Below are 134,821 nucleotides of genomic sequence, written 5' to 3'. Positions count from 1 at the left end.
CGGCAGCGCCCGCCCAGGAATTACGAGCCGGCGGGGGGATGTCGGAGGATTATGGAGGAGCCGCGCGTCGGCTCCAATTAGGATCAACGCTCCCGCCGCCCCCGCGCCGCCGCCGCCGCAATGGCGGGGCCGCAGCGCCCCCTGCCGCCGCCCCGCCGCGCCGCCGCCCCGCCCGCAGCACCCTGGCGGCGCCGCTGCCGGCCCGGACCGCGCAGGGCGGCGGCCGAGCCCGGGCAGGGGCAGCGCTGCCTCCGGCCTGGGGGGCGGCGGCGGGGCGGCGGGAGCGGGTTGCCCGCGGCGCAGCCGCTGCGGCCGCTTGCTGGGAAGCCGGTGATGGTGGGGGGGTGCTTGCCTTGTTTTTTAAGGATTTGTGAATTGAAACCGGAGGGTGCCCCAGGCCGCCCTCACAGAAGGGTTGGGGTTGGGAGAGACCCTTGGAGGCCATGCAGTCCCAACCCCAATGCCCTGGGCAGGGACACCTTCCACTAGACCAGGTTGCTCAGAGCCCCATCCAGCCTGGCCCTGAGCACGGCCAGGGATGGGGCATCCACAGCCTCTCTAGGCCACCTGGCCAGTGTCCCACCACCCTCATTGTACAGCAGTTCTTCCTCATGTCCAGCCGAAACGTACCCTCTCTGTTTAAAACTGTTGCCTCTTGCCCTGTCACTACAGGTCTTAGTAAAAAGTCTTTCTTCATCTTTCTTTTAAGCCCCTTCTGTGTATTGAAAGGGGTCGGAAGGGTTTCCCTGGGCCTTGTTGAAGTTCATGAGGTTCACATGGGGGCACTCCTCCAGCCTGTCACAGTCCCTCTGGCTGTTGTCGCTCCCTTCAGCGGATCCACCACGCCACTGGGCTGGTTCTGTGTATTGAAAGGGGTCGGAAGGGTTTCCCTGGGCCTTGTTGAAGTTCATGAGGTTCACATGGGGGCACTCCTCCAGCCTGTCACGGTCCCTCTGGCTGTTGTCGCTCCCTTCAGCGGATCCACCACACCACTGGGCTGGCTGTCGGCTGCGGGCTCGCTGTGGGAGCACCCAGCACTGCCGTCTGTGGCATCGAAACACATACAGAGCGGTACCAGTCCCAGTACGGACACCTGAGGGACACCCCACGTTACCCATCTGCTTTGGACATTGAGCCATTGCCCATCCACCAAACCCGTATCTCTCCCAGTCAGCAACAAGAACATTGGCAGGGTCCTGGCCTGCCTGGCTGTTGCTGATGGAGGAAGGCAGTGCCTGTGCACAGAAACTACAGGCTTTGGAAAACAGGAGGTTGTTACCCCAAAAGAATCAGGCAGAGCGCTTGACACGCTGGCTGGGGCCACCACCAGCCGGGGCACAGCTGGCTGCATGGGTGCAGGGTGGCCGGCCCCCACCAGCATCCATGCTCACTCATCCCTGACTGCCCACGGTAGAAACACGTTCTCCCCAAATTACTCGGCAAGTAACGAGCGGCAGCAGCAGCTGCTACAGCAATATAAATCCATGGAAAAGGATTTTTTTCCCTGCCTTTCCCAAGATAAAAATCTCAGAACAGCAAAGGCTACACCGTTGACTAGGCTATTAAAGTGGTATTTATGGGGTAATCACTTATTTTAACTGCCAGCCACATAAAATTTATCATGGAAAAAAAAGACTCGTGGAATTTTATAATTATCATTTACATTTTTTTAAACCTATTTAACAAATCAAATTTGCAGTCCCTCCACCCAAAAATACATCAGAAGGAACGGGAAGAGAGAGAGGCAGCAAATGGGCAGTTGACTCATCTCCTGTGCATGGCTGCAGGGGCACTTCTCTGTGTGGCCGAACCCTCCTCTGCACAAGAAAGGCTCTTAAATGGGGCTAGGGAGCAGAGGGTGCCTTGCATAGGTTTGCACCCCTGATGCACCATGAGCAGGACTTTATGGTGCCCCCAGCCCTCAGACACCCAAAGGAGGTGGCTGTGATATGGGGAAGAAAGCTGCAGGCACGCAAGCAGTCAACAACAGAGTTGTTTTGCAGTGAACTAGGTATGCCAGTTTGTTGCCGTCTAAACATCTTTGTTTCTGCAGGAGGTTTGTTAGTGAGGTGAGAGCGGCGTCCTGGCACCCAGCCCAGGCCAGCTCATGGAGAATGGGCCAGGCGTGAGAAAGCTTCGCTCAGGATCATTCTGGAAGAGATTCAAGATGGGACTTTCCTAGATCACTTCAGGTCTAGTGAAAAAGAGATGTGCATGAGGAGGTTCTGCAGGCCAGACTGTGAGGAAAGGCATGCTCAACATGACACACGGGCTCTGCCAGCAAGGTGACAGGCATCAATAAACCATCTCCACTCCACCACCCCTGAACATCAGTATGCAATATTTGGCAAGTGTACATATTGCTTGATAGCAGCACACTCATGCAACACCTGACCACCTCACACCATGCTTGTGGGATGGATATTACACCTTTGTGCTTACAGACAGGGAAAAGGGGGTTGAAAGCCCTTGAGGGACACAGCTGCAGCCCCACAGGGGGTCACCAGCCAAGCAAGATTTACAGCCAAGATTTTGGCCAAGGGTTTTTTCCACACCAGATCCCTGTCTATGTGCATCTTGTGCCTGGCAACTGGCAGGCTGAGGTTTGGGGCCCTCAATCTAGAGAAAGCGAAGGGAAGGCATGGCAACAGAGATGTGAACAGGGCTTGAAGGCCAGCTATCCATCCATCCAATCCATCCAATCCATCCATCCATCCATCCATCCATCCATCAGCCCCAGGGACCACATGTTTTGTCTGGTTTTTGCTTATCCCTCCTTTATCCATGAATGCTCTCACTGCCACTCCCCAGGCCACCTGATCTCTCATACTTTGCAAGGGTGAGTGTCAAAATAACTGATTAAAATGGAGGAAGAAAAGCCAAATGCATCACGTCTTGCCTCACTGAGGATCTGTTGTACTTTAGGATCTTTCCCCCTGCAACTCATCTGTACAAAGCAGGCATACTGGATTGCACATTGGCTGTTAGTAAGAAATTTGTATTAGTTAAGCAGGTCTGCAGAGCCAGAAGTTTGCTATGCCACATGCTTGATCATACTTTCAAATTAAAATGAAGGAAAACAACTACCTCCCAACAATGCAAATCAGCTGTTTAGTGCCAGGCTGCTCATGGTACTTCTTCAGTTTTCTGGGTGTCAGAGCAAAGGGTGCGTGTGTACTTTGGCCTTTTTGGAAAACATTACAATTAATTCTTGCACTTTTTAATATATTTTATTATCAATTTTTTAGGAGAGCTTCCTAAGCATGCTGTGTAGATAGCAGCATGCTGGAGAGCAAGAAATTTTGATTTCAGCATTACTAAATCAGTTTGACAATTGTGGAGAAAACATGCAACTTTGTGTGTATCTATTTACATGTAAACATCCAAATATTTCATGCAGTGTAGATGCCTGTGCAGCAGCAGGGCTCTTTGAACTGAATGTGCCCTGCAGGGACAGTCCATGGAAATCACGGCTTCAGCATGTGGTGGATTGTGCCATCAGTACAAAGTGGCGGTGGGGTTTTGTCATTAATAAAACCACATCATTTACAGTAGGTGAGTCTACTCCAGGTACCAAATGTCCAGAAAGAACCTTATTCTGTCCATTCCTTCTGCTGAAGTGCACATTTGTCATCAAATAAACTTTGCTGTTTTAAAGGCATACTAAATCCTTGCAAAGAGGGATTTCATTCTGGAGAGAGGAAAATTGGGCAATACAGCTGTACGAGTCATAGAGCAGAGTGTATAATGACTCATTATTTATCAACAAAGACACAGCCATGAGCAGGATGTGATGGTCTGGGATGGGCTGATGTCACAGCAAGGAGTGGGAAAACGGCAAAGACAATGAGAGTATTATGACTATCTTTAACCACATAATACAATCAGACACTTTATTACTATTATTAGTCACTGCAGTTCCGTAATTCTACAAACCCACTCCATCCGTGTACAAAGTTGTGAAAAATTTATGTAGCAGATCATTATTTTTTCTTAAAAATTCCTTCTCATTTAGTTTTTCTGAGAGATGTCTAAACTTAGCGAAGTGGTTTTGAAAGAAAAGCTCTGAAGTTATCCCTTGGGGAACAAAAAAATAAGGTATTGCCAGCACAATCCATTCAAAAGAATGAATCAGTCTCCTGGAGAATGGAGGAGTAGTTCAAAACATAGGACTAAATGAAAAAAAAAAAAAAACCCTCATATTCTTTATGTTTGCTTCTCTTCCTTTGCATACTTCAGGCTTACACTTTCAACCTTTTCTTTGCAATCACAGCAGCTGGAAACTTACTTTTTCAATGGAAAACAAGAATCTGGCTTTAATCATATGAATCCCAGAGCTACAGCTTCAAGGAAAGCTCTTTCCCCTTCAGCTTGTGATTTGGCAGTGCTAAAGGTACAGACAGCTCTGAGATTTACAGGGACAGTCCATAAGAGATAAACATTTAATAAGTAATCTTTGGCAATACTAATAGCCTCCAAAGGAGCAAATTCTCATCCCTTTAGGAAGAGCGAGCTAAGAATTACAATCTGACATTTTTTTTTCTTTTTGAATCACGTAGGAGAAAAATGTGGCAGACTATAAAAGCAGGCAGCTGGAGTATAAACGTCTTGCAAGGCTTAGTCCTTAAAGAAAGAGGCAAAGAGCTGTCCACAGCTGCCCTTCTGCCTTTGGGGAAGGGCTGCCGCAGCCCTCTGCTCATGCACCAAACCCAGAGCACAGAGGACCTAACACAAATCCTCTCCTGCCTTTGCCTGAGGGTCAACAAACCAACAAAGTCAGTATCTGACCAGGTTCCCCCTGGGCCATCAGCTGAGTAGCATCCCTTTACCTGGACCAAACCATGGCTCATGCCTCAGCAAGTGGTCACAGCATGGGAAAGGGTGGGGGCTTATGGCCCATTGGGGACTTGCCTCTTAAAGGCGTGTGGGTGTTTGTCTTCCCAGTGAGCAACGTATCATCTCTCTGACAAAGAACATTATCAGTTTTAAGTCATTTGTTCTGCCCATTGCAAAAATCTGAAGGAGATTACTACAATTACCTTTTAAGTTAATTTCTATCTAGTTTTTTTATATCACTGCAGTTATCTTCCATATAAATTTCTGTGCTCTGTTTCCAAACAGTTAGGTAGCTGATATATATGAAGAAGTTAAAAACCACTAACTCTTGTGAGGAAGTGGCTGCAGAAGGACCATCAGCCCCCACTGTGCCATAATCATGATGGAAATGAGGAACAAAATCTTAGATGCTTTTTACCCAGTGAACTGGAAATCAGCAGCACCAAAAGCTTTAACACGCAGCTTGTCAATACAGCATGCTTCTCCCTTGTGCATTACCTGAATGACATCCCCAATAGAAAAATAAATCAGAAGCCTAACCCTGAGGGAGCTCTCTGAATTCACAGTGGTCAGTGCTGGGCATCAAGGAGGGAATCCAACATCTGAATTTAATCTTATTCTTCCTTCCTTCTGGGACCCAGCACATCTTTTCATCCTCTTCTTTCCTTCACTATCATTTTCTGACACAACAAAAATCTGTAAAGATAAAGCCATTTTTATTAACTTCTGGAGCCACATATTACATCTGCTCTAAGCTTTTCCCTAGACAATTAATCAGTGCATCCCTTCAACCTCTACTTAATAAGTCACTGGCACCAAAATCTGTTTTACCATGCCTTTTCCCAAATTTCTCTGTCCCATCCAGTTGCATACTGGTACCTTCAGCCCCAAGCAGAAACTTAAGGCATTACATGGGGAAGCAGAAAACCATAAGGGGGATTTTCTATTGCCAGATGTTTTGCATCTGCTTGATTTCAGCATGGGGAATGTGTTACGTTAGGGATGCCTGGGAATAGTTTTTCTGCGCACCGAGGGAAGCTGTAGCAGCACTCTCCTACCATCTCCCTTCTGAAGCCTGTAGCTGGTCCTGTTGGCAGGGTGGGCAGCCCAGGACTGTGGGCACCGTGGGGGCTGGCTGGGTCTGTTTTCAGCAAATTTTGCTTCATGAGGCACTTGGGCTGTTTTACAGCACAGGTTCCTGTCCTGCACATCCCGTCCTGGCACCAGCAATATGCACCAGCAGTAGGCACACAAAATTACTTTTTACCTCCTTTTCAATTCAATAGTTTCTTAGTGTTACTTGGGTAATTACACTGGTGTGTCTCCTTGTAAGCGTTTTTTTATCGTCCCTAGTATTCCCCCTGGCAAAGAGCTGAGGGGACCACAAATTTTCGAAAAGCACTCTGACTTAAGCTGGCTTCTGGTGATGTAATGAAGCCATCCCTAAAGTCCAGAGTGTAAAACTATAACCAAAATGTAGTTATTTCTTGTTTCCAGAACAATTTCTTCAGCACTATTAAGAAAAGGTCTGTAGAATAGAAAATATACACTGAACTGCTTTCCCCACCCCCTACGAGTACAAGAAAGCATTTTTGAGGGTCTATTCTAAAAAATATTTTGGTAAAATGCTTATCTAACAAAACTCAGCATCTGCTATCTGGCTTCTGCCAGCAGAGAAATGCATATTCTCAGCCTCCATGCTTCTAGCAGTAGTTTTGGATTGGCAATGAGGACAATATTTTCATCCCAACAGGTCATTTTAGCATTTATCCGCAAATGATGGACAAAAGGTTTTTGCAGTGAAAGGTGGGAAGCAGAGCAGTATTATTTAAGAGGAATGCTGGCTGGTTTTGAAAATGTTCAGTAAAATAACTATATGGGGTTTTTTTTACTCATCTCTTAATAGATACTTGAAAATACAGGAACCAGCCCTCCCAGTGGAGGTACTAACATTAATGCTAAAGAATAAAATGCGTCAAAGGGTTCACTCAAGCTATTTGATTGTCAAAATACCTAATTTCACTCTTCTAAATGAAGCTTTTTTTAGAAAAAAAACCAAGCCAGACATCATGCTGATCAAAGCTAATATATTTGGAGCACACTTCTAAACTACAACAGCATAACATGACCAGAGGCAGTATTCTGTGGTACTGGTATGTTCTTAGTAATTTTTGTTTTCCCTTTTAGTAAGCAGATTGCTTCTGCACCTATACAGTGCTCCAGATAAGTCTGGTGAAGTGAAACATGCTTACTTCTGTTAGTAGTAAAGCCATATATTTGCAATCTCTTTAGTGTCTCCTTCAGCTTTTAGAAGTGTTCCTCTGAGCTCATCCCGTTCATTAATACATTATCCAAAAAACCAACTAACTCTTACCCCCCTCATCCTGTGGCATATGGATTGGCCACTGGGGGTTAATACCATGTTTGTAAATAGCCCCCTGGGTACGTTCACTATCAGATCCTTTTGGAAGACCAGGGAGCAAGCTGGAGATATGAATTCCCCACTTCTTGAAACTTCTGTGTATGAATCTTATGGTGTAGGAATTGGGTATTGATCCATTTGCAGCTGGAGATTTACAGTAACTTTATAGTTCCCACAAATCCTTACCTCACTGTGGGTCTTGGGAGCACGTATGGCTGGTACAGCCCTGGCTCTGGCACTGCAGGTGAAATTATACCTTGCCTCTGCAATCCATCCCACTGCTCCTCCAATCCGTCCGGCCACATCTCTGCAGCCACCCTCCCGTACACAAATGGCACTACCCTCGCTCACACAAACTGAGAAACGGCATCGCCTGCTCCTTCCAGCCTTCCTGTTGTGCCGGCTTATAAAACAAATCTCTGCCCTAAATATGACTCAGTGTTTTACCTGTGAGCTCCCTCTCCCTGGCAGGTCTCTAGCATGCTGCTTTTCAGTCTGGTTTACACTTATATATTGCCACTTTCTGCCTGTCAGCAGGAGATGGTCTCCTTCAGACACAATTAACTCTAATGGCAAACAGGTATATTGAAAAGTTACCGCGATAAGCACACAGCCTAAAACTCCTTATCTCTCCTTTCTGGGACACCATAGCAGCAAGTTCATTTCCTTCAGACTTATTCTAGAAATTTTTCTTCGATAGACTCCCTGGGATAGCCTGCACGGGCCTCCAGGCTTAACGCTGCCTCATTTATATTCACATTAACAGACTATATAGGAAGTCAGCCCATCCCACCCAGGCTAGTAAAGGGGGTTGCATCCTTCAACTCTTTCTCTAAGGAGCATCCCGGTTCTGAGCCACGCTCATCCATACCCCGATGTGTCCCAATCACCCTATCCCAAAGGCGTTTCTAGATTATGGGCTCCCTCTGATGGTGGTACAATTTATTCATCACATGCAATGAGTTTTTCAGTTGGCGTGGCACAATGTCATTCAGCACAGAGGTACCTGGGTGAGGCTGGGTCCTCTCAGTAGCAGAGATGAATTAGCACTGCACACCAGTGCCATGCTGCTATACTTTGCCTTTCCCCTCTGATTATATAAAGCTCCACACTATCAAAGCTATACTGCACCTAAAGTACCTCTGGTGGCTGCCCTCAGGGCTGAATCATGCTGTACAGACATACACCATCTTTCTGGTGTTTTACCTTACAAACAAATCGCTCTTGACTTGCACTTCAGAAAAAAAAACAAAAACAAACAAACAAGGAATAATCACTATTTCATCTTATTAAAGGCTCAGTAGTATTTCTTCCTCTTAGCTGAATATAGAGGTGAAACTTGGATTAAAAAAACCAACAACTTACCCCCCCCCAAAAAAAAATAAAACCAACAAAAAACCCACTGTGGTAGGCATAATATTTTTAGATGTTCTGTTATCTCTTTACATTCTTTCTCACCAAGTTCTCATGGAAAATGTAAGTCTTTAGGTGCTCAAAACGCTTTCCAACCAACATTAGGAAAACAGCCTTTGCTGAGCTGCATTTTCTATAGCATTTGCATAAAAATACAGTTCAGTTCTCAGTATACGCTGCAAAAAATCAGACTCTTTTATTTCCATTAAGTTGGAAACTGTCCATATTGCCATATGCAGCCATTTTATCTTTCCTTTCTTATAAAGCACAATCCTTGATGCCAGCTTGCTTTATGCTTTTGCCATTCACCGGGAAGTAAAAAATAGCAGCACCATTCCTGAAGAGAGGAACAGCAGCAGACAATAACTTTGCTTAAAATCCAGAACAGCAGAAATTCACCAAAACTAACCATTTAAACCACCCCATTGCAAAGTCAAGGTTGAGACTCTGTGTTTTCCTAGAGACCGCTGGTCTGCAAGCGAGTTCCTAAAATGTATGTGATAGCAGTTTCCCAATGCCTCACAAAGCCGAGTGTACATAATAAACACTTGATATGCAGTCATTTAACAAAGCAGAGCTTCCTATTTCTGGTTTTATGTGATACATGGTACTTAAATTTTGCACGAAAGCAATGTGCTTCTGTAGCAAAGCAGAGTATTTGCAAACAATTGCAATAATCTGGTATAAAGTTGGCTCCCTTGCTGTTCAGGCTGATTTCATTCGTACAGACACAGACCATAGCATCAGCTTTATCGAAGTTACAGGAAGAATAAATTCAGCCCTTTTAGTTTCTGTTTACAGAGCCATACATCTTTTACAGTTCTGTGGGCAGAGAGGTTTCTGTTTAAAGAAGCATTTTTCTGGAGAAGGCTACAGCACCATCATATGATTTCAAGGTGCTTAGATATAAATGAAATAGCCAGGTAATTCAAAAGGTGGCCCCTTGTGTTCTTCATTATGAGTGGGAGGTGATGATGTAGGAAGTTTTTGCAAAAGGGCTGATCCTGTGAGAAGAGTTGGTTTTACTAATCACGATGATTTCATGTCCAGCTTTACCATGAACAGACCATTACCGGCTCCTCAAAGAGTCCCAGTTTCCCTGGTTTTGCACATCTAATGGCACCTGCTACTAACTCAGGCAGTATTAGGTCTGGACCCATGTCAGCCTTTATGCCTTGTTTGTGCTAAAAATTACTTATTTAAGCCTCAAAAACATCTGACCTTTTGTTTCTTCGCTTTGACCACACTGTGACATTAGAGAGCAAAGCTCAGATCAAAGCGCTTTCATTTGACTCATTTTGTTAAAACACCCTTTCTCCACCTCGCAGGAGCTTTTTGGTTTGTTTTTGGTTGGTTGTTGGTTTTTTTTAATTGTTCTTGGGTTTTCTTTTTTAGGGAGGCAGAGTGGTGCCTCCTGAACACAACGGAGTGAGACTGGAAAAACCAGGGGCTCGGCACAGCGCCAGGCACATGCCCAGGTGTGGGAGCTGGAGTCAACATCACACTGAGAAGTCTGCTTGGGTTTGGGCAAGCATCCAAAATGCTTTGCATGTCTGCAGGGGAACCCTCAGCTCCTTGCTGCTGCCCAGGGCAAGCCACCAGCAGGCACAGGCAGGGAGGTGAGCTCAGGCTGCCACCGTTCCCCTGTTCCCATGTGCTGGGCTGGGGAAGGGCCGAGCAGATGGAGAGGGCACCACCACTTTGGAAGACAGGAATGGTTGGAGGGGGACGGAGGGAAAACAGTATTTCCTGAACAAGTCACCTCGAGTTAAAGCCTCTGGGTTATATACAGTAGCTGAGGCTGATGCTGTCACCCCGTGAGCAACAAAGGAGATGCCAGCCCCCGTCTGAGCTCACTTCCTATTGTTGTGTTCAGGGAGCAGCTCTTTGCAGCTCTTCCCTGTCGCACAGGCCAGGTGAGGGCTGTCTGTCACAGAGACACCCTCCTAGCAAACAGGGAGGCAAAGACAAGCCCAGAGGAGAAGGGTTTGGCCACAGTGTTTGTTCTGGGATCTCCCCTCTCAAGCTCCTGTGCAGGTCTCTCCCCACCCTGCAAACCCTCCAGCCTCCTCCCAGACCTTCACCCAGGGACAGCCTTACACATGGGAGGCAGCAGGGAAAGTTAATCTTTACTTGTGCCAACTCTAAGTTCTCATTTGCCAGAGAAAGCAGCTATTAGCCCTCTCAGGTAATAAACAGCATTTTTTGCTGCTCATCAGCAGCTACCTACCTTCTCTGTAGGCAAGAGCCAGTCCCGCTTTTTAACATTTTTCCCTGTGTCATACAAGAATCAGCAATCCCACCCAGGGCTCACCCAGCGTCTGCAAACGCTGCTCAGATCTGGCAGCCAGCACAGACAGGGAGCTGCAACCGGCACCGTTTGGCTCCACTCATTTTGGCATACGGGGGTCCTGTGGGCAAGGTACCCACCACTAGTAAATATTCTCATTTAAAAAATTAAAAATAAATGAAAAGGCATCCAAACTGCAAAGCTTGCCACGGAGGCACTGCCAGTGTTCCCCATGGCCAAACTGGGCAGGGCGGCAGGGACCTCCCTGCAGCAGCAAAGGCACCAAGACAGCCAGGGGCTGGGTGAGGTGGATTTCCCTGAACAATAACACATGGAAATGGAGACCTGTAGAAAGGAAAAAAACACAATCAACCAACCAGAAATAAGACCAAGAATAAACTATAGGAGGGAAGTTATATGGCTATAAGGAGAATTAAAATGAAATCTTGTCTCATTAATGACATCATCCCAGTTATCCTTTCTGCCTCCTCCAACACCTATCAGTTATTACATCCTCTTGCTGATTTCAGATCTTCAGCTGCATCATCTTCCAGCACACTTTTGCACAATTAATTACTAGGAGCCATCCCCATCCCGTGAATGGAGCTATTAATCTTACTAAGAGTTATCACCTAAACGACTACTTCGAGATTAGGGCCCTGGCATGTGAAGCTTTCCAGGCAGCAGCTGCCATAAAACCATTCAGCATCTAAAAAGAGGCCTATGCAAGTCATCTAAGTAATGTTAAAACCAACAAACGATAACCCATTGGATTTGTGCCTGGTTGCATGATGCCAGGGCTGGAGCCAGCCCTTACTCCTGTATAGCCTCCAGCCTCATGGCAGCTCCTGGTCTTGCGGAGCCCCAACCCTGCCCAGGGATTAGTTTATGGAGCTTTGAACATTGCCTTTATCACCAAATACCTCGGCTGGGCTTTTTATTTAAACATGTTAATTACTTGTGTGTTGAAATTGCAGCACAGCCACAAGCACATCTTGGATTGATTTCTGCCACGGTGATGCTCACAGCCCTCATTTAGCAGAGCTACCTGCACCCTGCCCCTGTCCTGCAAATTGTGTGAGTGAAGCTCAGCAAAAAGGAGTTGGAAGGGGGTTTCCAGTTATTTAGAAAGTACTCATAAAGCATTTTAAGAGTGTTTTCAATCCGTATTTTAAAGAGAATGATCAAGACCCACAGCTGTACTACATCAGCGGAATGACAGTGATATTAATGAAAAGAAGTCAAATTATGCCAGCTGAAACACTGACCCTGGACTCTTTAGGTAAATGCAAAATATGCAAGCACAGAGATCATTGAGAGAGTGGGTAAATGAGTGCGAAATTTCAGTGCACCTTGGGTGCTCACATGTGTTTGTGCCCAACGGAGGATAAGTCTGCGTGTACTTTGTCGAGGATGCTGTGTCTCACACACTGAGAAACAGTCTATGATTTTCATAATGGTAAAAGGATAAAGGCCTCCCTGCATGAAGGCTGAAGCAATTGTGCAGCCTGAGAGACAACAAACAGGTAAAACAGATTTTGCCACAGGGCTAAATAATGAAGATCAATGTTTATCAATTAACTTAGGCGACTGCATCATCCATGTGTCTTTTTCATATGACAAAACTCGACCAGGAAGAGTGAAGAAATGCAAACCAAGTATCTCTCCTATACCAGCTGTAGTTTGCTGACTTTGTCAGCTGTGATCTAGGTCCCCAAAAACCTCCACGCAGGGTGCATCACACTTGTTCCAGTGCACTGTTACCCCCTGATGGCCAAAAGCACGAGCATGCAGGGGATGCCATCAGCAAGGGAGGGTGAAGGAAGCAAGTGGGGGACATTGCTCTCAGCTGGCAGGATGAGCCTGCACCATCTTGTGCCACTGCCCCAGCTCCAGCTCCACACCGTCCCAACCTGCCAGGCTTATATGTCTTGTCTCCAGCATTTAAGGGTGAGAGAAGCTCCTTCCTTCACTGCCTGGTGAGCTCTGGCCTCCTTCCCTTGGTGTCACGCTCCCACCACCCAAGAGCTGTCTGGGTGACTGCCTGGCAGATTGGGGAAGCACAGGTTTGCTATTAAGGGCACTGGAGTGACAGGCTGTTTCTTCTGGTTTCCTTCTCCTTTCTTCTGATCAGGCTGTTTTTAAAGTTTGGGAAAAGACTCAAGTCAAATGAGAAAAAAACTCAACCACCTCTAGGCATATTTATACAGTAAGTAGTCTTTTTTCTTTCTGGCCTACTGGTTTATTTTTGCATGTGCTGTGCTTTTATTGTGGGATTTTTTTTGCTTGTTTTTGAGGATTTGTTTTGTTGTCTTTTTTTTGTCCGAAGGAAACCAATGAAAAAAAAAATCAGCACATAGTGGCCAGTAATTGTCAGGTTAGATATAAGGTAAAACTAGAAGCAATGATACAACTTTTTGGAACAGGTACAGAAACTGAAATGCCGTTCGTTTTAGCTGCTGCATGGTTGCACATTTGTGGCACACTGTGGTCTTGCAGATTGCACACAGACCTAACAGCCCATATTTTTGGTACGTAACTGTAGGTGATACTCTTAATGCTCTGCCTTCCTCTCCAGAGCTGCTAAATGGACCCAACAGCATTCCTTTGCCACAGGCTGGATTCATTAGTAAATAGGCAAGGTGCACTTATGGCAAGGACTGGAATTCTTACTACAGTTTTTTGTGTCAGTCCCTCCAAGAGCATTGAATGCACAAACTTGCTTGCCTGGGAGTCTTGCTGATGAGCAGGTTTTCTGCTCTGGCTGTAGAGGCCACCTGACAGGTAGCACCTATACCCCTGCCGCTCCTGCGGGAGGCCAGAGGATGGCCCAATTGTCCTTATCTAGATTTATTTCAACAGATTGGTCAGCCATCCCTTTTTCTGAATTTGCCCCCACCTGCATCAGCTGCACAGGACACTTAGCCCGTCGCCTGGGGGGTGCCACCAGCCACCGTGGCATGCCCGGCTCCTGCCACCCTAATGCACCACAAGGCACAGGACAACCTTTGGCTGTCTTTCACAAATGTTACACACATTTGCAGGCAACGAATACCTGCTGGGACAAAAAATACAAAACGAGGGAAATAAAATTGCATAGGCTGTTGTTTCAGCTTGGGATAATGACTCCACCAGCATCTGCGAGCTGACACGCTGCTTAGATTAATGTTGCTTTCAAGAACGTGGCTTGATTTTTCCTTTAAACATTTGTCTTTACCAACAAGCTCCTCACCTTAGCACCGAATAATTGACTCTGCCTCAGAGATACTAGAGCTTGTCACAACGCTTTAAATATTGGACTGGCTGCAGCTTTCACGTAGCCAAGGGAAGCAGCTGAGGAGTCGGCAGCGCTTCACCTCCTGTGCTGTGGTGGGGCTGGGTGTGCTGAACTACCAGATGCCCCGCTGGCATGGCAAGCGGCGCCTCACCACTGCTGCCAGACCTGGTTGCGCAGGCTTCCCAAAACACGTCAAAGCTCAAGGGTTTCCCCTAGACCTGCCTGAAGAAAGCAGAGACGGGAAGCACTGCTTGCCGTCCACCCCTCCTGCAATGCCAAGGCAGACAGCTCTACATTGCTTTCTTCCTCTCTAAAACTTTTTAGTATTTTAATCAATAGTTTAAATACACTTTAAGTTCACTGGTACAAGTGGCCAAGTGCAATCACTGTGTAACAGAGCCATATAGTCACAGGTACAAGTGGCCAAGTGCAATCACTGTGTAACAGAGCCATATAGTCACTTTCAACCACACACCAACCATCTTCCCGCGCAGGAGAAAACCCACACCAACAAAATCAGGTTGGCTACAAACCACCTTATCACTTTCTCAAAAGATATATTTTCCAGCATTATTTAGAGCACAGAAAGGAAAACAAAGAGAGGAAACTGTTTAAAGTCAGCAACACAAAAGTAAGATCTGTTCAGATAAACATAAATGTGGCGGCACAATTTTCTTTGGTCTTCTTTCTATCAAATCTAAAAAATTATTTTTAATTGATTCTTGAAGCACTTTTTGAAGTTCAATAAATGCTTCAGAAATCAGTTGGGAGTCCGCAAATGTTAATAGTATTTAGCTCATTTCAATAAAAATGTCCTCATTAACATGCCAGCTGCTGAAATGTGTGATACCAACTGTGTCCTTCTGCCAGCCTGCAGGGAAGCATTCCTACTTACTACTCAGTTTTGCTTTAAAAGAGACATTTAGAAAACATACCCATTTTACTGTATGCTTGCATTCAGATAATAATTACTTTACTACTGCCCTACCCTCCAAAACAGCTTTAAAAGTCGCTGGCAGCCCCTCCGAGGTGAGCTCAGGCTGGCTTTCTTTGTGGATTCTTTTTCCACAGGCAAGTAAAACCTCATTTGCTTTCCTGTCCATCAGCACAGAAGGAGCCAGGTGAGGACTGTGCCTGTCTGAGGCAAGAAGTTTTTCATTATGGCTCTGCTACATGGAAATAAATAATCTTTGCTCAGCTCTGCCACTGTCAAGCCACAACTGGTGGCTGCATGTAAGTACCCAGCCTCCAGCTCCAAAATTTTAGAACTGTATGAGAATGAGTGCCTGCTGCCTTCATCCATCTACATAAACTAAGGATGCCCTACATTTTGGCTTTATAAACAGCTTTTTAACTCATGTTTGTGCATTGTGATTACCTTTCTGAGACCTATGAATGAAGGCCATTAGAAGTATTCAGGGCTGGGGTGATACCTGTCTTTGAATGGGTACAACATCCAACCCAGGGTCAGGGCAGGAATAATATTTGGAAGGTCATTTTGAAACTTAATTTGCTACTTTAAGCTCCTTAAGCTAGCTGCTGCTGCCACCCTCCTGGACAGCTCTTGCACAGGGAGGACTCCAGGCAATGCTGCAGTGCTTTAGAGGCACAGTAACAGTAGCAATAATAATGAAGTGCCAAATTAAACAATGTCATTAGGTCACATGTAGGTAGTGCTACATAAGTATTTCCAGAGAAAACATGTCTCTGGACATGTTCGATAAAGTACTGATCAAGTCAATGAGATTGGCAAGCTCCAACTCGTAAAGGTTACCGACAGGTGGTAACACCGAACATTTCCACGCCTAACATATCTCCGGCATAAGGCTGTGATAATAATCCGAGAACCCAACGTATATCTCAGCTCAAGAAAAACAACTAACTGGCCTTTAAGAGTCACGTTTTGTTTCTCAGATTATGCGAATGCCTCTTCCTTGTGCTTACATTTGTAACCATGCGTCCAGCTGGCGCTGTACCTGCTGGGCAAGCTGTTCACACAGTTAAACGGAGCTGGATGTGCCAAGCAACAGTCATTTTACCCAAAGCAGCCTGTATAGCAATACATGCCAGCCTGCCTGCAAAGCCTGGTCCCCTCTCCACCACAGGCTGAAGTAGCATGGGACTGGCTGTACCACAAGTGTCCCCCAGTACATGCAAGCCCAGAGGAGATGCCAGCAGCCACCCCAAGGAACCCATTTCCTCACTGGTTTAGAGCATCCCAATACCTATCCTGTAAGAGCCAGCATAGAGGTTGTGAAGCCCTCATTGTGTGCAGGCATGCTTTTGGTGGGGAATCACAGAGGGAACTCAGCCCCACGTGGCTGAAGAACAGCCATGCAGGATGCAACCCTAAAAAGCCGACCAGAACCTGTGAAAAGCAGAGCAACGATAAGCAAAATTAACCAACTATCAGCAGCCAGTGCAGCAGCAGGCCCTGCACAGGGGTGCCCAGAAGCCGGACCCACAACCCCATGTTGTCCTGCAGCTCCCCGCGGGATGCCAGCGCAGCAGGGTGCAGCTCCAGCACTTCAATGAAGGAGCCCGCCTTACTGATGAGGTGGATTTCAACTAAGCTGTGAGTCACCACATGGGCTGATTTGGCTCTACTGCTCGCGCTGCAGTGGGAGAGAGGCAAAACGGAGATCAGGACTTCATGAACGTTTGAACCAGTGCAGCCTGTTTGACTGTTTCCTGAGCTCCTTGTGCAAGTGGAAATGGTGTTTTATGCCTGCCTTCATCCCCTTTTCCACCTACTCCTTTCTAGGTCCCCGCTAGGACCATTAAGAGGGTGATAGTCTGGCATGGCTTTTCCACTGCTTGCATTAGCACCCTGCTGGGTTAGAGGTGCAAGAAGAACCTCCCACCCATGCACCCTCAGACCCACCACAGTTCAAGGTGCTGGCAAGCACCAGAGAGACATCATACCTCTTACCACAGATGTGCCCCAGCCTCTGTGAAACCTTGCCAGGGAACAGACAAAAGTCAGTGCTTTGGCTTGGTGCATTGCCAAAATTTCAGGCAAAGATACAGCACGGGGGGGGGGCTGGAAAGGGTAACGTACGGGTCCTGCAACTGCAGTGAACACAAGGCCAGCAAATCCCATCTGCAGCTCCGTGATTTTGGCCAGAGGTCCCCAGCTGCTTTTTCCTCCCGTGCTGAAGCAAACCTCGCAGTCCTGTGGCAGGCAGGGACACACCAGGTGACTCGTGCCACCCTGCCGGCTGTCACCACCCTGGGCAGCCTGTGCAGGGAAGATGGAGGCATCAGCCCCTTCCACAGTGCTCAGTGCTTCCGAAATGACCCCACCGCCTTTTGGTAATCAGAAAGCCTCAGGGCACCTCATGTTCATATATAAAACATAATTAAATAAAAAGTGGCCCAGACCACAAGCGGAAAAGGCTACAGCATGGCTGAACAGGTTAGAAATAATCCGGTTGCTCTGAATTCACTGTGAGACACCGAGCCCAAAGCCTGGCCCAGGACCCTCCAATGCCACCCATGAAGTCACAGTAAAACTGTGGGGACTAATTGCACAGGGTTACTGCAAAGGTTAGAGTGAAAACAATGTCAGGGAGCACTCAGACAAGTTCTTGGAAGGCCATCCTGCCTGATACCATGAGGCATAATTACCTCTATGATGTCCTTGAAGACATCTTTGATGGCCAGACCGCAGCTACACATCCACGTGCTGGCTGGCAAAGACTGGCACCTCTACCGAAACTCTTGACAGCAGCTGTGCATCAGACCAGGGGAGGGGACACCAGAGAGGTCCCCCTGCCCCAGCTGCCCCGAGCAGAGGAGAGAGGTGCTGGCTGGGCGGCCGTGGCAGTGCGTGCAGTGCATTGGTGCTGGCTGCTATGCGGTTCAACCCAGGATTTTAGCCCCCAAGGACAACTTTGCAGAGCCACAAACATTTTGCTCAACAACTAAATACGTTTTTGTTAGGTCTTTGCTAACCAGGCTCTGGGCAAAGGCATCTCAGTAGCTGGAGTATTTTCAGATTTCTCCACTGAAGTTTTTTTTAAAGTGCAATTACGTTTCTTTGCCATTAAAGACTGGCCAGAAGGTGCACGCAGCAGGTTAGTGTTCTCCAGATCGACACATCGGCAGCCTTTGCCCCGTAAAGCATCGCTCCCACCTCTGCCCCTGGGGCTGCCCAGTCACCTCCGAGCTCCAGCGGGCCAAGGCACCCCAGCCCCCTCCTTCCCCCCTCTCCTCCCGGTTTTATTTCGGGTCACCCGTATTTCGCTGGAGAGGTCAGAGTGTGGCAGCACAGCCGCGGCTGAGGCCCTTCCCGCAGGGAGGAAGGCAGCACGCCGGGCTTTTGAAGCAACGAGAAGAGAGAACGCCGCAATTAGGGGTTTGCAGATTCTCTAGTGCATTTGCATTTTAAATTACTTTTTGGTATAATTGTGTTTCATCTTTCTTTTCACTCTGACTTTTGTAACTTTTGTTACTTCCTAAGGATGGTTTGAAATGCTGCGTAAGACTACAATTAAAAAAGAAAAAACCCTAGGTTTTGGTATCAATATGATTCTTCACTTGAAATATTCCTTTGAGATTAACCATTAGGGAAAACAAAAAGAAGTCATCTGAGATGAGGGGGAGCGAAAGAAGGTGATCCAAAAGGAATTTCATCCCAAAGAGGGAGATGCAGGTTCTGGCTGGTTACCCCAAGCTCTGTGGTAGCGAGGACCCCTCCCCAGCCACCTCCTGGCCAGGCAGACACCCCCACCCCTCCACGGAGGCAAATCCCAAGATCCAGCCCTTTCACCCCAGGAGTTCACAGCTTGGCCCCAGCCACTAAATCCAATTATCTCCAGGTTCCATTAAGCAAAGATACCTTGACAGCTCCACTGTCAGGATAGATTAACCCGTGGCCAAATCGACCCCTGGATCCTCTCCTCCCTCCCCTCCACACTGCTGCTGGCTGCATGAAATGTCAAATAGCACCGCCGTGGCGGATCTGTTGCACCTTCATTTCCCATCCCCTTTAAACAGCCTCTTGCCACTCACCAAGTGCTCAACGCTGCCCTCAAAACGGGAGCAGGGGTCTCGGCCCCTGATGGGGCTACAGAGACACAGAGCTCCCACAGCTGGCTGCAGGGCACAGCCTGCACCGTGGGAAAGTCAAAAGAGAGAAGAAAATACCCCTAGCTGTCTCGATACACCAAAAAAAGCATGTCTAGATCTCTCCAGTGTGCTCTGAAGGGAAAAGAAAAGCCAGTCAAAGGAAAAGGCACTTCAATCTATAATAAAACAACACTGCTGCTGTCAGGCACCTGTACAGAGACATGAAGGTTAGATGAGCCTATGTTATATTTAATGCTGTCAAACACTGTTTGAACACAAAGCGTGGCTTGCATTATTGCCATGCTCACTCCCTGCAAGGCTGCCCTGCAGTTTGAAAGGACCCCCAGCACATAATGGGCTTATTTTTTTGTAATTGCAGAGTTGGAGTCAGGGAAGTGATGGGTGCTTTGTATTTGAACATCACCTCTGATAAGTCATGCTAATTTTCCTCTTTCAATACCCTCATCTGGATGCTAATGCATGATTATGTTGGTATATGAAATGAATGCAAGCAGGTCTAAGTGAAAGGGCAGCAATTCAGACCCCATCAGGACAGTGGTCCATGAGTTTATTGACATACCGGTCCTGATTTTGATCAGTGAAGCCAATATAAATTAAAAGTAGCTCCCTAAAAATAAATAGATAAATACATAAAATTGGTGGCTGGGGTTGGGGAAGGTTCATGGCTGGTATTAACCTGTAGATATCTTCCAAAAGCAGTGCTTCTGTAGGGACTGACCCTGATGGGACGTGTCCATCCCACCCAGGCCCACCCAGGTTCCATAGGACATCCAAGAGGCTGCTGTCGAGGTAGTGCTGCATGCTGCTTTCAGCCTAGTTTGCGGGCTTTTTTTGTAAACTAGCTTAGCTCTTTTATAGACATCTGCTCCTGGCAGAGGGGCAAGCAAGATGGGATTTTCCAGCACTCTTCCCCCACTGTCCAGCACATGCAGCAGTTTCACTATGCCTAGATTTTGCCACTACAACAAACCTTCTGGTATTTGTTGGTTTTTTCGTTGGTGGTTTTTTGTTTGTTTTTTTTTTGGAGTGGGTGGGTGTGAGGGTGGTGTGTTTTTTGGGTGGTTTGGTTGGGTTTTTGTGTATGGGGTTTTTTTTAGCACAAGTTTTTTTAAAGTCTTTTAAGGCAGGAAAAAGAAACTTGATAAATCAGTGCTTTGTTTCACTGCACTGGCTTAAGACAATATCCTTAGGATATTATTAATTAACAATCCACAGCTTCTCCACAGTAGGATAAAAGCTAGCAGAACAGAGAAGCTCCAGATGGAGGAAATCTTCTGCAACAGATAAGGCTTTATGAGTGACAAGTCGCTGCCACTCACATTTAAGGCCATAGACATAAGCTGCTTGTTATGTTACAAATAAGCTAAAAATACCCTAAATGCAAACCTTTCTTCTGAAAACCACCTGTTGCATCAGAGGCACTTCGAGTCTAACACTCTGATTTGGGTGTAGAAAGCACTTTTTTTTTTTTTTTAATTGAAAGAAAACACAGTGGTGAAGAATAAGAGAGGAAAGGATGAACTGCAGCCACAGCCCAGCTTCAAACACATCTTGTTAAAAGTTCATGGAATAAAAAGTTACAGTGCTAGCTAGCAGAGCATCTCCAAGCTAGGACTAGGCAAAGTTTTAAACGGATTAACTTGTGCTTTTTTTCCCCTGCAAAAACTGTAATTTGTTCTCTATTCTAAGCCATTTTGAGAAAGCAGCTCATGCAGGTTTGATGCCAAGTGCACAGTAATAATACTAATCCAGAAGTTACAGGCAAAACTGCAGAGCTCTTTACAAGGGCCCCAGCTCAGGGACAGGAGACCTCTAACCCAGCACCTGAAAGGCCTCTTGATCCAGGAAAATTAGTTGCAAAACCTTTACAAAAAGAACTATTTTTTGCAAATTAAAATGAAGGTAATATGAGAGAAATGCAGAGGATGTGCGGCAGCCCGTCACCACGTGAGCCATAACTGGCCAAGCAGCCTCCTTGCACCGCTTTGGCATCACAGGGATGTGCGCAGTTTGTCCTGTTCTTTTCAGGTTATTGAAGCACTTTGGGCTGTCCCCATGTAAGAGGGCCCCATGTGGGCCAGGATCTCAACTTACATATTCAGGTCTAGATTTCACCTGCACTGACCCCCTAACATTAAGATAAACCCAAACCCTCTGCTCACATCTCCTGTTCCCATCGCCCACCATCCCAGTTTAGTCAGCTTGCAGTAACCACTTAAACCCTGTCCTCAAAGTTACATAATCTTCTGTGTTATTGGAATGGCCTTTTTTTAACTGATGAAGATTAAGTATTTCATTTTGCCTTTTAAAGCCTGTGCTCTGTGTCATCTCACAGTTTTAAAACGCCTGGTAGGATTAAACTTAAGACTTTTCTCCACTGGGTCCACTAAAGCTTCCACAGTTTGAATATGGGGTTTTTTTGATAAGACAAGAGGATACCACATAAATCACTGGAGTTTGTTATATTTAAACAGTTCCCCCCATCTTCACAAAGGAAAGGATAATTTGAATTTTAGATTTTAAACACTGATCTCACTTGAGTCTCCTTCTATTCTAGATAGTGATGTTACACTTGCTGTCTAATTAAGGAAGAGATGGATTAAGCGATAGATTTATCACCTACCTTGGAAATTACCATAACCATTATTATAATAGTAATGTCTATATCCTGCAGGATCCAAAAGTGCTCAACCAGATAAAGAAATCCTGTTTCCATTGCACACGTGTAACAGCAGTGGCATCTGGAACATCTCCAGGCTAAAAAAAAAATAAATATATCAAGGCAGGTTTCAACTTATCATGTATTTGTGCTAGACGTAAAGTACCTGAGAGGAGTCCTCACTGTTGCGAGCTTTTGCAATGTAATTCACAGGTTTAAAGATATATGTGTACAGAAGGAACACTAGCAGCCCACAACCCCAAGGAAGAAAAAGAAATAAAATAAAAAAAATAAAACATCACTTTGCTAGAGGGGAGTTGAGATAATTTAGGTGCCTAAATCCACAGCCAGATCCTGAAGTTCCTCCTTTAGATGTTGTGGAACCTCTGTGTGTATCTCTGAAAAAACCCACATAGCTGCCCAGGAGCCTTCATCTCTGCTTCCAGAAAGGCAGGAGCATTCCAGCTGTGGCGGAGAAGTCGCATGTGCTACATGCACCAAAGCGCACATGAGGTAACAAAAGCAATAACAGATCAATGCTGACATGCTCTAAGGTGCTGTATGAGGATAGCCTGTGAGGCAAGGAGAAGCCAGTGGTGACAGGTACTGTGCCAAGGAGGGGGGCTCAGGGAGGGTTTCCCACTAATCTCATTGTTCCTCATCCTTCAGGCCATGACACAACTGCAGAAACATGCCACGTCTGCCTGCTACTTCACAAACTCTGCATTTCCATCCCATTTCCAAAAATAATTTCAGAGACTCCTTCAAGACAGCAACTGGAAAACCCCACAGCACCAGGCAATGAGACAGTGCAAGGAGGGTGAGATGTCCAGGCTGCCTTCAGCAGGGCTGAGAGGGCTCTTCAGTAGAAGAGCAATGCCTAAAAACTTCTGGCTGCCACCTGGAAGGTGGGTGCTCAACAGGTGTCTATTATAAGGAAAAGGGAGAACCCAAATGTTCCGATTAATCCTCTTAACTCAGAGGAATGTGGCAAAGAAGGTTTTTACCAGAGCATGTCAATCACAGCAGTTTGCAATTGTAGCTAGCTTTATCGAATCGTGTGCTAAAATCAGTAATTCTTCCAGGCCAGGAGGAAGATTATCATCTGTTGTAAATTGTCATACTTCAAAATAGCACATTAATTGCTGTGATAATTTACACCAGCTGAGAATCTCCCCCGGGGACTGTGTTTATTACTCAGCTTTGTGTCTCAGACAATAGAGGTCTCTATCAGGGATGGGGTCCTGTGGTACTTTCATCATACCCATAATAATGGATAGCAATATAAGCCTTCTGTCTTTCCATTTTGGATAACCAATGTATCAACTGAATTGGACTTAATTGCACAACAGTGGAAGTAGAGCCTGGAAACACTGATGGAAATCACCTTTGGGGGTTTTCTTCCCCTCTCCCTCCCCCAGTTACCTTTTACCAAATGATCTTCTGTCTATTTAATAACTCTGTGGAAAGCATGGGGTTTTACTCACGTTTCAGTGCACAAATAGCCAGGCTACATTTTGTCCTTTACAAAACCAATTTTAAAAGGCACGCAGGGAGCACATGAGGATGGTGCTCTGGGGGTTAAACTGCTCAGTGCTTGAACTTACCCAACTAAATAGCGAAAACATTTTTGGCTCACTTCCTCGAAATATGACCTGTCAGTTGTGTTCAACTTGATAAGGTCTTTTAAAGCTAAAAGTAGTTTAGTGGGTAGGGCTGGCAACACCCTGTAAAGTTGCTTTTGTTTTCTCTTAAAAGCTGAACGCTGCAAAATGTTCTTTATTAATGCCGTAAACATTTAAAACAGAAATTGCAACCAAATAACCAACCAACAGTGATATCCCAAGAAAAATGTGTTGAGGGGGTAGTGCCTCCCCATGCATCCTTTCTCCTGGGGTCACACGCTTGGGCTCGCTGCAGCCCACAGCAGGGTCAGTGCAAGGAGAGATGCTCACTGGGCTGGCAGCTCCCGCCGGCCCCTTTCGTCTCCCAGGCACGTGAGCAGGGGCCACCCCCTGCTTTTAGTCACCCATGGTCCAACACATGTGGCTGAGGTCAGTCCCTGTCCCGGCCCCATGAGCAAGGGAATAAGGTGTCATTTCTAGAGGCACGTGCCTGTTGCTGGTGAGCCGTGCTGTGTTTTGTCCCAGTTGGCTGGTATAGGCACACTGTACAGGAACAAGCCAAAGCAGCAAAATGCTAGAACAAATTGGTTAATGCTCACCCAAGCAACCCATTACCCTTCCCAAATGCACAACTACAGTCCCAGCAATTCAGCCTTCCCTCCCTCCAGCTGCCTTTGCCCCTAAGGAGCCTGGAGAGGGAGCAGGAACAGCGGCCACAGCATAGGGACCGGCCCCGGGAGCAGCATCCTCACAGCATCCAGCGGTGGGGTGGGACTGCACAACTGCAGGCAGGTGGAATGGGCATTTTGGCTTTCACTGGCACCGAGTGCGATGCAAGAGGGTGTGAAGGGCCTGTTCAGGGCAGGTCACCCCACTGCTCAAGTTCCTACACATAACATATAGGAAGAGCAGGTGGGATAGCTGCTTTGCAGTAGAGCTAGCTGGGAGTGTGCTCGGGCCTCTCTGATGAGCTGCTCTTTGCTTCATGGGCTGCAAGAAGAAACAGCTCATCAGTTCTGACTCCTGAAGGCACCTGAGAAACCATGAGAGGCAATTTCTGTAACTGGCCCACCTGCAGCTGAGCTGGAGAAGACTGGAAGCTTTGCAGGAGCTCTTTTGTTCCCTGCATGGCCCCTTTCCCCCTGTCCTAATGCAAACAGGCTCTTAATGATCTAAACAGCGGCTTGGAAATGTTTTGACCCAGCGTATTCCCAGCAGCTGTCAGAGCTGTCACCGCCTGCCAGGCAGCTGCGGGGAGTGGGGAGGGAAGCCAGGTGGGGCCTCCGGAGGACGGTCAGCACCTCCAGCTTTTAAAGATCTCCAGCTTTTCAGAAGTGATGGAGATGCTTTTCCTATAATGTGTGCAGGCTGGACCTGGGCATCTGCGTGCTGGCAACCAGCCTTCTCCAGAGACAGCTGTTTCATCTGTGCTGTGTGTTTCTCATTTGTGCAATGCTCCTGGATATCAGGAGCAAAACTGCTGCCTAGCCACGGGTATTACTCAGCTTGAGCACAATATTTGGACAGAACCCTAATCCAGCACTGTCACTAATCTAAACTCTGATGTCTGTATTTGGAAAAAAAAAACTTTATTGCATGAAATTTGAGAAAAATCAGAGGCACGCTGTAAACCACCTGATACCAAGAGTATTTCCTTCCACATTCAGAAAGATAGTAGCAGCCATAATTTGGCTCACCCTCAGTTCCATTTGCTAACACAATAAAAAGCCTTTCCCTGCAGCTTTTGGGAGGTTCACTCTTGCGCTGTGCCAGGCTGAGGGAGGGGACCCCGTGGGGCAGTGTGGGGCACAAGGCATTTGGATACAGATGCACCAGTGCCACCAGGACATCGTCATCCCCTTCCCACTGGCCCCATCACAAGCTGTAGAGGTGCAGAGTTAACTAGGTTACCACGGAGGTGTCTTTTGGTTGAAGGTGGCCACAGTGGGTTGATATCTGGCAGTGAGATGCTTCTGGCAAAGCCATTTTTTGGTGGGCTTCATACACCTTGCTCACAGCCACTGGCCCCTTGGCCCTGTGTGAAAGTCCCCCCCCCCAGACCCAGTCAATGAAATGGTACCTCCAAACCTGCCTGCACTCTGCCAGAGCTTATGCTCCTATGTGGGGGGTGTGTGTAGGTACGTGGGCAGGGGGAGGCTGCAGGGGGAAGGTGTGTGATCACACCAGCAACCTCAGCGTTTACCCCAGCTGTGCTTCTGAGGACCACAGTCAGGACCAATATTGCCAAAGTAGTCAAGGGCTATTGCATCCTATAGGATCCTGCCCTGGTTCTTACTCTGTGGACTGCCCAGGTGCTGCTCACTGTTCCTCTCTGTCAAAACCCCCAGCTTGCTTAGAAAACTCACTTCAAGGGAATTTTGCTTTTAGAAATTCCAGGCCAATGAATTAGCCAGGATCCATAAGTGGGTAACCTTCTGCAGAGACACCAGCTACCCCAGGATGGCTGACGTAAAGTCACTTTTAAAATAGGAATGAATATCCATGGGAAGCATCATGCCATACTCACCCACTTGCTACAGAACAAGTCTTTGCATAAACCCTGATCTCATTCATCTGATGGCGATTTGTCACTTGCACTGCAGGTGACAAGGACTAAGCCACCCCACACTTTTATTTTCAGTGAATCACATAATTTTTAAGAGTTTCACTTATTGTTTCCAATGCAGCCCAGCCTGACAAGAAAACTGGAAATACTGGTGACATTTCAAAGTTTAAAACATTTAATATTCCACAGCATCTGCATGAGCCCTTATGATCAAGAAGCTGCTCAGCAGCTGACCCCCTCTGGTAAATGGGCTGAGTTATTTAGAAATAACTCTATGGAGCGTGGGAGCAGGGAAAATGGTAAGGCGTGAGATAGGCTCCCGGGAGCCACGCCGTGCGGTAATCACAGCACTTCATCAAGCCATGTGCCTGTTAGAGATCCCCTTCCTCCCACGCACCAGCACAGACACTCCTAGTTAATCCATGTGACAAGAACGTGTGGTTTCATCTCTGTTTTGTCCAGTGCACTGCCATCAGCCCCTGTGGCACTTGCTTTTAGAAATGGCAGATCCCGGATCCCACCAGAGCAGGTACCACCGGTTTGCACCACCGAAGCAGGGAGGGTTGAGGCTGATAAGTGATGCAAAGGGTAGCAAAATCCTTGTCACCTCCCCTGCCTGCTTCCAGCTGAGCGTGAGGCTATGGGAGCAGCCATTTCCTCAGGTTTGTACATGCCTAATAACTAGTAAGCTGTTGTGCTCAGCAAATTGTTGGTCTCAAGCTTTTTTCTCCTGGTTGTTGAAGCGCAAACATAATTCCCCGTGAAAACATGTGATTTTGCTCTCACCCAGTTGGTTCAGGTTTATGCTTCCAGTACCGCCTTAGCAAAAAGCTAAGTGGGAAGTAGCTATTAAACCTCCGAGGTCTTTGATCTGGTCTATTATGTTTTACAAGGCTTTGGAGCCAGACAGAAAAGTTAGGTGCCTGTGCCTCTCATCCACCACTGCCTTGGGAGGGAGCAAAGCAGCAAACAGCTGGATGAGCCCCCCTGTTCATCCTAAGGGCATCCTTTGGCCTCCTTGGTTTTTTGGGATGTGTTGCATTCAGCTTGGGGACCTGTGGTGGGAATTAGCTCTGGGAGGGCAGGGCAGATGACAACCTTGCTCCCTCCTGGGCACACAGCATTGACAGCAGGACACCCTCACTCCCTCCGTAGAGAAGGTTTTTGGGGGCTGCAAGGGAAGGAAGAGCAGGGCCAGACAACAAGCCTCCCTCTGGCTAGCATGTCTTTTCTTTTAAGGGTTTGCGTAGGTGGACTTTGCCTGTCCTGTCTTGGACATGGCTTGTCTTGAAGCTTGGTTAAAAGGCAGCATGTCTGACCTTGCCCAAACGCAGTCTTGGTATTGCTTTCATGGTATTGGTGACACACTGATGCAAACTGAAGTTGTTCGGTTGGATATTTTTAATGCCTGGCAAGGTTTCCCACTGCTCATATTCCTACAATACAGATCTCTTTAAGAAAATTTATTTTCTATCTAGCAAAACTTAAAATATTTTTATGACACTGCATGCCAGAAAGGCAAAAAAAAAAAAAAAAAAAGACAAGTGTCTTCGAAATAGCCTCAGCTACTGGGAGAGTTATTTGTGGGCTTTACAAAATGCAACCTCCTTTGGGCTGGGAGAAACAATATTGTGAGCACACTGCAGCAAAGAGGTCAGAGAATGTGGCTCTTCCCTTTTGTTTAAAACAGCTACAAAGCAGCTGCTATTTTTTTCATGCATCAGTTGTGGCGTGCTCAGCCCGCAGGCTTGTTTCAGAGCTGCCGAGGATCCCACCAGGGCAGCCATAGCTCCGCACCTCTGCAAGCCAGCAGCAGAGCAACCGTCCCCGATGCACACAGCACCGTGTGTTAGAGGCTGCTCCTGAAAGCGTGGGGCTAAAGGGATGAGGTTCTCTGCCACAGAGAACCCTAAAGTCAGTTGCAATGAGCTTGGGATGTATTATAGTGGCCTCACCCTAAAAACCCTCTTGTACTCTTCTGTACATCAAAGACAAGACAAGCGCTCTCTGCTCCAGAGAAACATTTAGAAAGAGAAACATTTAGAAGAGAAAACTCAGTCTCTAGCATAACACATTTGCAAAGCTTCAGAGTTTCATAGCATGCATAAATACTGTGACTGTGGTTATGTTATAAACACCTGGAAAAGCAGATTAGATCAGTCTGATAACATGTTTAAACAATACCCCAGGTTAATTTTAGTGCAGTGAAAATTCCTGCAGCAGTCCATTAATGGAGATGCTGGTGACATTGTACTGTATAGCATGTCTTGCAGTAACTCCCAGTGACCCTTGCTGCCCCGTCTCATACCAGTTGTTGTATTGACAGCAGGTTTGCATCGAAGCATCCATTCCACTGCATCGAATCCCATAAAATAACAAGAAGAGTATCTGAAAAAGTCTGGAGCTCTTTTTTATTTGACAGTCTCACAGTAATGTTAATGAAGATGACTCTCCCTCAGACTGTAAAGCAAACCAATAAGCTGTGAAGTTTAGCTGTTGGCGGGGACAACACAGGCCCTACAAACAATAAAAATAATGGTTGGCTGTCAATTAAACTTAATAATAATAATAATAAAAAATAATGAAATGCCCTTTTGACCATTAAGGATATTAGTCGATATTAGTCCTTCCTGACCAGAAAGTCTTACTGACCTTTGCAAAGGGAAAAAATTCTGTGCTATACCTGCTCTGGCCAATTTCTCTGACGGGGAAGTCCTGGGCACACCCCTGAGCTGCCCATCCCCGAAAAGGCAGCATGGGCACCCGCCTGTGGTAAGCCACACTGCCTGTGCACCGCTGTGGCTTGATGAGAGCATCCCCACCCCATCTGCACCTGCAGCCTGAGGACACAGAAGGGATTTTTGGTGCCACCTGAAGACATAGGCAGAGGCAAGGAATAAAGCTGCAAAGCAAGAAATGCAGAAGACCAGGTTACATCCATCCCCTCAGAGTGACACATGGGAATATAGATGCAGGACAGAGGCAGGGAGGGTGCAGAATATGGCCACCCCTTTCTTTCCCATCCCAGATAAAAGCAGAGCAGTGCCCAGTTCCCATCGGCACTGGCTCGATGTCCCTTCCTATGCCCAGCCCCCGGCTCAACCCTCCCACTGGCCTGGTGGAAAACTCACTTCTACTCCAGTGTTGGCCCTGAGGTAGCCTATTTGTCTCCACCTTACTTAATAATATGGTGAAGGGCATATTCTCCGGTTGAAGGGTACCAATGTTGAAAGTCTTGCCATACATCCCAGGGGGGAAAGCTGAACTCTGCCCATTTTCCATCTGAATTGCGTTCATCAGAGTCAACTCTGCTGCACCAGAGGCAGGGATGAGAGTTACAGCTTCTTTGCTTCTGCTTGGTGTCAGTGAAAAGAAAAGTCTCATACAAAAAAAAAGAACATTTCCCCATGTACAAATAAGACTTGGCTGAAGTCTCTGGGTAAGATACATCTGTGGTAAGTCTCTCCAGTGGATACAGAAATTTGTTAAACATTTCCATCTGCTGAGGAGTCTGGCCATCAATTTGTCCTTGTAAATTCCTAAGTGGCATTGGATTTCCAACACTGAAAAAAGGGAAACTGTATTTGTGGGAATATCCAAGCCCATAAATATTGCACAGACATGCACACACGCACACAGAGTAAGTGTGGCATATAATGCAGAGGCTTGCTCTTGACAATTAGCACAAGGAGTTTAGGAGTGCTTGCAGACTCTTCTGTACAAATGGCCTTTTAGGCAGGCTGACATCACCCAGATGTTGTTAATTACAATGACTCTGGGACTAATTTCTCTGCTTATCTGTTACTGCCCTCCAGCACTGGTTCCTGTTGATTAAATCTGCCTCAGTAACAGAGTACAACTTTGCCTCTGGATACAAAATGTCTGGAGATCTTCAGTTTCCTGGTGATAGGGTGTTAAGTCTTCTTTGCATTTTCACATAAGCTAACACAAATAAGGGATATCAGCTCCACAGCATGCTACCTCCTTTGGTGGGTTCAGAGCACCTTCCTGCCCCTCTCCTCAAAAGCACCCCTGTGTAAGTGTCAGCATGTCCCTGCACACCAGAAGCCAGTGGCCATGGTTTCCAGAGGTGACCAGGACCAGCAGATTTACAACTGAAGAGTGAGAAGATCATCTTCTTTGAACACAAGATCATGTGTCCTTAGTGCTGGAACTAGTTCAGCCCACAAGTGCAAGCCCTTCTCCCTTCCACAGGTGGAAACCTCACAGGCATACATGAGATTTCATAATTTGAGACCAAGTGCGTTGTGCCACCCAAATCAAGGAAGGCTTCACCGTTGAACTTAGCAGGGGTCCTTCCCTTCTGTTTTAGGCTGTGGCAAGAAGGGCTGGGGAACATGCCCTGCTGTGTGTGACATGCAATGCACCAAGTAACTGTGACTGCACTTTCAAAAGGGAGTTTTGCAGGTACCAGCTTGCCAATGTACACACTCGTTTCGTGTGGGAAATGACGCAGCCTGCACGGAGAACCCTAGACACCAGCTGAGGCCACGTACCTCAGCTCCTGGGGTTTGTCTTCCAGCTGTAACCAAGAGCTTCGCACACATTGCAGCACTCTCCCACACCGTGCCTGCTAGGAGCGGCTCCGCTCGTGATGGGCAGCAAAACATTTCCACGATGCGGAAAATGATCGTTTCTCCAGGTAGAGTCGCTGTGCTCAGAGGGAGGGAGAGGTGAGGCTTATGGAGCGGGGCCCTGGCTCCAGGCTGGAGCAAGGTGGCCATACCCATGCAGTCTGATAAGAAAGCAAAAGCGAAGTGAGTGACTAGCAGCCCAGGGTCCCAGCAGCAGCCCTCGAGTGGTAGTTTTTCTTCTAAACCATTAGTGATCCTCCAAGTTTCACAGCACTTTAAAAAAATCCTTGTAAGAGTAGAACAGGATTTGGGGTTATTAAATTAGGTGCCATTTATTTTTTTTAAATCTCTGGGAGGACATCACATCAAAGCCTGACCTTAAGAGGTATTTAGAGTCACTAATTTTCATTGACTTCAGTGGAGAGGTGCATACTGCATACAGCTTGGAAGCAGTTTCTCCAAGCCACCTTAAGAAAGTCACAGAGAAGAAATGTCTCTCCTATCCACAGGTGCACCCCCACTCGATGCCCCCATTCAATACCTAACATGGGGTCTGGGGTAGTCTGTATCTCTGATTCGTCCCAGGAAATCCTTTCCACAGTAACTTTACTAGTTTTTATGGACTTCTCTTTACATATTTAAAGTGACTGTAGTTCCACTAATGACTATAATTGTTCCAGACACCCATTAATTTTGATTTATTAACTTATTCAATTTTCCATATTGTAGTCTTGCCCACTCTATAAATAATTTACTGGTTTAATATTATAGGTCAATACTAATCATATAATCCGTAAGTTGTTTAATTAATAATAATTAGCACCTCCCATCAAGAGCTCATTTTCCTGCATGAACACTGTTAATCTGATTTTGTAGCATAAATCTACCTGTTCTCTCCCCCAACTGTCTAGTCAACTTGTTTCACTAGAGAAGATGGTTGAAGCAGACACAGTAACTTGTCATCTTCCATGATTTTATCAAGTTTCTTGTCATATTTACTTTTCTGAAAGCCTCAGCCCTTCAGCTGAGTAATATCATGGGAACCTAGTTTTCAATATAATAAAAAAGTGTTGATACAGCATATCAGTGTAGGAAAAGCCCTTGCAAGCATAAACCGCAGTCTCAAAGAACAGAAGATAAATAAGAACTGAAAAGATAGAGATATATATATTCCTTTCATTCTTATAATTTTAAGATGACTGCTGTTTTTTCAGGGCCTACCATTATTTTTTAATTTTGACCATTGGTGTTAGTGCAGTATTTAACAAGGAATGCACTTGTATAACAGCATTTAAGCCCCTTTCATAAAGACTTCTGCAACCCCTCTATGGTGTAGCCATTTAGCCTTCTAGGTCAACAGAGCAATAAAGAACAGAAATTAATATTCAAGTTAGTATACATTTGCAAACCAAATACTCGTCTTTTAGTGTTTTTTTCCCCAGAAATAACTTAAATCTAGCTTCTGAAGTTAAACTGAAATTAAACACCCAAAACTGCCTGCATTAATATGCAGTGACTTATCCAGTGACACAGCAAAGGCAACGAGCTGGTACACATTGACCAGTGAGGACTGTTCACGCTCATTGTAACATAGGAGCTAAGCAGGGATGGAAAGGAACTCCCTGGCACTGTGTTGAAAACAGGAAAGATACTCATCTGCACGGTGGCCTGGCAGCACATCTTGTGGGTGCTGAAAACTTACAGAGTTTGAAAAAGGATTGGATGAACTCCTGCAAGAGAAATTCCTCCAGCACCTTTACACAGCAGCTTTAGTTGGGGAAGCTCTTGCTGGGAAACCCCACTGCAGCTCTGCTTTCCCCGGGGTGCCCGCCAGTGCCTTGGCCAGAGCACGGCTGCTGCTACGCCCCCACCTACTGCTGGGTGTGATTTGCACCAGCAGGTCTTCTCCTGCATGGTTTTTAAACCCAGAAGTGAAGGCAAGGGACCAAAGGTCCTACTGGAGGGTGCGTGCTGCCTGAGAGGCTCAAAAAAGCACTGCTAGCACAACCCCCCCAGCAACAATTAATTAAAGCAAATTAAAAAGACAAAATATACACATAGCAAATTTATGCCACATGATTGTAACCAAAACAATTGTTTTTCATCCCACTTCCTACTAGTATTTCACTATGAAGAAGGTATCTGCTAGATGTAACCAGCTCAAACCACTCACAAGCCACAGCTCGCTTTTGTTGCCACATTACCGTAAACCTGGACTTTCCATGTGGTCAACAGAAACGCATATGGGCAGCACACACAGCAGCTACTGCGCTCTCAGTACCTCCTGAATCAGCCCGGGAAATGTGGTTAACCCTACACGTAGTACGGCAGCACTAGCAGTGACATAGCGAGCAAAACGGCATGGAAAAAAAAGATCAATATTCCTATTTTTAGACAGACAAGAAAGTGATGCAGAGAGGTGAAGAGCTCGAGCATCACAGAGGAAGCCCGTGACAGACCTAAGCCAGCACCCCCACCTGCCCCTTCTCCTCGTGCTCCACTGTGAGGGACGGTCCCTGCTCTCCATGTTTTCACCACATCCTCCCTGAAACGGGCTCTGCTGCAGCAGGTGTCCATTCCCGGTTTGGTCTTTCCCAAACAAATGGGAAGCAAGGGAGCGATTAATACAAATACGTTGGAGAAGTTACTGGAGGACTGCTTGTCTGGAGGGACCCCACACTGGAGCAGGGGGAGAAGGTGAGGAGCCCTCCCCTGAGGAGGAAGGAGCAGCAGAGAGAGTGGGTGATGACCTGACGGCACCTCCCCAGTGCCCCTGCGCTGCTGGAGGGAGCAGGTAGAGAAAGTCAGCAGTAAAGTTAAGCCCAGGAAAAAGGGAGGGGTGGGGGGAAGGTGTTTTTTTAGGATTTGGTTTTATTTCTCATTAACTTACTCTGATTTGACTGGTAAGAAATTAAAACTGATTTCCCTGAGATGAGTCTGTTTTGCCCTTGACAGCAATTGGTGAGTGATCTCTCCCTGTCCTTATCTCCACCCACGAGCCTCTTGTCATATTTTCTCTCCTGGGTCCAGCTGAGGCAGGGAGTGACATAGCGGCCTTGGGGGGCACCTGGCACCCAGCCAGGGCCAACCCACCACAGCTGTTTACCCCACCATAGCTGTGAAAGGTGTTACAATGCCATCCTTGGCAGTTGCTTTATCTTAATCTTCCATGTTAAAAATTAAAGACTGTATTAATACAATGTCAGACTTACTTAATAGTACTCTTTTATCAAGTTGATATGATGGTAGCTAATTATTAAATGAGTTAATGTATGTCTTGTTATTTAATCTACCATGACTGATAATGAACTGTGTCAAATACTCACTAGACACTTGTTCCCTCTACACCTAGCTGACACTAACGTGGCCCGCAATTAAACATCAGTGCTCCCTCTCTGCCAGGCACAACCACACTGTCAAACATCATCCCATGAGCTATTCCATGCTCCTAAGTGGGAGGCGTGTCATACTCCATTTGTTTGGTCCCAGAAAATATCCAAGAAAGAAGAAAACCAGGGAAAATCTGATGGGAAGTGGTCAAACTCGTTTAGGTACAGCCAGAGGTAGCCAAAACCATCAGTGAAAGGTTGGTGGCACAAGTGGCAAAGAGTGACATTGGAATGGGGTGGAAAACTGAATGAGTGGGTCAGAGGTTTTGCTATACCCTATTCTCAAGGAGATGTTGAGGCCATGTCTGGGCAGTACAGGGAAGGGCTGACGGCAAAGGGCACAGGCTTGTGGGTACACCAGCTGAGCCCTTCTTCCCACCAGGCAGCATGGCTGCCTCCCCCCAGTGCCATCTTGGGGAGCATGGGTGGGCACAGACCAGGGTGGCACATGGGAAACCCACCACAGTTCGGTGCTGTCTGAGAGGGGTGCAGCTTGGCTGAATGGTGCACATATCCCTGCCACACTGCGGTGACGCCCCTTCACAGACCCCTGCTCTCAGCCAGCATGGGGTGCACCCAGGAGCGACTGTCTCTGCTCCTGTCCCCAGGTCCCAGCAGCTGAGAAACCTCCCCTTGGCTAGTCCTTCACTGCCCGGCCAGGAGAACGGCAACAAATGTGGCAGTTGTGTCTCACACCAACCTTCCTTCATCCAGTTCAACATCGGCTTTTCCATTAAGGTGTAAGTAAGCATAAGCAGTAACCCAAGCACAGCCGAGGTACTTGGGAAACTCTAGGGCTTATAACAGGCCCTAGAAACCTCACTGGAACATCCCTGAAGCTTCACTGCAAGAAGCAGAGTTGCAACCAATTCAGGGCTGGCCTTTAGTCACAGCACTACTGAGACTGAGGCTTCCTTTGACCACAAGAGGTCTTGCATTGCCAAAGGGTGACCACCCCTCATCAAGGGGCAGCTACCACAAGGCCACCAAGGATTGTTCAGAACAAGCAAATTTCTTGGGGGACACTGTCACCGTCTCTCTGCACCACCATTCAGTCCACCCTTACCACCAGCACCAAAAAAAAAAGCTAAAGCACCCACCTACCCTCATCTTCACATCTTCAGCCGGACCGACTGGCCAACCCTTTTGGGGCTGCTGTCAGGGCCAGACTGAGCCTGGAGGTACCTGGCGGTAGGAGCGGTGAGTGCTGTTGCTCTGAAGCCAGGTTACTGCTCTCAGGACCAGAAAGAGTGGAGAAGTGGAGGAAGAGCAAGATGCAAAGCTCAACGTATCTGGTTTTGCTTTAGACCTTCGCAAATAGCTCTTCTCTCACCACTAAAAGAACAACTCCCAGCCAACCTGACATGCTGCCTACTACTGTGCTCACCTTGCACATCAAAAAATACATCCTTCCCTAGCAAAAACCTCTGAAATGTATCGCAATCACCCAGAAACACCAATACGGCAGGGAGGTTTCAGCCGGAGGAGCATTTTCTGAGCAACTGCGTGGGCCACACAGTCAGCTTACTGACCTGCCCATGATTTTGATTTTGTTTCAGGGAGCTGAAGCTGGGATATCAAACACTTCATTGCTTGGTTATGGGACTGGCTTTGGCTCGTGTCTGCTTTTGAACATCCTGGCCAGTGGAATGTTCCTGCGAGCAGCCTTAAAGTCCTGGTTGCATGTTAGCTTGTTAAGTGCGTGGGGTACGTGGGGTTTAGCAAGGCATCTGCGTCTCTGTTTATACCTCTGGAAAATGTCCCAGTGGGCTTTCATAGGAATCTGAAAACAAAGGGTTTGAGTTATTCGCACACTATTCTCACTTCTCCGGAGAAGTTTGTAGAGCATCTAGCAGAGTTAGAACAAATCTTGGCCAGGGCTTTTGGCCCCTAAGTTGTAATAAGGCTTGCAAAATGCTGGGGATTTTTGAAGTCCTTTTTACTGGGGAAAATCAAGAATGAAGCAATGGGGAGTTTTATTTTATTTGCTGACTTACTTGGGGGAAAGGGCAGAAGTCAGAAAGAATAATATTAAAACCCAATCATAACTTCATCTCATACAAACTCTCAGGAAAAGGTTTAGTCCTAAAAATGGAAGAAAGTTGTTTGTTTGCTTGTCAAGAAGTCAATTGAAAATAGATTAAAATACAACCTGTATAAGAACAGCTTCCCACCTGCTTGTGAACACCTAAGGGAAATTACCTGAAAATGCAAAAATTGTTATACGGATCAAACAAAAACACTTATCTATAATTACTGGGCTTATCTGTTTGTCTCGGGACTAGCAGCAACAGCTCCTGTTGTTAGAAATAAATTTGGTACTGTGATTTGTATTCTTTCTTCTCTCTCTTCCACTAAGATCACTCAGGAAGGACCGGATTTATAAAAGAAAATAATTTCCTTCACTTTACTAAATAAAGGCAGATTGGAGAGATTTGGCCAGGTAAATGAGAGAGGGAAAGAGAGCAAGAAAAATAGCCAAAAGCTATTTAGAGAAGATTTTCTTTCCTTTTAATAACTTTACAGCTGGACCTGCTAGTATCTCAAAGACTTTGGAAGTTCTCCTGGGAAACTCTTCATGTTTCTGCTGTACCCTGGCTCTCATCCTACCCATTCAGTAAATAATTATTGAAGGCTTAAACATTCACAGAAGAAACTTCCTGTTGCTAAGAGTGGACGGGCTCCTGCCAGCTTGACCAGCCAACACTGCACTGATGATACCAGCATCAAAGCCAAAGGATAATTATCTGCTTTATACAAAGCTGAAGGAAGTGGGTGCCCCTGCTAGTTTGTAGTCATTTGCCATTGGCCATAAGGACTTGGCTCCATCGTACACCCTCGAGTTTACAGCTTTCTACTGGAAAAGCTGTGCCTCTGCAGCTCCCGCTCAAGGATGGAAGTGGTTAATCATGCTCTGCTAACTGTATTAGAGTTAAGGAGGCAATTTTAAAGTAAATAGAAGAAATCTGTTTGCTATATCCTAGGTATGCCCAAAACGCATCTTGAAACAGAGCAGGATGGGCAGTGTACATCACCAACATCCAGACAACCCATTTGTGTCACACCTGCCCTCCTCCCTCCCAGTTAGAGACCCTTCCTCCATGAGTTGTTGCACCTCCAACTGCAAATGTGCAGGACTCTCCAGGTGCTGAGAGAAACCAAATCGCTCCTGCCTGAGCTACTGCAGTGTTGCTGGATCCCCAGTGTCAGCAAACATCAAGGTCCCAGGTTAGAAATGAGATGCCCGCAGCCCAACTCCTGCACCCAGCAGCCACCCCTGCGTCTGCCAGCACCTCCCTCCCTGCCCCGTGGGCTTAGCAGCCAGCAAGAGACCAAGCATGACCCTTGTGCCAGGCCAGGTGTGAGCCATTTGCCCTGTCTTTATGTCACAGTTACAGATGTTGCAACGAGGTTCTCACGTGCAAGCAGGCGGCTCAGGGGATAGAGCATGGGGCTCGAGCATGGGGGACAGCGAGGTCTGAGAGGGATGGAGATGTTGGAGGGACAGTGTGGAAATGGCCCGGGGGGTAAAACTGCACGGGCGTAGGGATCAGAGCTACTCCCAGTAACTTCTAAGCCATGAAACTGTCATTTTGGGGAGGATGTAATTGCTAGAGGAATTACTTAGTTAATCACTGGGGGACAGATCCATTATTAAAAAAAAAAAAAAAAAAAAAAGAAAAGCTCTATCTGCAGGGCTCCCAAAAAATCAATTACTGGAAATGGTCTGCTGTGGTTCCCTGGAACTGCTGTTAGCTTAACTGATTATTTCTAACTTAGTACAAATCACACACTCCCCCTCACCCTTTCATCTGCCTGCTTCCTGGAGGTTGACCTGATGCCTGTGCCTGGATAAAATGTTCAGTGAATCCCAAATCACTGTTGCTGCTGCTTTTCAGAAATGAGAATTTAGCTGTTACGTATCTCTGAGGACTTGATTATGCCTTTAGATGCAACACTGAGCTCATCCTCCAGCCCTCCGTGCACAAAAAGATCCCAGGAAATGCTCAGACCATTATCCATTTCCAAGGATAGCTGCTCTGTCTTTCTTCTTTTTTCCCCAAAGGTGATAGAAAGTCTGTACTGAGGTGCATCAATAGAAAACAGTTGTGCTTTTCCTTGGAGAAAGGTCCACGCTCTGTTCATCTTCCTCCCACTTGCTCCTCAGAGGAAAGGTATAAGCAGATAAACACATGTGTCTTGGCACTGCAAGTCTTCAGACAAGAGTTAGGATGAATTTCTGAATCAAATAGAGTTTTAGGACAAAATTAGATTTTCCACTAAGCAATTTTTTTGCGAACATTTGGCAAGCTTGCTTTTTCATTAAAACATCTAAAATCAGAATCCTTGGATGAGGAGGAGGGGGAAAGTGAGAAATTTTGGCTATAAATTTCTATATTTTAAATCTCTCTCACAGGAGCTGAAATTTGTTTCTCCAGTGCCGCTGCCTCCCCCATCTCAGGCCTCCTGGACAGACATATTTCTGCATTTTCCATCATGGACTGTCCCACATATCCCACCGGTAACCCTGGAGGTGGTGCTTGATGGAGGTGGTGCACCTGCTTAGCAATGCAACACCATACGCCTGATGTGTGACAGCATGTGGAGAGCAGGGAGGTGAACCCCACAGGTCAGGGTGAGGAACCCCAGTTTCCCACGCTGCAGCCACCATCTCCCCCAGCCTCCACCAGCGCCAAGCCCTGCCTCGGCTGCTGAAGCATTTCATCACACACGACAGCTGGGAAGCTGACAAGGAAAAAGCCATATGGGAAGAAAACCTGGATCCTGATACCTCTGGAGACCTTCTAAGCAAGTATTTTTATATTTGTAAGGAAACCAGCTTCTGTCTGCGTGCAGCTGTAATGGTTATTTGGGCCATGTTGTGGCAGATGTGAAAACCATGTTTGCCTCTGCTCTCCTATCCCACAGGTTTCAGTCAGTCACCCACCAGCCTTCTCACCTTGCTTTCTCCAGTCTCACTGCAGTGGCTTGCAAAACAAAACAATGCACACCCTGAAGACAACTAGCAAAATTTAGCCCTTTCTGTTTGCTTTTTTTTTTTTTAACGACTAAATTCACACACCAGGTGTATTTGTATGGCGACAGTGCAGTAGGCTGTGCAATGTCAGTATTTTCCCCTTTGAAGACAAGTGATACTGAAACTAGCTTCTTTCTTAATTTCATCTATTTTTTGCTAGCTTTGGCTTTTTTAATATACAGTAAGGATTATTTTAGGAAATGTTTTGAGAGCTTTTTTTTCCCTATAGTAACCCTTTTTAAAATGCTGAGTATACACTTGCTCAGATAAATGTGTAAATGAACACACAAGCAATTACCCTATTTTCATATAATTAATTTTTTTCAAGTTTCCATGTGCATTTCCTGCTCATTTGACCATGTAATAATTAATTAGCATTAATTATCTTAGATTGCACCTTCTCTGTCTACACACACATTCAATTAGAAGGGCAGCCTTTTTATAGCCCTCTTTTTTTCAGAGGGGACATCTACAAGCAGTGAAAACGTATCCATGGCAAGGACACATTTCACACCTACTAGACTATTCTGAGAAACTATTACTATTTTTCAAGAAATGCTAAACTCAAAATCTAAGCCACAAATGCACATGGTCTCTGCTACATGCACAGTAGAGCTGGGGTTTCAACCCCCCCTCCATTCCTATTCCCTGCACATGCAGGGATATTTCCTGCCTGGAAGGAAGGACATTTCCTTCCTCTGGATATACCTCTGCCTTTAAAATCCCCTCACTCTCTGGACTGATCTCATGGCTTTTTGATCATCATCTCCCATCTCAGCTGGTGCTTACAAACACCCATTTTACAGCCCTCACACCTCCCACCCTCATTACCTCCAGCAGCTCTTTTCCACCACCTCATGGGCCAACAAGTACACCAGAGGAACAATATCTAACTAGCTTTGTTGCTGCCAGCTGGAAGGGTTTCACCTTGGCGCTCCTCACAGCTGAGTGTGTGTTTTGTCACTCTGGGCAAGTTTTGGTTTCCTTCAGGGGAACATGCCCACTCACTCCAGGGAGAGGTGTTTGGGGAGACTCTTCTGGTAGTGTGAGACTTTCAGGCAAACTATCTCACCGCCTTCACCCACGTTCTGCAGGTGTGAGACTAGAAGATGCCGCGGTAATCGCTGTATTCATAAAATATTAGGGATAAGATGACAAGGAAAACTCACTCCCAGATAGCTAATGCTATCTGGATGCCACATAAAGCCAACTGTAAGTCAGTAGGAAAGCAAAGAGCAAAGAATGCAAAAAGCCCAGATGGTGCTGCTCAGCAGGGAGGGAGGGAAGTGGTGGCATGATTTTCCTAGAAGACCGACCACAGAAGACAGTGCCCCTGGGACTGAAGCTTTTGAAGCACCGGAGCAAGGAGATGAATCATCCGGGCATTGAAAAAAAAAAAAAAAAAAAAGAAAAAAAACATCTAACCTGAGACTGTGCAGATGAGCATCTTACTGATGCCAGAGATGAATCATCTGCCACCTGTGCTGACTCAGAGAAGCAGCAGCCGCACACCACGGGGAGCAGCCAGTGCCCATGGCAGTGCTAAGGAGCCCTGCGCCCGCGCACTAGAGACCACCCTAAACCTCCCAGGAGGGATGGAGGGAGCCAGGGATGGCGGGCGATGTGGCTCGCTTCCCCTCTGTGCCGCTGAGCCCGTCCCTGGTCACTGGTAAACATTTTGGGTGCATGTGCTGTATATATACGTATGTGTGTATATATATCTGACTGTAAATATGCATGTATGTATATATTTGTGACTGCCTATATAGTCATACCTACAGAAAGCATGCATAATTTGGCAGCTATTGGCATGGAGTGCTGTTTGTGACTTCTGAGGAACTGAGCTCCTTAAGCCACATGTCACCAGCCTGTCAGCTAGAGGAGGGAGAGGGGTCTCCCCTGGGGGCAGGTAAGCAGCTTCCCACCCAGCACCCTCCTGGGAGGGCTTGGCCAAGCTGCCCTCCCCTGCCCTGTCTCTGCACAAAGGATTAATTTCCCTGGCAGTGTTTTGTGGTGCTCCCAAGGCTCTTGCTTCCTCAGAAGGGAGCTGGCAGAGAGGTAAAGCCCCTCCCTCTGGGAGGCAGGCCCCTTGCTGTGGTGGGAGACATTTCCCACCCAACACCCAACACCCCCCCCCCCCCCAAACAGATGCTGCAAGGAACAAACAGTTTCTAGGAACAGCTGCAGGTGTGAAGCCCCTGCACCTGCCTGCAGAGCCAGAGGCCCAGCTGTGTGGGGGGCACCCCAGCACCCCTCTCCCAGCCAAAGCGCTAGGTGATGGGAAGGGAGCAGGGAGAGAAGTGCAGGAGCTGCCAATTCAGTCCGGTCCCTCCCCGGGCAGGCGGTGGATGCCCGGAGCAGGGAACGGGAAATGCTGAGGGGGGCTCCAGGTGGCAACCCCCCAGATTCATTGTTCCAGCTAAAATCATGCACATACACACACACATAGTTTTATATATATCTCATACACACACATGTAGTTTTATATATAACTATGTATACACTGTTTTTGCTTGAGCTACCTTCAGGTTCCCCATCACAAAGGCCCTGAGCATGCAACCCTTCCCTCCTGATGGCTCCATCACCAACTTCTCCTCCCAAAAGAGCTGCTGCAGGAAGGAGAAGCAGGTGCTGCTGTCACTGCTGGTGTCCTTGAGCAAGGGGATGCAAAACTGGGGAGGGGGAGCAAGGAAAGGGAGCCCCCTTGGGACCACAGCCCCGGGCCAACACCTCTCCAGCTGGCACTGGGATGCCACAGCCCTGACAGCAAAGGGAGGTTTGCTGCCATTTTCCCAGGTGTTGTTGTTTGCTGCTTTCCTGGCGGAAAGTCATCTAACTTCTGCAGCTTTTCCTTTTCCTTTCCAGTTTCCCCTCCCTACGCTGCAAATAACAGTCTTCCTAAAAATAGCAGGTGTTCCTTCCTCGATGTCACTGACAGCTCGGCATGCTGGTACGAGAGCACATGGGGCAGGGGGTGCCCGCATCTTGTGCCAGCTTCTGCTTTGGGCAAAAACAATGTAGTCCCTCCCGCATGAAGATGGGGTGTCTCCACTGTTTCCAGGGGGAACTGGCCTCCCTGTCCCCTGCTACCCCAACTGATTTTTCACAATCTGAAAGGTCAAAGCTACTTCTCATGTTTCCAGGTAGCAGAGGGATGAAGAAGCTTACCCTGCAGGAGATCTGTGGGCTGAAGATCATGTTGAGGCTGTATTTTGAAGTCATCAGCCTGGTGTTCAGCTGGTGGTCCTGACTTTGCTCCTGGAACATCTCAGAGGATCTATTGAAATGCCCTTCAGTTCTCCTAGGCTTCCTATATCTGCCTGAGGATTTTTAGAGGGCTGTCTGCCTGTGAGTACATTAGGCAAGCCTCATGTTCATTTATTCCCTCACTTTCCCTTGAGACCGTTTTTGGCAGATGAGATTAAAGCAAACCACCCCCAAACCGCCCAGCACTTGTCCATCCCACCATGCATGTGGGGATCAGCCCCCAGGGCAGGTCTAGCCCCAGTGCACAGAGCTGAAGGATTGAGGGGGGATGGCTTTCATGCATTGGTGGGAAGCTGGCCAAAGGATGCGCCGCCACCCAGGGGTGTATCTGCTTCTTGTAGGTTCCCAGATTCTTCTAAAAAAGGTCTCCTCCATGGAGGAAATGTTCTCACCAAAGCACCCCTCAAGTCCTGGAGCAGCAGTTAGGCACATCCAATGGCTCTCCTTGTCTAGGAATGTGTGCAGCCCTCTCTCAGGAGGCAGTCAATAGGATTACTGTGGTTCATTACAGACAGAAGTGGGGTTGTCAGGTTTTATTTGCTTATATGGATTTTGTGTAAAGTAACGCCAAGGAGCTAAACTTTGCTGGGCAAATTATTTTCCTCACACTAGGTTAACAATTTGTATACACATAGTTATGCCAGGGTTTCCACACTGACAAGATAGTTTCAGAGGAGGTAGTTATAGTTCACCAAGTCATGGAGCCATGACCAAAAATCAGAAAATATTCCCTTAGAACAACATTTCCCAAAACCGGTACCCTGACAGATGCCATCTGGAAGAAGGTTGCCCACATCTGCAGATCCCTCCTGCAAGGCAGACCTAGGGATGCAAAAGCTGGCCTCAGGGCCAGCATCCCAGCCAAATCCTACAGGAAACCTCCTGACATCTTCATAGCTGTGCAAATGAGACAGACTTACACATAAGCATTGGGGCGGGGGTGGCAGGGGGGTGGGGATTTTATGTCCCTGGGCATATTAAAACTTTTTGAACTGCCTTGCCTGTAGTTAAATGGTGTAAATGAATTAATGCTTAATGCTTACCACAGACTGTGTCAGTAGCTGGCATCCCCAGCAGTATTTCACGCCTGTGGATGCCAAAATGGCAGGCACCAAGCAGCACCAGCGGCTTCACACCTTGGGCAGCTGGGGAGGTTTGCAAAGGGAAATCTTTCATACGGCTGAACGGTGGCCCCAGGGGCTGGCACTACGAGGCATCTCCAGCAAACAGCATCTCATCCAGGCTGCCCTTGCAAGCTGGAGGGGACAGGGAGCCGGGTGGGAGGCTCAGAAAGGATCCCCATGTGCTCAGCTAGCGACTCGCCGCAGCACTGGGTTGAGCCACCAAGGGCCAGGGTTGCATGAAGGGCTGCAGGAGGGGCTGCCGGGAAGAGGGGGCTCTCCCCACTCTCCCTTGTTTTGTGTTGAGAGGAGGAATGGAAGAGTTTGAGGAGGAACAACCTCCCTGTCCATGCTAGACCTTCACTTCACCTCTCTTTCCTCAGAAAGATTAAGTTTATCCCCATGTCTGACCCAAATCCTAGCTCCATGAAAGCAAACTCCCCCAGTGTCCCTCATACTGCCCCCTCGGGCCAGGAAACTCCAAAAAAGCTTGCACCTCCTCAAGCTGCAGGAATGCTGGTATCACCTCTTCCCATGTCTCCTTGGAAAACAAACTTCATAAGGGATAAGGAATGAGGATGAGGAGGGAGGCAGGAGCAGCAGGCTGATGTCCCACACACAGAGCAAAGCTCACCCTCCCTCCTGGCTTCCCTTGCTGTGGGCTACACCAGCCCAAAATTGTGCTGCCAGTGCTCAGCCCTGCGGGAGATAAACCCTTGCCCAAGCTGCCCTCTGGGAGCCGTGACATTTTTGTTGGAGCAAGAAAAAAAGCCAGGGGGAAAAAAAAACACCAACTCAAGCGCTCTTAGATTTTTCTAAATGAGAATTTAAACGGCTGCCAGCCTATCTGCCGATAGCAGAAAGCAGATTGCAAGTGTAACAGGATGCAATTGAGTCAGACGATTCCAGGGAGTGCACCAGAAGGCTTAATATTAGGACTACTGGCATTTGCAGCCTTTGCTAATGACTTAACGATCATTTGCACTGATTTGTGTTGGCTTCGATATGCAGAGAGCAACACTTTCTGTTTAAAACTGGGAGAGACCATCAGGGATTTTACTGACTATCTGATGGCTGCTTTCTCATAAATATATATTTTCAGCACCTTAGTGTTAAATAAATATGTTGGGGAAATGAATACACACACCCCCACCCCCAAAAAAAGTCAAGTCCCCAGATTGTGCACTCAAAGGATGGGTGTTTTATAGGCAATTTCCTACCCAGCAGCATTAGCTCAGGGGACAAAACACACCTGCAGGACTCAGTAGGATTTAGTGCCGTTGAAATTCAGCAAAAAGCACCAAAAGGAGAGAAGAGGTTTCTGCTCTGCAGGGCTACCTCTCTCTGTGGGGAAATCCCTCTCCAAATTCCCTCTCTTGCAATGGTGAGCTGTGCTTCCCTCTTAAATTAGGTGGGTTAAAGTCCAGGTAGTCTGGGCCACACTGTCGTACTGTGAGATTTCTCTTCTGACTTTAAAGAGCCTGTATACTGACATTAAAAGCATTTCTCCATGCTTGGGATGTGAGTTTTGCTGCTTGCTGAGCTGCACCAGTTGGTGCCCATCCTTCCTCAGGACACGCACCCTGAAGGATGCTCTGTCCTTACAGCTCAACCTTTACCAGCACAAGGGCACCTTGGAAAGAGTTCCCAAACCCTCACCTCGGGAGAAACAGCACCAAACAGAACAGGCATGTGGGGATGGCCACCACATGTGTGTACACTCCCAGCCATACGTATGAGACTAATTAGCGTACGCGAGGTAAATCATGACAGCTCAGCGCCTATTGTTCGGCGCCTAACAGCAGGAAGAGTGTCAACAGGGTTTTTTCGGGGGCTTGGAAATAGATGTTAATTGTTAATTCCCATTTAGCGCTTCCCTTGGGATGAAGCCTGGCATACTGTGAGTATATTTTCAAAATCCACTGGCAGAAGGAAAGCTCAAAAGTTAAATGGGGAAAAGTTTTGGGAAAAAGTATTTTAAGAAACATGCCACAACCTAAAAAAACAACACAGCAAGCAATACATCTATTAGGAGGGACAGCTCTGCCCCCTTGGGAGCCTGCAGCATCCTGCCCAGGGCACCTGGTTTGCTTCTCCTGCCCTCACTGCAGTAGTGCTGATAGCATCCCACTAGCTGCACACTTGGGCCAGCCAAAATTTGGGAGCCCTTAAACCAGGGCTGGGATTAGAGCATGGAAAAAAGGAGACAGATGCAGCGCCCTGCCTCCCCGACTGTGCTGGGGGGCTGTGCTTAAAAAGAAGCTTTCCACAGCTGCAGCCTATGGATGCTGCTACAGCCATGGTGGTGGGGCTGCCAACCAGCTCCCCCTGGAAAGAAAAGGATGTTGCTTTCCTGTGAGACCAGAGGGCAGACTGGGAAGGTGACTGGGAGAGGGAGCAGGGGATGGGGAGGGAGGGAGGACTGGAGAAAGACAAGGCCAGGACAAGTCCTTCACCTGGCACGTTTCATTAAACCTCACCCTTTGTACCCACATCAGTGTGCCTGGACCAGGACCTGGGACCAACCCTGACCCACCTGTGACCCACACTCAGCCCAAGAGCCAAGGCTTTGGAGTTGCCTGGTTTCTTCCCAGCATCTTCTCCTTTGAAGGGAGACCCAGAAAGCTGCAGCTCAAGGTGCTGGTTTTGGAGAAACTTCAAGCAGTTGCTACCCACTCAAACCCCAGATGGTTCAACACAAAGAATGTAAAAGTTACCACAAAAGAAAAAAATAATATTTTTTAAACCGATCTCACAGGTCTTTGCTGATCAGATCATGGGGGTTTTGTGGTTTTTTAATACTCAGTGGTGCACTTGCACATTCGTCTGCTGCAACCCATCACGGCTGGGAGGAAAAAGCACTCTGTTCGACATGCCCATGCAAAACCCTCCCAGAGCAGATAAATCATGTCCCAGGCAGCCGCCAGGTTCTCTCCATGGTGCCCTCTGCCATGGGCCATCCCACCAGGAGCACACAGAAGACCAGCCTGCGGGGCACCAGACCATCCATGGAGAGGACAGGTAAACCCCCTGGAGCAGGAAAATGCTTCTGCCAGGCCCCCAGGGGTGAGGAGGCTGCTGGTGCTTCCCTTCAATTTGTCTGCAAATGCTAGCCAGAAGCAAGCTGTGCCTGTGCAGTTTCCTACGGTGGTATCCCCCCCACTCTGGCAGGCAAGTGTTTGCCATTTGACTTTCTGCCCGGCACCATCTTATACCTTGAACCAGTGCTGTCACCTGAAGGGTCCCCGCTGGGAGCTGGGGCTCCATCCCTGAGCATGGCATCGCCCTTGCTGCCCACCACTCCGTGCTCACTGCCTTCTCCACCACCATTCCTAAGAATTGAAAACAAGCCAGGAAAGCAAGATGGGAGGGAATCTTAAAAAATGCCAACTCCTTGTGGCTGTTGGATCAAAGGGATATGCACACCAGGTCTCTGCACTCCCGTGTTGCTCTTTTCCACTCCTCCCCACTCACAGATACCACCCCAAGATGTGCACGAGCCAAAAGGGGTTTGCTGTCCCCTCCAGACACCAGGCGATGCACAATCAGGTACAACGATGGAATGAGGGGGTTTCCGACAGGGATTTTTACCTCCCCATTGCTGCTGATTTGCATGTAGCAAAACCATGGACCTGGGAGGAAAAAAGCCAAGTTTAAATAAATTGAAATGCAAAAAACACCAGTTCTGGATGATGTTTAGCTCAAAGACCAGATCCTGCCCTCCTTACTTCGGCAAAGCTTGTCCTCAGTGAGATTCACAGACTCTGAGCTGTACTGAGGCCTCTACTGACAAGACCAAATTTGTTACTCAAGAACTTTGTCGGAGATGATCAGTATGAAAGAGCCAGCCCATTATGGGGGACGTGATGAATGTTATCTGCTGGGAAAACATTGCATTTGAAGTGCAGGAGGAGCAAAAGAGAAATTAAAAGCTTCTTTTTCAATATGGAAAGTGTGGGTCTCATCTAAGTTTGGAGTGAAGGGGTACTATGTTTTCATCAACTGCAAACTTTTAAGCTAAGATGTCTTTCCTGAGAGCATTTATGGATACATATGTATATGTACATATCCTGTCACTAATCTAATATAGACACATAAGTTTTGTGTGCTTACCTTCGCTTGAGAGAGGTGAAGGCATCTGCCTGCAGTGCAGCTGTCCCAGTGAAATCTCCCGGCAGATGCCCAGAGCTGCTCCAAGCACTGGCATCAGCAAACATCAGCTCTGTTGCCCTTTCATTCCCTCTAATGCAATTAGAACGGATTAACATGGGTGACTAGATGTGAAAGACAAATGCACCTCACCATCTCCATCCCACCTACATTTATTAATTTGAGTCCTGCTGTTTTCATAAACTTGTTGCTCTCTTGACCTCCCTCAGATGGAGCACCACTTTTTTTGTTGCTTGAAAATTAAGAGCTCTGGCAGGGAGGGACAGCCAGCTGAAACGCTCAAAACCACAGAGCCCGGTGGCAATAGCCCACAAAGTTTCTTTTACCAAGTAATTAATGAATGAGAGTTTCACAGGCTTGCTAGTGAGCTAACAGCCACTTCCCTTGAATCCTTTGGCAATCCTTGGCTTCAAAAGCCTGGGAAGCACTGTGCAGTAAATACCTTTTTTTTTGTGGGGGTGGGGGGGTGGACCTTGCACTTTAACTCTTCACTCTTGAACACCAGGCATCTGCTCACTGCACAGACCTCCAGCGACAGGGCAGGTATCTTCAGGTTAACCACACGCATTGCACTTTAATCATAGCAACAGATAATCATGATCTGTGGACTAGATTGGACCACACAACTGTCTGGCCTGACTTCTCACACAGCACAGCCTCCAGGTGACTGGCTAAAGCACCACAGCGCATCTTCTAGACAAGCCATTGATGGAGAGGCTCTGCCACTTCCCCTGCTAAAGTGTTCCACAATTTAGGAAAATAATGCCACTTGCTTTTGAAAATGAGAACCTTTTGGACTGAATTTCTCCAGCTTTAGCCCCTGTCCATTGCATTTTGGTTTGCCTTTGTTTACCCGATTAAAGGACTTGCAGACTTGCAGCTACCAAGAATGTTTCCCTTTGTAGACATTTGAGAACTGTGATCTTAACCTTGCATCTCTTAAAATAAATAGGGTGAATTTCTTTACATCTCTCAGAGGGACACAAGTTTTTCTGACCTCAGAAAAAAGGTCAGGGACTGATGGCAAGGTGGCAGGTCCTCTCCAAACCTTTTCCAACATGTCAGCATCATTTTGATGTGTCCCCTGTCCCTAAACAGATATAGCCTTACAGTAATTACTTTGAATGTCTCTGCTCCCCATCATGTATTTCCCATCAGAATTCTATTTCCTTCAGTTGACTTAACATTTACATATTTTTATTGTACTTAAGTGATTTAAAATACTTCTGAAGCTTGGCTTTGTTAGACTGCCATCTTCATAAGTCAAAGAATATCTTCCATTCAAGTCACTCCTCAGTTTACAACTAGCCATATTTTTCCAATACATATTTCAATATTGCAAGTTTAGTCCCCCTCCCAGCATCCTGGAAAAAAAGTGATTACAGCTGAAATTGTGTAAATTGTGCCCCTCCTTCACCTGTGATGATGTGGCCTGTAACTCTATGAGTGCCCAGCAAATGGCACACCTCCACTATTTATCTTACTCTCAGCACTCAGATTTCATTTACTGTATGGTCTCCAACTGGGATGCTGTTGTTCTTCCCAACACTCTTTAAAAAGTCCGTAATTTTCTGGACGTGATGGAAACGTGGGTCTGAGAAGGACTGCAGGTGGTTTCCTGGTCCACCCTTGTCCTGTGTGGGTGGATGTATCCTGACAGGCTCGGCTCTGCCCTGCTGAGCCTCTGGGGCAATATCTTCTCTAGGCAACTTGTTTCAGCACAGAACTATCTTTCCAGTCAGAAATTATTGTCTTGACAATAGATGTGCCTTGCTGCCAATTACCCCAGGTTTTTCTTGCTTTATTTCCAGTGGATGTGAAGGGCAGTCAAGGCTCAGCATTTTAAAAGAATTTAACATGGAGCAGACAACTTCCCGCATCCTCACAGCTGCCAAAATCCCAATTCAGCAGCCCCAAACCCTTCTGCTTGGGGGAGAGCCTCACTGTATAAGCTGTCATTCCTGCAGACCATCTCTGAACTCCCTCACCTAACATACTGCTGAACAGCAGGGGATACCTCCCACGGCAAACACATGGCTGGGCGCCATCTGCCCTGGGACAGCACTGGTGCCTTTGGAGCTTTTTCTGCCACGTGTCCCTGGTGTCCCCGGGCATGCCAAGCCTGTGCCCCTCTCAGGGACTGTCCCACCGCGGGCAGGGGTAGCTGAAGTCTTGCATGGCCAGCGGGTCACTGCTTAGCAGCTGCTCATGTGGTACCTTCCCAAACATCTCCCTTCCGACCAAGTGGGCTGGAACAAGCCACCTCTTGACACTCTCCCTTTCTCCCTCTTTGTCTCCAAACTCATTCAGTAAATCTTCCTCTTGCTTCCTGGTGAACATCAGGTGAAGAACAGCTTTTCTTGGTATTTGCTGTAAAATTTAACCCCTGTTTTTTCTGCTTAGTTTTACTAAATCAGCTGTGCCCTTCCCTATCCATCTTTCCGGACTGTGATCTGTCCCCCAGAGTCTCTGCAGTCCTGGTTTGCTTCTGTGATGAGTGTCCAAACACTTCCTGTTTATTTTCTGTACTTCTGGCATGATTTCTGAAGGAATTAAAAGCAAATCTGTTTATCTTTGCTAAATCCCTCTGCTGATAAGGGTATTAGTGGTCTTATTTACCAACGGAAAAGCAAGGCAAAGTGGGACTGGAAGTAAAAATCTCAGAAAGCAGGTCCCTAATTTGAGATGCCCTAAAAGCATCCAGCAGCTGAATTTTCTGGAAATGTCAAGTAACTATCCCCTAAAACTCGTGCCTCTTAAGCTGCTTCAGTTTAGGGATCTCTGATCGGTGGCACTCCCACTTCCTTGGCACCGCAAAAAACTGACGATGCTGTCACCAGGCAGGAAGCTCATCCACAGCTTTTTCCTGGATGGAAATAAAACAAATACATTGCAGACTATGTGGCAATCAGAGTCCACAGCCACAGACAATCTCCTCTCACAGCAATCACTTTTTAATACAATTTCTGATTTTTCAGAGATGGAATTAGCAAGGCAGAGATCATCCCAACAACTACATTTTAAAATTTTTTTTTTACTTTCTACCAGCTTCATAAAATAATTTGTTCCATGTCTCTCAACACCCCATTAAGGGAAAGAAAAGCCAGGGCAGGTTGTCACTGCCGAGATGCGCCATGGCTATGTTTCATTCTGACAGCCAGCAGCATATTACATTGGAGACACCAGCTGTGCAGAAAGGTGCACGACACCAGTTTGAGGCTGACCCCTGGCCACACTTTGGCCACCAGCTCCCAGCTCCGCTCCAAGGCACCCACCAATCCCAGTAACCCAAAGCAAGTTCCGCCTGCTGCTGCACTGCCTGCCACCCACCAAAAAGGGGCACGGAATGGTACGTTTTGCCCACGGAGAAAGGCTGGCAAGAGTGAAAGTTGCACCAATGAGCCAGGAAAAGCAGCTGGATTTTCTCCACTGTCTGAACACCCCAAAAGAATAGAGAATTTTGGGGTTTCTTTAAGTTGCTCAGGGTGGCAAGGACTTCTGCTGGTGCCTCGTAGCTGCAGAGCCCTGCCAGCCTATTCCTCTTGTTCTTCAAATCCTCAGACAAAACTGTACCTTTTAATATATACAATGTGGTGACTGTGTGTCTGATGTATGTCTGCATCTTTCAGTGGAGCTTTTCTACAGCTTTTTGAAGAAGGGAGGAAGGGAGACTGCATATAACACCCCCACACTCACCCAAATAAAAAGGACCAAACACAGCTCCTTCCCCAAGTAGCAAAACCCCAGGCTATTGCCAGGTTGTGTCTGAACACATCTCCCCCTAGGAGCTACGGTGCTGACTCCCTGCCTAAACAGTAGCAGGCATGCAAGAAAAAATCAAAGCAAGCTGACAGCTCAGCTAGGACCACGGATGAACTGCTCTGCTGGAGAAGGAAATCAAAAGAGACAAAGACAGCTATAACATTTATCTTCTTTATATATTGCTTCTAGATTAGAAAATCTGTGCTAACAAGGCCATGGGTACGCATGCATTTACGTTGCTTTTGAACACCATTTAGCTGCTTAAATTCATGCTGCAAAGCGGTTAGCTTTGCATATAGCTTTTATTTATAGGGCAAATTTGATTTAAGAAGAATTTAACTCAATATAATTGTGCCTGCGCTAAGGGTATGAAGAAACATGACAGTCACTTCTGCTAAGAATTTCTGAATCACAGGGGCAATGGCAACCCCGTGATTAGGTTTGGCCTTCTCTTCTGGATGTGCTGGGAGAAGGGAAACAAACAAGCAGAGTCCCACCGAGCCCATTAAAAAGGCAAACAGTGATTAAAGATGAAAAGGTAACGCTTTTTATGAGTTGCATGACCATGCAACCACTGCCTTTCCCAGCTCCTGCCCAGGCACACAGCTAAGGCTCTTCCCAAAGGCCAGCATTCGCTGTATCGCAGCCCAGGTTTCTGTGTGTCACCTGGTTTAGCTGTTTCATCAGCTCCTGCTGGTTTTTCCTCTGTGCTTTTCCCTTCACAAGACTTTCTTAGGAGCCAGCTTTCATATCTGCCAGGAAATAACAGGCTGCACTGCAAAAAGTGGCACATCTCCTTGGCTTCTCCAAGTCAATGCAAGACCCTTTTCCTCCTGCTTGTGAGATGAACTGTAGAAAATCACTAAATTCCTGATTTCTAAAGTTGTATGTTTAATCTATATACAGGAAAATATCTACCTAAAACGAACGAGTACTGATTCCCTGAGACTGTTACTAGTGACACCAGCGGACATCAAGCTCCCCTGTAACAAAGCCACATTTCCTCAGTGCCTAACTACAGACACAGGGAGCCTGTCTTCGGACATCCAATTTAAAAATGCAGTTGCGGGAGGTAAGAGCTCAGCCATGCCTCCATCTCCTAACCTGATTTTCCTAGGAAGCTGGAGTCAGGCTAAAATGAGAGAAGATGCCAAGCACCTCTCAGGGACCAGCACCCGTAGGAACTTAGCCCTCCGTCTGTCCCCTTCAATTCATAGTTGACCAAAAGTCATGTTCAGGGACAGAGACAGAGTGGCCTCTGAAAACGAACCACTGTTCAAATTGGGACACTTTTCAGTAAAGCTGAGGAGAAGGCAGGGCCCGGGAGCAACATTGTGTTGGCTGGAGCCAATGCTGCTGGTGTCCAGGAACAGAAGCACTGACACCTCCTGCACCAGTCCCCACTTCACACAGGCTCTGCTCACACAGCTACTGAGAGCTCATGTGCAAGGGATCCTTCTCCATCACGACCACCGGCAGAGACCAGAGAGAGAACATGGGAAACTCCACGGTCTTGTCCACCCGCCTGCTCCAGTAACGCTGCTGCAGAGCCGCAGGGCGAGGGCTGCCAGCCAGCAGTGATGCTGGGCAGTGCAGCAGACCCCATGGGCAGTACATGAGGATGCATGCCAGGATGCTGACCACGGCTGTGGAAGGATTTGAAGATGATGAGAAAACCAAACATCAGTAGAGAAGGCAGGGAAAAAAGTCAGTAAAGGGATTTGACAGCTGTAGGCTGCCTCTTCTGCTCAGTCCACCCGAGCCCTTAGCTATTCATGCAGCAGTAAAATGCTCACAGCTCAGGCTTATCAAAGGATTTTAATTCCTCCAACAATCAGAGAATCTATGGATACAGCTACCGAATGTTGCTCTAGCCTGGAAAGGCGGTGAGAGATGCATGCTGTTACATACAGAGCTTGACAATGGTGGGCTGGTGGCACCACGCAGGAGCACTCCCGGTCTCACGTCACTGCTGTAATGATACTGTAGAGGGCTAACAGCACAGCTCCACACCAGCACGGCTTTCCTCCCCACAGCTGGATTGACTGTGACGGTGCGGTTTCAAGACTCCTGACAGCTGTGTAATGCGCTTGACAGAAACACAGCACAGCTCACTGTGCTTTGCTCCTGCAGGCATTTGCCTGTGGGAGAGCATTCAGCCACAGCAAGTGAGACTGATGGAGCAAAACTGGTCATCCCCTCTGCTCCTGGAAGCAGGTATTCTGGGGAAGAGCTCCGACACATTCTGCTTTTGTCTCCCTGCACATGTTGGTCTGTGGTACTGAATTGGTTCATTTGCTTTCTCAGCTTTTCTGCCCTCCCCGCAGTCCTGTAGTCCAAGAGTAGAGACACTGAGGGATGCCAGCAAGCTGCAGAGTGGGATGAGCAGAGCGGGGAGAGTTGACTTTGGTCCCAGATGTCACCAATTTGATTGTGTCCAGGATCTATACACGCTGCTGAGAGCCCCTTCTTTGCAGGTCAGCTTTTGGCCTTTTTCTGGAAGGTTATTACTGAAAGTCAACAGAATGCCACTCCCCAGGGGAAACCACAGACCAGGTCTCCATCCCTCAGCCAGCACCTTACCCTACAGGCCTGTGAGGGGAGTTTCCACTTCCCTTGCATTCAAGGATTCAAGATTTTACTCCCACAGCTATAGAAAAGTAAGCCTGGGGCCCTGAAAGGACAAGCTGTACCTTCAGACCCATGGAAGGTCCTGCCGCTTCACCTCTCCTTATGCCTCCCTTACCCCCACGTGCACCCCAGCCACGGTCCTGGGGACAGGCAATGCCCAGAGGGCACCTGAGGTGCCCAGATTCAGGTTTTCCAGCCACAAATGCCTGAGCAATCACAAGGCTACAGTCAGCTTCAGAGCCATAAACACTACGAGCAGCATAAAGACATCTGTAACCATGAGCAAAAAGCCAAGGGCTGAAAAGTTGAACCACCTGCAGCTCTCCTCCATCGCCAACAGGCACCTGCCACCAGCAGAATGGTGGCACTGGGTGGATAACGCATCGCAGCTTTGATGTTGCCCCAGCAGGCATCCCAGCCATCGGGCACCTTGCTCCCAAAACTCAGCAACTGAGCTACCATGAACAGGCTGGGCTTCCCCCGTGTTTCCTCTGCACCATCTCATCTGCACAGTCCTGGAAAAGCCCCCTCCTGCCCAGGCAAGCAATGCCAAGAAATGACAAATAGTGACTTTTGATGAATTCAGGGAAAAAATAAATTGTTGGAGTCTGGCAGAGCCACCCCCCTGCTGCCCATCAGTCCGATCCCTCAGCTTTGAGGCTGGGCTCTTGAGCACATGGACAAGCAGGTGTCTCAGGACCTGAAAAAGCCCTGCTGAAAGCATAGACCAAAGCAAAATGATGACTTGCTGAACCGGTCCCGTTGCCTTTCCCACACCTTGTCCCTGTAGGGCTTCTGGTGGATGCTGCTGTGATCCTGACAAGGCCCCTTGAGAAATCAGTGTCCCTCGGTGGAAGACAGAGACAAATGTCTATGTGGAGAATGGACATGAGAGATTTTCTGTAGACCTATCTTGCTGCAACTGCATTCTGGACTCCTGGGGTTTGCTCAAGGAGGTGAAACAGGCTGTCTAGCAAATTTGTTTCCCCTCACCTCACGTAGCTGTTCACGCTCCATCATGGGGGGAAGAAAACATGAATAAAACAACATGAAGAATTGCAGGCTCAGTAGAAACAATTTAATTATGGCTCTGAACTGCTTTTTGCACAGAAATTTTAAGTCGGAGTCGAATTTGGCCCAGAAAGCTACGTGAAGCAGGTAGTCAATATATCCCCGCTATTCTTCAATGCAGGGTAAGGGTGAAAAATTATTTGTACTGTACGTCTTTCTGAATGTTTCATGTGGGGGCTGAAGGGACGCAAGCACATTACATTCTGTCAGTAAGTCAGTCAGGTTTGCTCATTGTAGCTTTAGAGTTAGAAGAAAACTTTGGCTGCAGCTTGTGCCCTGGCTGCCCCGACATCCTTCGTGGGGAGTGAGCTTTCCTTCTAGCAGAGGGGTAAGGCCCATGGCCTTTTAAACCGTTGATCTGTGTGTAATTACGCATTATAAACACAAATGCTGTAATTGCCAAGTGACAGGATGTTTTTTACCTGACATTTTGCCCATGAAACCTTTGCCTCGCTGCAGTGCCTGTTGGGGAAATGAGAAAAACTGCTCTGGCCACAACTGCAGCGACTCCCCAAGTACCTGTCCTGCAGCCGCACCGTGTGACAATCGGGTCTCTGGGCTGTATTGCTATTAACACTCTGCTCAAAGAGATCGAAGCAGATTATTCTGTTCCCAGCAGATCTCAAAAGGAGCAAAAGCTGTTCCTTACAAGAGTAGCAGTGGACACACGTAGTCTGGAGTGGGGTTTTTGGTAGGATTCACAACTGCATGCCTTTAATCAGTTGAGATGTCTTTTTTTTTTCTTTTTTTCTTTTTTTCTTTTCATTGCTTATAGATGAAAAGACTGACCGAGAAGAAAAATGGTGTGGCTGGGATAGCCCTAGAAACAGCTCCAGAATACTGCTTGAGCTAAGTGCATTTCAGCACATTTCCAAGGAAGCTTCATATCCATTCTTTACAGCAGATACTTGTTTTGAACAATGCATGCAACTCCAGGCTGGGAACAGCATGTTTGAAACGTAAAAGGCTTTTCCCCCCCAACTCTTTAAGGGTGAGAGCATGTGTGTGGGGGGGTTAAGTCGCTTCTCATCATGGTCAAGTTCAGGCATTTTTTCTCCCTGTTTGATAGCTAAAGATAAGGCAAAGCAAAATGAGTCCAATTTTCTTTAAACAGTAAATACATTGAAGCCAACAGAACTACTCCAAGGAGGAAATTAGATCCATGTCCCTCTCATTAGGCTGCTAACGAATACCAAGAAATGTGCCTTGTGGAGCAAGCTGCACTGATTTGGAAGCCACAAGATCCTGCGGTCTGTCAAAATGCAGCAAGGCTATGTGATGGCACCGGGTCAGTCAGGAGGTTTGTAGGTCAGGATAGCTGAGCACAACCCAGCTGAGCAGGGGAGGCTCCGGTAAATGTGCCTTGTGCTCCGGGAGGGAAGACAGAACCGCTGGTTCAGCAGGACTGCTCCTGAGTTTATTGAGCCTGGTGATTACAAGAGGCTGTCAGTAGGGCAGTAAAATTAAAAAAAAAAAAAAAAAAAAAAAGAGAGAGAAAGAAAATAATAGAGACACGAACCACACCTATGACAGGAAGCATTTAAAAAATGCACGTTTCTCTCCCATTCCTACGTGCAAGTCAGATATGCATGAGCAGTCTCTTATCTTCAGCACAGAAGTACAGTCAGAAAAAAAAGAAAAGAATCCCAGCTCAGTGTAAAACTCCTGCTTTGTGGTTGGTGATATTTTTTTTCCTTTCTTTCCTTCATGCACTCAGCCAGGTTTGCAGCTGCTTGCTTGTGCAAAGGAAGGGCTGTGACCCTGCTGAAAGCAGGAGCCGGCGCGGCAAGGTCCTGCCAAAACCAGCCACCTGCTGCTTGTGACTGCGAAGGGCTCACGGCCACGGGAGGGACCCGGGCCATGCAAGGGGGGGTCACCTCACCCAGCGCAGAGAGGCCCGGGCGAACCTCGCCGGTGCCGTGCCCTGGTGAGGCAGGACAAGACGGTGCAGCGGCCGGAGGTGTTTCTGCAGGTGCTGTAAGAGCGGGCCGGGGAGGAGACAGCACTTTGCACCCGCTGAGAGGTCGGGCGTGCTCGTTCCTGGTCATGTCAGCTGGATGTGCCACACCAAGGGGGAAAAAGCAACACCAGGCTTTAATAAATCTGCAGACTTGAAAGAGTTTGGAACACTGATTAAAGCCTGCTGGAAATGCAGCAAGCGCTGTGAAAGCACAAACAAAACTGGCAAGATTGAGAGAGACTTTGGCCATTCTTGGCGTCGTTTGCTCTTCCAAGAAGAGGCAGAGCCAGAGCCTATTCGCACAGGTTTAGGCTGCACGGGACGGTGCTGAAAGTTCTACGGCAGCAAACATGAAGACCCTTTTTTTTTTTTTTTTTTTTTTTAATTAGAAACCCCACGTATCTTCCCAACGGGACAGGGCTAGCCAGGCCAGCTCCCTCCCGAGCTCTGGGGACAGCGAGCCGCCCGGCAGGGGCACAGAGGTGATGCTCCGCCGCCGGCGCAGTGCTATTTTAGCAAGCTGTAACGGCAACTCTCTGTGCGCAGCCTGCTTCTGCAATGAAATTTCACAGAAACCAAAGCAAAAGCAAAAGCCCGAGAACAACCTGTGATGTGAAAAACAAATTACTCAGCGATGACCTGAACTTCCTAGAAATCAGTCCGATCTGCATCGAGAGCACCGGATTTCGCATCTTGCTAGAACGCTGTCCCGCCAGCCGGCCTCCTGCGGGCAGGGAGCGCCGGGGGGTCGCCCTCCGTGCAGCACCTGCAGACCCGCCTGCCGAGCCCAGGGTCGGGGACACGTCCGCGGGCGTGAGAGGGTCCTGCCGGGAAGCTAATGCCCTCCTCAGATCGTCCCCTGCCCCGCAACACCTCCCCGGCAGGCCGGGACAGAGCGGGAGGCTGCTCTGCCTGGGCAGGGGGACAGCAGGGTGGAGGGGGGGGCACCGGGGCAGTGTGAGCCCCCAGAGCCGGTTCTCACGGAGGCAGCTGTTGCTTGCTCTGGCTTCTGCTCCCCGCGGCTGCCCTGCTGGAAGGGCTCCAGCTCCTCCGGCGAAGGAGGGCGGCGAGCGGTGCGGGAGCAGGGCAGTGAACGGGGGCACGGCGGCGGCAGCCGGTCACCCGCTGGCGGGGGCTGGCCGGCCGGGGGTGAAGGCACCGAGCTCCCCTCTCGGGTCGGCGGGGCGAGGCCGGCAGCCAGACCCCCTCCCGGGGCTCCAGCTGTGGCGGGCACGGAGCCCTTTCCCCTGCGAAGATCCGGAGTGCGGGAGCGGCGCCATCGGCCCCGCTGGCGGAGCGTCCCGCACCGGGGCCGCGGGCTTTGCAGCCACGTGGGGCGGGTGCTCGCCCGGTCGGGGGCCCGGCTGGCCCCGCGCTGCGACATTCCCGCGGGCAGCCGCGGGACCCGGTGGCGAGGAAGCCCGGGGACACGTTGACAGCGGTTCTTCTTTGGTTTTGGCTTTCCTCTCACGCTGCCAGCCGGTTACCGAGCACCCGAGCGGCGGCCGGCGGAGAGCAGCCCGAGGGCGAAGTCGCGGCCCCCGCAGCCGCCCGCGTCTGCGGGGATGGCAGACGGGCTCCCGCGGCCGTGGGAAAGCGCCGCCGGCTCCGCGGAGGGAGGTGGAGCGTGTGGTGCGGGAGAACGGTGCCCCGGGCGGCGGGGGCTGCCGCTGGCGGGCGGCACCGGCACCCCGCGCTGCCCCACGCACCCACCGGCTCCGGCGGGGCGCGAAGCGGGGAGCGAGGGCGGCAAAGGCGGGGAGGGGGCGGCGGGGCGGGCGGGGGGAGCACGCAAAAGGCCGAAAAGCGGCCGCAGCCCCGCGGTCGGGGCCGGGGCCGGTGGCGGGGGCGCCCCCACGCCCGTCCCCGCTGGCTGCACGGGGGCGCCCGGCGCCGCGCGGCGCGGACAGGGGGTGCCGAGGGGGGTGTGTTGCGCGCGCGGGGCGGCGCGGCGCGCGGGGCGGGCGCCGACGTCAGGGCGCCGCGTGCATATTGATGCGGGGGCCCGGCCGCTTTCGTCAAGGAGCAGAAGGAAGCAAGATGGCGGCCCTGTAGGAGCGGGGAGCGCGGCGCCCGGCTGTGCGTGCTGGATGTCGGCAAGGCTGAGGGACGCGGCAGAGGTCAGAGCGGGTCCCCCAGGCCGGCCGCCTTCCGCCCAGCCCTCCGGGGGTGTCGCGGGGCCGCGCCGCGCCGCTGGGTGTCGGCGGGGGGTGGGCGCCGCCGCGGCTCCCCCAACATGGCTGACTGACAGAGGCGGCGGGGGGCGCCGCGGGGCCCCCGCCGTCCCGTCCCCGCGGGGCCGGCCCCCAAGTTTGCCTGGCCGCCCCTCCCCGCGCCTTTGTCTGCGCGGCGGTGGCGGGGGGACGGGGGCGGCGGCGGGAGGAGCCCCGCGCCCCTCGGAGCCCCCCCGGCCGGCCGGCGGCTGCCCCGCCGCGGGGGGCTGCCCCGCTCCCCTCCGCCGCGCCCCGCGGGGACCGGCCCTCCCGCTCCCGGCTTCCCGCGCCGAGCCCCGCCGAGCGCGGCCGGGGTCCGGGGCGGCGGCGGGCCCCGGCTTTGTGCCGCTCCCCGGCCCCGGGCGGGCACAAAGGCGGGCGCAGCCCCGGGGAAGGGGGGGGCGCGGGGCGGGGGGGGCTGGCGGAGTTTGGGGGGCGGGGGGCAGCGGAGGGGGAAGCGAAACCCGGCGTTGGGGGGCGAGGGAGAAGTGCGGGCGGGCGGCGGGGGGGCTCGCTGCGAGGCCTTCCTTTTTCTGTGCTATCTACACGCGCGTTTTGTCCGCGTTGCCAAACGCTGCCGTCGGGGCCACTTGCACAATGTGGCTACGGGAAGGAAAGCAGAATTACTTTCCCGTGCGCGTTCCCCCGAAATAGCGCGTTCGGTGAGGCCGGGCTAGTTCCCCGCCAGATGACAGACACGAGCAGCCACCTTACCGCGTTCGTAAGTCGGGAGCGCGGCGCCGTCCGCTCGCATCGGGGCAGTTATTGGCGTTAAATCACCCCCTTCGACGCTTGCGCTCGCTGTCGTGTCCTTAGTTAAAGGGACGCTTTTCGGCTCGCGGTTTGAACCTTGGAAATTCAGCAGACACCCTTTTCTGCTAAGTAATTTTCCTTTTCAGAGGGCGAGGTGAGGGGAGAAGTGATGTGGTCTAGCCTGCTTTCATTGAAATGTTGCAACCAAAGATCTATCTCATCGTGAGATTTGTTTTCCATGATGAGCGGCATGCAAAGATGCAGGCTTTAAGCAGTGTTCGGCACCTCTGAATATCAGTCCGGCGTAATTTTTTTTTTTTCTTTTTGAATGTGAAGTTTAGGAGTTTCAGAGATGAGGAGATACTGTCCCTAGTGAAAGCAGGTTAGTGGGTGTTGTTTGTCGGCTAATGAGGCCATTTTATTTGCATGTTAATAGCAGGTTGACTTACTGCAGCAGGGGGTGAGTGTAGTAACGTGTATATTCACTTGTGTATTCCACCACAGCACTTTCTCTGGAGGCTGTAAAGTGCAAAACGGGACATGATTGCTGAAGATACTCAACAGGGAGTTGTTAATGGTCACGAGTCGTGTATAAACTCGAGTTAGAGGGGGATCTGACTGAATAAAAGGTGGCAAAACCAACACAACGGTGCATACAGCGTCCTTTTAAGAGATGCCCTTGGCGTGGCAGTCTGACCGTAGACTATAAATCATTCCTTCTGTTATCTTTTGGGAGTTAGACAAATTTCCTTAAGTGGTGTGTGATGAACTTACTGGTTTCTTTTACCAGTAGCCATGGAAAATAAGCAGGTTTCTTTGAGCACGTAGGGCTGCCTGCCCCTCAACTACTGTTACATTTCCCAAAACTTCTTTCCTTCTTAATGTTTTTTTTTCCTTTTCCTGGTCACCTCACAATTAATTTCTTGCAACCCTCCAAGTAAAGGTAAGCCTATGCAGTTTCTTTATAGATTATCATTTTTACCATTTACTATTGCTAAAGGTCTGTGACTGACAATGGTCAGGTAACAGCTTTTAGTAGACTATCATACAGAAACACTACTTCTTTCAGCTCTTTCTCTCTCAAAACACATGGCACATTGATTGCTGCTGTCTTCTGACACTTCACTTCTCAGTTGCTAAATAGCTGCTGTTTTTCAAAAGACTCAAATAAAACTGGATACAAACACTGATACTATTTTGCCACATCTGCATTAAGACAATTTTGTATGTATCTTTCCCTACTCCCAAACGACATTCTTTCTACTATAGTCTATTGTGTCTCAAAAACATTGGTAAATCGAAGTCAAGAACTCCTAGTCTGTCAGATCTGCTGCTGTTAACACTTTGAAAGAATGTACGCATCTTTGATTTTATCCTGCAGAAAAACAACAATTTGGAACCAATGTAAATAAATTGCTGTCAGGCAATATTTTGTGTCTCTTCCTCAGTGTCATGGAAAGCGTAGTATGAACCCTGCCAATGAAGTAAAAAAACCATTTAAATCCAGCAACCAGGGTGCAGGGAGGAGGAAAAGGAGGGCAAAGATGTGAAAAATAACAGTGTTCAGGTGATGGGACTAAGCTGCTGTTTATATGAAATGAAGAATTCAAAAGTCATCTTTCATTGGAAATAACTTGTTTCATTTTGGGAAGCGACATCAAAAAAACTTTGTGAATGCATCCAGGGAGCACCAGAAAGTGGTTTTGTATTGTCCATTTTAGAACTAATCATTAGCAAATCATCAAAAGAAGAAAAGGTCGAACGGGAGACGCTGAGGCTCCCAGATTTGCCAAATTACCACTGTTCATAGTAAGGCTTTTAGGGAGGACTTTGGCATCGTGCTGATATTTGGTGTTTAGCCAGGGAAACTGGTATTGTTTTGATACAGTGCGCATGGTCCTAGACTTCGGCGTGACAGCATTGTTTAAAGAACAAGAAATGTGTGCCCGCTCAGGAGTTACTATGACAGACTGATTTCCAAGGTCTCTTGATGGTACCAGTGCTGCATTGGGTAACAGAATTAGGAGCCTGTTAAATGTTTTGGTTTCTCTGCAGAATTGGGAGACCCTGTAGTTGCTGCTGGAATGGGGATTTCAGCTGCTGGAGTTGGAAGGGAGCATTCCTTCTTGCTCTGAGCACTTCAGATGCTTCTAGGACTCTGTCTCCCGTAGTGTTCCTTTAATTACTAGTAACAGCCAGATGGCTGTAAAGAGGAAAAAACCAAAACCAAACACCTCACCATGTTTTGGAACAAATCTGCTGCTCAGGTGTTGAAAACCATGAAGTTTGGGTTGGACTAGTGTTACCAATCCTGTTAGGGATTACAGGGAGTGCTTCGCTTCTAAGTTACTTGCATGGGCAGTAAAGTGATTTTCTCAAGAGTGAGCCTAAGCAGGGACTTCAGATCCCTTGCTCTTTTTCCTTCTGAGTGGAAGATATGTCCTGTGTTTATATGGGAGCCAAATAAGGTCCTTTTTTAAAAAAAATGTCCATTTTTCAAGGTGGCATGTCAGATGAGCTGTCAAATTTGGCTTGTCACAGCGAGTGACCCTTCTACCTCTCACACTTGACTGCCACACAGTAGCTCTAAGCGTGGCAGCAGCATCTGTAAGCCAGCTCCACAATTGGAGCCTGAAAGTGGTAAAACAAAGTTGACAAGTTTCAAGTAGAGTTGGTGGTTATCTTGGAAACTGTGCTGGAGAACACAACCACAAATGATTTTGCCAAATAATATACAGTATTTATTTAGTCCAGCTCTCTGATTGCTGTTAAGGCAGTCAGCCAACAGCAGTAAGTGTTGTGACATCATTTTGAAAGGCAATGTGCTGGTTCTGAAATGGAGTGGGATGTACTATGATTCATTATTAAAAAAAAAAAAAAAAACAACTGTCGTCTGAACAGAGATAAAGCATATGACTGCACCATGGCTGAAAGCCAAAAAGGGAATTATATGAATCAATCACACTTGTAGCATTGTTCCGATCCCATACTCCATAAGACAGTGAATACCTTCTTACTCATTTAATGATATTCTGTAGGAAAATTATCCTTTTGAACACTGAACAAGTAACTAGTAACAAGTTTCCATAATTCCGGTTGTTACACTTTCAGATCATGACTGCTTGCATGTTCAATTTGCATAGCTGGTCCCAATATCCTAGATAATAAAACGTTACAAATGGAAAGTACCATGAGTAATCATCTTCTCAGTCACCCATTGAAAAGAAATCACTTCTGCCTTCCCTTAGGGTAGGCAAGTCTCTTAAAAACCAAACAAACAAACAAAAAAAATCACCCATTTTTCCCAAGGAATTGCTGAGTGGGTGGAGATAGAGTTGGTGGGGTTAATGAATAAAATTCTGAACCTCCAGCATCAGCTGGACTAATCCCAAGGACAGATGATGACTGACCCAAAAAAGGTTGTTTGGATTAAAATTCTGGAAATGTGCCCCACATTACGTAGCAGGGAGTAAAAGAAGGAAGGCAGAGAAAAACAAGGTTTGGGAAATAAGCTAACTAATTTCACCCATGTATCTTGCACTGTTCTTGAAATGAAAGGAAAAAAAAAAATCCCTGCCTTACGAGATTATCAGAAAGAGTGCTCTACTACTTTATAGTAAAGGATTTTAAACCTGGGGACAATTTAAAGAAAGTTGCTGTGCTTTGAAAAACACTTTAACAATTAAAAGCCATAAAAAAATTTAGATTCCTGTCTTTTCAAGCAGGCTTGTTTATCTCTGTCACACACCTTCCAGAAAGCTGAATCATCTTAGTAACCTGAACAAAATTCAGGCTGTCCTTCAAAAACAAGGTTGTTTGTGGAGGTGTGGATTCCTATTTGGAGTGTTGTTGCCTTGTAGCATTTATATGGCAAGAAACCCCAGTAGGATTATTCTTACAAATGAATAAAGGCTTGCAGTATTGACACTTTGGTTTGACCTAATTCTTGGTGTGTGTTTTTTTTCCCCTCTTATTAAAAATAAAATAAAAGCAGCATTTCTATTGTAGTGTGCAAAGGAATAAGCTTGTTCTAGGCTCAAGTTCAGCCAGAAAGGAAAATTTAGCATTTTAATCCTAACAAAGTACAGCATATCTTTTAAGACAGTTTCAAAGAATCGGCAAAGAAGTGAGCAGGTGAGTAGTTAAGGTAGCTAAGATAACCAGGAGTAGCTAAATAACCACATACCCCTTGAAAGTGTCTTCCACAGGTACAAGGCAGTAGCCTTGGCACTTTCTGATTAATTACTGTGATGCAATTTAGACAACGTGAAATATCTTCGTTTGTTCTACAGCATTACCTCTAACCTCAAATATATTCCTTGTGGGTTCCCAGCATATGAATATTGGTTTCACCAGGTATATGCATGGAGGAGGAGAAGTTTCCAGGTTTAAGTTCAATATTTTTGCAGATGTATAAAGAGGATAATGACTTATGCATTCTTTATATGAACTACCCTGTCCTTAAACTTGTATTTCAGTGACTAAAATTTAAACAGCATCCCTGCTTAATCTCCTTTCTAATAATGCATAAATAGTCTTAAGCTTTGTCTTCTAATGCCCTGGCGTGAGCTGCAAGTCATGTTGTGTTGGAAAAGGATTTGGCTCCATTGCAGTAATACCCTGGCTTACCAAGTGGGTAGATGTTCAGGTCAGGACAAAGACTCTCCATGTGGTTGCATGCACGTGGTTAGTGTGTTTACAAACAGTGTCCCAGCATCCTCAGCAGCTGCCTTGACGCAGCCAGCGAGGACAGAGTTCTAGGAATGTCCCTGGTCCTCACAGGCGGCAGAGGAGGGGGGAAGAAATAAAAATTGCAGAGTTTAAGAAAACATATCGTAGTTTTGGGGTTTGGCTGAGCTTTCTGCATCTGTGTTGCATTCTAGACTGTTGGTTCCTTTGTCAGACACTGCTGTTTTTTTCCCCCCACTTGAGCGTAATCTGGGCTGTGTCGACGCGTTTGCCTGCAACAGACTGACCCTAAGTACAAGATGGGGGTTAAGGGAATTGTTGCAAAGGTTTCAAATTATTTCTTTGCTCCCCCTCCCCTTTTAAAAATTTATAAGGAATTCAATCCCCAAAAGCCTTCATGACAAAACAGCTCTTTGCAATACAAGAATCCCACTGTAAATGGTTATGTATTTTTTTCCTTAATTAGGCATGACTCACTGCCTGTTAGAATAGTAGAACAATTCCCTTTTTGAAGAACAAAAAAGAAATCATGAATCCTACTAACTTTATAAGTAAAATCAGATAGTTGAAAGTCTTCATTACTTAATGAGACATGTTGACACAAAGAGGCGTTGCTGTTACGAAAGCTAATACCACTGCAAGGCAAGTTTCAGATCTCCATTAGACATAAGAAGGTTGGTGGAGATTTCTGCATTTACTCAACCAAATGAATAATGCCACCAATCTGTTTTTTTTTTTTTAAATAAAAAAAGGAGGGGGAAGAAGTGGTGGTAATTATTGGGGTTGCCTTGCCAAGACAGTTTCAGGAAGCACATACGTCGTAGCTGGTCAAAAGCACCCAGCTGACAATTCCTTTCACGCCTGCCCTTGCAGACTTAAACCAAACCAAAGCTGTCAGACAGGTTCTGGTCTTTGGAGCCACTTGAAGCCTGTGCACTGTGGGACCTTATTAGCAGTTCTGCTCCTCATCCAGAAACACTATTTTCCAGTCTCATGCATGTTTTTTCAGACTTTCTCATGCAGTTTTGCAGCAAGCACTTGCGACAGCATGCCAAACACATCACTTACTTTACAAAATGAATCCTAAGAACGGGGTTTTCCTCATGGGGAGGAAGCAGTTGGTACAAGCGTCTCTTCCATATTCTGAATTTGTCTACATGAGTCATGGTATTCACCACCATACAACACAGTTCAAAGGCCCATCCACAGATCTTGTTATTCATGACTTCTGCTATTAGTTGTTCATATTGGTTGCTTTCGTTTTACGTTGATGTTGATTATAATCACTGTATTTTTGGTATTACACTCCAGTGGTTTCTTTCTCACCTGTCTTCTCATTTGCAAGGTACAATTATTCGGATCACATCCAGAACCTGCTTCTCTTTCACCAAACTCTTCACCTCCCTTTGTTTTCTTTTCTGACTTCTCTTTTACCCACAGTTCCCATTACTCTTGCAGCAGCTGGGTAGCAGAAGGTAGCAAGCAAGAACAAAGAATATATGAGAGAATATGTGACAAAGGCATTTCTGAGTTTGCACTGACTATTTGTTCCTTCCATTTTTAGTGCTGTTAGAGAGATCGAAGGGTAAATGTTAACCCTGAGCCTGATGCTGACAGGAGAGTTGTGCTCTCAGCGTCCTTTAATAACTTTCCATATTTTTCCCTTAGCAAGAGACACAACAACTGTTCGTGTACCACTCACCCCCATTTCATGCCCCGATACCTTCCCCCCCCCCATCTTTGTTTATTTGTTTGTTCTTTCAGTGCTATTTCACTTGTGTTTGAAGTCACATACTTTGAAGCTATACAATTTTTATACGTGCCAAAGGACACAAAACTCTTTCAGCTCTTATGTAAGCGAAAAGGAGAAAAGAATGATTGCCTATTTCCTCTTGTGTGCAAGTAGCATTACTGTCCTGCTCACGGTAAAATGAGGAAAATGAATGGTTGCAGTAAAGCAGGAGTTGCTTCCCTTCCCCCAAAGTTACTAAAGTTCACAGGAGTGAGATACTTCCTTGGAAGCTTAGACTGCATGTACAGCTTAATAAAAGGAATGCAATTTATCCCTGAAAGAGAACATACAAAAATTGGAAAATACATTGGTCTCACATCTTCCTGGGATTTGGAGAAGTGGGAGTGCGTCTGTGTGTATGTATTACAGACCTTAACATGCTTTCTTTTCAGATGACCAACTTGTTGTTCCTACTGCACTCCTTTGCTTACTTGTCTGTTTGATTTCAAGTTTATCTGCCCCCAAAAGTCTGAAGTATTACCAAAATGGCAACAGTAAAAATCAAAACCATGAAAGCTGAGCAACTGAAAAGGGTCAGATTTAACACTTACTTAACTCATATAACCAGTAGGTATTTTCTGGGAAAGAAAACCTATGCTAGTGAGTCTCCATTCCACATACAGTCAGTTTGTGACTGTACATACCACATACCCAGGAGCAAATGAAAATATTGACCAAATCGTGAAAAGCACTGTTGGTATTTATAAACATGAAAAATGCAAAAAACCCCAGAAAAATACAGCCTTTCAGTTCTCTGTTGTTTTCATGGTGCCCTCCATACTTTCCTGGACCTGTACTTTTCTGCTTCCCTTTGATCCTTAATGCAGAGAAGAAGCTTTTGTAAGCATGAGAAGGTAGTAGGAAAAATACAAATTGTGCTGATCTATTTTCTGTCTCTCTATTACTGCATGTGGTGCCTGAGAAGTGAGAGACCAGGTAGGAAAATACAGATTTCTGTGTATTTTTCCACTGTGCCTATGTTGTGCACTTGACAATAGGTTAGGTATAGGTGGCTTTTTTTTTTTCCCCAGTGCTGTCAGCTGACTTGTGATCCTGCAAACTGATGGCAGCCCTTGCCATTCTTACAAAGCCCTATTCATTTCCCTCGGGCTCCCAGAGCTGTAATAGTCTGCCTGTGTAGAGACACTTGCAGGAGTGAGGCACCTAGTCAGTCACATACTTTGTAGCAACTGAAAAAAAGAAAAGTCGTTTTGGGGGGTATTTTTTTCTTCTTTGAGGGGGAAGGGAGAGGAAATGGATGGAAAGACTTAAAGGCAGGTATAGAAGCTAAAAAATAATTTTTACTTTTCAAAAAAACCCCAACTTTTCAAAGCAGTTGCAAGTTAGCATGTTTTTTTCTATAAAATATAAACTAGCTGATGAATTAGAAGTTTTGCCTCTGGAAGAGTGAGTCTGTAACTACCTACTGAATAGCTACTTTTTCTTGAAACAACTGCTACTAGCTGGTTGGAGACATTTTTTTGGACAAGCTGGAGCATGAGCCTAATTCAGGATGGCAACTCTGATGCTTCTAAATATAAGGAGAGTGGATAGAGTGAAATTAATTATTGCACGTTAGGAGGCACCTCATATCCCAGCCACAAAACAGAATCCCACTGTGCTTGGGGCTGTACAAACATAAGCCATTTTTGTTCCATTTTGCTATTTAATTCAGTAAAGGAGACAGAGACAAGGGGTCTGGGAGCACACAAGGGGCCAGAGTGTTAGTAACTCTTGTTTATAGTGCAAAGCAGAAGCAGGGAGCTCCCTTCCAAAAACCTAAATATTTGCAGTAAGTAAAGCAAAAGTGCTATTGCTGCCTGCTCTGTGTGCATGTGTGTTAAGAGGAGTTCCTAACCAGTGTTGCTGCAGTCTTTTCCCTGGGGTGCTCACATTAATGAGCAGGTAAAACATGCGAAGAGTAAGAGAAAGGGTAAAAAATTAATAAGCAAGAACTGAAAGCCAAAGCACATCCAGATCACGCAATGTGGTACAAACCCTGCTGGAGCCATTCATTTCAGTGCCTTTTTTTTTTTAACCCTAAAAGACATACAGGAAAGCTGTGGTATAGCTGGGAACTGAACCCCTATCTCCTAAGCCCCAGTGCTTTACCCATGATACACTCCTTCCTGCTCATTCCGAGATTTACTGATAGTTTTCTCTGCTTACTAAGATAACAGAAGTATCAATTTTAAGAAACAGAAACTAGACTCAGAAACAAGTAGCTTTTCACTTTTTCAGAAGCCGGTTTTCAGTCACATTTTCTGTTGATTGACAACTGGTTCTTTGCTACACAAGCCTTTGAACCTTTAAACCAGCACTGCTCATCCAAACCCAGCAAATTAAAACCTGTTGTTTTTCTCTTCAGGGAAGAGGATGGCTTTCAGCACGCTGCTCTGACTGCAGCCCTGTTGAAACCCTCCGCTCCAAGTGAGAAACCGTGCAGGAAAGGATGTTACTTCAGTTTTACTGGCACTGCAGATGTCTCCATCCATCCACCCATCCAAACAAATAAGTGAATCTCACAATGAGCTACTTATAATTAAAAATAGTATGTTCTGCCAATTAATTGCAGTGTGTGAAACAGAGTTGTGTAATGTCTTTTCAATAAGTAGGTACTCCAGTAACTCCCACTAACCTTTAATACCCTTGATCCTCCTATTCATTCAGGCAAGATTTCCCACAGTCTGCAAACTGTTCCTGTACATCAGCTCCAGCTTACCACAGGACTCCAGTTTTGATCTGTTTTATCAATTAAAAGTTTGTCAGGGTTCATGAACCCGACTCACACTGGTGTCATGCTTGGTAGCAGAGCTTGAAGAAGAAAAAGCAAAAAAGCAAACCCAACTTTAATTTGTTGTCAGAAATCTTCCCTCTGGAGATGGGATGCACAAGCCTGTGCAGGTGACACAACCTTGGCAGCATTCACAGCTTTCTGTGCAACAGCTGCCTGTTACCTCCTAGATCTGAATTGGAGGTGGTAAATTTTAGTGTCTCTCTCCAGTCTTTGGGAGTTCCTTTGCTGTGGGTAGTCATAGCTCAGCCTGCCTGGTTTGGTACATAGTGCATTTAACTGAGAGCCTACCCTAAGTAACTTCAGCACATTCATAGACTCGTGATACAATCCATGATGAAATGCATTGGGAAATAAAATCCAATGGGTAATTTAGCTCATGCAGTGTCTCTAGACACTGACAGCAGCAGTTGACCGTGAAGGACAGATGGATTTTTCCCTGCCATGTTTAGAGATCCCATAGTGCTGCAGAGTACTTTGAGAAAGGAGTGGGAGCATTTGGACTGGCTCCTCTCCCCACAGCAGTTCGGAGGTTCGGCTGGCCGAGACCCCACGTGGCTTGCGCGCACGTGGCCGCATTGTTTACAAACACCCTCCCAGGTGTCCCCAAGGCGCCACGTAACAGGCGAGAGGGTGCCAGGCTGCAGGGCTGAGCTTCCTTTGCAGGGCTGAGCTCCCTTCCTGCAGCTTGCAGGAGCCCCTGGTTTTGACCCATGGTTGCGGCTGCTCATTGCAGTCGTGGCCAAAGGCAGGGCTATGATGGGCTGGCAGAGTCTGCTAGCTCGTTTGGGTTTGCTCATTTTACATTTAAGAAATATTCAGGCCAGGGGTTTAGAGCAAGGTCGTCCATGGTGAGTCAGAAATAGAAACTATATTGCTCGATAGAGTAGTAGCACTGGAGAGCGCTAGCTAGACATACATGCAACAGCGAGGAAGGTACTTTTCTCCTTTCCAGAGATACTTCTAGGGAATTGGGTAACATTTACAGTAGGGCAAGATTTCAGAAAGCCTGTGGAAATGAATGGGCACATTTTTTCTTTTATTTCCCACTAACAAACTGGGGACCACTTTTTGGCCAGGTTTAAGAGACTGGTCTCAACAAAACACGAGTAGCTCGGAGAAGCTAGTATTTGAAACTGCGGTTGCATTATCACTTGGAGAAGACTGCCTTGGTTTTGCTTTGTTTTAGCAGGCCATTGGCACACAGCAAGAAAGAGGTTTGAACAGCTGTGTATTGCTGCATTAAATGGCCTCCCATAGCTGAGGCAGAAAAAGACAAAGCACGCTTCTTTCCAGCTGCTCAGCTAAAATTGTATTGACTTACTTTTTGCTGCTCTCCTCACGAGTTCAGAGTTCAAGGACTCGTATGTCTACTGCACCTCGAGTTCAGATAACAAGATATAACTACATGGAGGGAAACAAACAGAGAAGTTCATGTTCTTCAAAGACGAGCATTTTTCTGTACTTGTTCTTCCCCTGTTTTGTTTCGGGGTGTGTGCTGTTTATTTTTCTCCTTTTGTTTTACTCTCCCTCCCGGCGCCCCCTCCCGCTAACCCTCTGCTGTGTGCACACCCTCTTCCAGCTGCCTCACTGGCTTGCCTGGCCCAGAAGTGCAGACTCAGCAGGGACTGGTAACACTTTAACTCTTTGTCCTATTCTCAGCTCTCCCAGCAAAGGTCAAAGCAAATGAGACTTACAGCTGCACTTGAAACAGAGCTGCTAGAGGAGGGGGGGACTGCAACCACAGGCTGTTCACCCCTGTGTTGCGGGTGTTTTTTTTTCTGAAGGATATAAAGTGCATGGCCAGGGTAAGATGAAACTTTCCATAGGCTTTGAGTGGCTGTATCTGTTAGTTTCTCGTTAAGAGGAAATGAAAGGCTTGTGACTTTTGTTTGTACTGGCCATATCTAGTTTTGTGCAACCTCTACTAATAAACAGAAATTATTTAGGAGTTACTTCCTCAAATGCCTTAAACGTGGTCTTAATTTCATCGGTGCAAAGCCAGCAAAAAGCTATTACAGACTCAAAGTCTCAGCTATCTGTCTTTGAAGTAATTTTGGAAACTTTGGCAACATGCCCTTATACAGTTCTTTTTCCTAATAGCCATAGTTTTGCATTGTGTTGTGGGACCATGCTGGCTCCCATTTCCGTGACTTAGGGCAGAAATGAATTTTGCTTTTCTTGAGAAAAATTCAGTGCTGCCATTTGCTTACAGCTGAGAGAAGGAACCTGCCTGGACACTATCAACATTAGCACATGTTCATGTGTACCATGTACAGGAAAAAAGTTCCCTTTTGCCCTTCAAATAACCCACCGTGGCGTTTCACGGGGCTGCGAGGGGTATACGCGCCAGCAAGAGTTGGCGCTAGTTGGCTTAGCGACACCAGTGCCAAGGTTTACCTCTCCACTTGGCACTCCAGGTCATGCTGGTGTCTCGCCACGTGCTTACGTGCACATGGCAGCAGTGTTTACAAACATGACCCCAGAACTCTTACGGACAGTTGCGAAAGAGCCAGCGAATGCCGCATCCCACGCATGAGGGTGACCTAGATCGTCAGTGCTGGGAGTGAATGGTAAGGTGCTCGTACCAAATGCAGGCTGTGAGAACACATCAGGTGTTCAAGGCAGATGATTTTGCTCCCAAAACTGTTTTGAAGTATCGTTGCCATCATGACAGAGTTTTCCACCGTAAACTAAAAATAGCTACTATTAACTAGCAGGAGTGGCGGGTAAGTGATTCAGCAACTCAGGGATAGAAGCGACTGTGTTCTTTGACACCGTAAGTCTGTTTCTGCGTTGAACTGACTCAGAAAGTACATAAAATTTTCAAAGCGGGAAGGAACTCCAAAGCTGGCTTGCTTTGGCTAAAAGAAAAGGACACTGCATGATCATGTGGTTCCTGAGCGACAGTACATTTTTATTCCTTTATTAATACTTGCACTCAGGCACTAATGAATGCTTTGTAGTCAAGTTGTGACCATACATTTAGGAAAAAGATGCCTTAGTAGTTTCAAATGACACGCCTCCATCCACAAAGTACGAATACCACGGTACAGCTGATTTGTGGTTTTTAATAGGGGCCTTAAGAAAAAAATGCATAGCTGAAATGCCCCTTTAGCAAACCAGGCATTGTACGCTTAACTGTCAAATGTCCACATTCTATCTTCATATATATTTTTTAAAAAACACTTTTGGATGCAGCAGATGTCTACTTAAAAAAAAAAAAAAAAAAAGCGTCCCTTCCTTACCCTTGAAGTTCTTCAAAGAAGTCTGTGTTGTACACCAAAGTACTCTAAAGCAGTTTCCTTCCTAGAAGTTAGCAGTTTATTGTAAAATGGAAGTATGTGGTCAGATGATTAGTTTTTGACAGATTCTAGTGTTATTGAATTTTTCTCAGAAATACACGTATGTGGAGGAAGACAAGCTATGTAACTGTGAGTAGCTGCCAAAGATAAACAGAGCTTTCTTGAAAAAACTGCTAAACTAGCAAAAATAACCCATGCTTGTTAATAAATCACCTCCAGTTTTTACTTTTGGAATCAAAGAATTTAATTCCAGCTTTGTAAAAGCCTGTTAAATGGTGAAGGATTTTTTTTTTCCCTCCCAGATAGAAAGATTGACCTTTCAGAAGCAGACGAGATGGTGGAAAGATGGTAGTTCTATTTTGTATTAGTTACTATGATACATCTCTGTGTTTGTAAATACCATAATGACAAAGCCCTTAGGAAAGGTACACTATGAGCTTCTCCATGCCTCTTCTCCAATGTGATTCAATCCCATTACTGAATAAAACTTTTTTAAGTATAAAGCTAGTCTGTAGTCTTCACTTTTTCCATCCATACCCATGGCAGCTCTGCACTAGAGTTGTCAAAGCTCCTGCAGAATGCTTTCACCATGTAAACAAAGTAAAATGAGAGGCTGACACATGTCCATGCTGGCTGGTCACTAACTTATTTCATGTGATCACATAGTTCTAACCTGAGCAGGTGAAGTGCTCTGCAGGTCAGCCCCTGACCCTTCTCTGGTTTTGTCCAGTCTCTTGGCTGATTTTTTGATACTGCATTCAGAATGTGAGCAGATGTCTTTGCTTTGGTTATTGATGTCTTTTCACTGCTGAATGTTCATTACAATGTTCATTACACTGTATATAACAGACCTAGAAACAAGAATGGAAGTACTAAAAAGAGGTCACTGCTGTGTTCCTAGTTTGAGTTTTGTGGCGTTTCTCCTGCCTGAGGAAAGCAAGTCCACCTTACTGTGAAACTGTACAACTATGCGCAGACTCAGAGACTGGAGAACTAGAGCCTTACTATAAAATCTTCTTTAAATATATATAGCTTTTTTCCTGGGTACATCTTGTGGAGCCTTTCTCCAGAAGCCCTGAAGTGCTTTTAAAGTGTTCTGAATAAGAAAGTACTGAGGTTTACAAGGACTGGTTTATTTGTATTTATCATGTCTGTGGGCTTTACCAATACATTTAATGTAACCAGTATAAGATTACAGAGATTCACAAATTCTGTGTCTGGTGCATCTTTGACTCGGATAATCTTCTTATTGTTACCATTTGTGATACTTTCTTAATAAGAAGAGCTTCTTTTAGTCATACAATGAAGAGAATGTAAGGGAAGAAATTCTGTTTCTGATGAAGATTATTTCACTCAATACTTTTAGTTGGGGGCAGGATGGAAGAGAATAGTGTAAGATTACCATTGTATGCTACAGGGTGAATACCGCCATTGTGTCAGTTTAGATGAGTATCTCAAAATAAATACAGACTCTGTCATGGGTTTGTCCTCTAGGTAAAAAAGTAATGGAAATCTTGTTTAACAAGTTCAGCGAAAGGCACACCTAAAGTTTAATTATGTCTTCAGATGCATGGGTGCAATTCTTACTAAAGAGTTTTACTCAACCATCAGAGAACAGAGTTGGGACTTTTGGTTTTTCTTATACTTGGAATGTATGCCAATCAATAATAATCTCAGTGCATAGCTGGGGAAAAGAATTCCTTGGCATAATAAACAACTATCCCCAGCCATAGTTTTCTCTGCCATATGCGTGTGTGAGAGAAAGCAAGAGATTATTCACCAATTCATAATCTTCTGCCAATCCCCTTCTCCTCACACCCCCTTCAAAAGCCAATCTACCAAAAAAGCAGGGGGAAATAGAGAAGAGATGAAATGACGTCTGTGGTATTTACCTGAGCGATTTTTCATTGATGTCTCTCGGAGCTGGGAATCTTGGATGGAATTTGAATTGCGCTACCAAAATTTGCAGCACTGAATGAGGCAGCGGCAGGACTCCCTGAGCTGGGAGGTAGACAGATAGAGACCACGTTGTACCTCTGTCTCTCTTACTCATTGCTTTCTCAGCAGAACATGGTTCCTAAATGGACCAACTACTAACTCATTTTGTGCACAGTGAAGAAAACATACAGAACAACTACTGGACAGTACATTAATTTACATTAACAACTGCCTACAGCACTCAAAGGCAAGGTAGAAACATGCAACAGGCCTGCAGAATATTTGCTCAGCACAAACCACAGGCAGAAACTGCTTCCCATCACCTTACTTAAAACAAAACAAGCCCTGTTAATTCAAGAGTCACAAGAACTACAATGTGTGTGAAGGAAAACAAAAACAATCAAAGGTACAAGGAGTATTTTAGATTTTTACAGTATTGGGGAATGTATGGGCAAAAATGCTCAAACATGTTCTTGGGAAAAGAAGGAAACCCCACATTATAGAGTGAGTTTAAAAAAATAAAAGTTGGCTGAGCCATGCCAGCAATGGCTGCTCTTCATGTTTGCAGGATTAAACCAGTGAGGTGCTGATGTTTCTTCTCACATCTTTCATTACTACAAGAAACACTGCTATGCTTTGCCCACCAGTCTGCCTTTAGCCATGGTCAACTTCCAAAGCTTCAAAATATGATGAACCCCCCATTTCTTGAAGCCAAATTATACATCAGTGAAAGAAAACAGCCTTTATTATGTAACAGGCAAACAGCAAACCCCCTGATTTATGAATTTGATAGAGATATACCAGAAGCAGCAAAATCAGGCTTTCGCTTCTACTCATGTTCCACTATCCTGGCAGCTTTTTTCTTTTCCTAATTATTTTTCCTTGCTGTAGGTCCACGAGTGTGGAGAGAATGGGTGTCTCAAGCACAGCAAATATCTTGAAACTCCATGTAAAAGAATGTTGTGCGCCAGTGTAAAGTTTTGATGTGGAAAATAGGGGGTCGTTTAATTTTGGGCGGAAGAGTGGTCAGTGTCTTCCCTTTGTGAGCTCCTTATGGCCTGTGCAAATTTGCTTCCACCCTTGTCCAGGAAAATTCTTACCAGGACGTACTAAATGGAGTTTCTCTGTACCAGTGCACAGCAGTGAGAAAGACAAGTTGTTCCTAAAAGTTTTATGAAATAGCCATGGAAGAGACCATTTAATCAATCTTCTCCCAAGCCAGATAAATCATAACTGACACTTTTGATGAATACTTGGATACTGTGCTGTAGAAGACCTCTGCTAGTGGTGATTCTGTATCCTTCCAAGTCTTCTCGTTTTGATCAACTTTTTTATTTTTGGACAGATACAGCACTCTAGCCGAGGGCTTGCAAAGGCTAAGAAGAAAGGTAACTTAATGCCTGATAAAGCCACACAAACAAGACTGTAGCTTTTGCAAAAATTGCCTCTTTTCTCAAAAGGATTGACATAACTATTCAGCTTGATATTCATATTCACTGTAACTCCAGGAATTGCTGTTCCTCATTCAGTGTGTGTGCTCACGGTTGTTCCTGCCTTTTGAGACATTGCCCTTGGGTTACCAATATGAGAAACCCTAGAAGAACTTGAGGAAAAAAGCTAGTGTGTGAATATAGAGAAGTTGGTGTCCTCAAGGAGAAAGAAATGCATACTGGGCGAATCTTAAAATAAGTAATTACGTATTTTTGTGAGGGTCTGGTGATCCACTGGACTATGAATTTTTTGAGTAAGGACTGTGTCTGTGTTACCTGGGCACACTGCTGCTATTCTATGCATAATGCAAAGAGTTCCCTCCTGCAGAAGAAGATCTGGAAAACATCATGAACAGCTTTGTGTAGGCACTTGCTCAATGTGGCAGTAAAGAGAGCTGGGTAAACCAGATGCAGGAAAGTACTTGGTAGTATGTATGGTTTTGTTAAGCTGTAGTGAATGGAATAGAATTGTGTGTCAGAGAATGCAAAACACTAGAAAAGATTTTTCTTGAGCCACAGTGCCAAAGGTGTGTGGCTTTGCCATGGAAAGATCTGAATTCTCCTCCTTTTGTTCCAGTGAAATTTTCAGATGAAATTTACAAATTATGGGTGTTTCCATGTATTCTGACTCCAAATACAATAGCTTGTGCTGGGTCAGGGCCTCAAAACAGCCAGCACGGAATGAGGGAGCAGGAGTAGAGCACACTGAAAATAACATTAGAGGGTGAGCTAAATACTATACGTTAAAGGCAGAGAAGGGCTCTGAGGAGCTTACCATTGGCTCTCTAGCACAGTTTGAAGAAGGAGAGTATTTAAAGAAGTAACAGCCCACATATTTCAAATAGCTGAAAGGAAACCTACAATTGGGTGTGCTTAATTCAAGGACCTTGCTGTCACAACCTGCCGCTGATGGTGCAGGTTCTTTCATAAGTAGCAGGCATTCTGTGAATTAGGACAATGTCTAGGCTCCTGCTTCTTAGGATAGAATCTATAGGGGGTTTTCTCATGGGTTTGGCTGTAAGCTAGAGGTTGGCTGCATGTATTACTGAGTGTTTATACCTTTCTCTGAGGCATCTGCCCTTTAGTAGACTGATAAAAAGAGACCATGGTTTGCTCCAGTGTGGCACTTCTTGGCTGCTGCGGGCTGTCTCTCTGTGCTCCCCCCTTTAAAGACTTTGCCACGTTACATCTGAGAGTACTGCTACAAAAATATGGTCAAGAAAATCTGTTATCAGGAGGAACATATACAAAGTGACTACCTACCCCAAGAAGCTATTTTCTTCATTTGTTTGGTTTTGTGACGCCCAGAAATGTGTAGTTTATGCCACCAGCAGCTAGTGTGGTCACTTAAACAGTTCTTTCTAAAGCAGTAACATGAGCTGTTAAATTATCTTAAAAGACCAAACCAGTGTTGGGTTTTTTTTAAAGATTAGATTGAAGGAACAGGAAAAAGCTCTGTCCTGTAGTGTTCTCCTTTTGTTTCTAGTTTTAATATTTAATGAACATATGATATTGTTTTAAGCTAGTCCTGATGGTCTTGTGAAGTTAGTATTTAAAGCAGATGGCTGCAGTGCTTTAATAAGATGGTTACTATAGAAACACAGTACTGTGAAAGCAATAGTTTCTGTAATGCAGTCTCCTCACTGAACATTTTAAAGACTCCTGATCTACATCTAGCAGGCCTGAAGAAGACTAACCAAGAAATGGAAAAGAGAGAAAGCATGCCTGCGTATTTACTTCAGCTGGGGTCAACTTAAACCTAGCTGGATAGCTAACATTTTTGTGGCTCGCTAAAGAGGTGCTTGAAACAACATGAAACATGAGAAGAGAGATAAGCAACAATATTGATGGAGGACACAACTGTGGGCAGGAGACAGATCCTTTTGCTTACCCTTTTTTGGAAGGTGAGGTGGACTCAAATGTTCATACAAACAAATTTAAAAGCCCCAAACACCCACAAACAGTTAGCTAATACACCCAAATATTTACTTTTCAATCCTCAGGCTTTTTGTTTACTTCATCCTTGTATATCTAATGTTGCCTATCAACACACTTGTTGCAACCTAATGCATGGGGAAGGGCACATCCTGTACTTTCAGGGGGTTGGGCTTTTTAGTACTATTTCTATTTTTCTTTATTCTGCCAAAACTGTTTTAATCTGAAAGTTCCTAAATTCCTCTGCATGTGCCAAAGAATTGTATAGGTTGTGACACAGAGTTTAGAAATCCTTTTAAAATTTTAATTGTGTATATGAATATGAATTTGCACTAAATCATGCTATTCAGGGGGGTAAATGCCGGTCTTTTTGGAAGGGTTACTGGTTCTTCTGTGCAGAACTGGGCAGGAACGTGCTGCCTCATCTGCTTGTGTCTCTCCCCCCAGGGAATTAAGAAGTCATTTTCAGCAGTTACAGAGGACAAGTACACGGGGATGTTGGCTGTAGAACTGCAGAAACTATGAAGCAAAGAAGGCTTCAAAGCAGGAGTAACCTGATATAAAGATAGCACTTGTGAGAAATATCCATCCTTTCATAAAATCTGGGCATCTTGCTGGAACTTACATGTTGTGGTATAGCTAGCAACAGTGCTGACCTGGACTAGGTTCAGAGGGAACTGGAGACAACCTGGCCATTTTCTTTGCTTTATCCTTTCTCCTGTTTCCTTCTGTTCTCCTAAACTCAGCAGGTGTTTGTGCTTGCATGTTTTTGCTTCTCTGTACACTTTAAAAGACCCGAGCTGGGCAGGCCCAGTTGCAGGGTTTGCCTCTTACATGAAGCTGAACACATAATCATTTAAATAAAAAGGAAGAAGGGAAAAAAGCTGTGGTAAACACTCAACTAATAGGGTTTTCCTCTACCCCGAGACTTAATTTGTTTCATTGGTTCTTGTTTCTGTATGGTTGTATCTGATTCCTCTGTGGGCTTTTTCTGTGACTTAAAACTTTCAGAGGAGGAAAACCACCTATGATCTAAAATGCCTTCCCACTTTTCTGCTTTGTCAGTATGTTCCTCCCCACTATCATTCTTTACACACCAGTCAAAGAACATTGTGCCTACTTTGCACTTTAGTTCTTTTCCTCGGAAACATTCAAATATTATACCTCATCTCATTCATGAGGCTTAGCCTGCCTTATTCCTGGTTGAATTTTTCTCTCTCTCACCCCTGTGAAGCATTATTGTGAGCAGCCCTGCCCACAGCTTTGCAAGTTTAGCAAGTCTAGAAGTCAGAAGTATTCCCTGCCCTGCTTTACGTACTGTGGGCTTTAGTTTAGATGTATTTATAGTACAGAAGTAGAGTTATAGACAGATATTCTGAAACAAATACCAAGCCCTTATTCATGATGCTCACTGTTTTACATAATTCTTCAGTACAGCATTCACGCTCGGTGGCTGAGGAAGCTCACCCTCAGAGTTGCTCCACACACACTTACACGTACACTAAACACACAGGCACAGCACACAAAACCAGACATAGTATCTCTGTCTCTATTTTCATTGCAGGAGTATTTTTAGGCATGACAGATATTATGAAGGAACTCTGTCCAGCTGCACTCAGGATGGATGGGGCAAGCTATTTTAAGTTATTACATAGCAGTTCTCAAAAAAGAAAGTTTTGTAGCATGCAGGCGAAAGCTTAGCAGGGAATTGTGTCCCTGGGACACCAGCAAAAGGAGCCCTAGGGGAACAGGTACTTGGTCCTGGACCCACTCAGTGGTCTCAGGAGGGCTTGGTTGATTGGTTGATGCAGAAGTACCTGTTTCCAGTCTTAGCCTTTGACTGCTGCTCCGTGTAGGATTGCAGTCCCTGCACTGAAAAGATTTTTTTTTTCCCCTTTTCCCTTCATTAACCGTAGATCTGAACATGAGCGCTTTTCCACAGTGATGATTGCTTAATCTCACAAATAATGTCATTGACTACAGTGAGATCACATGTGGTTTTAACTGCATCCATGTAAGAAACTCACAAGTATAGCCCTTTGGGAAGAAACAGGTAACAGTAAGGGGAATCAAAAGCACATTATATATCCTTACAGTGTCTAACAGAAGGAGACCCTTAGCTCAGCTGAGGCCTGAAGACATTGCTGTGGTACATAAATAGCACAGAAATATTTTTTTCTGTATAATCTGTTTATTATTTCTAAGCGCGATGCTGGGTAGAGGTGCAAAACTCAGGACCCCGCCAAGTAAGACAGTATAAAGTTGAGAAAATCCTTGCACCCTAGAGCTTAAAATACTGCTTTTATGGTAGAATAAATCAGTCAGAAGAGGCAGAGCGTTCTTTGTAGGAAGGTAACAATGGAAAAAAAACAAACCCAGGCTTAGCATGGCTTGCAATAGTAACGTTTTGCCACTTGTCTGTGATGCAGTGGCTCACGGTTCACATGAGCAGAAGCAGCAAAAAAGTCTGGTGATCACAACCTCTGGGAGTACTGCTGTTGAGATTACCTCCTAGCGCTATCTGCGTTAGTCCTAAAAGGCTGGAGATCTTTTATGTTGATGTAGTCATAATTAAATGTGATCCTGTTGCAGTCAGTGGAGCTATTTGTGGAATTAACTAATCACTGGTATGAGTAAGGGGCTCATAAGTCAGCCATTAGTTACTGTGGGAAACCTCTGTGGGTTAAACTGAAAGCTGTTGAGAAATGTTGATATTTAAATGGCAGACACAGTAGCTCGAGAACATGGGGAATAAGAAGCTCTGCTTCTAACATTTCCTGGCATATGACAGTTTTGATAAGGGGATTACTGTAAACAAAATTCTCAGTCTCAAGTATGTTCATAGCTTTAATTAGACCAAGTGTAGATGGAAATTTACAGTCTGCTTAACCTTCTATTTAAATCTCTCTGATATGTTCCCTTTGCACACCTGTTTGAAATAAAGTGTGAGTGGAAAGAATAACCTCGTGGTGCCCTTTCAGGCTTTCATTGAACAAAATAAGTGGCTGTGTCTGGGTAAGTTGTCTTGGTTACTTAGCATTTAGAGTAATTTTTTTACTAGGCAGCTGGGATCTGTGTGTAGAGAACACTTGTTGGTGGGTGCAGTGGGCAACTGTAAGGGGCTACGAGAGGGTACTGTCACCTAAGTAGTGTGAAGACTGTCCATTAGCTGTCTTGTAAATTGCCATGATAATGTGCAACTAATATATAATCCTGCCCCAGTTATGCCTGTAAATTATATTTTTTTGAGTATGAATCCACTGCTTGCTCTTCTGAAACCACAGAGTTGAATGTTACAAGCTAAGGGGGTTGGTTACTTCTGATAGGCAGGACCTACCCTCAGAGCTGAAAGTGTGGATATCAAGTCTTTAAATGCAATTTCACATTAATTTTGCAACACATTCTGAGTTTTCTAAAGGAGGTCTTAAGTTCCTTTAATTTTGAAAAAACTGTATGCAAGGGGGCTGAAGATCCTTGCTACAAAATAACAATTCACCATTGTGTGGTAAAATTAAAGGCCTGAAGTGGCATCTGGCAGATTACAGCATCTCAAGGATTATGCAGCTGTACCCACCACACCTACCAGTCTGACCAAGGAGACCACAACCCATGAGCTATGTTCTAAATTACAGGTGTTGCATATGTGCTGACAGTCTTTTTATACATAAATTCTGAAAAGACCTTCTCACAAGAAGAGGTAACCACATGAGAAGGCTCTTCACTTATATATATATATAAAAAAGTACATTAAACGTTCCCCCTACACCCCCATAAAAATGGTGCTTTTTCAAACTTAATCCTAAACCCACTAAAGTGGCTGAAACAAATCTGATTTCAGTAGTCTTCGGATCAAATCATTAAGTTTGATTAAGCAAATGCCCCCCAACCGTAAGAATATGAAGAAGTGCGTTGACTGTTCATTAGAAAGCTCCCGTTAAAATCCCACCTGAATTGTGTTTCTAATGAGCCCACCGACCTTTGGGTTCAAAATTTCTGATGATATATATTTTAGCAGCCAGCTTGTCTAGACACTGAGTATTCTCTTTTCTCTGCATACTGACTTCCCTTCTCCCCCTTCTCCCGCCCCCTTATTTACTCTGTTCTTTTCCTATCAGTACGTGCCACTGTACTGTACATTGTGCAGTTACATTACCATTTATCTGATGGAGCTGAAAGCCTAGATGTTTCTCTGTAACTTTTGTGAGCCAAACTTTAAAAGCTTCTCCTTCTCCTCCCCCTCCCAGATCCCTTCAGGGAAGAAGCAATATGAACAAGAATACGCACAGATCTTTCAAGGATACAAATTATGTTCTGAACAGAAAGTTGGCTCCTGCATGTCAATTACTTGTTATAAAGAATAAAACATTCACCTATAGTTAACCTTTAGAGGGTATGGAAAAAATAAAGTTATTGCTTGCTATATGCTATTTACTAAAGTGGCAACTGGCAGGATGAACTGTAGAGGGGGAAAAAAAGTTGCTATACAGGATTCTGGGAGAGTAATTTTGATCCAGCAGAGAGAGAGAGAAAGTCTCACAGCAAAAGACAAAATTGATTTGTTGCCAGGGTGTGCAACATGGGAAGAAGAGACACGCTCAGCAGTGGTGCTTAACTGTCCTTTTTATACTTGCTGCACTGTCTGTACTCGGGGTGGGGGTGGGGGGAAAGCCCAGTCCTGAGTCAACTAATACAAACACAGAGGAGTTTTGGCCTGTCTAATCCAACGGCCCTGCTAATCCAACGGCCCTGCTTCAGCTCATTGCTTATGTGTGTTAATAAAAAAACTGTGGTTTTGGTCACTTGGAGATGTGCCATGGATTATTTAGTTCAGAGAAAGCTCGGTTTTGGTGTATCTCTTAGTACGTGCCTTTTCAAAATGCTTTTGGTTTTTCGTTGAAGAGGATCCCTCCCCTTGTATTAATGCAAGTAGCGTTAGAGGCTTGCTTTATTTATTTATTTATTTATTGTGGATTTTTGCCTTCTATTGTGGGTTCTTAAAGCAGTAATATCTTCAGGAGAAGATTGCCTTGGCCTGTAGTGGCACAATTGTAAACCTGCCACTCTCATTAGATGGGATTAGCATAGCTCATGACTTACTAATGTAAACATCTGGAAAAGTAATAATTAGGAGGGCAAGGGGAGTATAAATTGCCTGGCCAGCAGTAAAAGCATCAGAGCTGCTGGACAAGATAGTGAAACATGCTGCCAACAGAAATCAGATAAACATTTTTTGTGAAGATGCATAAATACAGTTAGAGTACCTAAGTTTGAAACTTTTTTCGCCCAGTGTTCATGAAAAACTGGACCTGACTCAGTTCTCCACTTGACTTGAACCCATGCTGCTCCACAGTGCCAGGGAGAACAGACTCACACCCTTTGCACTGAAGTGTGCTGGAGACCTCTTCATACAGGGCAAAGCCCAAAGCATCCACTATGGTTTAGCTGACAAAATAAACCTCTTAAGGCACACTGTAAGCTACAAATGAATAGTGATTTTTAATTTTTATATACTTTTTCAAGAACAGAAATATTATTTGCTTGGGATCTCTCTGGTGTCTGTTTGCAGGTATAAAGTCTGGCTTAACAACAGATGCCAAAGGCTTCTCGGTTCACAGTCCTGAACCAAGTGGAAAGTTGACATGTGAGGTTGTTTAGTAGTCTCGATCCTGATCTGATGACGTGTGCTTCAAAAGGCACGAGGAGTAGTTCAGTCCCACACTTGCTCCAGACACTCGCATTCCTGGAGCGAGGCTGGTGCGTAACTGTAATATTACCCATGGTGATGGTCAGGTGATGGGGATGTGGCTGGGATTGCTCAGGTCTTTATATTACTCTTGACTTCTGGTCACCTTCTGGAGGTGAAAGCAGAGCACTTGAGCCTGTCATCCAGCTAGACCACTAGGATATCAAGGGATGCAGAAACTGTGATAAGTCATTCCTGGTTTGTTTGGGGTGGAAGGTGTTAAATAAGGGCATTTCCTTCTTCGGGAAATGGGTACTTGCACTAGGAAGTTATTTTCAGTCACTCTGTGCTTCAGGAGTTGATACGTAGAGCTCTGACCTGTGTGCTGGTAACACATTACCTCATTTGCAGCTCGACTGTTGACGTGTGCTCCACTATGTCCTTGCTTGAACCTGGCAGGCACTGTGTGGCACAGTTGTCATGGCAGTGTTTGAAGGATTAAACTGCAGCAGCGAGGTTGCTACCTGTTCAAACCAACGCAGAAACCCCAAACAAACTCTCAGCACTGATGTATCTTAGCAGTAATGCACAAAGGGACAGGCTTACATCAGTGTTATACCAGAAATATCTGGAACGGTACCATTTTACAGCAGCATAGCTAACACAGTCCCATTGTGCTAATGCCATTGCTCAGACCTTGAGCCAAAACTCAACCAGTATGGCTCTGCTGAAATCAGTGGAGCTACTCCGATCTACAGCAGTGTGACATCTGCCCTTGTCTCCTCCACTTCTTTCAAAATCACCAGATTATTATTTTTTTTTGCCAATGTGAACAGGGCATCTTCAGCCAGTGTTCAGTCTCGTTAGGAAGCTGGTCATGAACTGCCAACAGCTACCCAACAGACTCCCTTCATCCTCTCTGCCAGGTTTTCACTGCTGCCAGCATAGTGCCACATCCATCTGGACAGCCAGACGAGTTGCTCCCTTCGGAGGCAGCCCAGTTGCCTTTCCATGAATTGGCGCGGGGAAGGCGTGGCGGCGTGCCGATCGGCTGGAAGCCTTCCGCCGGGTGTATGCGCGTCACCTCTGTGGCACGCTTGACATCCCTTGGCCCAAGGCCCATGGCCTGCAATCCCGAGTCAATGCTCAAACTAGGTTTGTCACCCAGCTGACAGTGTGGTGACCTTACTCCATGACACAGATTCAGTTCCACGGGTCACAGGAAAGATATCGTATAAGCCATTTGATCATTTTGAATGGGATGTTCATAGCAGCTATTACGAACTATCTAGACGGGTAAATTCATCCTCGTGTGTACTTTTGCCTATGTAGTCACTAGAGAGACCTTTCTCTCATCATGTCCATCACTATTACCATTTGGTCACGTCATGCTAGCTTTAGAAGTAGGTAAGAGCAACAATCATAATTCACAGAAAGCCGACCCTCACGATTTTGTTAGTGGTGTGGCTTTAAAAGAAAGAAAACAGAGTCTTATTTCTTTATCATCTCCTTTCTTGGCTATATAAACTTTGTTTCATTTCTCGCTTGCTCTGTTCAGTTTCTACAAGCTGAAAAGCATCACTGCTTTATTTCAAAACTTGCTTTTGTAAGCTTTTTTCCCCCACTGTATCCAGAATCTCTTTTTTCATATCTAGCCTTCTACATTTCATATTCTCACTCATCTATTCTTGCCCTTCTTTAAGATCCTTCTTTTTATCTCACTGCACTTTTTTTTTTCCAAAGAAGGCCAGACATCTGATTTCTCTAATCTAACCAAGGTCTGCATCTGTATCTGGATACATAGAGCATTCTCCTTAATTCTTTGCAGCCTGCTTGCTCCCAAAGCACCTACACGTTTTCTGCTTGTATGACTGCCCTGCTTCCCTTCACATCCTTCAAACTTCCCTCTTCAGTTCTCACCACCAAACTTTGCAACTACCTTCAACTGTTTCCAAAACAGTTCCCTTCCTAAATTAAAAATCAGGGAGGGACTTCTTCTAACATGCTCTCAGCTTCTTGTCCCTTTTGCTTGAGTCTCTCCGACCTTTCACGTGGGTGTCACTTTGATTTGTGTGAAGTTGTTCTCTGGGAAAACCTGTTGACTGGGACAGAATTCCTACACTGCAGTTGCATGACTTAACATGCATTAAAAAATAGTACTACCTCTCTGCCCTTCCCCTTTCTGAAACACTGCTCTGGGTGCGCTGTCAAACACTTCTGATACGCTTTCCCCAAAACATCAGTTACTAAGTTTCTCTCCATAGAAGACAAGAAAGCTATCAATCCAAAGTACTGTCCTCTAGCCAGTCCCAAGTTACAGTAGATCTGTTGCTTGGAAAAGGTTTGCTTGGTTTACTTCTTACTTCTCACCTCTCTCTGTGAACCCAAACATTTGAGTGTTTTCTGTGAACCTGTTCCAGTTGCCTCAGAGGAGCTCCTCATGTAATCCTCACTGACCTTGCAGGGTCCAGGAGTCAACTGCTGTCCAGGCTTGTTTAAACATTACCCTTCTCTGTTTTCTCCTTTCTACTTCACGCTCTTACAGAAAGTGGTGCTGTGTCTGACAGTTTTCTGCTCTTTCATTTAAACGTATTTCCCTTACCCATTAATGCCATCACGTGACCATTCTGCTCACTACCACAAGCTACTGCTGTCATACATCCCTCTTGTGACTAGAAAAATAAGTTTCCCTGCTAAATGAATAATACAGCATTATATCGTGCATTTGCGCCTGTCCATCCCCCACAAAGAGAGTCTGAGTCAACTGGCTGGTCTCAGCCATGTGTGATAGATTTAGTGCTCCAACTGTTGCAAAGATCAGATGCTGGGTAAAGGAGAAAAACCTGTAAACATCCCAAGTGAAGGAACAACAAATGCGTAACTTCACAAGTTATTAAACACCCAAGAACCCTCATGGGAGAGAGCCTTTATACACGTCCCAGTCATGGGAAAAGCTTCTGCTGAAACTCAGAGTCACCCACGATAAAGCAAACCCACGGGATTCAGGCTTCCTGAGGCTTGCTGCTCCCAGTAGTACCTGCTTGGAAAGCACAACATGGGTCCCAAATCAGGAGTAGTTCCCACTCCATTCAGAATCATTTAGCATTTGAATTTCAGCTCAGGAGTAACAAATACTAGTTCACAGCATTGTGTTCTTAAACCTCCAAATACAAGTAACAGTACTGAAACCCCTTGTGTGATTGCATGGCCTGTAAAGACATTATTTCTTAGGTTAGCGTTCGGGTCTAAAAAGTTCTGTATGTAATTCAGGATAACAACAAGTATGTACCAATTCTGAAGGAATCATCAACCTGTTGGGGTTATTGAGCTACTGACTCTCATGCCACAGCACTTCTACTTCTCCAGCCATGAGTTTTTTTAATAACCTGCTCGCTGCAGAATAACCTGCTCCACTGGGATAGAGGCAGAGCTTTACAAGATCCTAATAAAGGTATTTATTCAGTAGAAACTGCAAGACAAAATGGGAGGTTTTAAGGAAAGCTCAGACTACATAGTATTAATACAGAAATAACTACTGTAAAAGGCAAGAAAAAATATTTTAGATAATGCTAATGTGATTTAGAATAACCTATGCAAGGCTAGACCAGGGAAGGAAAGCACATGGCTGAAAACACTTGAGAATATTCTGGCTTGCACACAGTGTCACACTCACTAATACAGTTACTCATATTTCTATATATAGCTCTGTATATCTCAAAGATTGTCAAGGTGTTCTGTATAGTTTATATAAATAAAAACTCAACATGTAAAGATCACTTCTTTCATTCCCTGCCCTCTCCTTACTCTGAACAAAAATGTTTTTAACTATTTCAGAGGGAGACAGATTTTTACACCTGTAAATCAAGCTACTTTGTCTTTCTGTGTTGAGGGTTTGGTGCTAACAGAAGGGGTAGGTGGTTTTACATATGGAAATGAGCCCTATTTCCTGCAGCATGTGGCTTTTCCTTGTAACTGAGTTAATTAACCTGCTTAGCGAGGGAGGTCCAGTATCGCGGCTCAAGGTGGAACTGCTACTGCACTTTTTTTGTCTAACACTTCGACCTCAGCTTCATAAGGCTCTGGTGACTGTCCACATATTGACAGGATCTGGCAGAGGTCAGCAGAGTACCACGAGCAACATACGGGGCTGCTGATGAAATGCCAGAGGCAGGTGTTTGGAGAGCTGGTACCAAAACACCAGCAGTACACGGCAAAGCTCAGGTACCCTGCAGGAAAGTTGCGTTTGCAAGCATCTGATCCGTGCGTACTGTTTTCACCCAACCTTCATACCTGTCCTCTGGTAAAACAGGCCCTAAGGACTGTCTCTCCAGAGGCATTTAGATGTTTAGAGAGTCAGATAGGTACTTCTGTAATTCCCATGAAGTTTCTAATTATGTTAACTGCCAAATTTATTCTGTAAATCCCTGCGAGGTGCCCATCTGCGTGTCTATGTACTTAAATACCACTGCACATTTTGGCCCATCTTTTACTTATTTCTTCAGGCTCATAGTCAAGTTTTGTTAAGGTTTCCTGAGCAGTTGCTGGGCAGAGCAACACCCACCAGCCACCTGTGCCCTGTGCCACCCTTGTTGTCCCTTCCTGGCCTCAGCAGGAATAAACACGGCTTCCCCTCGTGCCCCTGTGCATTGCGGGAGCTCAACCAGCAGCCCAGCCACGCGGGGAGCAGAGCTGCTTCCTCAGCATGTTGCTATTGGGCAGCTGGCTCAGACCCAGCGAGGAGGCTGCCTCCAAAGCACGTGGATGCACATGCAGCTTTTTCCAGCACAGCAAAGCTGTTCCTTTCCAAGTCTAGAGATAAAGGTCCTCACAAGGAGCCAACTCCTTTCTCCACTGGGGATTTGTCCCCTCTGCCTACAGGAAAACTCTTACGCGCTTGAAAGTTTCGCAGCAGTTATTCCCAGGTTTAGACAACAATGAATACACATGCAGTGGAGTAACAGCGAAAGCAGTTCCTCAGTGTTTCATGTACGCACAGACCTTGTGTTAGTCACGTACAACAGCTAGATAAAAATCCAGCCTGTTGCTTCATGATCTCTGGTCAATGTGTAAATTGTTCTGTTGTGCGCTTTGCAGCAGTCACCTCACCATTGCGTTCTTCTCCTGCTTTTGCTGGTTTTCCCCATTACACAGCCCAGTTAGCTATTTTTCCTGAGTTAAAGCTACTCCCATTCCTTGCACGTTTCTGTGATTACACCATGACTCTCTATGATGTAATTAAGAGCTCTGCCCATTTGGCATCATGTGTGCTTTCTGGAGTAGCGCAGCACTCTTGGTCCTACTTGCTGCCTTCTGGTTTCCAAGCAAGGCTGTGGGAGGACAGATGCTCAGCTGAGCAGCAGAACCGGAAGGGTTTCCTCACCGAGACCTAACCTCCCTGACTTCACAGAAAATCTGTTTGTTCTCATATCCAGTACCCAAAGTACTTTTGGGACAACAGAAACCAAACTCTTACGCTTAAGCATATTCCCTCCCTTTTCACTGTAATTAAAAGTTGCCTGGAATGACCCACCTTTCCCCATACAACCCCTCTTGCACGACTTCATCCTGGTTTGTACCTTCCCAGCAACACAGGCAGCCATCAGGGCGTGTGGGAAGAAAGGGACAACCACCCTTGTTATTTTCTTCAGACAAAACTGTTCCTGAAGTGCTCTTTCCTTAGTGTGTTCATTATTGTTGTCCATGGAATAATGAAAGGAAAAACGTGCCTATGTTAACTTGTTGAGGGAAGGAAGCAGGGCAAGAGGCTTGTTTTTAATTAGTCATTTTGTGAACATTTGTGCAAGGACAGAGTCTGCTGCCAAACAGCATCTCAATTAGCATGTCCCTGTGGGCAGACCTTGGGCTGATCTGTGGCTTACAAAGGTGGCAGAGGGAGAAGACGCTGAAAGAATCTATTTGCTTTTCTTATCCCACCCCCCACTTTTTTGTGTTGCTAGGAGAGGAGACTGGTACAGTGGGTGTTGTCTAACTGGGAGCAGTGACCCAGTTCAGTAAACCTGGCTTGGCTTCTGTGGGATTGGAGTGGGGTGGTGCAGAAGAGCCCGCTGGGACCCCACCAGGCGCAGGAAGCTGTTTCGAGTGCTTTGTTAGGGAAGAGAGGTGAAACATGAAGCAGTAAGACAAGGACAAGGAAGGATCTGAGAAAGTATAAGGATGCTGAGCAAAGACATACGAACACAGCCAGCAGTTTTTGTCACTGATCAGTACTTCTTTGCAAAGACCACTGTATTTGTCAACTTTTCCAAAGTTAGAGGGGATATGGGGCGGGAGGGGGAGAACCAAAGGAAAGGAATATTTTTTTCTTCACAAAAAGTTAATGAAGAATATTTTTTCCTGGTGAAAACAGAGTGTGCATCCAGACTCCAGAAAACACGGAGTATTTTACAACACAGGATAATTTAAAGGTTTTGGCATTTTTATCACACAGCAAAACGGTGTTTCGCGTTTCTGAAACTCCCTGAGGAGTGCAGTAGCATTTCTTAGCATGTTAATTGTCATATAATGCAGCCAGTAGCTTCTGCTCAGGAGAGAGGGGTGGCAGTGAAGAGATTAAAATGATGATTCAATCAGGAGACACAGAAATCTGCCTAGTGACAACTTTTTTTCTTTTTTTTTTAAGACTCAGGCGCTGTGGCATAGTTACAAAGGAGGAGCCTTAATTAAAATTAGCAGGCAGATGAAGCATTTGAATGGGCATCTTTCAATTCTTTTCCCTTTCAGCTCAGAGTAAACCCTCTTCTCCTTTTCTATTTTTTTCTCACAACAGTTTCAACAGTTTTTCTTGTCCATTTTCTTTCCATCATGAAAATAATTCCTTTAAATTATACTCTCTTCAGAATGTGATGCAAATAACTTGCATTTCTATGATCCCTTTCACCCAGGAACAATTTAAAAGGCAGTTCTGCTTTTTATCAGCCTGTGTGTGTATCGCTCACTATCCCCTGTTACAGCTTGTGAAACAGGCACAGAAATTAACTTAGGGTCTGCATCACAATTAGCTTTTGCTGGGTATCCATAACAGAAGTTACATGTGGTTTATTTGCAAGTTTATCAGATCAGAACAGAAATGTTCAGCTCTGGCTCCAGCTGCTTCTGTTTCTGACACCTGTTGACAGTTAGGGATAAAATTTCCTGCACTAGGAAAGGCAAGCAAAGATTCAAACTGTGCAGATCATAAAGCTAAGTCCTTGCGCATTCACATATAAATATATATACATATGTGTAAAATAGGCAAGATTTTACTGTTAGTGGCAAAATGTCATGTCATACTACATGAATTCAGATATAGGTGCTATAAACAACGGTGATCAACAAATTAATTTGCACCCTTTGTTTCACTACCCATTAACATGCAGAACAGCAGGCAAAGCTCCATTGCCTGCTTGCACAGAGAAATGAAATGGGTTTGGGTTTTCTTATTTAGTGTCACTTCCTTAAACCACATTGCCCTGACAGAGCAGATGGCAAAGAAAGCACGTACTTTTGAGTAAGTGACAACATTTAAAGGACAGACTGATGAAATTAATTTTCTGATTATCATCATCATATGGTTAAACAGAGTACAAAGCCAGGTAACTTGGCTTTTAAGTTTGTTACATTCCTGGATTTTGGAACAGCTTTCAGCCTGGTGACTTGCTATGTGTGTACTTTGCCAGGCAGAGCAAGCCAGCTTGCTTCATTTCTTGCTAGGGTTTGGAATTAAAATGTAGATTCAAAGCAGATGGGGATGTTTCTGCAGCAGCTGAATAGAAATACACAGAAATTGAGAAAACTCCCTCCCTTCCCCCTCCCAAACAAAGTCAGCTATCATCTCATTCTGACAAAGGCCTATTCTTCTGCAGACCACATAAAATTATGTATCTGGTGAAGATCTGAATTTATGTACTATCAGGGCTTTTTGTGAAGTGCTGGCGAGCCCTTCGGCCAGCAGCAGCCACATTACTTGCAGTGGCACTATCAGAGAGGAGCAGGGCAACCTCTGTTCAGGAACTCCTTGAATGCTTGTTTTACATACAGAGAGGGGAGAAAAAAAGCAACAAGAACCAAAATCGGTGAAACAGAAAATGACTTCCTAGATGGCTGGTACCTCATCGGCATTCAGTCTAACCTGTTCTGTATTGGAGCAGCACAACAAAGCTGTCCTCCTGGATTAGAGGTTGGTAAATACAGACAGCTGGTCTCCCCCTGGATCTCTCCCCCACACTGACCTTGCACAGGGAATCCCTTCCTCCTTTATCCTTAGATAAACTCCCATCATCCCTGAAACTGGAATAACTGTGCCATCTCACAGTTACATTGCTTCTGCATCTGTCATGCATCATTGTGAACCACCTTTGTTTTCAGCAGGGAGTTTCAAGTCATTACCTGCCTAAAACGGGATTTATTCAATGTGTTAGTGATTCTGAGGGTTTTCTTAACCCAGGCACAGGAAGATTTCCTATATTTGCATTTTCCTTTTCTTCTCTATTAAATAAACATTTCATCAGATGATGATAAAAAACCCTAAACTCATCCCATCCTGTTTTTCTGTAAAAAACCCAGGAGTTTGAAATCTGAATGCTGATCTCTGCCATTTCACCCTTGGAGGGTGCATTTTCCTTCTACAAACTTTGAATTCCAGCTGCCACCCACCTCCCTTGCCCATCTCTTTTCCATACAGTCTTTTCAGTGTAATTGATCTCAACTCTCCTTCCCCTGGGCAAAACACCCTTCCCCCACAAGCAGTTTCTGTCTCTTCTTTCCCTCCCTCCTTGACTAGTAACTTTCACGACTGCCTCCCTCTCTGATACTGTCCTTATCTCCTCCACGCACAGCAAGAACAAGAATTTCTACTTCTTGAGAAAACACCCATAAACTCAAAGAGAGAAAAGGTTAACTGTGACAGGGATTATGCATCTCTGTAACTCCTTTTTCTCCTAATCTAGAAAGATGCCTGTTTTATGTCTGAACTACAGAACTAGTTTACCCTTGCAAGAACAATAATCTTGCTATACCATTTGTATCACCTGCCATAAGGTGAAGATACAGCTCTTCATTATGAGAGAAGTTTGTTTTTCTGGGTGGCTAAAATGGCATTTAAAGCTAAGAAATAATCCTTTTCCCTACCCCTAAAGATAGCCAAGAAAATTTTTAGCTCTGTTTTAAAATTGGGAAGAATAAAAGAAAAAGGAATATAGAACTTTTTGTGTAGGACAAAAGGTATAAGCATGAGATTTGCCTAGATATTCTTCCTTCCTCAGCAGCTCTGAAATACAACTAATGTTGAAATGAAAACAATAAAAACAACCAACTGTGAAGACTGTGGAACTGAGGAAAGAAAGAGATTTCTGACTGTCCATTACTGCTTCAGTTTCCTGCTGTAAAGCATTTTGCAATTATGCTTGTAAGATAGACACCAAAGTCATAGGGGTTGTGAAAATACATACCTTTCTGAGTATGGAGTGTCTTTTTAGGAATATCCCTCTTATCCAAGACCTTGTGGTGTCATTTTGCCTTCCCTGGGCTTTGTCTCAAATGCTTAGATGCTAAATTGTCACCAGCAGAAATGCAGCAACACAGATAAGTGGGATTTTGGAATACACATTTAGGAGCAACACCATATGGGGCCAGCAACTACTTTGTGCCTTTTAAAATCACCAAAGATTTTAAGTGAAGAAACACAGTTCCTCGTTTGTCATCTGTGGTGACTTGACTTTTAACTAAGCTTTGTGTCATGACCAAAAGGTAACAAGTGAGAACTGTGTAAATCTTCCCAGAAGATCATCTATTTGACAGTGTAGCTTTGTCAAATGCACTTTCTAGCTGTAACACTGAAAGAGAAAGCTGATGATCTTTGCTCTTTGGAGATGTCAGGTACATAATATTATCTGTCCTCTTCATTCAGATATCATAAATTTATTTTTTTCCCTTTGAGAAGATGAGAAATAGAGAAACTAGACTTCAAAAATGAAGTTTTTTGTTGTTTTTCTTTTTTTTTAAAAAGGGCTCACAGAAGAGTTTGCCTTCAAGCAAAAAATACAGAGAATGCAAATAAACATTGTCAAGCAATGAAAGACTTGGTATTACAAAAGAAGAGCACTGTGAGAGTTACTGGGGCATGACCAACATAAAAAATACCACTACTGACTACTTTTCCTGTTACTGAAAGTAGCACCTAATGCCTCTGTAAAATATGGTCTCTGCTCTAGTCAATGCCAGTTTTCCTGTCCATTGCAATAGATGCAAAAGTTTATGGCCCTCTTTTCCATGTATAGTACATGTAACTGAAAGTGTAAATAAAATAACAGATCACTTTGCACTTATTTAAATAGTTGTACCTCAAGCTAAATCTACATGATGGTAAGGCTGCAAATGAGTACTAAAGTTAACAACAGATGTTACAACGTTAATTTAAAACTTACAAGTATAGCTATTTCTTTTACAGTGTTTGTGAGTTGTTCATCCCTGAACTTCTGGTCAGAACCCCCACACACTCCTATATCCTGTATTACGTGCTCTGCTTTGTCACCCCAAGCTGCACGTGGTGTGTGGCCACTGTTTTGCAGGCACACAAGCTGTGATTTGAACAGGCAGATGCACAGCCTGTCACTTCTCATGTTAGGTCCTAAGTTTTCTAAGTATTCCAACAAAGAACTGTGCATAGATACAGACATAGTGCCTGCCAGGTGCCCAAAGGGGAGCCAAAGGTGGGAATAACATTTTGCAAGCTGCATTCCCCAGGGATGGAAAAGGTACTGGGGTTTCCCAGCTATGTCAGTCTGGGATGTGGTGGCAATTTGGCCACCCTAAATCCTTCAGGGAGAGTTACTGCTCAGTCTAACACGTGCACTAGTTACTGTCTTCATGTCTTCATGTCTTCATGTGTGAAATGCAAATCTCTTAAAAGATAATATTGGCAGCACTTGCCTTAATTAATCTGGTTCTGTATATTATAAATATGTACCTTTAACAGAAAGAGGTAACTGAGTACTTAAAGTGCTTACAAAATGCGTTTCCTAAACTTTGTACATTGTTTCATATTGGTTACTGTAATTCCCCGTGAATCTGTATCTGTGGTTGTGACCTGTATGAGCAAAATAACTGGGGAAGGCTGATGCCCAGTTTTAGCTGGAATGTAAAATGAAGGCTAAGTGGTGTCACATGTAAGCCCCGGTATCATTCAGTAACCCACTGCTTGCTGCAGGGAGCAGGAGGGCTCTTCAGGGACAGCCTCAAAGACGTGGCTTCATAAATCCCGCAGTCAGTATCTCAGGTCAGATGAGCATTCTCCTGTTACCAGGCTAGAGTGGGGGAGAGGATTTCAGTGCAAGTTGGCAGGGTCAGGGTTGTTCTGCACTGGGAGATACAGAGGGTGGTATCTGTATCTCAGAGAGGTATCTACAGAGAGAGGTTCCTGTAAAGATTGATTGGAATCGAAGTTACTTGGGTTACTTTGAAACGAGTGCCATAGTTGCAAAGCATGAGCTTAAACTTTCAATTAAGAAGGCAGGCTTTTCTCATCAGCCATATCTGGAGGAATTAGCTTGATTCTCCTGCCTTTTTGGTCCCTTGAATCACTATTATAATTCTAAGCAACAGACAGAAAGCACAGAAGCTAAAATGCTGCAGTCATTTCAGCCAGAATTTCATGACAGTCCTCCTCTAACTCCTTTGCACACACAGGTATTCTGTATGTATCCTTTCGCTTTTTTTTTAACAAAAGCTTTTATAACCGGTAAAAATAGTGATAACTTTTAGTTCCACAGTCAATGCAAACTATGCAGTAAGTTCCTAGCTGACCTGAGCAAGAGGGAAGCCTTCTGTAATAAACACCCAACCAAGGTCACTGCCTGCCAGTCCCTGGGGAGACAGGTTAACCCCAGCGGGTGCCTCAGGAGCGTCCCAATGAAGGGAGACTTGAGGACCAGGTCAGTTGGCAATCCTTGGTAATTTCATATCCAAACCCAGTGTTTGTACTCATCAAAGTCTTTAGCTCTAGTCTCTAGCTGCTGTGCTGCCTTCCTCCAGCTTCAATTTCCTGCAGCTCTGTGGAGCACATTCCCCCATCCCCATCCACTTCCTCTTGCTAACCTTGTCATGGAAAATCTCTCTCGAAACCTCTCTCTCTCTTCCTTGCTGCTATCTGAAGTACACCAATCTTTCCTCCAACACAAACACAATCTGAGACAGCAAACAGAGGGAGAGTTATTACTGCTGACTACATATTTTAATCTTTTATAGCAATTTCCTTTGTAATCCTGATCGAGCTTTTCAGTATTCGGTAGATGCAGGCTCTCACCAATGGGCCTCTTGTAAAAGGGACTGCAGATCCTTGAGCTTTGCATTTCCCTTCTCACAATCTAAAGCAATAGCAATGCTTACTAGCATCTAGTTATTTGCATGATAGCCTGTTTGATTGAATCAGGATTTAGAACCTAACATGAAAGAAGTGTCTCTCATATCATGGAGGTTTTATTTATTTGCAAGGATGTGTATGTTGTTAGAAAGCAGTTCCTCAGCCGTCAGCCCACAATACCAGACTGGTTTTAGCATAATCTCAGGATCTTTTCTCAAACTCATTGGCAGCAGCACCACTAGAGTTAAAGTGTTTTGGTTTTCTGTTTTAGCTTTAACATCTTTTTGCTGATTTCTGAGTATCTTGTTTTACAATAGCCTCCTTCAGGCAATGGAGTCCAGAGCAAAATTTAATCTTCAGAGAGCATAACAAAAGAAATCAGCCTTAGTTACCAAAAGATCATTAAGTAGTACCAGCTGTTTTTAAGACATTGAATTTTTTCAATGAAGCCAGAAAAACTGAAGCATAGACTAAGACTTTGTGCTGCCTGGTTATATTGCAGTGTATGAGGAAGTGGGACAGGAGGAAAAAGGGCAAACAAATATTTAACATCAGAGTAGCCAGCATCCTGATCATACAAATCATCTGTCATAAGCTCCTGACAGTTTGGAAGATATCCCTCCACGCCTCTGGGAACAAGGGCTGGGGCAGGGAGCTCAGGCAGGGGGAATCTGGGAGCTGCTGGGACCCCACTGGTTTCCAGGATTGGACTGGGACCCTGTGGGGCTGTGCTGACACATGCCCTGTATCACTCGTGTGCCCGGGCCCGTGTGCTAGTCTGGCCCCTCCGCTTGAAGAGAGGAGCACAGTTTTGTTGGGACCATCCACTGAAAGGACCTGAACAGTGCCAAAGGGAGAAGGTAGGAAAGGCTGGGAGGCATCAGCACCCTGAACATAGTTTCTAAACAACTTCATGGCATAATTTCCCTGAAGGACATGGCACATTGCAGAGTTGATGCACAGCAGTATGGGAACACATACCCAGTCTCTAGTGCTCACCTGATTTGCTTTAGTCCTCCGCATGCAATTTTAGAGGTTAACTGCAGGTACTCCAAAATACTTTTTCTGCCCTTCTCATTTTTAGGTCTAATTTTAGGTGCAACTAGCTTCTCAGAACATTTGCTTAATCATCAATACCTATCATAAATTTTTAAGATCATTTTGGTTCGGGGAGCTGAGGCATGCTTCTGATTTATTACACATCAATTGCAGGCAAGCTTTTGTGAGGTAGATGAGGCTGTTAGGAAGGGTTGTTTGCTGGGGAGTGTAACGAGTAGATAAACTTTGCCATTCATCATTGTCCCCCACTCTTCCCACACTAAAATTATTAGCTCATTTTCTCATAATCAACCTGGCTGACCTTCCAATTGTTAACAAACCAAAAATAAAGTGTCCTTACTTGCATTTGACAGTGGCATGCATGTTAGCTTAAACGACTGCATTAGACATTTATCCAGATAGCTGTTTCCTCTTTTCTCCCAAACACGCCCACCCACCCGCCTTTTCTGTTTTGGAAAAGGAAAAGCAGCTGTTCATTGCCCCCTAAGGCTGTATAGAAGTAATACTACCAAGTGCAGACTGCATTGCATTTTCTTCTGAGCAAAACCGGTTGCATATGTCAGAGCTTAATGCCTGTCATCATTGCTTTGCCCCCAACCCTGTTTTCTCCCTGATGTGTTTTGGGAGAGGCGGGGTGGAAGAAGGAGCAAAAATTTGTGTTGGCAAGAAAAGCAGCGACTGTGCTGCACAATCACACTTCACGTACAAGGGCGCCCATAAGCTTATGGGAACTCAACCAGCACAATGCAAGGCGTTCATCCCTCCACCTGCATTCCTGAGCTCCAGACCACCACAGCTATTAGACTTCTGGCTGACGACTAGCCTGGCAAACACTTCGCATAATCTTGCCAGCCAGGAGCAGTTCTGCAGGACTTGTGGGATCAGGTCCTTGTTGCTGAAGGTGTGCATTTAAATAACGAAAAGTCACCTGACCCTTTTGAGGAGGGCTCACCTGCCACACTTCCAAGGAAAAGTGAAGAGAGGCAATTAAAATGCTTCCAATCAATTTTCACCATCTGTAGTAAAGATGTTTACTTAAGGTGGAAAAATTGTCAGCTATGATTTATGAGTTCCATGCGAAGTAGTCCTGTATCTTAGATTTGTCTATAGTTCCCAGCTTTCTAAATCCAGTTGAGTGTGTACTTTTACAGTGGTGAGCTTTTCATCCACACTGCTTCTTTGTGCACTAGGCATGACTGTGTTACGGACAGACAATTATCAATTAGTGAAATGGTATCTTGTGACTGAGAATATGAAGTGGGCTTTGCGGGAACTGACAACAGCTCCTTTAACTCACCCATTTCTGTATGTCTCTGAAATACCCCAAAATATCAAAGGTCTTTCATTAGAGCTTCAAACTCTCTCAAATCCACACAGGCCACTGGATACCTCGGAAGACTATGAACTGATGTGAGCCGGCAGCAAATGGCGAGTTGCCAGAACGAAGAACAACCAACTGTTTTCAAAGCTTTGAAAATATTTGAAAAGGAAGGACAGAGAGAGGAGTGTTGCAGTTCCCTTCAGGACTGCTCAAATACCACTCTTCCAAGCGTCAGCTGCAGGAGTCTGAAAGTCTTAGCAAGAGTTAAAACACAATCTGCCAGTTTCCACACCCCCCTCCCTTTTAGCTTGGCGGCAGTGAATTTTCTGTCTCTTCATGTTGCATCTCGCCATGAAGAGGAAAATTTAAACAGGAGAAAGAATGTGCTTTGAATTATTGGAAATTAAAGGAAAGCAGGAATGCCAGCTCATTCTGGGATCCCAACCCTTTCTCAGCACAGCGATCCCAAGTTTTTATCCAGTCTTGTAATTTGGTTAAAGGGAGAAACCTTCATGTTAGAGCTGTGTTTTTAAACAAACATCCTGTTCACAAAATCTATAGACTTTTTACTGATTTCTAGTTTCCCTGAAACACCAAAGGGAGATTACACAGAAAGGCAAATGCCTGTCTCCCTGTAATAAACTTTTTTTCTCTAGTAGCTCTCTAACTAAATGTTTCTTGCCACAAAATACATAAAATTCCCCTATACTACCCATTTATGCTTAAACATTAAGAAGTCTTAAATGGCTATAAATAAAAACCGCTTTCAATATAAGCGAGGATGTAATGAGATAAGAAGGAACTTAGAAATGGCCTCAGTTGTGTGGAAGCATGAACTGGAGCCCATCGCTTGATCCTCAGAACAGGGTTAATAGTGGTCTTGTAAAGAAAAAAACTAAAAACTCTCTTGCCGACTAACAAAAAGCTAAAATTAGAAAGGGGGGGAAATGACCGTAGCCAAGATGGTAACTACAGAAAATCTGTTTTTTCAAGCAAACCTTAAGAAGCTAGGCTGTAACTCCTTGATAAATGTTGGCATGATGTGAAGTGGGTATCTCTTGACTTACAATTTGTGTGGGCCCTGGGCCATTTTATCTAAGATTAGTCAATGTCCAAGTTCTTTCCTAGCTTGTATGTTGAGTATTCAAAATGAAAATGTAGTCCCACATCTTCATCTCCAACCTAAAACTGCAGGGGATGGCAACAGTACCCGTGCCAAGCTCTCTTGTGTGCTCAGAACCATGGCAAGGCAGTGCCAGCTCCCACGTTTTATTTCTCTCCCAGAGCTGTGCTTTTATCAAGGTTAGATCTCAATTGCTTTTAGGTTGTCAGCTGGCTCTGGTCATCAAAAACACCTTGTCTTTCATCTCTTTTACATCTGGAGAGGCAATTGTAACTATTTTCTCAGATGTAGATTTCAGCAGGATAATCCATGCCATTGTTGCATGTAGATTGCAGTAACCCACATGAAAACTGCTCCTGAAGACCACACACAAATGCAGAAAGAAGCTGAATGGCAACCATAGCTCCAGGGAGCATCTTCTAATAGACCTCTAAAAATGCATTAGATTCTTATCTTCTGTGGTGCCTCAGCAACAGTGGAAGTCAGAAGAGGTGTTTGTGCCAGTAGCTCACAGACTTAAACATACTAAATTCAGGTTTTAAGGAAACAGCCTCCTTTATAAAGCTCTGCTAGAAGTAACAAGCTTGTTCTGTTGTTTTCAGTGTGATTTATACAGTCCCTCTCACACTGAGGGAATAAAACTGATTTTAGATACTAAGGGGAAAGCCAAGTTAATTCACACAGGTATTTCAAATACATAGGCACATATTATAGCTGCTTGTATATCAACCGTCTGAACTCAGGGAAAATCCAGGAGAATATGGCATGTGCATAAGGCCTCCAAAGAACAGGCTGTTGCATTTGCTTTGTGACCTCCGTGCATCTGGTCAGGGAACAAATGTTATGGATATAGATCCACCCAGGGAGGAGATCAGATGTCATGATCCAGGTCGTTTATTCTGTCTAAGAGGAGAGCATTAATAACAGTCTTCAGTTACATGGGGAGAAAGAAGCTACAGCACAGAAGAAAAAACTGTTCCATGAGTCTGTGGTCAATGGGAAGAGACGGTGTAGGTTTATGTTTTAAGTGGTAGAAGCTTTCTAATAAGTAAGATTAATGAAGCACTGCAGGTGACTGTGGGTTATTATGCAAATTTGATCATCAGAGACCTTTGAAAACAGGTTGGAGCAGACTGGTACAGGTCTGGCTGGTGCTGCCCTGGAGCCGAGGAACAGGGCACTCATCTCCCCAGGCCCCTGGTGAACCTATTTTCTCATGTGTTTATGAGCGATTGGTCTGGTTTGTAAGTCGTGCAAGGCACAAATTGGAAGGAAGAAAAAAAAATCACAAGTGGGCACAAAACCACATTTTTAAATCAAATCATGCCACAATTAAAACAGCTCGAGATCTTTCCAAAGCAAGTACCCTTGTTTTGGCTCAGGAAGCAAATCCCCAGAAGGACTTAGGAAACCATACAGGAACTGCAGTGGCACACAGCGTCTCACTTAGGGACACAGGGGTATCTTGTGGCTCACCACCTCCAGCAGGGATCTCCAGCACCTGCCCCTTGGGCGTGCTGGTGCACACAGTACATGCTGCATTGCAAGGGAGCTGTCTCTGTGCTGCCTCTCATTTCTCAATGGCCAAGTATAGTAACCGACTATTGAGTTCACTACAGCATCCCAGCCTAGGTGTGGCAGAGGCACGAATAAAACTGAGGAGGGATGTGTAGAGGGGTGTAAAGGCTACCACAGTGAGACCAGTGAAGGGGCTGACACTTCAGGCCATGCTTTATCATCTGGACATGTGGGAACAACAGTTGATTAGAGTCATCAGCCCTGGTCTCTGCATTCTCCCCACTCTCCTCTTGGTATGACCTTCACCTTCAACTTTTGGAGAAGAAATTCAACAAAACTGCATTTCATTGAAAATTCTGTTTTCATCAGAACTGGGAGACCAACAGGATTTCCTATTTGAAGTTCAAAGGATAATGGAAAACAGAGCTGTGTGAATAGGCTTTCTGAGGATGCTGCAGCCCACAATGTTTTACTCTCTTCTATCAGTTCTTCCACCCACATGCTAAACAGGACCATTTCTATTCCTGTTTTCTAATGTTACTGCCCCAGCATGATGAAACCCTGAAATCTTTAGCTTGCCAGTAGTTTTTCCTTTGGGTCCTCCCTTTCTTCTTTATAGTAGGAGTGAAGAGAGCCAAGAGAATCTCTTCCACTGCTTCTAGTTCTCAGGGAGGATATACTACTTAATAGCAAATTACTTAACTCTGCTGGCAGCTGTGATGAAATCATCATGGATAACCAACCTTTGACTAGTGTCAGGAAGTCATCAATCCAAGAAATCCGTGCTATATCCAGGTCTGAAGCCAGATGGACAAAGATCACAGAAACTGGAAGATAATGATGACACTGACATCTTGGTAACCTTCCCTAAATGGCGGGTTGATAACATCAAGTGTGTCTTGAAGAACGGTTCAGCCACCAACACTTGCTTATTCTGGCGTGCTCACACACAGGCACGCTGCACTACAGAACAGCACGAGCAGTTAGCTATTGCTCTCGGATAGCTGATTTTAATCAGAGGCCAGTAGCATCATTACTGTTTGACATGTGGGGTGACTGAAGTACCAAGAAGAAAATTATCCCTCGTGTTTCTTCAGAAATGAAAACCAGGTCTGAGCACCAGCTGTGCACCTGATAACACTGGCCACCCTACCTTGCCAGCCTTTGCTCAACACACCTAACCTAGCATGATAATTGGCTAGGATGAAGAAAAAAAGAGACTTGGTTCTATTTTCCTACCTCAACATGTTTCCCTGTGTTGAATCCACAGGCGTGAACAAAAAACTGGTGAATTACCCAAATGACGTCTGGTGTGGGTCACAATTTGAAACAATTTTGCTGGTCAGACTTCACAGGCACACAACAGAAATTTCTCATTATATCCAAGCATAGGAGCATCTCGCTCCCAAAACCAGCAAAGGTGAAAGGGTGTTGTAGTTCAGCTTCCCTGTATTTGTGAAAGATGTGTAATAATCAAGGTGGTGCTCAATAAATTGAGCAATACTGGTCTTATATGTCAGCATACCAACACCCTAGATAATGTCAAACAGGCTAACTTGGGAAATAATACGGCTCTGTGCGATGGCACCTGGATCCACCATGCCCTACATCCAAACCACAGAAATGAGCTTACAACTGGCAAGGACAAGCATAGGTGCCAACCTCCTCTTGAATGTTCTGGTTATCACATTAGGAAGGTCCTTTTGCCTCTTAAATCCAACCTGATTCTGAATTTTGAGGTTTTGGGAAACATCTCTAACCTAGTCATACTACAGTGGCTTTACAAGTGACTAGAAGAGGTGTGTTGTTCTGTTAGAAGTGCTACATGGTACGATTAGGTGCAAAGTTTGTATAGGGCATAAATAACAAAAAAACAGGAACTGGAGAGCTGTGTGATGCAACATTATAATTCCTATTTACTCACATTTTATATTCCTGAATTCATTTCCCTCAAGTAATTTTTTTTTCCATATTGTAGAGGCATTTAATTTTTGCTCCCCTTGATGTTATGCAATTGTTAAAATAGTGCAATTTTTTAATGTCTGGGTAAATACTATGCAGTATCCAGTCTTGTTGATAGTTATATAATATAGCAATGGGCAATCACTGTGCAGGCCAGTGTAGCTTTACTCTCTTGTCCTCTGCATTAAGGTAAAAAATTACTCTGATTCAAGTGTTTTTTGCAATCAGGTTACTGCATCACTGAAATGCAAGAAAATAAATTGAGGGGGGTTTAGCACTAGTTGATTTAAAAATGCATGAATTATGAGGCTTCTGGCTTGGATAAGATTTAATGAATTATTAATCGTCGTATTTCACAAATCCCATGCTCTTCATTCCCTTATGTCAGCTTATATCTATATTTGCTAGTCACCATTTTCCCTGTAAATTAAGGATAGAATAGCTATAAATTAGGTAACAAATTTTAGCCATCCCACATTTTCTTTTCTATTTGACACAGATTATTCGTAGATCTAAATGCCAGAAAAGACAATTATATTCATGTAATATGACCTCCTGTAGAACACAGTCACAAAATCTTATCCAGTAGTTTCTAGATTAACCCCTTAACTGCTATTTATAGCCACAATCAGAAAGCAAAATGTGTATTTTAGAAAGAAATACAGCCCTAACTTAAAAACTTCAAGGGACATAGAAGGCACAGCATCCTTACGTGAGTTCTTTCCAAAGCATTGCTAATGCACTGAGTAAGTATACTATCCAAACAAAGAGACAGCTGAATGCAGTGCAAAAGGACCCCATTGTAAGCCACAGAGCCCAGCTAACAACAGAGTGTCCTTGTCCTTCTGGGGCCTCCTTTACATCTGCCTTGAAGTTTTGCTCTTTTCCTCAGCCACCACGCTTGCAGCGAGGCAGCAGTGATGCTGGTAGGGAGCAGAGCAAATCCTTAGGGCGTGCTGTGGGATTCAGAGCCTCAATCCATCTTGGATGTTAATGCAATCTCTCTTTCAAATCTGCTTTGGACAAAAGGGTTAAAATTCTCTCCCGTGGGTGCCTTGGCTTCAAGAAAAGCATGTTAAACCTGTATTTAAACAACAGGCCCACGTGGGGTTTGGTTTCTGATGGTATTGTATTTTTTACAAACTACCAGCAACCCTGGCTTGGGAAGAAGCTGTTCTGTGAATGGCAAACCACCCAGAGTCTGGGCAGGCATACTCAGGGTCTTGCCTCTCCCATTAGTTTCCACATGGAAGTTTGCTTTGTTTCTCAGCGTATAAACACAGTGCACCTTAAGTGCAAACATACAGGAAATCCTTAAACTATGCCACAGTTTTCATATGTGCAACATTTTATACCAGCAATAATGGAAATGTCTCACTAATAAGGGGCTTTGATGTGTTACATTGCCCACTAGCTATCTGAGTTGACTGCACATCTTTTCTCCTCTAGTGACATTTGCAGCTTGCTTACATGTGTTGACCTAAGGTACAGCTGAAGCGACTGCTACTTACTTAGGCCAGAGAAAAATTACATCCCATGATAACTACATGGCTATAAATCATGGTGTTGAGCATCATTTTAACTGCTTACACATCTTGTTCAAAAGTTTAAAAAGAGAAAACTTTGACACAGAGTTAATCAGAAACAATTTTGCATGTATGCAAGTACAGAAGATTTAAGGTTTTAGTACAGAAATTGAGCTTTCTGATAATGCCATGCAGGAGCGTCCTTACTTCAGAATAATGCTACTCATGCTTTTTCATTCATTCTTGAAATAGGGAAAAGAAAACCCTTCGCTTAGGACCTTTTTCACTTTTTGGAAGTTCAGGATTTAGACCTCTTTGCCAGCAGCATGAACTTCAGAGGAGAGAAGCAATGCACAGCAGCATGTAATAACACATAGCAAGTGAAGCCAGAAGTGAAGCCAGCTATTGTACCCAAGTGATAGGAGCAGGGGAATGTAAGCAGAAATACAACTTAGAAACTGGAGTTTGGCAGATCAGATTCACCTCCTCCCTAGAAACTGATACAGGGGTTTCTTGTCTGGGAGCAATTTAGACCTGTGTCATCTGGCGGTGGCAGAAGGGTGCCAGGAGGATGGAGGCTGTGGCACTGCTCCAAGAACAACCCAGCAAGCCATCAACAAGCTCACGGGTGTCCGACTTCGGCTTTCTTGAGTCTCCTCCTAATAATCATTGAAGCACAAGTCAGCTGAGGTCATGATCTGAGAAGGTATATTTCTGCTGGGGAGAAAAACCTCTGAGGAGATATATTTCTATCCCAGCTAACCCCAGAAGGGGAAACAACCCACCTGACATCCCACCTTTTGGTCCTTCAGAGCCATGAGCCACAGCATCCCCCCTGCCCTACTTTTTCTACTGGGAATCTTGCCCAGCTTTGCAGAAGATTGTACTACCTTGCAGTAGGTGTATTTGTCACTTTGCAATCACAAACTCCCCAGATATGGGTGCTATCTAAAATAAGGGATGAACCTCTAGAACTGTAAAAAAGTAAAGATTTTCCATGGAAGAAAATGACATAACTAAGAGTACTTTTGTTGCCACAGAAATCTTTGTTGTGCCCTTAACAGCGCCTTCCACAGTCTTTTGGTATTCCTGTATTGATAGAGGTGCCAGGACTACACCAAATTTGCCCATAAAAAACCCCCCAAACATCTGATACTCTCCTTCAGTACCTAGTTTCCAGTTTGTGCCCCGTAGGTGGTAAGAAATAAATGTACATACATTGATTGCATCTGAAAAAGTCAGATGGTGGTGGACTGAATTCTGACTTGAATGCATACTGGTGGGATGAGATGGTGATCCATTTGCACAGTAATGTGCTATATTTAAGTCATGCATCGTGGCATCTTCAAAGAGGCCAGTCATAATTATGATGGATTAGACTGCAGAGTCAATCCTAGATGCAGTAATTGTTTCACAGATGCTGCTGATGTGACTTGAATTTCTAATGAATTATAGCTGAAGAAAAATATGTGGAGCTTCTAAATGGTCTGGATAAAATACAGTTATAGGAAAGAGGAAAAAGGCTAACTGCTATGCTTAGGGAAAAGCAGATTTACTTTGAGAGGCAGACAGTTCATCCCACAACAATTACAAAGAGCACAGAGACCTTGTAAGGCACAACCAGGTCTACTTACTAGTAGCATCAAGAATATCTTTATGGTGTCTCAGTTAAAGCCAGTAATAAAGGTATTGCTGCCATTTGTCTTTTGCCAGTTTTAAATTACAAATAATTGCTGTGAATTGTAGCTCCTTGAGCAAGATTTGACTCAGGTGTGACTTGAGGATTGTGAATAATTGAGTGTAGACAGAGAGAGTAAGAAGTATAACACAGTCGTACAATCCTAGATGGATTTCAAAGAATGCAAATCTGGCACTTTTAATCGATGAATTAACTTTGTATTTCAAAGAACCAAATGATTCCCGTGTCCTTTACAATGTCTAAACCAGTGTCTTTTACACTGAGGGTGATCAGGATTTGGGGGAACTGATTGACTCATACCATGAAGTCTTTGAGAATACTGTGAATAATAGTCCATGCCACACAGAGAACGTAACCTCATCTTTTTTGAGATCAACGTGCACCTAAGGCTCTGTTTTGAAGCACAGATGTGCTCCTTTGAGAGATTTACAAGCTAAGTTTAAAGAAGTCAGGCAGCCCCCACTTCTAAATAAAAAGATATTTTTACCTATCAGTAAGGAGTTGAGAAGAAAGATTGTCTGGGAACTCTAAGAAGGAATTTAGTTGCAACCCACAGGGTACACCAGAACACAAGCAGCGAGGCAGACTTTCAGGCCCAGAGGAAGTTTCTCACAGCTCAGTCACACAGACTAAAACTTTTTAAAAAGAAATAAATATTTTAGAAACAGCTTGACAGCACAGTGTTAATTATTATGGTGCCTTTTATTTCATTTCATACTTGTGAAATACAGCAGCCCACACAATCATGTCTGAGGTGAGGTTCAGCGGCAATTTCCAGGTATGAAAGGTGTGAAGGAAAAGAATGGCTTACAAATTAGGCTGACATTTTATTTTTGAGATGCTCTGGGAGCATCATTCTGTTGCCTGGCCTAGAACGACACATCGGAGGAATACTTTTCATGGTGCTTTCTGTTAAGCATGGAATATCGTCTCCCTTAGAAAGCTGCAAAGTCTCGTGTCTTGTGGTACTTTAAAGCTAGCTTGGGAAATATACTGAAATAGATCTAGAATGGAAGAAGCATACCTTACCTTGTCAAGAAAGTAAGTGAGAGGGGGCAAACATTCTTTTCCATCTCCCTATTCTTAGCTTTCCCTTCAAAAACACTTTTTTAAAGTACTGTTACTCACAGAGAGAACTTGCTTACTTCTGTCATACAAAACATAGATTGAGTACAGAAAGAAGAAAAAAACTTCAGGAGGTCAGAAGTAAATGTAAAACCAAGTTTGGTATAAGGAGGAAGTGCACAGAAGTCATCATATAGGTGCTTGCCAGTCAAAAAGTATGTTTGAATTGTCCTGATACTGAAATCAGAGCTGCAGGCAGAGGGGATTCTGCTGGATGTAATGAATCTCATGAATTAATATTACTTAAAAAAAAATTTTAGAATCATATTACTCAACTAAGTAAGGCAATACTGAACTGAAAACTATAAATTAGATGTTGCTTAGCATTAAAAAAAATAAAAAAAAATAGTGTAGGATAAATACATAAGCAGAGCAATATGATAGGAGGAACTTTTCAGTATAGTTTTTCTTCCGATGTAGCGGCAATACCAGACACATGTAGTGCTTCTTCTGACTTTTCAGTCAAACCAGGGATGACCTGGTAATGGAGAGTCCTTCAGGTTCCCCTTTATGCAAACTAAAAATAAAAGCTTTAGGACAAAGACATGCATGAGTCCAAATTTTCTCTATGCAATCTCACATCTGTAAGACTCTGTCAGCCCGTCTTCTGTCATTTGTGACTGGTTGAGAACCATATAGCCAACAACAAATAAATTACAAGCAGTCAAACAAGGGCTTTATCAAAGTTCACTGGGATTGTGAAACCTGGGAAGATCCATGTGAACAGGATTAGCTTGTCATGATATGGAATTTGTTCACTGCACATTGTCAGTACTGTTATCCAGTGAAAAACTTTATTTTATAAATAAAATATAAAAACTGTGTGAGAAAATGGGTTTTCCATCCAAACAAAGAAGGAAGGAGTCCTAGCTCCACAGCTGTGGGGCTCAGTTCAAAACCTAACTGCATAGTTTAAGCCATGCTTGATGTCTATATGTAAATTTGAAAGGAAGTTAATACCTGAAAAAATACCACTTTCATCAAACCTTTCAGGAATCTCTCGATTTGTTTCTGTCAACACTACCAAGATGTTGATGAACTGTAAGAGTTCCTATGGACAGCAGTCAAGCGTGGCAGTCTCACACGTGTTGTGCCACTTGCGTGGTCTTTAGGAATGCCCATTTTAAAAGGCCTTGTCAGACAGCTGAAGACAGAAGAAAGGAGGTTTTCCTCTCTAACTGGCAAGCTTGGTGGCAATAATCCTTCAAGTCACACGAAAGAGGTTTGGCACACTTAATCAAATAATGGGATTAGCACCAAGTCTGGGAACTATGGTTTTGGCATGACTTTTGCCTTACCAAGGACAAAATGTGATGACAGAGGAGTCTTAAGCAAATAATTCAAAAGCAGAGAATACTTTTTGCACCATTAGGAGAGATTTTTTGGTGAAATATCTGCTTGTGCGTAAATAGGAGTAAGGAGCCACTCTGTATTTTCATTCTCCTTTGATCTTGAAGAACAAACTTTTCAAGAAAAAGGGAGACAGTGAAACACCCCTCAGGTGTGCCTCTGAGCTCATGTTGTGTGTGGAAGCTGGTCAAAGTAACGGGGTGTTTGAATGCTGCAGGAATTGTTGATAATTAGCTGTTCATCAGTGGAAACTAAAATTGACTTACATTCTCTCCTGTTCCTTTTCTCTTTCAGATACGTTCAGAGGGTAGCCTTGTGGATGGCCCCGGAGCAGGCCAGATGGAACAGGACAGAACCAACCATGTTGACGGCAATAGATTGAGTCCATTCCTAATATCGCAATCTTCTCATGGGTGCCAGGCAGAGCCTTCTGTGGTGAAGCTACAGAATGGAAGTCCAGCAACAGAGAGGCCTGAAGTTGAAGTAAATGGAGACCACAAGCGGCTATTCGTTAAAAGCAACTATGGAGTGCCCCACCTGAAGGGAAGTCCAAACAACCGCGTTAGCCCTGACCTTTTACAAGAAAAGAAAGTATATTCCAAATATATGCAAAATGGTGGGATAAAACGCACTTTTAGTGAACCCTCTCTGTATGGACTTCATGAGAACAAGAAAGTGAAACAAGACAAAGAAGTAAATGGAGAAAAAGCTGAGCCAGAGGATAATAATGAAAAACCAAGCGTTTCCAATTGTTACAGTGAGAAGAAACCGAAAAGTTTTACAGGACAAGAAAATGAAGCTTCAGATTTCATACAGTCTACAAGACACAACAGTGGTGGTTCAGAAAACCCTCATGACCTCCTGATTCAGGATGAGCAGGAGCGGGAAAACGTTCATTGCCACAACAGGGACATTGTCTTACTACTTAAGAACAAGGCAGTGCCAATGCCTAATGGTGCTACAGTTTCTGCCTCTTCCATGGAAAGCATGCATGGTGAACTCCTGGAGAAAACACTGTCTCAGTATTATCCAGAACATGTTTCCATAGCAATGCAGAAGAACACATCTCATATCAATGCCATTACCAGTCAGGCTACTAATGAGTTGTCCTGTGAGACAACACATTCATCCCATACCTCAGGGCAGATCACTTCCCCACAGACCTCAAACTCTGAGCTGCCTCAAGTGCCAGCTGTAGTGGTTACTGAGGTCTACAACACAGAAGACTCCAGTAAACCACCTGTATTGCCAGGTAGCTGTTCACTTCAGAAACCAGAACTACAGCTACAACAACAGATTCCAGGCTATGATCCACACCAGTTACCCATAGGAAACAGTACTGTTCGTGGAAGCGTAGGGCAGGTTCCCAACCAAGACCTCTCTCTAAGTTCCAGCAGTAACCTGCAGGCTCAGAGTGCCTCTCTGGAAAGGTTTTCTGAGCAAGCAGAAAAAAATGGTGCTTTCTTTAAACAGAACTCAATGTTTCACAAAGATTCCTCCGCTCCTCCTGCTCCGGAAATGAACAGTGCACAGTCTGTCATGGTGCGAGAAGGACACCATTCCTATGACAACAGATGTGATGAAACTCTTCCTGGGGAGATAAAGGATGAAGGGCAACAGCAGGGACCAATGTCAGAAAGTCCCAGCCTCAGCCAAAAGCAACTGCACCCTCATCAGAGACTTCCACAGCAGGCACAAACCTCACAAGATGTCAGTGAAAGCAACCCGCAAGCTGCTGTGGCCGCCTCAATTCAGCAGCACCCAGAAATGACGCCGGCGTCAGAGCCTCCCCTCCAAAACCTGCAAGCGCGTGGAAGTGAGGATGAGTTGCAGCAACACTACCAGCATTTCCCAGGACAGGGAGAACCTGAGATTCCTCTCAACAAAGCAAAGGACCAAGTGAAAGAGCCTGTGCAACAGGCTCAACATTACTCAAAACCAGCCTGGATAGAACTGGTTTCTACCCAGTTCCGCCAGGGAGAGCCTCCCCAAAAGCCCAGCGAGGCATTATTGCGGTCAGTTCTTCAATTCCAGGCAAACACAACAAAAGCAACCTATACAAAACAGTATGCTGGAAGTCCTGATGCATTAAAGGGGCCCTCAGGACAGCCCCAGAGCCAGAATATAATGCAACAGGAACAAACTCCTCTGCTGTACAAAAGTGAGACCTCCCAGCTGCAGCCGCATCCCAAAGCTGACCAGCAGCTGCCGTTCCAGAAACACTCACCGCAGCCACAGCTCACCAAGATGGATTCCCTACTCAAGTCCCAAGTGCAGCAACACCCTCCGCAGCAGCTCCGTTTCCAGCAAAGTCCAGAACAACAAGCTGAACAGCCTTTAGGGGCCCTGTTGAAACAGCAGCACTTGAATCCCCAACCGGGAGAAAATGAGCAATTCTTGCATTCACACATATTGCAGCAGATGCTTCAAAAACAGGCCCAGCAGGTGCAACTGCCATGCAGTCCGCAGCTAACCCCAAACCAGCAACAGGCTCTGCAAATGAAAAATAAAGGCCTGCCCCAAACTGTTTCCCACTCCCGAAGTAATGCTGAGCAGCCACTAGACAGGGCATCCTTCAATCAGCTTAAAGCAGATGAATGCTTTCAAACTGGGAATAAGTACATGAAATCAGCTGCATTCCCGCTGCACAGCCCTCAGCTAGGCCTAGAGCAGGTACAGAGCATGAACAACAAAGCTCCCCTTTATGCTCAGAAAGCAAATGCTAGTCTTCAGCATCCCTGCCCAAACAACATGCACTTGATTTCTGAGAAGAAAGAAAACGCCACAAATATCAAACACTTTGGAGCCAACAAAATGCAGGACTTGCAACATGTGCAGTATTTTTCAAATAACTTGACCGCAAAGCAAGATGTGAATCACTGTTTTCAAGAACAAGAGCAACAGACACAACAAGCTTCAGTTATACAGCTACCACCACTCCAGCAAACACAATGCTACAGTGGTGGTCTCAACCAAGATGTCCCGAGCCAACAAGTCACGCAGATTCCTCAGCGGTACTTACCACTCAGCCAGCAAACTGCCCCACACTCCCAAGACCAGAGAGGCTGTCATGTGCAGTCCCAAACCCCTAAGGATTTTCAAAAGCACGCTGCTCTAAGGTGGCATCTCTTGCAAAAACAGGAGCAACAAGCATACCAGCAACCCAAAACCGAGATTGGTCCCAGTGCAGCGCGCAAGCCTATAAAAACTGAGGCTGGCACAAAGTCTAATGTCTGCATGCGTCCATTAGCTGGACAGCTGGAAAACAAAATGTGGAAAAAAACAATTAAACAAGAGAATCAGCACTTTGGCTGCGAGAGCATGCAACAAAAGAGCATCATTGAGACAATGGAACAGCAGCTGAAACAGATACAGGTCAAATCACTGTTTGATCACAAGACTTTTACTATCAAATCACCTAAACATGTGAAGGTTGAAACAGCAGGCCCTATTACCATCCTGTCAAGAAATACCAGTGCTGCAGATTTTGACACTCAGACCCCAATCTTAGATCAACAAGCAAACTTGTCTGCTGAGAAAACCCCGACCAAAAGAACAGCTGGAACTGTTCTCAATAATTTTTTAGACTCACCTTCCAAGTTATTGGATACTCCTGTAAAAAATTTATTGGACACACCTGCCAAAACCCAGTATGATTTCCCATCTTGCAGCTGTGTTGGTAAGTGCTGAGATGTACTAAAAATATACTAGTTCACAGGAAGGAAATGAGCCTTCGAGCTGGGATCATGGGGTTAGTTGGATGTTTTTGTTGGAAGATTTTTTGGGTTGTTTTTTTTAGAACATTAATTAGAAAAGACTTAAAAAATTGCAGTTTTATGTAGTTATGCCTACTCCCCTTATCCAACCCTACACACAGGCCCTTTCTCAATATTTCATAAAGCAATTACCTATTTGATTTTTCAGTCAGAATGCTTATGGCCAGTAATGTATCCCCTCACATCCATTCTCCTTGAGCAGCAGACATGTAATGACAACATGCTGATAAAAAGTAGGTCATAACTTTATAATCTAATCTATTTGTCAAGGTTAGATATAGCATTTATAAAATATGTCTTGGGTCCAAAACTTGAGATCCTTACACCATTTTTTGCTCTTAACAGTGAAATTGCTGAAGTTTCCCTGAGTAAAGCCTAAGCAAAGAAGGGATGACAGATTATGCCTCACTTATTGCAAGAGTTTATCCTCCCTTTCACACACTTGTCTCCTGCAAGGCTAAAGAGATCAGCATTTTCTTAGGGGAGTTACACAAGCAGCATCAAAAAAGCAGTGAGGGGGACCCTCAGTGTTTCTTCATGGTGTACCCGATCTCCAAAAGCCAGAAGAATAGAGCAGAGGGAAGCAAAGCAGAGTGACCAGCATGGCCCCATAGCCAGAGCTTCCATCCAGCACTAACTCTGCACACAGCCAGGTCTAACAGGCACTTTCAGACTAATGGATTAATTGTTCAGGCTGCGACAAAATGGGCTGGGCCGCGGGGAATCTTGTTATAGTTTCACTTACAGGGATTTTGTACCAGCTACTTAAGAGGAAAGTTGAACCAATAATCCTCCAAAACTGCAAAATGGACCTTTTTTGCCTTTTCAAATGCTTGGGCTGTGTCTCAGAGGTGATCCATGGGAACAAAAAGAGGAGGTAGTGGATTTCCAAAGCTCCAAGGAGGAAAACTGGAAGCCAGTTCCTTGCTGTTCTTTGTTGGTTTGTAAGAAACCTATAAAATGTAGCTACAAAATTTTTTGAAAACACTGAAGTTGTTTGAGGTTTTTTTCTTGAGACAGTTTCTCCGATGTAGTTGGCACAAGTTTTTCTAGCAATCATTTCATTATCCTCACTACTTTTTTAGCCAGTACTGCAACTACTAAGTGCAAGAGCTTATTCTCCACTTGCATTGTAATTCTTCAGTCTTAGCAGATTCTCTAGGAAATCAAGGAGCATGAAACTTAGTTCCTGTCCTCTTTGAAGAATCCAGTGCTACAGCGTGATTGAAAGGGTTTATTGCTTTTTCCTACTAATACTTGTCCTTAGGAAGATTAAATTACGCCATTCCCCCATTGACACATTCAGGTTTATAGCATGCTTTCATCATGCTTCTGGAGGCTGTATGTCAAGAGCAGCAGCACCTCATCCAGCCTTTGGAGTTAGCATGGCAGAAAGCATAAAAGTCAGCCCTCGGACAAGTCAGCACAGCTCCACCACCTCCTTCTGAACCCAAGCAGAGCCTGGCCATTTCTTTCTCACTGCTGGAGCCTGCCTCCTGGTATCAAACTAAACATATAGCATATGTTCTGATCTTACCTACACACAGAAAACTGAGGCCACATTCTTAGCATACAACCATTTTGACTAACTCTTGTGCAGGATTTCTTTCAGCAAACTTGCTTTTTTTCATTTCATGAAGTCTTCTTGTGGGTGGCAGAAATTCTCTAGGTAACCTTACTGGCAACTTTCTCAAACTGTAGGTTCCTACACTGTAACATGTCTGCTGAAAAACAAGTACTGTGAACCTCCCTAATGTCAGTATTGCCATTGTTATCCCATTTATCCTCCTTTCCAGATACTGGGAGAGAAGGAAGTGGGAGAAGGAGAAACAATTGTTTGGTGATAACAGGAAAATGCCTTTTGAATTTCAATGTAGAGCCTGAGATGTGAAACAACTGTTTGTGCTAGCAAAAGGCACACAGTCCATATCACAGCTATTTGCAGGATTAGCCATGTGCTTTGCATGTTTTGTACAAATTGCGTGGGCATACTTTAGACATAAGTGTTTGAAAACTCTGACCCCAGACCCATACAGCAGTATTCTAATAAGCTAGATGTAAGCTTTGCAATGTGACTTTTTACATTAAGGAATTAAGCCTTGAAGTAATAACCTTTATTTTGTTTTAAACAGAGCAAATTATTGAAAAAGATGAAGGTCCTTTCTATACCCATCTAGGAGCCGGTCCTAATGTGGCAGCTATTAGAGAAATCATGGAAGAAAGGTAATTAGTGCAAAGGCACAGGGCAGATTAAAGTTTATCCTTTTGTGGATGTCAGAATTTTTCCAGCTTTTGCACATAAAGAAATAAACAATTGCAAATCAAGTAATTACTTGTAGGCTTAGCTCCTCCAGTGTTGCCAACATTACGCACTGTGCTATTCACCAGAGAGTCACAATATTTGACAGGGCTAATAGTCTGCTGGCTGGCACAGGCTGCACACTTTGAGACAGATGCCAGCAAACCCAAGCAGGAACAAGTATTCACCAGCCTGCCAAGCAAGACGGTTGGCAATGGTTGTAAGAGCAGGCATGGACCTGGTGTTCCCTCTGGGTAGGAGGACGCCGAGGTAGAAGAAAGATGAAGAACAGAATTATCAAACTCCAAAATGAGCACACACCCCCAAATTACTAAGGATATAGTACAGGCCTAAAGGGCTAAATCTAAATCAGTCACGTCCAGAGGAGTGCCACAAAATTGTTGGGTAGGATTTCAGCCCAAGAATCTATAAGTAGTTTTGTGAAAAAACAGCCCCTTCCTCGGAGTATTGCACAAAACCAGCCTTATCTTGATTGTGGACAGTCCTGTATCATCTTGCATCCCATGATATATGTATTCATTCAAGCCAACCAAACCAGGAATTTTGAACAGCACAGAATGGTTACATGATCTGTGCTGTTTGAAAATATGTGTAAGTGCAAAACCCATTAGCTTTTTTAAGGTATTTAAATTAAAAACTGTCACAAAAGTGACTTCTGCACTGTGAATTCTGCATTTCTTGTAGCTTTTGGCATGCATAGACATTAATTGTCAGATTTTTAGAGGTATCTGGGAATTCAGTCCCCCTTTGAACAAACAAGCAAACAAAAAGCTTCCCAGTAAGTCAAAGACAGATGGGAATTTGATTGATAATACCTTTAAAATCTGGACTCCAGAACTGCAAAGAAGCTGGAGCTAGTTGCAGAACCAAAAGCAAATGAGCATTATTGCAGGGCTGTGTCTGAGCTAAGGAGCAGCATTTCTTAGCAAGGTCTGTCAGCTTGTGCTCATCACTGCACAACCATGGGCCACTTAGGATTTGCCCTAATAATCCAAAACCCTTTGGATTACCTCTAAATCCTAAGGTCCTTTCTCTTTCTTTGAATCTCCTTCCCTGTGACTCCTGTGCGGGGCTTGCCCCAATACTTGTTTTCAGCTTTGTGAGCACCTTGAATGCATGTAAGCTACATAAATTAGCTTCTTCCTGTGAAGAGGGAGTGAACACTGACTCTCCTGAGAAGCTTCTTACAATTTGTTATCTCCATAGCTCTCATTGACTGGTTAATTCTTTAGTATTTACAAATAAATAAATAAAAGGAAAGTCATTCATGTCATGATGTCAATTATTAGAGATGAAACTTTTTTCATTTCTTTACTTTGGAATGTAGTTTTTCATCCTTAATATTGACCTCACCTTTTTTCTTTTTTTTTTCTTTTTTTTCTTTTTTTTTTTTTTGCATTTAATTTCATTTCATGTTGGCAGAAGGAAATCCTGAGAGATTATAGATAACATGCATCTACTCAGCCAGGTTCAGCAGAGTATAGCAGCAGCCACTTGAACAATGGCTAGTTTTCAACTGTTCATATGGTATGAACTGTGTGATTCTCTGACTGAAGAACTTCAGAACTCTTCCTCGTTAGTTAATTTTGTATCCCCAAGTTAAAAAAGCACTGAACTATAAAAATACTCTCAAGCACATGTGTGCAGTTGGTGACACTAATAACATTTGAAGCACTTTTAAACAGGCTTCCATGAATTGACTTTTAAGGTATCAGCACTGCCAAACACACCAGGATTGGGGTTTAGACTTGCAGTTAATATTTTAGCTGTACCAGAACAAATTTCTTGCAGGATCCATGATGGATACATACATTTTACCTCTTTCTTCTCCCAATCCTACTTCACACTCAGTGAGTTTTGCTCTGGTTTTAAAGCCAATCAGCACTGGCCTAAAAGCAAGCGTGACAAACATCAGGCACAAATTCTTTTGTGACAGTGGAAAAGATTTGAGACAAAGTCCATTTCATTTGCAGTGTGTAACATACAATGTATTTTTATAGCGGCATCTGCACAGTTGTCCTGCGGTCCAGATTAGCAAAATAATAGAAAATGTTAAGTTTTTTAATTTATTTTTTTAAAAATGTGGTTAATTAAAGAAAGAAATGTATACTAACATCCAAGCCTAAGTAGGAAAAAGTGACCTAACAGTTGCCTGCAGAACATGTGTAGTACAAGTTGATTTTATTTGTATAATTTCCTGTGACACTGAAATTTCACAATGAGATCACATCTAAAAATAAGCATTCTTCATTTCCTTTACAGGACAGAAGTTTAAATACAAATATTTGCTCTTAAGTATATCACCAAGATTTTAGTGCAAAAACAAGAGGGACGAAAGGTCAAAAGTTCTCAAGGCATCGTTAAATGTGTGCGCAACAGGAAGGAACTATCTTGATTGCTCTATAGGTAACAGGCAAAGAACAAGGAGATTGTGATTTAGTCCCCACACTTGGTTATTTAAAAAAAAAAAAAAAGTTATGCCAATGAAAGCATCAGAATTCAAGAAATAGTGATGGAAGTGCAATTTCTCTGGTCCCCAAAATGCAGCCAAGTCAACACGGTAGCTGGATCTGTAATGTTGCAGACCCTGCAGTTTCTAATGCACGACCTCACCTGAGACCTGGTGCGCTCTAGGGCTCAGCAGTGGGCACCCCCCACCTGCAGCAGCCCAAGGAGAGGCCTGGCCAGAGAACATGCCTGGAAATGGCTTAACAGGTCTGATGCTTTTTATTGATTCAAGATTTGCTTCACTTAGCACTTGCTGCATATTTCTACCTGGTCCATCAAAGGACATGGAAAGTGAATCCCATTTGCTCTGGGCAAGAGCACTACTTGCATGTGGGGCTAGATTCTGCCTTGATGGCATAATCTCCTTGATTAAATGCTTCAGCAAGAGCTGAGCTTACCCGCTTCAGTCTCAAAAAGTCACAAACGGCATCATTTGAGGGCACCTGGTGTTCCCAATGCCATATAGAAGTCAGGCAGAAGTAAATAAGTAATGATTTATGAGCAGATGATAAAGGAAATTAATCACAACTTAACTGATTCACACTGTATCCAAACCAGAAACAAGCACAGAAAATTAATAATGAATACTGCATGCCAGCTGTTCCGTGACAACATAATTATATACATTTCAGAGTAACAACTTTAACCCAGAAATTAAAGAAAAATGTGAAATTCATGCCCAAAATAGAGAGACTTAAAGTCCACTTTTCAAAATTTCATCTATAAATTCTCTACAGCAACAGTTAAAAGATTTGGGAATATTAATGTGATATGGATCATTTTTACTCATGCATGATGAGTTAAAGACATTTGCCCCTTTCAACATATCAATCCACCACTATAATAAAATCAGCAAGATAAACCGCATTGCACATCCCTCCCCCTGTAATACTCAGTGTTTAAGACTAGCAAATGTGCTCCATTCTTTTCAGTGTTCATGCAGAACCAAATGAATCTCCTTACTGTACATATTTTTGTTTGTTTAAGATTTGGACAGAAGGGTAAAGCTATAAGGATTGAGAGGGTTGTCTACACTGGGAAAGAAGGCAAAAGTTCTCAAGGATGTCCAATTGCTAAATGGGTAAGTGATGTACACAAATGTTAAGACTAATCTAGTTCAGTATGATGGTTCATGTAAGCAGACAGCAGTGACATGTCCTGTTAGCTGACACTGTGAAATTTAATACAACCCAACAGCAGCAGTACCACAGGGTGCCTGTAGCCTGCTCCCACCCCTGTCTCTCACACTCCGTTTACTTGTTGCACAGAAAATGGCAAGAATAAAATTTGGCTTAAAGATATGAAAACCTGAGAAGGAAGGCAGCTTCACTTAGATTTAAGATTGACACCACCATACGTTCTTATTGCTGTTTAATTGTAGCTTACAAGTAAGTCCAATAAGTGCACTCCCAGTTCAAGAGGGTCCTTAGGACACCCTCTTAGCAAACACTGTCATACTTTGGCAGAAATTACCAAGTAGTTTGGGTAGGCTCATGAAATATACAGGATGAGGAAAAACTGATACATGATTATAGTCTTTATGCATGCCAGACTGCACCTTTTTTTTCAGCAATACCCACAGTAGCACAAGCACTGAGAAGGACAGTCTTATTTGAACAACATCTGCTGCTTTCCTCTCATCGCTGTAATCATTGTATGTAGCAAGGGCAGGTCACAAAACTGAGTGGCTCGCTGATCGTGGGTTTAACTGCTTAGGTTTGTGAGGGAAGGGGAGGGATCTCCCATGTCCAGTTATTTAGTCCCTGCCTTTCCCTGCACAGCTCCTGCCCCTAAGCACAGGTGTCCACCATCCAGCTCTGCGCAGGGAGGGATCTCGCTGCTCACTTCCTTTTGCCTACTAATTGAACCGGGCCGCTTGTACCATAGTGCAGGTTCAGTAGAGGATTCCTGCTGAAGCAGAGCACGTGGCGTACCTTTACAAAGCTGGTTTCCACCACCATGGCTTTCCATGCCAGCAGTCAAGTTTAGCCACTTAAGAGTCAGCTTCATTAAACAGAAAGGGTAGCCCTGGCCCAGATCATTAAATGAGAAAAATGGAACAAGTTGCCAGAAACAAAGAGGAAGACAGCAGCAGAAGTAACCTCCCCACACATGCACTAATGCTGAGGTTTCCTACTCTCTTGTTCTTCACATTAAGAAACGCATTGTTTGTGTTGGGGCTCCGGGGTGTGTGTGTTGCTGTGCATGCAGGTAGTCCGCAGAAGCAGTCAGGAGGAAAAGCTACTCTGCTTGGTGCGTGAGCGAGCGGGCCACACGTGTGAGACGGCTGTGATCGTGATTCTTATCCTGGTCTGGGAGGGAATCCCCACAAGCCTAGCCGACAAGCTCTACTCTGAACTCACGGACACCCTGAGGAAGTATGGCACACTCACGAACCGGCGGTGTGCCCTGAATGAAGAGTAAGTGGAACAAAGTGTATGCTCGTCCATCTTGCAACCCCACCTTCTGCCTCAGACCTGGCACCCCCCATGATGCTATTACCCTGAAATACGCGTAACCTTTCCAACTGTCTCGGGCAGTTTGAAAATCCACAAACCTTGTGAGAAAAGCAAAGTAAATGTTCTTATAAATCAGGGAAAAACATGTTCCCGGAGTTGTGAAGCATCTCAGTATATTTAAAGGAAGAGATCTCAGCAGGGCCCAGGACAGCAGATACCTCAATCTTGAAATAAAAGCTAGATGCACTAAATCATATTGTAAGCCTACAGAAGCTAGCCTGAATCTAAATAAATTGCACTATATTGTTTTCCCATATCTTTCTGATAGCAAAGAACATTCAAACCAAAATTAACATGTCTATCACTGTAGGTTACTTTGGCTTCATGGCTAGAGTCATATTTCAGGAGTAACTGCTTAGCTGCTGTCAGAAGGCTCCCACATTCTTGCAAAGCCATCAGCGTGTGCCCCTTTCAGATACCATAACAATCACTACCTACCACGCAAACATTCCCTCTTTCGAGCAAAGCCAGGTTCCTCACAGAAGTGTAGAAACCCCATAGTCCTTGCTTTGCAACCATGAAATTATTAACTCCGATAAATTATTCACTCCGATAAATTCTTCTGTTATAATGCATATGCCTTCCTCTTTCATTTCTTCATTATTTACCAATGGAAGACAATCCAAGACGAATGATTCCCCAGAGCACTGGCAGAATACTGATGCCCGCTGCAGGAGTGCCCCTTGCTGCTAACAGCCATATTCTCTTATTTTTCAGACGGACTTGTGCATGTCAAGGGCTGGACCCTGAAACTTGTGGTGCTTCATTTTCCTTTGGTTGCTCCTGGAGCATGTACTACAATGGTTGTAAGTTTGCCAGAAGCAAGATTCCAAGAAAGTTTAAGCTGATGGGGGATGACCCAAAAGAGGTTGGTGTCCATTTCTAAAATGAGCCTCATTTGCAAGGAAATGTTTTCTGTCACTCTGCAAACAGAGATACAGTACAAGAGACCAGGGGCCAGAGCCCTGCCTGAATGGCGTACATGTAGGGTAATTAAATAACTGCCAGACAAAACTGATTGATTCCAGTTGCTGAGCCAGCTGAATTGACTGTCCAAATTCTGACAGCTGGTAAAAGCCCTGAGACTTGAAACCATGTTTGCAGGCTTTCACAATTAGAGGAGAGGGCATGGCCTGAATAATTGTGGCTGCATTAGGTTTGCAATCGGGCAATCCCCGGTGGCGGAGCAGGAGGTTTACCAACTGAAGGCACATAACATTGCAACTGGGGACCAGAGCAGACTGCATGGAGACAAACATGATGAAACGCTGAGGTGACAATAGGAAGAAGAGGATGGGAAGTCTACATACAGTCCTTCCCCACTGAATAGTTTCCAGACTGGGCTCTGTGCTACAGCAAACTGGCAACTGTTTAAAGTGAGTCAGAGTAATTAAAAAAAACATTGACCTTAGCCCGGGCACAAGATACCTGTGACATTACAACTGCAGCGACTCCTGGACACCTCTAGCTAGTCATGTGTCTGGGAGGCTCCAATGGCCCAGCCTGTTTTTTGGCAAGCACGTGCGGATTTAGTCCCTTGCTTGTGTACTGACACATCAGTCCACAACTTTCACTGTATCCTGGTGTCTTTCTTACACAAATCCAAGCATTTCTTTCATGTGATCAGACAGCCAGGTGCTTCTGCGTCCTATGGCCTGGGCTGACAATAGCACACTATTTAGAATATCATCATAATTAACACACAGTTTTCCCACATTCCCCACTGCTCTTCTCTGACCCTAAAAATTACAGAATAGCTCTCCTTAAATCATGCTGTGACACAAAGCCTTCTTTATCATAGCCTGCAGTCCTAAACCCCCTAAATTTTCTAAGCTGGGTACCTGGCCAGAGTCTACCGTGCCACGCTTCCAGCTTACGTTCTTGGACTTACTTCCCGTGGCAGCCAGATCTGGGCAGGGAAGATGCTTTTACACTCCAGTCTTATTCCCACACAAAGCCGGGGGCAGCCAAAGCATGCATCCAGACCAGCGGCTGGGTCCCATAGCGCTGACACAGTTATAGACAAAGCAAATAGGATCCTCTCCAATGAAAACCAGAAGTAACATTTACAAATGGTAACCTACAGGCCATACAAAAGGTCCAAGTTCTAGCAGCAGCCACAAGGTCACAGCAAGTTATTTTTGACAAATTCATAACGTCATTTTGGAATCCCAATCTCGGATATAGTCCCATAGTAGGAAATACAAACTTTTAACGCATGAAACACATCTCTCAAACCCATAGGTTTTTCACAGCCATTCACATGCTCCTATAATAGAAAAACTCCTAAAACCAAGTATACCACTCCAGTATGCCACTGTTCTTTATGCACTTGAAATTAAAAATAAGGGCCTCGTCTAAGCAAGTTTTTGAATTTGGGATTCTCGTCCTAAGAGGATGGGAACAACTTTGGGGAATGTTATTGGAGTACTTAATTTTTAAAGAACCCTTCATATTCAGAGCTCCTTCAAGAAGAGATGTGGTCATTCTTATGTCCGTATCACTAGACACATCCACAGTTCTTCATTGCTTAAGAACTGGGAACTTTCTGAAGTATTTACATAATTTTAAATTGCTGCATGAAAAGGTATTTCACTGCATTGAAGCGCTGTCGTTGCAATGTGCAAAACCCTTAAATTAAATGGACGGACCATTCTGATATTTTTTCTCTCAAACCTTCTGAAGAGTACTACTTTTCCCAAAACTCCAATAGGGAAAATAATGAGGATCATCATACTTGGATCTAAAAAATCTCCATGTTACAGCATGTGATTCTTCTTCACATAAACCAGATTTATAGTATGTGATGTCCTCTTGCAAGGATCACACCATACTGCTTTACTGCATCACTTTTTAAAGGGTGTGAAACAGTAAAATTAAAAGAAGATTCACAACAGTTACTGTCTAAACAAGAATGATAATGATCTAGGCCTTTACACAAGTAGCAGTGTGAACATAATTGTGTAAAGACCTTCACTTCTTAGATCCCCTACATACAGCATGGAAATGTCATTGAACTCTATTTCATCTCCTAACAGGAAGAAAAACTAGAATCCAATTTGCAGAATCTGTCAACCCTTATGGCACCTACCTACAAGAAGCTTGCACCTGATGCATATAACAACCAGGTATGCTGGGGAAAAAAGGAACTGGAGCAGTCATGCAAATAATCTGATTTTTACCATGCTTCTCAATGCTTCAGTCTTGCACCAAACCATTATGTACTTTTTGTGCCAGCATTTCTTTGACATCAGAGTAAAGATGAATGGAAATCAGCAATTCCACTTAAAATGCTTTCAAAAGTAAAACTAGCAGAATTTGGTCCACTAAATAGAACTAATCGTTTCACCTATATCAACACAATAAAATTGCTTCACACTTGAGCAGAACTCTTTAGCTCTACAACACAAATTTCTGAATTTAATGAGTCACCAGCCTATCTAGCAAAACAGCCATGACGATGGTGTGAGATTGGCAACAGTGCCAGAAGGCAGAGTCCTGAAGCCACAGTTTCAGTTCTGCTCTCTCAAGTGGCAGATTAATTTTCTTTTCTCCAAAACAGCCATTACAAGCATACTTTTAAAGCAAAGTTTCATATTTGAACACACTCAGCCCTGCATATGCACACAAGTGCTTGCACCAGCCTCCCTGCATGAGGGGATCATGCGCGCATATTTTTTGTGAAGCAGTGTTCACAGATAGTAGCACATTCAAAGCTTTTATGAGGTTCCCAGTGTGGCTGTCTTTCAGCTGCACTCCTTTACCAAATGTCTTTCAGACATTTGCATCAAAATTTGATAGCATAGCCCTTGCAGACATGTAACTATTGGCCTTCGTTTTCATTGCTCTGGTTCACTTTTAGAAAGTCAAAGAACTGACAGTCTCCAAACTACTGCAAACTATGACATCTTCTTTTTTGCCTGTTGACAGCATTATGCTGTAGCAACCAGCACAAGACATTTTCAACTGTAATGGAAACAATAAACTAACCAAACCTGTCCATTTTTATTTGCATAAAACTCACTCTTTACTGCATATTTAGTAGCAACTAGATAGGGTAAGCAAATTCAGTATGGACTTACCCAATTTCACTTACCTGATCAGATAATGTTTGGAGGCTTATTGTGGAGGAAGCTGTGGCCATGTGCCCACTAGCTCTGGTTATCTGTCCAAATATCTGAGAGACATTCTGCAAGAGAGGAAAGAAAGAGGAAGAAAAAAAAATGAGGGGGTGGTGAACAGTGAAATGGTTCTTGGCTTGGGCAACTTTTCTTTTCCCACAAAAATTCACAAAAGAACTTTTATCCATGTAAGCCATGGTCCTGTCTGACACTTGTTGAAAATAAATGCTTTTACAAGTTTCAATTTTTACCTTGTGCAATAAGCCATGTGTATAGTTTGGCCTGTTTCACGAGTTTCGTGCAGACCTTGTATTTGTGTGGAAACCCTGGGCAAGCTACTGCCAGTGGTTTTAAAGAGGCCTGGTTTGTATGGTATTGTAAAAGGTTCTAAAACCAAAAAGCCCTAAAATCAATCCCCCTTTAAATCCTGAAAAGAAATTCCAGATTCCCAGATTTATTCTAACCCAAGTCTGGATTGCTACTGGGTTAAAATCTAGCATTGGGAAGGGTCTGGTTTTCCAACTGGATCCAACAGAACGTCTCGGAGAACAGTTGCACAAGAATACTTCAAGCAGACACTTACAGTATGGCTAACATTTCAGACCACTCTAGTTTAATTCCAAAGAAGTTTTCATGCTTCAAGTTTTGTTCTGCTTTTATTTTCAGATTCCAGGGAAGTAAATATCCCAGATCTTAAAAATATGTGAGCAAACTAGTCATCTTTTTAGTGATCTTGGATCAAGACTTGGCAAAACCTCTAATTTCACCCTAACTTAAAATGGGATCCATTAAGTTCCATTCAGAATTGCATTCACTTGAAAGGTTCAGGAATTTTGGCAAAGCATTTTACAAATGTGGTTTTATTTTTCATTTTCTAAATAAAATCTGAAACTGTCATTTGTCTCAGGCTTGATCTTCCATTACAGAATTCTTTCTTTTTGTGTAAGGTTTATTGTTGTATTATGAACTCTTGTAAAGCTGCTTAGTAGTGAGCGCATGGGTAGAAGGCACTGTCTTGACTGAATTATATCTCTTTTTCATCTTTTTCATGTACTTAAGTCCTCGTGAAATATATGTTTAGCATGCCAAAATATCACAAATCAAAAAGCAAATTATTATTTTTCATGAAGTCATTCTGAAGTCAGTTTTCTAAAGCCATTTTCCCTTAATAGCTTGGTATATTTCCAGTCTACACAAACACATCACTCTTACCGTGCCAGATGCTGAAACCATGCACTGCATTTGTCATGTAAAAACACCAACCACTGGCAGAGAATCAAAAGTAACACGCAAGGAAAAGTATTGTTGGCTAATTTCACCATCACGCCAGAGACAGAAGGTAACAGAGAACAAAGCAGCAAGGAATGAAGTATCAATATGGAATTGCCATCAAATTGCTTGATTTTATTTGCCTTCAAGATCCGTATGTTGCCACCTCCAAGATGTTAGGAGGCTTGCATGTTGTCACAGTGGAGCGTTCAGTGCTAATTCCATGTGCTGAAACATCCAGTTGAGTTGAAGTGGTACCTGTCATCTCTTTCCAGATAGAGTATGAACACAGAGCACCTGAGTGTCGCTTGGGTTTAAAAGAAGGTCGCCCATTCTCAGGGGTTACTGCCTGCCTGGATTTTTGCGCTCATGCTCACAGAGACTTGCACAATATGCAGAATGGGAGTACATTGGTAAGTCCATGATGCATATAACCTCGTTACTCCAGCACCAATTTCATACATTTAATTCATTATCCCCCGTCTGTTTAAATTTATACTTGCATAACACAGATTGCTAAAAAAGGAATATTAAGCAGTAATTCAGCTAACTTATTACCCCCTACACAATTTTTCATTCAAATGAATGCAACTTTTGGTCTATTAAAGAAACGTTTAATATAAAACTGGTAAAAGCAAAACCATGGTGACAATGGTCTCAACAGGGCTGAAATGCCTGTTTCAGTGTTCCTGGCACAGTAGTTTATATTTATCCTCTCGAAAGACTCTTTTTCTAACAACTTTGGATTATATCTTCTAATAAAATAAAAACGGAAACAAATAACTTCTTTCCAGGAGAGTTTTGGAAGTTGTGAATTTCATTCCTGCTTGGGATGACCAGAAAGCCTGCAAGCCTTGGCATCCTTTGTATTGTACATGCACCCTTTACTCTCTTCAGTTCTGGTCTCTAGCATGTACAGCAAACGTTCTGCAGAAGATACCAGAAAAATGCGCTGGTTTTCATTGAGTATTGGATTATTTCTGTTCCCTGCCTACTCTCTCTGTGACAATACATTTGGGGTAAACATGAGAAAGAATAATCGTAATTACGACCAAAGAGACTACCTACATTTTACTTCTAACTGAATTTTTCCAGTTTCCAGGGTCTGACTTAATTGTCAAGTCCACCACCACCAATACAATATGTATTTCTAGCTGAGCTTTCTTCCTAAAAACTGGCTGATGCAATGGTTTTGCTACAGAATATGTCTGTATCAGCATCTTTTTCCACTGAGATCCTCCCAATACCTGTTTTAGCTGGAGCTAATACAATTAGTATGCTGCATGACACAACAGTAACTTCCTTAAATTTTATTAAATTACAGTGACTTGCTCCTTTGCAAAGTTCTGGAAGTTGCCATTGTAAGGGGGTGTGAGACACAATGGCAGTTATGTTACATTGCACAGTATTTGTAATAGGTAGCTAGCTAACATATTATAGTGAAAAAATCTTCAGCAAGTGCAAAGTCCCAGGTTCCACTGTTTTAGCTCTCTAGCCATGGTACAATGCATCACGGTTTATTTTACATTAGGGTAGTCCCTAACTATACTGTCCAGTTCACCACAAGTACAAGAAATAGCTACGTATACCTTCTGTTTCTATTAACGTTGTCCAACAGAGCAATGGAAGAAATGAAATTGCAGGCTTGTTGTGACATGCATAAATTGCACAGAAACTTACAAATGGCTTGCCAGATGCTGACGCTGACAGTGGCAGGGCAGGGTCAAATGCACAGGCTAGTATTTCAGATCTCCTCTTCTCAGACTGGTTTGAGAAAGTTACTCTAACACAACTTTCCAACAGGTTTGCACACTAACTAGAGAAGACAATCGTGAAATTGGCCAAACACCAGAAGACGAGCAGCTCCACGTGCTCCCGTTATACAAAGTCTCTGATGTGGATGAGTTCGGAAGCACTGAAGGCCAGGAGGAGAAGAAGAGGAATGGCAGCATCCAGGTCCTTACCTCCTTTCGCCGAAAAGTAAGGATGTTAGCAGAGCCCGTTAAGACGTGTCGGCAAAGGAAGCTAGAAGCAAAGAAAGCAGCTGCAGAAAAGCTTTCCTCTTTGGAGAATGGGTCTAGCAAAGCTGAAAGAGATAAGACTGCTGCAGCACGCAACAAGCAAGGCAACTCTGAGGCGGCAGGTCATGCAAAGCAGCTAGCAGGTAAACACGTGAATCTGATGGGGATCTTTATCAACAGTGGTAAGCTTCCTAGAAATCAGGGACATTTATAATGAGTCTCAAGAAAACCATTATTCTCAGCCCAAGAACATTTTAAAGTAAAAAGGAAAGAGAATTCTTGAAAGTAAATATCAATATTGTATATTTCTGATAGAAATCTGGTGCTTTTGCAAACTCTGCTTGCCATCCAGTGTAATGTAAAGTACCTTTAAAAGACTAGTAGTGCTAGAAACCATGAAGACAAGTGTGGGATGCTGCTGCCAAAGAAAGAATGACCTACACATCACTCACTGTTTGCCACTGTTACAGAGAACCTCCTAATTTGAGGGGGATTCAAGCCTAACCTTGTTACCACCATTCGCGCTCTGCTTCAAGACCAAAAGTAGAACAGGTTTTTCCATAGCAGAGTAAGAGTTTAAAAATCCACTTAACAAGCCCTGGCAGCTTTCATCAGTAGATTTGAGAGCCCCGAGTAAAGCAGTTCATCGGGACTGTTTTATTGTTACAGCAAGTTTCTTAGAGAGGAAAAGAATCATATACCCAAGGGCACCCAGAAGGTCACTGAAATGCCTATGAATAGAAGTCAGCTGTCCCATGACCCAGGCTAGGGTTGTAACCATTAAACAATGCCATTTCACTTTAGTGAATGATGGTTTTGCTCATACGTCTTCAGTTAATCTCACTTGTTACTGAACTGTTCTATCAGTGAATGTCACTGTTGGTTTTCTGCATAAAGCTAGGGAAACTTTTTTGAGAGAATTCTATTAATATAGATGAGAAGAATTATTTATTCTTGGGGAAAAGAAGGTCACCTTGTGCATGGCTGTTTGGGAGCGCTTTGATGCTGCGTTTTATGGGCTACTTAAATGATGATTCAACTCTTTGGATTTTGTTCATGTGACTCTGAACAGATTGCACTGTCTTCTTTTTCCCCATTGCCACTAGCATCTGATCTCACTGGATATGTGCCAAAATGGATGAGTAGCCCTAGTATTTATTCAGCATCTTCAAGGATGGTATTTGAGATATGAGAAAGGGAACCTCTGTTAATGTATCATGTGATACACTTTCCTTAGAAATTTTAACGATATGTATCATGAAAAGTCTATAAAGTATGCAGTTTGTTGGTTTGGTGTGGTTTTTTTTTTAGAAAAAGCTTGTTTGTTGTGTGTTTTTTTTCTTTTCACATCTACAGATCTTTTACGTCTTTCAGGACCAGCCACACAACAACAGCAGCAGCAGCATCCACAGCGCACTCTCCCTAACCCTCAGTCGAATCCCGTTAACTCTTACTCGGGTTCAGGTTCTGCAAATCTCTATGTAAGGTTGCCTAATCCAGCCAGTGCTTATCCAAGCTCTTCATACACTTCAGATCCCTATGGAGGGTCCAGTCCCATGAACCTCTACACAACCTCATCACAGCCTGTGGGGTCATATTTGAATTCTTCCAGTCCCATGAACCCTTATTCAGGATCGTTAAGTCAAAATAACCAATATCCACCCTACCAATGCAATGGAAACATACCTATGGACAACTGCCCCTCTTACTTGGGCTCCTACCCTTCCCAGCATCAGCACGTGGACCTGTATAGTTGCCAGAGTCAAGAGCATATGTCTAAACTAAGCCTACCACCCATTCAAACATTATACCAGCACAGGTTTGGGAATAACCAGAGTTTTGGTCCCAAGTACTTGAATTATGGAAACCAAAATATGCAGGTAGACTCCTTCAGTAATTGCACCATTAGACCAAATGTACACCACGTAGGGTCTTTTTCCTCTTACTCCACCCATGAGGCTGACGGCCATTTTATGGAGGTTGCTTCAAGGTTAAAATCCAATCTGAGTAATCCAAGCATGGATTATGCCTCCACGAGTAAAACCAGTGAACATCATCAAGTGCAACCCCCTCCACACTTAGCACATGATTACCATTCTGCTCCAAGTATGTTTAGTGGTCCTCCTAATTCACTGCACCTCCAAAATAAGGAGAGTGAAATGATTTCACATGCAGTTAACGGTTTGTCTAACATGCTTCCAGGTCAAAATCATGATAGGACTACTCCCCAGGGTGGTTTAGATAAAACTGAAGTGCTAAATCCAGAAAAAGCAGAGGATCCTGATGATGTCTGGTCAGATAGTGAACAGAGCTTTCTGGATCCAGAAATTGGAGGAGTAGCAGTTGCTCCATCTCATGGGTCAATTCTCATAGAGTGCGCAAAACGTGAGCTCCACGCAACGACTCCCTTAAAAAACCCCAACAGGAACCACCCCACCAGAATATCCCTTGTCTTTTACCAGCACAAGAGTATGAACGAGCCAAAACATGGTCTGGCTCTGTGGGAGGCAAAGATGGCTGAGAAGGCAAGAGAGAAAGAAGAGGAATGTGAAAAGTATGGTCCAGACTACGTGCCTCAGAAATCTTATGGCAAGAAAGCAAAGCGGGAGCCTGCTGAGCCACATGAACCCTCTGAGCCAACGTATGTGCGCTTCATCAAGTCTCTTGCACAAAGGACACTGTCGGTCACCACGGACTCCACAGTAACTACATCTCCATATGCCTTTACACGGGTTACAGGGCCTTACAACCGATATATCTAACTTCACACCTTTGTTGGTTACCTCATTTGAAAAAAACACCTTGTCAGTAGGATAGTTCTTTAGATTTTGGGGAAGGCAAGGGTGGAGAAGAAAACAGTGTTTTTACGAAACTCATCAGTGGAAAAAGCCTCAGCACACCAGCAGAAAGAGGTAATCTCACTAGCGCACTTACTTTCCACTGATTTTTAAGTGGTCACAGATGGCATGTAGGAAACAAGACCAAAGCATCCTATGCAAAAACAAAAACAAAACAAAAAAAGTGTTTCACAATTTACATTTGAAAACACTGGCTCCATTACTGAAAGAGGTAATCTGCAAATGGATTATTTTTTTTTCTTACAGTTTTGCACATCTGTGGCCACTTTTAATGTCATCAAGTTTGCATAGTCATGGAACAGGAGCAAAAAAAACCCTAAAAAAATAATACTGTAGTATTACAACTGCAGGAATCTTAAAATAACATCTGGTGCTGAATCTATGATGTACTGAAATACTGGAAATATGGCTTTTTAACATGCAGTTTTTACTGTAATCTTATTAGTCTCTTGATTTTATTTAACAAAGTAGATAAGTATAATACATAATGAATAGACAGCAAAACACTGAATTTGTTTGGATATTCTAAAACCATGGTGCTATCTAAGAGAATGGTGTCTTTATTTTAACAGTCCAACAGTTAATGCCTTTATAACAAAATGTCAATGATGTAGTCAAATGTTCTTCAACAACAGGAGGACCTTTTCATTCATGTATGTATTGAATTTACCTGGTGTTAAAATAAGCTTACTTTTTAACATATGGGAATTACAAAGACCTCTGGATTTTGCTCATCCAGTCAAGTCCTAGAAAAGGACAATAAAATATATAGAGAGATATTTTTTTTTAAATAGTGTTTCAAAAGCACTTTGTCTACCTAAGCTTGGCAACTTGAACAATGCTAAGGTACTAAGACATTAAAAAAAAAAAAGTTTACTTTGATTTTAAAATGCAAAGATAATTTTTTTAAACTAAAAAAAGCTTTTAAATACTTTTGTTTTAGCCATGCATCTGCTAGTGGGCTACATATCCATTTTTAATACAGTCAGTTATGGTAAAAATGGGGCTTACTGGATATAAGGGAATACTTTAGTACACAAAACACATGTTTTTCTGGTGCTCATCTCACACAGCTATACTGTAAACTGTTTTCTACAATTATTATGACAAGTTCATTGCTCAAATATGTACAGTTTTAAGGAAAGAATTTTATATTAACCACAGGTAATAATTAGCAGCATGTAACAGACTTCAACTAATTAGCTTGAGCTTCTGCTGTTTTTAAAGACCTGTATGCTCTTCAAATATTGAATGGCAGACTGCTTTTGTGTTGATAATTATGTACATTGTGGTGTAAGTCATTTCTCGGTGCAAGTGTCCTCTTTTCCAGGAAGATTGAGCAGACTGATGCCTACACAAGATGAATGAAACAGGGTTAGTTCTGTGTGATTCCGTTGATTAAATAGAAAAAAAAAAATAGGCAGCTGGCTTGCTGTGGTGGTTTTAAATCATTAATTTCTATTAAAAAAAAAAGCAGGAGAGTTGTATAGTAAATTAAATTGTAAACAAAACTTTTTTTAACGCAATGCTTTAGTATTTTAGTACTGTAAAAATATTAAATCTATATATATTTGGGTTTTGAGCTGAATTCACATCATGGTGCTACTCAGCCTGCTACAAATATATCATAATGTGAGCTAAAAAATACATTAAAAGGTTTGAGTGATGTTCCTAATTGTCATATACCTCAACACTAGTTTGGCAATAGGATATTGAACTGAGTATGAAAGTTTATATATTGTATACCATCTTTTTCCCCCAATAGCCTTTGAAAAAAAAAAACAAACAAAAAAATATAAAAAAAAATCTCTCAATACTTGACATTTTAGCAAGTATAACTTGAACTTCAACTTTTTTTTTTTTTTTTCCTAAAAATTCAGGGATATTTCAGCTCATGTTCTCCTATGCCAACGTGTCACCTGTGTGTATGTAAAGCTGATGTAGGTTAAATATATTATTCTTGGTTTTTTTGTTTTGTTTTGGGTTTTTTTCAGGGATTTAATGCTTTTCTTTTGAATCCCTTCTCTGATTTTTCTGTACATGTATTGGTGTAACTAAAACTAATTTTGTAAATTCATTAGCTTTTTATTGTCATGAAAGTGTTTAAGAGATTTAGAATGTTTTGCCTGTTTCAAATAAACAAAAACAAAGTAGAATGCACTGAGCTGATTAAAGGGAAAAACGTAAGGCAGGGGTTTGGCAAGTGACTGTTTGCTAGAGTTGTTCAAGTCACTCTCTAAACAAGGCTTCTTGGATACTGTAATGAATAAAATAAAATATAAAAAAGGTACAGTCTGTACAAGGGCTTCCCTAAACATACAAACCTCCATGTCCCAGATGTATCTTGTGCAATATACTGTAAGATTAAGTTTGGTCAAAAGAAATTTTGTCTAACAGAATCACAACCTAACTCGAGTAAATCAAAGGAGGCCTTTGGGTTTAATGGTCAAATATTTATTATGGCAATTTGGGGTTTTAATTTTCAGTCTGTGACTTTACCCACTGCATTGAAACAAAAGTTTCGCCTTTAAAAAAAAAAAAAGATGGTTATATGTCAGATTAATTAAATCATTATAAATCTTCATTTTTTCGGTGATTTTTTTTTTTAATTCCTATATTATTCATGTAATCCATAGTAGATGTTTGGTTAATATGCCATGCACCGTCATTTGCCAAACTGCTGGCAGCAGGAGCAGGAAGCTTAGCTGGTGAATCAGTTTTGTATTGTAAATACCCGAACTGTAATTTTTGGTGTACAGAACCCTGCCTCCGTTGGAACGAATGACAAAGCAGACATAAAATTGCTTGTATAGGATTATCAGGTTGACTATAGCCATACTTGAAGATGCTTCTGAGTGGTGTCAACTTTACTTGAATGAATTTTTCATCTTGATTGACGCACAGTGGTATAAAGTTCACTTCTAAAGCTGGTGGTTAACTTGTGTAGGAAACTTTAGCAGTTTGACACTAAGGTAATGAACTTCTGTGTGCATTTTCTATGCTTATGTTCTTTTTTTTTTTTTTACTTCAGTTTCATTCATTTTCATGAAATGTTTGGTATGTCTATAAAAAGAATCTGAGGATGGTTATAAATACTGTAAGTATTGTAATGTAATGCAGGTTATTTGAAAGCTGTTTATTATTATATCATTCCTGATAACGCTGAGATGTGGGTGTTTTTAATAAAATTTATATTTATTTAATGCACTCTAAGTCTGTCTTGCAGAACCTTGTCTTTCCTTGCCATTTTTATCAGCTGACAGAAAAGCCAGCACAGTGAAACATGGCCCCTAGTACCAGCCGCGGGTCAAGAGCCCCAGGAGAACTGGGCGATGGTTAGGGGGCCAGGAAAACTGCTAGCTTGGGGAACTTAGAGTTAAAACTGTTGAGAAACAGAGGAAGTTGCATGCTTCAGCAGCTTAGAAATCAGTTGGATCGACTGACATACGAGCACAACCCAAACTTTTCAACGAAGCAGGCCCACACACCCACACGGGTTTAGCCCACCTCCATCTTCCCCGACTTCATCACACTCAAATGAAATGCATCGCTAGGAACTTCAAAACAGGAGATCTAGACATCATATTTATTCCTAATTCTGCTTTGACTCCTTTGACTCTTGCTTCTAACGGGCTGGGACGCCAGCTACAAAGCCCAGGCTACTGCTCAATAAAACCTGTGTTTAAAGTGAAGGCGGGTGGCATTTTTATGGGCAGGAGAAGGGTGCAGAGCATCACTGCTGTTTTCCTGCTAGTGTTTGTGGACACAGATGAATATGGCTTATTCACTGTTGGAATTTCCTCACTGCTTGAGTAACAGCCAGAAACGCACACCTGGCAGAGGCCGGACAAGAGGGACGCTCTAGGGGTTCATTGTTTTTTTGGGGGGTATTTATCTGTTTATGTATTTTTCAGTCGATTTCAAATTACTCCCAAACAGTGGGATACTCCAACAGATAGTAGTATTGCACCAGGAGAAGGTTTAGATTGGACATTAGGAAAAATTTCTTCACCAGAAGGGTTGTCTAGCATTGGAACAGGCTGCCCAGGGAAGTGGTTGAGTCACCATCCCTGGTGGTATTTAAAAGACATGTAGACGTGGCACTTAGGGACATAGTTTAGCAGTGGACCTGGCAACGTTAGGTTTGTGGTTGGACTCAATGATCTTAAAGGTCTTTTCCAACCTAAATGATTCTATGATTAAAAAAAATAAAAGCCCAAAACCTCATGTATAATCGAAATCACACATAATCTAGAGAAAAGCAGAAGCAACAAGAAAGCCTCTCTGATTTGCTACCAGGACATATGTTCTTGCAGACAAAAGCTTGTTTTCATGGTCCCTTCTTTTAACTTCAAGGGGTATCAGGACAGAACCCTGAAATCATCTTTTCTGTGTTAACAGACAGAAACTGCTCTCTCCACAGCTGCAAAATGTTTCTGTAACGATTGGTACTTGAAAGCTTTTCAAGCTTTCTTTTTGAAGACCCTAAGTTTGTCGTCAGCCCTGCTTACCCCATCCCTCAGTGTCATACACCTCAGGGGAGCCTCCCTACACACCCTACATTCATACAGCTATGCATCTCGGGGAACAGTGATTTAAAACTCAAAAAATCT

General features: G+C 44.5%; 1 protein-coding gene across 1 annotated transcript; it reads left to right on the top strand.

Moving 5' to 3' along the window:
- Positions 1-59,172: 59,172 nt before the first annotated feature.
- TET2 (tet methylcytosine dioxygenase 2) lies at positions 59,173-133,421 on the top strand. Its single transcript, XM_055794571.1, has 10 exons — positions 59,173-59,306; positions 109,111-112,495; positions 114,725-114,815; positions 118,408-118,501; positions 119,632-119,840; positions 120,657-120,807; positions 122,978-123,067; positions 125,605-125,742; positions 127,133-127,493; positions 128,707-133,421. The coding sequence occupies exons 1-10, from the start codon at positions 59,277-59,279 to the stop codon at positions 130,110-130,112; spliced, it is 5,955 nt and encodes a 1,984-aa protein (XP_055650546.1). The 5' UTR covers positions 59,173-59,276; the 3' UTR covers positions 130,113-133,421.
- The last annotated feature ends 1,400 nt before the right edge of the window (positions 133,422-134,821 follow it).

This window comes from Falco peregrinus, chromosome 2 (genome assembly GCF_023634155.1).
Source record: "Falco peregrinus isolate bFalPer1 chromosome 2, bFalPer1.pri, whole genome shotgun sequence".
Lineage (NCBI taxonomy): Eukaryota > Metazoa > Chordata > Aves > Falconiformes > Falconidae > Falco > Falco peregrinus.
This window is presented reverse-complemented; position numbering and strand designations above follow the sequence as displayed.

Coding starts and splice junctions, on each gene's coding strand:
- TET2 (XM_055794571.1), top strand. CDS start 59,277: ATGTCGGCAAGGCTGAGGGACGCGGCAGAG. Junction 114,816..118,407: donor AGAGAAATCATGGAAGAAAG/GTAATTAGTGCA, acceptor TGTTTGTTTAAG/ATTTGGACAGAAGGGTAAAG. Junction 118,502..119,631: donor GATGTCCAATTGCTAAATGG/GTAAGTGATGTA, acceptor CTGTGCATGCAG/GTAGTCCGCAGAAGCAGTCA.